Source organism: Rhinatrema bivittatum, chromosome 12, assembly GCF_901001135.1.
Source record: "Rhinatrema bivittatum chromosome 12, aRhiBiv1.1, whole genome shotgun sequence".
In the NCBI taxonomy this organism is placed as follows: Eukaryota; Metazoa; Chordata; class Amphibia; order Gymnophiona; family Rhinatrematidae; genus Rhinatrema; species Rhinatrema bivittatum.
This window is the reverse complement of record NC_042626.1, coordinates 81,727,767-81,871,945: the sequence shown is the minus strand read 5'-3', so window position 1 is coordinate 81,871,945 and position 144,179 is coordinate 81,727,767. Positions and strand designations below refer to the sequence as shown.

Below are 144,179 nucleotides of genomic sequence, written 5' to 3'. Positions count from 1 at the left end.
CCTGGAGGAAGAACTAGAGGAGAAAATGGGTGAGGTGGAACAACAGTGGACCAAATTAAAAGGAGCTATTGCAAAGGCAAAAAAACCCCCAAACTGTTCTGGTTCTAAGGAGGTGGCTGAAAACATAAAGGCAAAAAGAACAGCGTTCAAGAAGTATAAAGGATCCCAAAAAGAGAAACACAGGGAAGAATACCTGGTGAAACTGAGGGAGATAAAGAAAGAAATCGGGAAAGCAAAAGGTCAAGCAGAAGAAAGGATTGCCAAATAGGTGAAAGGAGGTAACAAACATTTTTCAGGTACAATTAGAGAAAGATGGGTGGCCCAAAGTGGCATAGTGAAATTGAAAGGTGACAAGGATCAGTGTGTGGAGAAAGATGACGAAATGGCAGAAATATTAAGCAAATACTTTAGTTCAGTGTTCACTAAAGAAGACCCTGGAGAAGGACTGTTGCTGGTTTGAGAAGTCCATAGATGGTGGTGGATTAGATGAAACTTCATTTACAGAAGAGAATGTATGTGAAGAGCTAGGAAAACTGAAAGTGGACAAGGCCATGGGGCCGGATGAGGTTCATCCCAGGATACTGAGGGAGCTCAGAGATGTACTGGCGGGTCTGCTGAAAGACCTGTTCAATAGATCCCTGGAAATGGGAATGGTGCTGGAACAGAATGGTGGTGGTCCCACTTCACAAGAGTGGTAGCAAAAAGGAGGCTGGAAACTACAGGCTAGTTACCCTGTTAGGCTTGACCGGGGAGCCTTGAGAGGCTTCGGCAATCTGTTACGCTTTGTTGAGGTCAAGCGTTACTGGGAGCTCTCCAGCAGAAACAAGGAGAGTGTGTGCCCTTTATGGTGAAACCATCCAAGTCTGAGAGGCTTAAACAAGCAAGGAAGTCCTTGGAACTTGGAGTAGGTGTGATGACTTGGAAGCAGACATGACGACTTGGGACTTTAGGAGCAAGGGAGAGTCCAGGCAGTGCTCAGCGAAGAACCACCGGCAGGCGACTCCAGCCACCATGGAACTGGATGTGGCCGACTGAAGACAAGGTCCGGGGCAAGCAGCTGAACCCAGGAAAGGACTCAAGACACAGTTCAGGAAGGTGGCAAGCAAAAGGCCCTCCGGAGGAGTTGGCTGCAGGAGAAAAGAAACAACAAGGCAAGCAATGTCCCTCAGGCGCCCTACACAGCCCACCACAGGGCGGACCCACAGGGCTGGTCACGGACCACACTGTTCCTCTACACGCCCTACACAGCCGGGTGGCTGGTCACGAACCATGAGGGGAGAGGAACAGGCAAACCTCAGCGCCTCTTGGAGACATCAGGAATCACAAACATTTGGAGAAGACATCAAGGAATTTGGACATCACGAAGTGGAACTGAAGACATCACGGAACTGGAACTAGAACATCCATGGATGAAAATCAGAAATGCCAGGCAGGAGCTGGAGATGGGAAGTACTTGAGAGAACAAGCCCCTTGCCAAAGCAAAGCCTGAATGCAGAGGAAGTCCTTTTGTAGCCCAGGAACAAGGCAACTCCCTGAGAGGAGTTCAGATTTGCCAGACCTGGCTGGCCCTATAACTGAGGAGAAGTGCTGCGGGCCGGCCCTTAGAGAGAAGGGCGTGGCCCAAACCAGGAGGTCCATGCAGAGCAGAGCAGGCCCCAGGCATCGAAGGCCTCTCAGGCCCTGGAGCAAATCCTGGACAGTTCGCAGGCGAGACCCCGGCTTAGGAGCGGCCTCCAGGAAAGAGGTAAGAGGCCTCCTGTAGCACCGCTACAGGGGGATTCATAACAAGCCTCACCTTGGTGGTGGGAAAATTAATGGAGACTCTGCTAAAGGAAAGGATAGTGAACCATCTACAAACTGGTGGGTTGCTGGACCTGAGCCAGCATAGATTCACCAGGGGAAAGTCCTGTCAGACAAATTTGATTGATTTTTTTTGGTTGGGTGACTAGAGAATTTAATCAAGGATGAGCGCTCAATATGACTTACTTGGATTTCCGCTTTTGATATGCTCCTGTATAGGAGGCTCGTGAATAAAATGAGAAGCTTGGGAGTCAGCGCCAAGGTGGTGGAGTGGATTACGAACTGGTTGACTGACTGGAGTCAGCATTTAATGGTAAATGGAACTTAGTCTAAAGAAAGAATGGTGTTAAGTGGAGTGCCACAGGGATCGGTGTTAGGTTCGGTTCTGTTCAATATCTTTGTGAGCAACATTGCAGAAGGATAGAAGGTAAAACTAGTGTATTTGCGGATGATACTAAGATCTGCAACAGAGTGGATATGCCTGAAGGAGTGGAGAAAATGAAACGTGATTTCAGAAAGCTTGAAGGAGTGGTTTGGCAGCTGGGATTCAATGCCAAGAAGTGCAGAATCATGCATCTTGGATGTGGTAATCCAAAAGATATGTATGTGATAGGGGATGAAAGACTAAAGTATACGACTGGGAGAGGGACCTTGGGATGATAGTGTCTGGGGATCTGAAGGCGGTGAAGCAATGTGGCGATAGCTAGATCCAGAAGAATGCTGGGCTGCATAGAGAGAGGAATAACCAGTAAGAAAAAGGTGATAATCCCCTTGTACAGGTTCATGGTAAGGCCTCACCTTGAGTACTGTGTTCAGTTCTGGAGACTGCATCAAAAAAGAGATAGAGACAGGATGGAGGCGGTCCAGAGAAGGATGACAAAAATGGTGGGGGGGTCTCCATCAAATGACTTATGAGGAGAGGTTGAAGGACTTAAATATGAATACCCTAGAAGAGAGGAGGTGCAGGGGAGATTTGATACAGACTTTCAGATACCTGAAAAGTTTTAATGATGCACAATCATCAAACCTTTTCTGTCGGAAAGCAAACAGTAGATCAAGGGGTCACAAAATGAAACTCCAGGGGGGGGAGACGACAACTCAGAACCAGTGTCAGGAAATATTTCTTCATGGAGAGGGTGGTGAATACCTGGAATGCCCATCTGGAGGAGGTGATGAAGATGAAAACAGTAAATGAATTCAAAAAGGCATGGGATAAACACAGTGGATCCCTAAAGGCTAAAGGTGAAAATGAAGAAAAGGGTGCATGGAGCGGCAGCTACTACCCTAACTGAAGGCATGGAGATTACTATCCTTAACCAATTATCCTTCATGATTTTGATACAACTGCAGCATTGCTCTCCGCTTTGACAGTGGGGGGTGGGGGAGGGGAATTGGATTCAAACGATCGCCAATGTTGGGTCCTGACTTTTATGGCCCAGGAACCTGATACGCAGACATTAGGGAAAAAGCACAGGACCGCTTCTCTGGCCAAGTCCTAAAGCAAAGCATGTTCAGGCAGCATTGTTTGAATTATCAAGAAGGCTGTTCACCCTGTAAAAATGTTGAAAGCAGTAATTTTATTATGGGTTTGACATAATAAAGGAGTAGCAGTTACTTGTTGCGGTCCTAGTAAACCGGGTCCCTTGAAGAGGGGGCGTAAGGGAGGGGGGTACTGTTGCGGTCCCAGTCACTAGGCTAGCGACCGGGTCCTTACCTGTTGCCTCCCGCTGTGGGCCGCGACGTGGCATGGCGCTTCCCGGACCTGCCGGGCCTCTTCACGGTGGCGTCTCCGCGAGGGAGATGCCGCCGAGCCCCGAGCTACACTCCGCCCCTTCCCAGGGCACGCGCGAGTGGGATTTGTTAACGGTCCAGCCACGGGGAGTTCCGGCCCGCCCCTTTGATGATGTCTGTTACGAATGGGCTCCGGTCAGGAGCCGTGAACACCACTAACAGGGGTGTCTCAGGGTGGAGAAAGGCAGGACTGCAGATGAGTCTAGATGCTGGCTGGTGCAGGCAGGAATGAGTAAACCCTATGGGCAAGTGGGAAGGTGGAATAGGCAGACTGAGTCTAATACTGGCTGGTGATACCTGATACCAGATGCATAAAGGTAAGGGTGAACTTGAATACTGGAACAGCATGGAGGTATGTGTGAGCGTGAATGTAGGTAAAGGTGTACAGGGAACTGGAACTGGGTGCTGGTTAAGGATGAATTCAGGAAGCGTGCAGGTAAGAGTGATACTGGCTGGAGGTATAAGTGACTGGTTTGAGGAAACAAGACTCACAGAGAACTGAACAGACAAACCAGGACAGCACTAACATTGAACATGAAACACATAAGCCCGAAGGCAGCAGAGCGGAGAAAGCCCGTAGGCCAGAGACAGCAGGCATAGAGCCCGTAGGCCACAGACGGCAGGCAGAGGGCCCATAGGCCACACACACACAATAGGCAGAGGGCCCGTAGGCCACACACACACAATAGGCAGAGGTCCGTAGGCCACACACACACACACACAATAGGCAGAGGTCCGTAGGCCACACACACAATAGCAAGGCAGGTCAGAAGGCCCGTAGGCCACACACACCCAGAAGGCCCGTAGGCCAGATACACAATAGCAAGGCAGGTCAGAAGGCCCGTAGGCCACACACACCCAGAAGGCCCGTAGGCCAGATACACAAGCACGGAAGGCTAGAGCAGGGAGCCCAGGCGAGCTCGATGCTGAAGCACCGATGGAACTGCTAGGCAGGGTTATAAAGGAAATTCTGGGGTATAGAGTAGACAGGAAGGAAGGAGTGGGCCAGCCAGAAGAACATGCTCGTGGGGGACCTCTGGTGGTGAGGCGGCTGCATAACAGCCATGGTCGTAACAGTACCCCCTTTTCAAGCCCTCCTCCTCCTCCGGGATCCCAACCTTGCAGGGAACACCACATGATGGCAGATCCAAAGTCCTCCTGAGGCAATGTGGTAACCCCAAACTCCTTCTGTGATGACAGGGTAGTCCCAAACCCCTCCTGGGACCGCGAAAAATTCTCACACCCTTCCAGTGGTAACAAGATAGTCCATAACCCCTGCCGAGGCAACAAGGCGGCAGGCACAGGCCCCTCCAGGGACGGCAGCAGGGCGGCAGGCACAGGCCCCTCCTGAGATGGTGCAAGCAGTCCAGACCCTTCCTGTGGCAGTTGTGCAGGTTCAAACCCCTCCTGAGGTAGAGAAACAGTCTCGAGCCCCACCTGGGGCACAGTGGTAAATCCAAACCCCTCTTGGGGCAGCAGCTGGACCAGTTCGGGCCCCTCCTGGGGCGGCAGCAGCTGGACCGGTTCGGGCCCCTCCTGGGGCGGCAGCAGCTGGACCGGTTCGGGCCCCTCCGGGGGCGGCAGCAGCTGGACCGGTTCGGGCCCCTCCGGGGGCAGCAGCAGCTGGACCGGTGTGGGCCCCTCCGGGGGCGGCACGGCAGGCTCAAGCCCCTCTTGAGGCACACTGGTAACTCTAAACCCCTCCTGGGGTACAGTGGTGAGTCCAAACCTCTCCTGGAGTGGAAGAGCAGGTTCCAGCCCCTCTGGGGGCAGCTGAGCCGGCTTAAGCCCCTTCTGAGACACAATGGTAAATCCAAACCCCAAACCATGGTTCCTTGAATCTGCAGCAGAAACTTGCAGCTTTGTGAAGACCCAGGCAGGTTTGGGCGTCTCGGGAAGGTGCTCGTTACAGGCTGTTTAGCAGCTGTGGGAAGCAGAGCCCTGCTCGGGTTAATTAGTTCCATCTGTTTTTGTTCTTGAAAGTCTAGAACGGAAGTCCTAGAAGTTTTCTTGACCAGGTAAGTTTTTGGTTTTCCTGAAGTATAAGTTGCTTTTTGGTGAGAAGTTTTGTGAAAAGTTGTGCTGAAATTGTCTGTTTCTAAACTGCCCAGGGTGAGAACATTCTTAGTTGGGCCAGAAGCAGGGCAGAGTGTAATAGCTCTGGCTGAATCTTTTTGAGGAGAAGATGGCTGTTAGCTGTGCAGCGGGGGCAGGGTTTGCCTGGAGGCAAAAGACAAGGGAGACAGAGACACTTCCACCAGCCTGGTTTGGGAGAATTACAATTAAGGCATTCATGATAGAAGGAAACATTCCTTTTCTGACAATTGCTGCATGCCCAATGTTCCAGGTCAGAAAACTGACAGGCTAAACAGTTCTAGTTCGTGGGGTAATTCAGGGTTTGACAAGAGATACAGGTAACAAACCATGGAGACTCACCCTCAGAATATAGAGTCCTCTCTGTCTCTCCACAAGTGAATGGCTTCAGCATACTGTTACGAATGGGCTCCGGTCAGGAGCCGTGAACACCACTAACAGGGGTGTCTCAGGGTGGAGAAAGGCAGGACTGCAGATGAGTCTAGATGCTGGCTGGTGCAGGCAGGAATGAGTAAACCCTATGGGCAAGTGGGAAGGTGGAATAGGCAGACTGAGTCTAATACTGGCTGGAGATACCTGATACCAGATGCATGAAGGTAAGGGTGAACTTGAATACTGGAACAGCATGGAGGTATGTGTGAGCGTGAATGTAGGTAAAGGTGTACAGGAAACTGGAACTGGGTGCTGGTAAGGATGAATTCAGGAAGCATGCAGGTAAGAGTGATACTGGCTGGAGGTATAAGTGACTGGTTTGAGGAAACAAGACTCACAGAGAACTGAACAGACAAACCAGGACAGCACTAACCTTGAACATGAAACACATAAGCCCGAAGGCAGCAGAACGGAGAAAGCCCGTAAGCCACAGACAGCAGGCATAGAGCCCGTAGGCCGCAGACGGCAGGCAGAGGGCCCGTAGGCCCCACACAATAGGCAGAGGTCCGTAGGCCACACACCCACAGTAGGCAGAGGGCCCGTAGGCCACACACCCACAGTAGGCAGAGGGCCCGTAGGCCACACACCCACAGTAGGCAGAGGGCCCGTAGGCCACACACCCACAGTAGGCAGAGGGCCCGTAGGCCACACACCCACAGTAGGCAGGATGCCGTAGGCCACACACACAATAGCAAGGCAAGGCAGGTCAGAAGGCCCGTAGGCCAGATACACAATAGCAGGTCAGGTCAGAAGGCCCGTATGCCAGATACACGAGCCCAGGCAAGCTCGATGCTGAAGCACCGATGGAACTGCTAGGCAGGGTTATAAAGGAAATTCTGGGGTATAGAGTAGACAGGAAGGAAGGAGTGGGCCAGCCAGAAGAACATGCTCGTGGGGGACCTCTGGTGGTGAGGCGGCTGCATAGCAGCCATGGTCGTAACAATGTCAGACGCCGGCGACTACTTAAAGCCGGCGTCTGCTCTGAGGAAATTGCCTAGCAACAAGGTTTCTCAGTCCCTGAGTGCCTAGTTGCTGATCCAGCTGATCCTGATCCTGCTGATCCTGAACCTGCTGATCCTGATCCTGCTCCACTTCCGGATTCTCCTCGGTTAGTTTTTGGTTTCTGACTTTGGCTCTGCTTCTGATTCTCCGTGTCAGCCGCCTGCCTCTACCTCTGGCTTGTCTTCTCGTCTTGTCTCATTCCTTCACCTAAGTCCCAGAGGTCGGGGGCCTTATGAGCTCCTCTCGGGGGGACCTCGGGCTTCCAGGGTGAAGACTCCACTTTCATTTCCGTCTTGGTTCCGCCTCCCGGCCTGTGCCATCTCCAAAAAATTCGCTCTTCTCATCAGCGCACTCCGCCAGGCCGGCCCAAGGGTCCACCGTTCTGACCGCAACAGTTTGCTAGGCCATGGACTCGGCGGTCATCTCCGGACTGCAAGCCATTCCCGGGATGGCTCAACGACTGCAGCAGCAGCAACACTGTCTCGACGTCCTGGCTGCCACCGTCAAGCGATTGGTGAATCGGCTGGATGCCACTCTGCCAGAGCCACCGCCGGTACCTCCTCTGCTTACCACAGTAAGCATTACTGCGTCCACTCAGCTCCCAGCCCCCTCCCGCTACGCGGGCGATGCCAAGGGTTGCCGAGGATTCCTGAACTAGTGTTACATAAGGTTCTCGCTACTTCCGGGACAGTTCCCGTCAGATTCAGTGAAGGTTGCCTACATCTTGTCGCTGCTGGATGGGAAGGTGTTGAATTGGGCTTCTCCGATGTGGGAGCACCAGGATCATTTGTTGAACAATTTGCAGCAGTTTGTTCTCAACTTCAAACAAGCCTTCGATGAACCCGCACGCCTGCCTACAGCTACATCAGAGCTGTTACAGCTGACAGGGATCTTGGTCCCTGGCAGACTATGCTATCGAATTTCGTACTCTCGCAATGGAGGTAGGCTGGCGCGATGACAGCTTGCGGGGAGTCTTTTTGGAAGGCTTGTCTGGTCGCATCAAGGATGAGTTGGCCGCCAGAGACATTCCTGATAATTTCAACGACGTAATCGAATTAGCCGGTCGGATAGACCGACGCCTCCAGCAAAGGGCCAAGGAGGGCCGTTCTTTTCGCTGGCCCATATCTTTAGCACCAGTCTTCTCTAGACCCGTGATGATGCCTTCAAGTCATGGGACGGTACAATCAGAGCCATCAGCTGAAGAACCTATGCAGTTAGGCCGCACGCCATTGACTGCCGAGGAGAGGCGAAGACGCCACGCATTGGGATTGTGTCTATACTGTGGCAACAAGGGCCACTTTCTAGCTCAGTGCAAGGAGCGCCCGGAAAACGCCAAAGCCTAGGCAGTACAGGGGAGCTACTCCTAGGTTGTGTTAATTCTGCTCCTCAATGTACTGTACCGGTGACACTAGAATATCCAGGAGGGTCTTTTCATACTCTCACCTTCATAGTCTCTGGAGTGGGTGGAAACTTCATTTTATTGAATTCGGTGCAACAGCTGCATTTGCCTACTGTTCCTCGAAGGCCCCTGCTACGCATCACTTCTATCCGAGGTATTTCTGACTCTACAGTTCCTCTGACTCTTCGGACCGGAGTGCTACATTCGGAAGAGATATCTTTCTTGATTTTGGAGAAAGCTGTGCATCCGGTGGTACTGGGGTTGCCGTGGTTATAGCAGCACTCTCCTATGATTCATTGGGACTCCTTACAAATAGCTCAGTGGATCCCCTTTTGTTTTTCCAACTGTCTCAAGGTGCCGAGACCTTCTGTCGTGCCCATGCTTCAGTATTGCCTCCTACACCTTACATGGACTTTGCAGAGGTTTTTTCAAAGAAGAAAGCAGAGATTTTGCCACATCATCGCCCCTTTGACTGCGCCATAGACTTATTGCCCAGCACCACGCCGCCGCGTGGTAGAGTGTATCCTTTGTCTCTGCCGGAGTCATGCGCAATGTCCGAGTACATCACTGAGAACCTCCCCAAGGGATTTATTCGCCCTTCTCGATCACCAGCTGGAGCGGGGTTTTTCTTCGTGGGGAAAAAGGATGGTACACTCAGACCCTGTATTGATTACAGAGGCTTGAACGCCATTTCTAAGCGAGATCGGTACTCCCTTCCTTTAATTCCAGAACTCTTGGACAGACTGCAGGGGGCAAAGATCTTTACCAAGCTCGATCTACGGGGAGCTCACAATTTAGTTCGCATCCGCCCTGGAGACGAATGGAAGACTGCCTTTAATATAATGAGATGGGCATTATGAATACCTAGTAATGCCGTTTGGCTTGTGTAATGCTCCGGCAGTCTTCCAAAATCTCATGAAGGAGGTGTTGAGAGAGATGCTGCACTCTTATGTCATAGTGTATTTGGATGACGTTTTAATTTATTCCCAAGATCTGGAGTCCCACCGCCAACATGTTAGACAGGTGTTGCAAGTCTTGAAAGACAATCACTTGTATGCCAAACTCAAGAAATATATGTTTGAATGTGAGTTGCTTCCCTTCTTGGGGTACATCGTGTCATCTACCGGCTTTCAAAAGGATCCAGAGAAAGTATCAGCAATCACAAACTGGCCCCGTCCCGTGAGGGTGAAAGCCTTGCAGCGTTTCCTTGGATTCGCGAACTTCTACAGACATTTTATTCCTAATTACTCATTGAGGGTTGCACCCCTCACTGCACTGATTCATAAAGGGGCGGATGCCAAGGAATGACCCAAAACAGCTTGTCGAGCTTTTGAGGATTTAAAACAAGCTTTCCTGATGGACACTTGTTTGTATCATCCGGACCACAATGCCCTTTTATTGTGGAAGTAGACGCATCCAACATCACAGTAGGAGCGATACTCAGTCAGCACTCAGATACAGGCAAGTTGCTTCCATGCTCCTACTTCTCCAAAGTGTTTTCACCGGCCGAGTGCAACTAAAGTATAGGGGACAAGGAGCTTTTAGCAATTAAGTTGGCCTTCGAGGAATGGAGGCAATGGCTAGAAGGTGCAATCCATCCTGTCACAGTCTACACTGATCATAAAATCTTGGAATTCTTGTGTCAAGCACAGAGGCTGAACCCCAGACAAGCCAGGTGGTCTCTTTTTTTTTAACCGTTTTGATTTTACCCTTCGCTACCGGCCAGCATCCAAAAATATCCGTGCGGATGCCTTGTCCCGTACTTCTGAGTTAGAGGAGGAGGAATGTCCTCAATACATCCTGGATCCCACTAAGATCAACTTGGCTGCTGTGACCGTGAGTTCTCTGGGGAAGACAGTAGTTCCCAAGCATCTCCGGACAAGGGTCTTGAGTTGGGCCCACGATTCCCTGACTGGTGGCCACGCTGGTCGAGACAGGACTTTGGATTTATTGAACCACTATTACTGGTGGCCAAACTTAAGACAAGATGTACGTACTTATGTGAGCTCCTGTCCCACCTGTGCTAGACAAAAACCTCAAATTGGTCACCCTTGGAGGCTATTGCAACCACTGCCTGTTCCAACTGAACCGTGGACACATATAGCTACAGATTTTGTAGTAGATTTACTGTCGTCCAATGGGAAAACAGTCATTTGGGTCACGGTGGACCATTTTTCCAAAATGGCTCATTTTGTGCCATTGACTAAGCTGCCGTCTGCACCAGAGTTAGCAATGCTATTTGCACAGCACATTTTTCGCATTCATGGACTTCCGCAGGACATCGTTTCTGACCGGGGTCCGCAGTTTATGGCCCGCTATTGGAAAGCTCTGTGCAAAAAGTTTGAGGTACAACTCAGTTTCTCCACCGCATTTCATCCCAGAGTAACGGTCAAACAGAGCACATGAATCGCTCCCTAAAGACTTTCCATCGAGCTTTTGCTAATGACAAACAGAACAGCTGGGTAGAGTTACTACCCTGGGCCAAGTTTTCCAACAATAATCAAATTCATTCGGCTACTGGAAGGTCGCCCTTTCAAGCAGTACATGGGAAGCATCTTAAACCACCGCTACCCCTTTCTGTGTCTGTGCTGTCTCCGGCAGCCCAGTTGTCTGCCCAGCAGTTGCATAGACTTTGGAATTCCATCCAAAGTAAATTCGCTGCTTCAGGAACAGCCGCTAAAAGGCATGCCGACCGGCATCGTCGGTCAGCGCCAGTGTTCCTTCTGGGAGATAGAGTCTGGCTCAGCACCAAGAACATTCACCTCAAGTTGCCTTCTAAAAGACTAGCTCCTAAATTCTGCGGACCATTCTGAGTTGCTGAGAGAGTTGGAATGGTTTCCTATCGTTTACGCCTGCCTACTGCGCTACACATCCACAATGTATTTCACGTTTCTCTTCTTAAACCAGTAGCCCTTTCTCGATTTCATCGGAGACCTCCTGATTCTGCAGAGACCCCTGCTGCTGATGACCCTATATACCAGGTTAGAGAGATCCTTGATGTACGTTTCTTCAACCGTTGCTGGGAATACTTGTTAGCTTGGGAAGGCTGTGGTGAGGAGGAGAACACTTGGGAGCCCGCTCGCAACAACCTAGACAAATCTCTTTTGCAACAGTTTCACTTGGATCATCCTAGTAAACCGGGACCTTTGAAGAGGGGGCGTAAGGGAGGGGGTACTGTTGCAGTCCCGGTCGCTAGGCTAGCAACCGGGTCCTTACCTGTTGCCTCCCGCTGTGGGCCGCGACGGGGCATGGCGCTTCCCAGACCTGCCGGGCCTCTTCACGGTGGCGTCTCCATGAGGGAAGAAGCCGCCGAGCCCCAAGCTACACTCTGCCCCTTCCCAGGGTGCGCGCAAGGGGGGATCTGTTAATGGTCCAGCCACGGGGAGTTCCGGCCCGCCCCTTTGATGACGTCAGACACCGGCGACTACTTAAGGCCGGTGTCTGCTCTGAGGAAATTGCCTAGCAACAAGGTTTCTCAGTCTCTGAGTGCCTAGTTGCTGATCCTGCTAATCCTGAACCTGCAGATCCTGATCCTGCTGATCCTGATCCTGCTCCACTTCCAGATTCTCCTCGGTTAGTTCTTTGGTTTCTGACTTTGGCTCTGCTTCTGATTCTCCGTGTCAGCCGCCTGCCTCTACCTCTGGTTTGTCTTCTCGTCTCGTCTCGTTCCTTCACCTAAGTCCCAGTGGTCTGGGTCCTCACAAGCTTCTCTCGGGGGGACCTCGGGCTTCCAGGGTGAAGACTTCATCTACTCTTCAGTCTCGCTGCTGTCACCTAAGTCCCAGCAGTCCGGGTCCTTTCGAGCTCCTCTCGGGGGGACCTCGGGCTTCCAGGGTGAAGACTCCACTTTCATCTCCGTCTTGGTTCCGCCTCCCAGCCAGTGCTATCTCCAAAGAATTCGCTCTTCTCATCAGCGCACTCTGTCAGACCGGCCTAAGGGTCCACCGTTCTGTCCGCAACAGTTACTACCATAGGAAACTTGCTGGACAGACCATTTGGTCTTTTTCTGCCGTCATTACAATGTTACTGTTGTAACACAGCAAGAGTAATATATTAACATTTATAACAAGAGCAACATAGTACCATTAGTAACTGAGTAACATTAGTAAACCAAAGAGTAGGATATCTCATATCATGGAGTCACCGAAACAAGAAAGAAAAAAATGCTGGAAAAATATATCTTAAACAGTATACTGTATGTTTTAATAACACTCACAATAGGCTCTACCAGTTAAAAGATCTTCTTTTGCCTTACATCATTGATCTCAATATCAATACAAACTTTTTAATATAGTTTTTAAAATAATATTAGAATCATGTTTTGAAGTGGATTCTGCATCATTTGCCGTTGTGCCGGGGGATCGTGCCGGTGTGTGCAACTTGCTCCTGCTCCTTGGCAGGAGCAAAAGGTAAAACAAAAAAAACTGGGGTTGTTAGAATAGGGATAGGGGAGGGAGGTTAGGGTAGGGGGTTGGGAAGTTCCCTCCCAGTCCACTCCTTAACTGGAGCAGCCTGGGAGGGGGGAAGGCCCTGATGCATCGCTGCGCGTATTTGCAAAATTAGCCACACCCCCCCTTGTGCATGCTGACCCAAAATTTTATAACATGCGCTTGTCCATGTGTGCCCCCAGGTAGCGCACGCACATGGATGCGTGTGTAAGTTTTGAAAATCTACCCCATAATGTCCACACTAGCTACCACAAACTCTTCCATGCTAACATAAAGTGAGAGGGCTATCTAGCAGGGAAAATGCCACCTCATTGAAAATCCCTATAACCCAACAGAAGAGCACCCTCCTCTTGATATCCTCCCCACACCTCTTTGAAATGGATATCTACCTTCTTTTTTCCTGGCCGGAGGGGCTGTAGAGCTGTAGAGCTCTCCTGTTGGCAGGACTCTCAGTTTCAGGATCCTGCTGCCTAACATATGCTGAACATAAGACGTGCCATGCTGAGCCAGACCAAAGGTCAATTGCGCCCAATGTCCCATCTCCAACAATGACCAGTCTAGATCCCTAGGAAGCACCTGACAGATCCCAAAGAGTGGATCCAGTTTTTGTTGCTTACTCCCAGGGATAAGTGGTGGCTTTTCCAAGTCCATTTGGCTAATAATTGTTTATGGATTTGTCAAAACCCCTTTTACAGCCAACTATGCTTGTTGCCTTGGACCACATTTATCTGGCAACAAATTCCACAACCTGATTGTGCATGGAGTGAGAAAATGCTCTCTGATTTCTTTAAATGTGCTATGTGTTAGTTTCAGAGAGTGTTCCCTAGTCCTAGTTAAAGGGTAAATAATCGTTCCCTATTTACCTGTCCTACCCCATTCATGATTTTATAAACCTCCATCACATCCCCCTCTCAGTCTCATCTTCAAGCTGCTGAGTCCTCAACAGTTTATTGCCATTCTCTGCTATGTTTTAAAATGGGGTGACCAGAACTGCACACAATACTCAAGGTGCATTTGCAACATGTGATATTCTCAGTTTATTCTCGATTTCCTTACAAATAAATCCTAACATTTTGTTTGCTTTTTTTTGTCTGCTGCTACACACTGAACTAAGGATTTCAACATATTATTCCAAGATCGTTTCTTGGGTAACTCTTAATATGAAGTTAGGGGCCATTGTACAGGCCGCTAACTGTTTAATAATGAAATTTGCAAGAATCCTAATGTCCTTTCCTAAGGCACTATTTTACACACAAACACAGTGTGCATCCATGCACATTCACACCCAGGCATGGATTCCTTATGACCTCAGGTCTTGCAGGGGAGAGAGTACTATTGCATAAAAATCCCCAGGCAACTACTGCACACCTTCAGCCTCTTTTTTCCAAACCTCAGGAAAGCCCAGAGGCACCCAGCTGAAAGCAGCTCTGAATGGGACGATCACCTCCCACTGGAGCCAAATAATTACTCTCTGCTTTATTCTGTAGCGTCTGTAGCCTCAGGCTCCTCATTTGTGGGAACTTGCTGACACTGTGGCTAGTGCCTCCCTCTTTAATTACTCCCCTCTCCTAACTCCAAAACTCTGCTGTCTCCCTCCCTCTCCTGCTCACATGTTTCTAACTTTCTGCCTCCCTTCCACTGTCCAGTCTTGGTACTTCATGTCCAGCTTGGATATGGCTTTAGTCTTCTCCTTTTCACCTATTAACTCTCGTCTGTCCTTGTGGTTATTTCTAAGATCCTAAATGCTGTGCAAGCGTAAAACAAGGTGGCACAAGTTATGCTTCTTAGGACACTAAGCATTTAAGAGACCCATTTACAATTAAAAAAAGCAAACCCTATGATATGCACCCAGATTTCTTCTTCTCTGCAGCTGGTGAGGTGTTGTAGCCTCCTGTTTCCAGTGTCACAAGGATTCTTTTCAGTGATTTTCCTCTACTGTAGGAATCCTATATCCCTGTCAGCTCCACTGAAAGAAAGTATTGCCACCTCTTCCTGTTGTATCACTATTGAACAAAATTGTGAAAGGATGCACAAAAATAGAGGTCTGGACCAGTCAGGTGGCTCAGTGGAAGATCCCTGGCTCAGTCCCAAGTTGGTTCTTCTGCTCTCTAAGACACCTGGGGCTGGGGCTACTGGGACGGCAACAATCACAGCTGGGGAGGGAGAAAGGGAAGTGGTGGAGGGAGTTGTGGTCATCGCATAAGGTGACAGCTTGTGCTAGATTCAGGGCCCAAGATTGTATGGCTCTGGAAGAAGCCCTGGTGCATGGTCCCTGGCCCAGGACCATCATTACAGTGGGGTGGGGGATTTAGGTAGTTGTGAATAAAGGTTCCTGGGGCCAAATCCCAGCCCTGGTTCTAATTGAGCTAAAAACCCAGAGGAGACTGTCGGATTAAAGATAAAGAAAAAACAAATAGGTGGTCGGCAACATATTTCCATTGGACTAACTGAATACATTTGTGACAAGCCTTTGCTGGCTGTGCTCCCCTGCTCAGGTTAGTGCAGAAAGCTGAGCATTAAAACTGTGCTGAAATTCAGCGCATACATCCCTAACACAAGCTACTTGTTTTTAACTCCTGATGCAGTACAATTGCCTGGGGAGTTGTAAAATATGCAGAAACCAGAAAATCTGTGCACAGAAAAAACAAGTTTATGCACAGAAATCAGGGCTTGTGTGTACAAATCACGTTTTCCACACATAAAATAAGATTTTATGTGCACAAAAAATGCTTTCTCAAAGCACATAAATCATATTTTGGGCATGGAAAATATGCTTTTTGTGTACAAAGTAATTTTCTATACATAACATCCTGACTACAGGTCCCAGTTCCGAACCTCCAGCTTCCACCATAGACTAACATCAGCCCTGGAAATTTTACTCCATCTCAGACTAGGAGTTACGTTTCCAGCACAAAGAAAGCAGGAGGTAAGCCAATGCTTCTCTCTGCATTGGGGGTTAATAACTAATGCCCTCCTTAGCAGGGGATTTACATGCGAGGGAGCTAACTTAAAATGTTGTGCGCAGTACTCCGTGCTACATTGGCATTAGAGTTTGTGCATAAAATATGTGCCCAGCCACAGCTGAGAGTTAACTAGGTGCTGTGCCAAGTACACCTTATTGCACCGGCCCCAATGTTTTCAAAGTTGTGAAGAATTGTACATTTAAAGTATGCAGGGTAGTGATAATTGCAGAGGGTGAGAAACCTGAGTGACACAAGCCTGAAAATGTAAAAGTACAGGAAAATGATTTCTGGTAACGAGGAGGAAACCAGTGTTCCTATTAGATACCTTTGCTTTTGTTTCAAATGTCTTCTGTTCTTGAGTAGTTCTGATGTTCTTTTGGGGTATCCTCCCTCTCAGGAGTGTTGCCTTGCTGTTCTCTGTGAAGATTTATTCTTTAACTTCTGCCCTGTTTCACACTTGCTGGGCAGACTGGATAGTCCACGTGGGTCTTTTTCTGCCAATATTTACTCTGTTACTATGGATAGTATATACTGTGTTAATCAGGGCCGGTGCAAAGGTGTTAGGCACCCTAGGCGAGCCTTCTGCCTTGTGCCAGCCGCCCCTCCCCATGGCCCCGACCTCATTCACTGAGACTCCATTCGTAGCCCACCGAGTGTCTGCTTTTCTCGGCCGCGAGCAGGATGGGCACTGCTCACAGGCTGCGCATGGCATAAGCTCCGCTTGCAGCCCCACATGGCTGCTCTTCGCCGCCCCCTAATGGTTGGCACCCTAGGTGACCACCTAGTTCGTCTAATGGAACGCAACGGCTCTGGTGTTAATGGAAGAGCATGGAGATGATCTCTTTGGGGTTGATTTTCCAAAGGATTTAAGTGTATAAAACCTGGCGTATGTGCTTAAATCACCTATTCAAAATTAACCTGGGACAGTGCATTAAAAAATGCGCATTATGCATGACTTTTACATGCACTCACAGGGCGTGTTCCAGGGACTGGGGTCAGGCATTTCCAGAGTATATGCAGAAATCCGTACACAGCTCCCGAGCAGCTGTAAGCTTGTGTGCATATGTTGTGCAGGTACTGGGGACGGCACAGAAGTCTGCTTTGAAAATTCAGGCTAAAGTCTGCGTGTAAGCCTCAAGCAGCTGGTTGCAAATGACCCTCCCGCATCTCAAAAAAGATATAGTTGTGATGGAGAAAGTACAGAGAAGGGCAACCAAAATGATAAAGGGGATGGAACAGCTCCCCTATGAGGAAAGGCTGAAGAGGTTAAGGCTGTTCAGCTTGGAGAAGAGACGGCTGATGGGGGATATGATAGAGGTCTTTAAGATCATGAGAGGCCTTGAACGAGTAGATGTGAATCGGTTATTTACACTTTCGAATAATAGAAGGACTAGGGGTCATTCCATGAAGTTAGCAAGTAGCACATTTAAGACTAAACGGAGAAAATTCTTTTTCACTCAACGCACAATAAAGCTCTGGAATTTGTTGCCAGGGGATGTGGTTAGTGCAGTTAGTGTAGCTGGGTTCAAAAAAGGTTTGGATAAGTTCTTGGAGGAGAAGTCCAATAATGGCTTTTAATCAAGTTTACTTAGGGAATAGCCACTGCTATTGCATCAGTAGCATGGGTTCTTCTTAGTGTTTGAGTACTTGCCAGGTTCTTGTGGCCTGGTTTTGGCCTCTGTTGGAAACAGGATGCTGGGCTTGATGGACCCTTGGTCTGAACCAGCATTGCAATTTCTTATGTTCTCCCAGTGCGGACTGTCTTTCCCATGTGAGTAACTGTGAGGCCCTGTCACATTCACCTGCACAGTTCACAGGCTTTTGTGCATTTTCTTCTTTTTGCTTCAGATTATTTATTTTTATTTTATTTATAGGTTTTTATATACCGCAGTATGGGCAGAGGACTGACAATCAAAGCGGTTTACAATGTAACATACATAAAACAAAGTACATCACAATCAATACGTTAAAAACATCAGTTTAAATTATCACATAAAAACGTGTTAGATTAAAATGTTATTTTTAAGAATGTGTGTATTAGGTCTGTTAACTGATTTTGTATGCTATGGTAAAAAGGTATGTTTTGAGAAATTTTTAAAATTCTTTTGTGTTGGATGTTAAGCGGATTTCTTCGGGGATGGAGTTCCAAACGTTTGGGCCTGCTACTGAAAATGCTCTTCTACAAGTCAGATCTAGGTGTGCTGATTTCACTGACGGTATTTCGAGAATACACTTATCCATGGAACGCAGCTGGTGAGTAGGTTTGTAAATCCGCAGAGAATATTTCTTTCAGTCACTCCACTTCCAGTGCTAGTGGCTGTGGGTCTTTTTATCATGTTTCTAGCTCTGGGTAGTAGCTGCCATCCAAGGTTTTCTTCTGTTTCTGTTGCAATAGGTTGTCCCTGTGTGTTTTAAGGGAAGATGCAGGTTTCTTGGAAAGGATTGTGGGGTCACAGTTTTTTATTTGACTTTTAGATCAGAGGATATAAAGTGATGCTGTGTATGGAGTGTCTGATATGCAGTGGGTGAACAGCAGTTGTGAAGGGAGCTGCAGCCAACCATTTTCTGGCCTCATTCTTGATATTTTGATGCCTGTAATTTTGTGTGATGAAAGGGTCTGAATTTTTTATAGTTTGGAATATATACAGGGCCGGCGGAAGCACTAGGCGAACTAGGCGATCGCCTAGGGCGCTGAGCATTAGGGGGCGCCGAGCCGCTGATGGCCAATGGCCGCCGGTGGACATCATCCCAATAGCGGCTGAGCGGTGAACTACTGCTATGCTGTGTGCCGGATACACACAGCAAGAAGATCGGCAGGACCGTGGTACAGTCGCGTCTAAACATGCTGGTGCTCCTCCTCCTTCCTGCCCGCGCGGCTCCGGCAACATTTTTCTTCCGGGGCCGCGCGGGCAGGAAGGAGGAGGAGCATCAGCCAATGCAGGAACTTCTCCTCCTTCCTGCCCGCGCGGCCCCGGAAGAAAAATGTTGCCGGAGCCGCGCGGGCAGGAAAGAGGAGGAGCATCAGCCGCGTGCCGGAAGGAGGAGGAGCATCAGCCACGTGCAGAAGAGGATCAGCGCGGCTCGAGAAGACCGGGGCCGCTGTAGAGCCCATCCTGCAGTGGCCCGTGAAGAGGAGGCCCAGAGATGAGAGAGAGACTGAGGGTTTGTACAGTGTGCATGTGTGCGTGTATGAGATGAGTTGAGAGACTGTGTGTGTGTGTGTGGGAGTGAAGACCTGAATGTTTGCAGAGACAGCATGGGAGAGCCTCTGTGTGTGTGAGAGACAGCATGTGATAGTGAGAGCCTGTGCTTGAGCAAGACAGCATGTAGGAGTGAGAGAGAGCCTGTGTGTGTGTGTGTGTGTGTGTGTGTGTGTGAGTGAGTCAGCATGTGACAGTGAGAGCCTGTGTGTAGGAATGATTGTATGAGAGAGAGCATGTGACAGTGAGAGCCTGTGTGTAGGAATGATTGTATGAGAGAGAGCATGTGACAGTGAGAGCCTGTGTGTAGGAATGATTGTATGAGAGAGAGCATGTGACAGTGAGAACCTGTGCTTGAGCAAGACAGCATGTGGGAGTGAGAGTTAGACAGCATGTGCAAGAGAGAGACTGTGTATAAATGATTGTATGAGGGACAGCATGTGAGAATGAGTGCCTGTGTATGTGTGAGAGAGAAAGCGTGTGAGAATGAGAACCTGACTGTGTGTTTGAGGGAAGCAGACAGATGGAGAGAAAAGAAATATGTTATAAAAGGAATTGGCAAAAAAATAAGAAAGGGAAGGTGGAAAAAAAAAAAGCCTGTGACCAACCGATTAGAAAACTAAGATCAGACAGCAAATGTAAAAAGAAATAAATTACTTTTTACTGATTGGCACATGTAATCTTTGGGAATGTGCAAGAGTAGCACTTTCTCTATGCGGATCTCACAATGTACGAGATCAGCATAGAGGAACTGGAAGCCCATGGGGCCTGCACAGAGGAGGCAGCAGAATGTGCTTCAGTGCCAATAGCAGCAATCAGCACCTCCGCAATAGCCATACAGCAGCAGTGACAGTGGCAGCAGAAGAATGAGAGAGGCTCTGAGGTTGCTGGCAAAAGAAAGAGAGGGGGTCTCTGCCTTTAGTGTGTGCATGTGTATGAATGGGAGTCTGCCTGGCGGTGTATGTGTGTGAATGCATGGGTGCTTGCCTGAGGGTATGTCTGTGAATGAGAATGTATGGGTGTCTTCCTGGGGTTTGTATGTGTGAGAATAGGTGCCTGCCTGTTTGTGGTGTATGTGTGTGTGTGAGAATAAATTGGTGCCTGCCTGGGGGTCTGTGTGTGTGAGAATGAATGTGTGCATGCCTGGGGGATGGGGAGGGAGTGGTGTGAAAATGAATGGGAGCCTGCCTGGGGTTCAGTGTGAGAATGACTAGGAGCTTGCCTGTGTGTGTGTGTGTGTGTGTCTGTGTGAGAATGAGTGGGAGCTTGCCTGGCAGTGTGTGTTTGTGAGGGAGCCAGTGAGAGTGAGAGCATGAGTGTGTATGAGAAAATCCAGGGGAGTAAGAGTTTGTGTGGGGGTGTGTGTGGAGGGGGAGAGAGTGCCTTAGAGCCTGAGTGTGTCAGTGTCTGTGAGAGCGAGAGGTTATGGTTGGGTATAAGAGCATGACTGTGAATGTATGTGACAGTGTATGTGTGAGAGAGAATGGACATGTGAGTATGTGTGAGAGAGAGAGGATAACCTCCTAATCCTCGACAATATCAGGGTGACTGGAAATCAAGAGCTCCCATGTATGGACAGCAGGGGCTTTTTAAAATCCTTATTAGTTTTAATTATTGTGTGTTATTTGATATATGTACTGTTTTGAAATATTTTATTGGTGTTTGGGAAATTGTAAAAAATGTATATGATTTTAATTAATAGAAATTCTATTTATCAGTAGTTTTAAAATATTTTATTAGTATGGTTTTACTATTATAACTGATGCTTTGTTTCTTGATTTTATTTGTTTTATGAGGAATGGTTGTTCTGTTTTTCCATTGCTAATACACAGAGTCTGGCTTCTTGGGGTTTCCATTTCAGTTTTTTCTAATTTGTGCTCCTTTATTTTGTATTCTGTATTTGGTGAGGGTCTGTCTCTGCTCTGTGTGTGTGACCATGATGAGAGATTCTGCTATCATATAGTGTCTGTATAGAGATCTATAGCAATTGGGTTTGTTTTGTTTCCTCAGTAGGTGGTGTATTGGTATTCTAGGACCCAGTGTAATATTTACCCTTGCTTATTCACAGGTAGGGTTATTGTTGTTTGAGTCCTTGGTGTTATTACTGTTATGTTATGATGGGATTGCAGTATAGATTTTGGGTGTCTTTTTTGCGGTGCTTTGTGTTAGTTCACAATGTGTCTGGCAGTGGAAGGTGTTTGTGCTGCTGTTGCTGTGAGGTGACACCAGAATTTGAAAATATCTTTTAGTATGATGAGCTGTAAGGGAAACATCCAAGCTCCATTGTTTGGGGGAATTTCAGTGGATGCACAGAGATACAGAACTGGAGGTGCAGGATTTGTATTGACATTCTGTCCCTTCCTATATATTCCAGACTTCACTCTCATAATCCATATAGAATTAGTTGAATGAGGCTATCAAATAATTTTATAGTAGTTTTACTAGAAGTGTGAAACTGGCCAGCTTTTTAAAATAATGCAGAGGACCCTTTGGACTTTTTTTAACAACACTTTTTTTTTATAACCAATTTTAAAGCAGGGTGTGATGAAGAAATGTCATTTTGGCTCCCCCCCCACCCAAAACAAATTCTTCTGTCTAGAGATGCCACTGATTTTCTGTGGCACACAAATGCATTGGCCCCTGGGCGCCGGAGACCCTTGGTGCGCCACTGGGTGCGAGCCATATGGGGCCGCAAGTGGTGGCAAAGAGGAGTGGAGATTTGTCGGGCCGCAAGCAGTGCCCAATCTGCTCGCGACCCAGAAAACCCCAGTCAGCGGGCGTGATTGAGAATGAGGTAGGAGTCTGGGCCGAGACCGGAGGGGGGGGGGGCGCAAGGAAGAAGGCTCGCCTAGGGTGCCAAATCCCCTAGCACCGGCCCTGAATATATAACTTAGTAAACATGGCATATTCAGTCAACAGAAGTGCATACAACGCACATCCACATAAAATCAATTCCATGTGCACTCGATTTTACTTGGTGTGCAGTGCTTCACCTCAATTTATGGGCATGATTGGTGGGGGGAGGGGTTGCTGTTAGTATTTGTGTGCTGTTTCTGTATGATTTATTTAAAAATAACATTGATCCGTTCATTTTAATGAGGATGTTCAGAGCTCCTGAAACAGAAGGAGAGGGAAGAGAGACTAGGTAGAAAGGAAGAAGGCGAAGAAACTACCCGCTTCTTTTCTACACATTTCAAGACCATTTGTTGAAGAAAATGCAGATCAGCCTGGAAGTTGTGTGTCTCTTAATCCCTCTCCTGTGTGTGTCTGTCCAGGGCTAGAAGGGGCACATACTGTTTCTGGGCATCTTGCAATTGGTTTTACAAGATAATCCCGACCTGTATGAAATCACAAGTGACTGTTGGAGTCTATGTAAAGGTTATAATTAAGTAAAATGATTTCTCACTCAATGTGGATTTTTTTAAAACTTCATTACTTATTTATTACTGCCCAGTGGGGTTTCCTAATAGTCAGGATCCTAGAATAATTTCATGAGCTTGGAAACAAAATGTGACCATCTGTATTTCACCTGATTTTTGGGATATGATCTGCAGTAAAACCTGTGTGATATAAGGATGGCAGGAAAACTGCACAGATGTGTGTGCTGGGGCAACTGGACCTCTAAATGTGACTACTTTGGGGATATTTTCCTTTATTCGTGGGATTTTTTTTCCTTACACACAGACACTGCCTGTGTAGCTATTCAGACATTAATGCTGCTGTCCCTTGCAAGCAGCTTCTTTGTGGACCTGCAAACAAAAAAAGACTCGAGCACATGAGACCAGTCCAGATTTCATATCAATCATCAATTTGCTTTATGAGAAGAAAGGAAATTGCTGCCCGTTTCAGAAGAGAGATGAAGTGCAGGGAGATATTTTGCCTTTGGGAAGCAGGTGGATTTTTTTTTTCTTCTTTAGAGACTGGGCTATCATTGCAGCTGGATGGCACGGTCAGAGATGGCCATGCAGGACTCCCTCCTGGCTCTTTGTCTCTAGTAACCTAATTTCTTATCCATTTATCTGCACAGCATCCCCTGTGCCTTTTCTCCATGCTTTAATGCTCTTTTATGGTCTCCCCCTGCTTTTTTCTCATAACCTCTTGATCTTTCTGAACTATTTCCTACAATAGATTTTGCTGTAAGTTCAGACACCTTTGTGTATCCATGATCTGACTCCTTTCATGTTTTTGCCATGCGTCTGGCATGTACCGGTAATCTCATGCATGTCTTTGTCTGAGGGTACAGAGACATGTGTGAGATTTCCAGTTCAGGCACCGGTACACGTCTGGTCCTAGCTATAGCCTCACATTCTATGAGAGTAACACTCTGCAGAAACAGGGCTTCCCTTGTGCAAATGAGCTTTTGCAGCATTTCCCAGCCTCTGTTCGGGTAAAAATACGTGGGCCATGGAATGATGGAGCTACTTTTTCCCAAACTCTGCAGAGGCATTCTCAGGATAGGGTTAGATCTGGTGAGACAAAGATATGAGCCGTTTTGGATTGTCAAAACTTTGCACATTGCTTTGTCTGGAAAAAGTACGCACAGAAAAAGAGGTACAAATTGCTGTGGGTACTTTTTCTCAGGACAATAATCAAAGCAAAACTATTGGTGCAAACCCCAAAGGTAAAAAAATACTTGCAGACTGTGAGCAGTTTGATTGTTACCCCAAATGTTTTCATGTAAACTCAGTATTCTCCAGTTTTCCCTTCGCAACTAGAGATTCTCTGTGCTTATCACAAGCTTTCTTCATTCCTTTACTGTTATTTTCACCACCTTATTTCCTACTGCTTTTCTACAACCCCTGCACTATTTTGGGCCTTTTCTCTGGATCACTTCTAGGCCACCTAAATGAATGACTGAAATTTTTTTTGCATTGAATCTTAACTGCTAAATGTTTGCCCACTCCTCAAGCTTTCTTAGATCACTTCTCATTCTGTCTGCTCCCTCGGGACAAATTTTACTTTCATCCAAAAAGTGGCAAACATTTCCTTCTAACCTCTCCGCAGTGTCACTCACAAAGCTATTGAACAAGACTGGCCCCAGCCATGTTTTAGGATGGTATAAACACATTTAGGGAAATGATTCCTCAGCCCCTGATCTCTGCACAGGAGCTACAGAACTGAAAAGCTTAATAGCAAAACAAAGTGTGCATCAAGGCTTCCTTCCTTCTGAGGAGATTAGACGTGTGGGGAAATAGCCCTGTAATAACCAAGGAGACTTTCAAACCCTCAATCAGGAAACAAATTATAAAGTACAGGAAACATGTGGATCCACCACAACAATGAGGCAGCTGGTCCAGCCCCTCCCTTCTCGACAGAGAGTCTCAGGGCGCATAGAGCAAACCCCCATCCCCCACCCCCTTCCACTGCATCTCTTCAAACTATATTAAGATACCTGGCAAGAAGAACTGGATGCAGACTCTGAGCAGGTGTTCCTAAATCTGGGAGCTCTGTGCCGGAGACACCTGCACTACCTAAATCCAAGCACAGAGTCTGGCCATGAGCTGACGGTCTCTTCTTGGCCTTTTGAATAGGACTGGGAATCTGTACAATATGAGCAGGTTAACGCCCTGCCATCATTATCAAAGCAGGAGAACTTGAACTAAAACAAAGAGGTTACTACTGATTTATGGTCTTTGGTAAAATGCTTAGTGCTGCTGTATGTAAGAACTTAGTCTCTCCTGATAACATGTTAAAGAGCAGTAGAATCCAAGACCCTGTGAAATAAACACAACTGGAGCACTGATATTGGTAACCCCCTTCCACCTTAGCCTAATGTTCTACTGAACTCATCTGGTATGCTTGGTCAGTTTCCCAGCTTTTCAGTGGGCTGTGATGTTTCCCAGAAGGAAAGGACCATTTAAGTATGTCCAGCAGCAATTGGTGAACATTAGGTTACAGATCTGGCTGAGCCAAGTAAATGACATTGTATTGGAACAAGCAGAGTAGCTCATGTCAGTACTATAGAGAGCCACTAACCCCATCTCCACCAAACATGGCAACCTGATTGGTATCTCATTACTAGTAATTAAAAATGGCAGAAACACCAGCATAAGCAGTATATGTCAGCAGTCATAGTAACATGTACCAGAACCGAGTCCCAATACTTCCATTACACAAGCTCACAGTATTGCTGCCTACTACCGCCTTGCCTGCAGCATCTTGCATGTGCGGGTGCCAGTGGCACAGGCCATAGGAGGAAGTTGTGCAATGATCGACTGCTAGAAATCTTGCACATACTCAGATGCATTGTCAGACTCTGTGAATGGAATATTTGTCCCTGCTGACAAGACAAATGTTTTCAGAGAATGACAAAGTCGCTAGCATATGCAGTACTTATTTGTACAGGGAAAGCTTCAATGATATACACAGAATACAAAAGAAAGACTATTTTGTGGGCAGAAGAATGCCCTAATGCTGAAGTAAGAACATAAGAGCATAAGAAATTGCCATGCTGGGACAGACCAAGGGTCCATCAAGCCCAGCATCCTGTTTCCAACAGAGGCCAAAAACCAGGCCACAAGAATCTGGCAATTACCCAAACACTAAGAAGAACCCATGCTACTGATGCAATTAATAGCAGTGGCTATTCCCTAAGTATAATTGATTAATAGCCATTAATGGACTTCTCCTCCAAGAACTTATCCAAACCTTTTTTGAACCCAGCTACACTAACTGCACTAACTACCTTCTCTGGCAACAAATTCCAGAGCTTTATTGTGCGTTGAGTGAAAAAGAATTTTCTCCGATTAGTCTTAAATGTGTTACTTGCTAACTTCTTGGAATGCCCCCTAGTCCTTCTATTATTCGAAAGTGTAAATAACCGAGTCACATCTACTCGTTCAAGACCTCTCATGATCTTAAAGACCTCTATCATATCCCCCCTCAGCCGTCTCTTCTCCAAACTGAACAGCCCTAACCTCTTCAGCCTTTCCTCATAGGGGAGCTGTTCCATCCCCTTTATCATTTTGGTTGCCCTTCTGTGTACCTTCTCCATCGCAACTATATCTTTTTTGAGATGCGGCAACCAGAATTGTACACAGTATTCAAGGTGCGGTCTCACCATGGAGCGATACAGAGGCATTATGACATTTTCCGTTCTATTAACCATTCCCTTCCTAATAATTCCTAACATTCTATTTGCTTTTTTGACTGCTGCAGCACACTGAGCCGACGATTTTAAAGTATTATCCACTATGATGCCTAGATCTTTTTCCTGGGTGGTAGCTCCTAATATGGAACCTAACATCGTGTAACTACAGCAAGGGTTATTTTTCCCTATGTGCAACACCTTGCACTTGTCCACATTAAATTTCATCTGCCATTTGGATGCCCAATCTTCCAGTCTTGCAAGGTCCTCCTGTAATGTATCACAGTCTGCCTGTGATTTAACTACTCTGAATAATTTTGTATCATCCGCAAATTTGATAACCTCACTAGTATTCTTAGAGCTCTCCTCTATACCCAGAAGCACAGAGTAAACTGGAAAATAAAAATGAAGTTTCAGGCTTTATTGATTTACATATAAAGAAAGCATGTTCCTTCTTTGCTGTGTGTTGTCTGTGGCGTCAGTCTGGCAGACATTAATGAGGGGGCTAAGGCAGCAAAACAACTCATCTGGCAGACTTCTAAAGCAAGAAGGAGGCCAAAAGGAGTAACCTATATTGGGATCAATCACGGGCAGGGAGTTGGGGGTTTCCTGCCAAAAGCCAGCACCTACAACACTCTGATGATAATCTAGAGGAGGAGAGGACAGGTAAATCCGACATCACCTATTCCATCTCCATGGCTAGACATGGTTTGCAGGGTGTTAAAAGCAGCGCATTCACTGGCTGCAGTCACTAACAGTCTGTGTTATAGAGAAAAAGGATCCAGTCAGAACGAGTTTTACCTCTGAAAAAAGAAGAGGAAGTTACTAATCCTCAATGGCACATTTCAGTCTGTCTGGCATTATTGTCCTGGGGTGGGAATTCTGCTATTGACTCCCAGGTTACTATCTTCTCTCTCTTTCATTATATCTCCTTTATTACTCGGGCCAGTGTTTGTAAAAAAAAAAAGTCAACTTGCGTGAGCTTTTAATATTTTCTGCAGATCTGTAGTTGTGTAATTTGCCACTGAATCTGCCAGAGGATCTCTCCCTGGTAATATTTTCATATGTAAAAATGCTCTTTTTCCTGCAGAGAGCTAAATTCTACAGGTACTTTATACCTGCAGATTTTGCCCTAAATTTTCAAAGTAGACTTATGCTCTTAAGACTGCGTCAAAAATTTGCAGGTGTCCTCAGTATGCGCGCTGGCATATATGCATGAAGTTATACCTGTTCTTGTAAATCCTTTCCCCATCCCAGCTCCACACTGAAATACCTCCTGTGAGTGTGCGCAAAAGTCTGTGCATAATCAAGTTTCTTTTGAAAAGGCAATTTATGCACATAAACTGGGTTTTATACACTTAAATCCTTTGGAAAATCAGTTATTAAAAGTGACAGTAAAAAAATTGATCATGGTTGAAAAATAGGAAGTCGTATCCTCAGAGACAAAGCTAAAATCCTGTCTTTTATCTAAAAAATAGTCTTAAATGCCTGACAAGAAGTGGATGAAGAGGAAAGAACATTGAAAATTCGACCCTGGGATTTGTTTTGACCTTGCAGCCTCCTGCTGTTTTGGGCTTGCAGCTGAATCTGAATCTGCTGAGCTGAAGGCAGGAAAAAACCTGGGAACCATCAAAGACAAGGTGTCTGAGATTTAAGACCACAGAGCTGGTTTCAGGCCCCCTGAAGTGTTTGTGTAACATGAATTAAGAACTTGTCTCCTAGTGAAAGAGTGAGCTCATCACTTTGAAGGAAGAATAGAAAGGTACTGTCGCCAAAAGGAGGCCCTACCTGTATTCTAATTATTGTATTGTTTACTTTGATATAAACTGGTCAGTAACATAAAAGATTGCAGAAAAAAATCTTCAAAAATCTATCTGAAACATAGAAACAGAGAAATGATGGCAGAAGAAGACCAAATGGCCCATCCAGTCTGCCCAGCAAGCTTTCACACTTTTTTTAATTTTATTTTTTCTCTCTCTCTCTCTCATACTTATCTGTTACTCTTGGTATTTAGTAACCTTTTGGTTCTATTTCCAATCCACCCCCACCATTAATGTAACCTTTTGGTTCTATTTCCCTTCCACCCCCATCATTGATGTAGAGAGCAGTGCTGGAACTGCTAAGTGAAGTATCATGCTTAATTGGTTAGGGGTAGCAACTGCCGCAGTAAGCTACTCCCACGCTTATTTGTTTACCCAGCCTGTGCAATTCAGTCCTTGTTGGTTGTTATCTGAATATAAATCCTCTTTTCTTCATTCCCCTTGCCGTTGAAGCAGAGAGCTACTCTGGATATGTATTGAAAGTGAAGTAAGTGGGCTTATTTGATTCAGGGTAGTAACTGCCGTAACAAGCAAGCTACACCCATGCTTATTTGTTTACCCAGACTGTGTAGTTCAGTCCTTGTTGGTTGTTGTCTGAATATAAAATCATCTTTTCTTCATTCCCCCCTGCCATTGAAGCAGAGAGCTACACTGGATATGCATTGAAATTGAAGTATCAGGCTTGCTTGGTTTGGGGTAGTAACCCCGTAACAAGCAAGCTACTCCCCACTTTTTTGTGAATGCAAATCCTTTTATCCACATTTCCTCTTGCCATTGAAACATAGAGCACTGTCGGAGTCGCATTAACCATGTGTACGTCTATTGAATAAGGGTATTATCTCATTATCCCTTAATAAAACCTTGTGAAATATTTTCCCCACTAGTGTATAAATGTGAAATATGATTAATGTTTGACCAGAGAAGCAGATTAAACATCTAGAAATGCTTTCTCTTGGAAAGAACCTGAGACAAAATGAAGAAAATGCCTTCTTTCTGCCATAGCTGACAGCTCCAAAGATTGAGGTTTCCTAATCTTGGAGAGGCCTTTGGAATTGAGATATGCACTCTAATGAAATGGAAACAGCTCCATATCCCAGTCATTTACCTCACTGAAAACAGACATGCCTCCTTCTGAGACCAAGTTAGGATGCAAGTGATTGAAAGAATGGCACAGAAAGAAGAAACAGGGAGAAACTTTGGTAACATGAGGGCATATTCACTTTTCCCAGTGCAGATCTGGATACCTGAGTGAGTCAAACAAAAGCAAAAATATTTTGCAATGTCATTACATTATATCTAGAGGTAAAATGAGCATCAGGGTAAGTCCCTGGATCACTACCTTCAGAAGAAAGATACCCAATAATGCCATGAAACTGTAATGTGGGACTTCAGCTGTTTTAAGAACATTTTTCATCTTGATTGCATTGTTGGGCTCATGCTCCCATCAAGAGCAGTTTTCTTGGAAGGACATAAAACTTCCTTTGTTTCTCTTTCTTAGCTGCAGTGAATTTAACTGTTCCTGAAAAGGATTTATGGCCTTTTAGCACGATGTGTTCAAATCCTCCTCAGTCTGCTTTGGACTTATTAGAGAAGATTTAGTTTAGAGCTCCTGTCGTAGGTTCAACGAGTCACACTGAATGTTTAGTTTAGGAATTTTACTTTATGCTCTTTCACACCACTGATTTTATTGTAAAGCCATGAAATACAAGAACTTAATGCCTTAATACTAAGATTACCAGAAGAGAGCCTCAGAATGCTAATCTGTGTCATGGAACTTTTTCCATGGGCAAAGGACTTGTGAATAAGGCCCATTGGTGACAAGTTGTAGAAGTGGTGAAATCGCTTTTTGGACGGAATGCGCACAGTATCTAAAATAGGATAACATGGAAGACCCAACAGAAAGATCTTTTAGTCTAAAATGGCAGGAATCTCTTCTCTCTCCAAGTCAAACTACTTGGCTTTAACCTGCTGCGTAAGCACATGGAATGGATTGAAAGAATTTGTAAACTCACCTTGTAATTTATGCAAATAGACTCTGTAATTAACTGTAATTTCAAGGCATTTTTTGGTATTTCAAACATTTATCCATGCGGAAATGCTCTATGACAATAATTCCCTTGCATAAACATTATTTACTCTACCTGTGTGGTCTCCTTTTTTAAATTTTGAGCTTTTAAGTGTTAGAGACGATTGCCTCTGCCCACATCAACATCTCCAGAGAGATTTCTCGATGCACATAGTGATATTGAAAAGGTGGTACAGTGCAGAACTAATTCCATATTTCTGCTCCTAAGGGAGTTAGAGCTGCAGGACTAATCCCATCTCCCTGCTCCTAGGGAGATATCAGAGGTGCAGGCTTTATCCGGTATCCCTCCTCCTGGTGCAGTTATTAGGGATGCAGAGGTGCAGGAATAGTCCCCTCTTCCTGCTCCTGGGGTGATTGTCAGGGATTCATAGATAATCCTCTCTCCTTGCTCCTGGGGGACATACCAGAGGTGCAATGATAATTCCATCTCCTTGCTCATGGGGGAAAAATCAGGGATACAAGAATAATCCCATCGCCCTGCTTCTGAGGGAGATGTCAAGAATGGAGGGATAATCAGTCTCCTTACTCCTGTAGGATACATCGGGGGTGCAACTAAAACAAATATCTATGGCAGTGAAGGGTGTAATAGATCTGATTGACAAACTAAACAGTAACAAATCACTGGGACCAGATGGCACTCACCCCAGAGTTCTAAAAGAATAAAAATGTTAAATTGCTAACCTATTACTAGCAATCTATAATCTTTCACTTAAAACAGCTTTGACTGCTGAAGACTGCAAGGTAGCCAATATGACACTAATTTTTAAAAAAGGCTCCAGGAGTGATCAGGGAAACTATAGAGCAGTGAGCCTGATGTTGCTGCTGGGCAAAATTGTAGAAGCCATTTTTAAAAATAAATCATTGGCCATATAGATAGACATGGTTTAAGGGAAAGAGTCAACATAGTTTTTACAAGGAGAAATCTTGTTTAACCAGTCTTTTTGAATTTTTTTGAATGTGTAAACAAACATGTAGATAAAGGTAGCCAGTTGATATAGTGTATTTGGACTTTCAGAAGGCATTTTGCAAAGACCTCCATAACAGGAAATTACAAAGTCATGGGATAAGAGGCAATGTTCTATTGTGAATTGGTAACTGGTTAAAAGCCCAGAAACAGAGGTTAGGACTAAATAGTTTTCCAAATGGTCATTAGTATTGGGACCTGTGCTGTTTTAACATATTAATAAATGATCTGGAACAGTGAGTGAGGTGATCACATTTGCAGATGATACAAAATTATTAAAATATGTTAGAATGGCAGCAGATTATGGGGAACCACAGAAGAATTTTGTGAGTCTAGGAGACTGGGCATCTGAATGGCAGATGAAATTTAATGTGGAAAATTAATCCCACACCAGGAAAAATAATCCCAACTACATAATGCTGGATTCTGTATTGGGAGTCACTTCCCAGGAAAAGGACCTTGGAGACCTCAACTCAGCTCGAGGCAGTGGTCAAAAAAGCAAACAGAATGTTAGGCTTGATTCAAAAAGGAGCAGAGAATAAAACGAGAATATCATGATGTCTCTGTATCCAGTCCTGGTTAACTGCACCTCGAGTATTGTGTGTAGTTCTGGTCATCCCATTTTTAAAAAAGTCTTAACAAAACTAGAGAAAGTGAAAAGCAGGGCAACTAAAAATGATAAAGTGAATGGACCATCTCAGCTATGATGAGAGGCTAGGCAGCCTGGTGATTCTTATATTCAGGGATAATCCCTTCCCCTTGTTCCTGGAGGAGTTATCAGGCGAACAGGGATATATCAGGGGTGCAAAGATAATCCTGGCTTCTGAGGAAGGTATCAGAGGTGCAGGGATAATCCAACCTTCTTGCTCCTGGAGGAGAGAGAATCACAGGTGCAGGGTTAATCTGTCACAAGCAGCGCACAATTTTTCAGCCTCCAGTTCTCAGATACACTTTCTGGCCTCACTTCTGCCTCTGCTGGGAATCATACAAAGATTGCACCATAACAATATTTCACCAGTTGACTTTGGAATTAGCTCTGTGAAGACCCTGTTGGATTTCCAATCCTGGCTTCACACTGGGGATGAGAAGAACCCAGGAGTGCCCTTGCTGTAGGCTCCTCAGTTCTCACTATAAAAAGGGCTGTTGTGCCTCGCAGCATCGGGGCCGCCATGGCAATGTCGGAGAGGGCACCGGAACCCGGCTCTGGTCACCCCTGCTCCTCGGCGCCGACCCCTGCGGTGGCTGCCAGCGGGGGAGGTGCTCCAGGCCTTCCCTCGCGGCGTCTGGCCGCTCTGCTCTGCACCCGGGACCCAAAATGGCCGCCCTTCCCTTAGGCGTGAGGCTGCGCCCCCTCACAGGATTTAAAAGGGCCTTGTCCTCCAAATTAACTTCACCTGTGCCTAATGGGCCAGGCACAGGGAAGTATAAAAGCTGACTTCCTCCACTCACTCCTCGACTTGGCAACTTCGTTGTTCGAGTCTGCTTGCTTCGGTGAGTCCTCCGGTTCCTCGAGTTCCTGATTCCTGCTTCTTCTCGGTGATTCTTCGGTGTGTGATCTTGGACTGGCTAGCGGTGATCCTCTGGTACTCGACCTTGGACTTCCTCCGGACCACCCGTCTTCAAGGGCCCACCTAAGTCCCAGCGGCCTGGGACCCTACGGGCTCCTCCTGGGGGGACCGCGGGCTTCCAGTGGCGAAGATCCAGTTGGCTCTGCTCCGACGCCACGCCTCTTCATCCTCTCAACCACTGTCTCAGCCTTCAGTGCCGAGGGTCAGCCAGTCCCATCTTCTGTTCCGCCTCGCCACCCAACGGTTGAACCTAAGGAGCCACCTCCTAAGGTAATATCATCCTCCCGTCGGTCCAAGGGTTCACGATCCCTCCTCATCATAACAAGGGTAGAATTACAAATGGAGCAAAATAAACCTGGGTTAGCTGTAAATGAATTTCATGGGCCAATGAATGCAAATTTAAACAAGAGATAAATAAAAAAGAAAGGAAACATCCGAAAATGCTCCAACAGTAGTGGAAAGAGATTCTTAGCCACCACGGGGTGCTAATCTCAGCACAAATTAGCCCTTACTAGACAACGTGCAGGAGTTTGCTTAATACTGGAGCTTCACCACTGCTGTTTTTGGGAGGCAGTTCCCAGCGTGAAGTCCTCCATGGGTTTTGTTGTCGTCTTGGCATTCTCCCATAGTGTGGAGGCAGAGGTGGATCTGCTTGGCTCAGCTGAAATCCCTCTTTCCTGCAGTTTTATCTCATCAGAGCGGCTCCCAGCCTTCCGCCCCAGGTGAGAAGGCTGACAGCTCCCCTCCCCCTCCCCCAGCCCTGGTTGGCCAAGGCACGAAAGAGCCAATGTGTTCGGGTCGCAAAATGCCGCTGATAATGTGGTCAGTGGGGCTCCAGTCAGAGGAAGGAGCGGCACAGGCAGCCCTACTGCAATCCCCCTCCCCCGGAGCAACTCCGGGAGGGGATCTCACTTTCCATCCGGCCCGGGCAGATCCGATCAATGCAAAGCGCTTAAACTGCGATAACTGGTAGAAAGAAATTGGGAGAAGCTTTCTGCAAGCAGTGCAACGGAAAAAGGAGTAACAGCTCTGTATTTGTGCATTTAAACACTTTAGAAGGTTCTTCCAAGCGGTGCACAGTAATAAACCATAGACATTAAAACAGCCTGAAATCCAGATGGAAGGGCTGGAAGGGATCTGTTCGCAACAAGGCAGGACATGAAATCTCCTGTCCAGTTTTGCTGCCTCTCTGGAAGATTTCCTTTTTTTGTACATGGAGGAACTGATATTGTGACCTGCAAATTCACAAAAGTAAGAGCTGGTCAGGAAGAGCACGCCAGCAAGAAGGCTTCACATCTGTTGCCCATACTGGGTTTTGTTTTTGTTTTTTTTTATTTATTTCAGCACTGATTACCCTTCTTCCTACAAAAGTACTCCAGGCCGAGTGCAACATTAAAATATGAATTAATTGTAATTTATTGTATTGCATTAACAATGTTAGTGTAACCGCATTGAAAGCAATACACTATGCTATACATCTGAAGATTAGTGAAATGTGGTTGCATATATTTGGCTTTCGGGAATTCCTCCATGAAATTGATCTTGGCATGTCCCTTGCACTGGCACTCGAGAGGGAAGAGAAGTGACTACTAATTCTGCCCTCTGCACCCTGTTAGTGGAGGAGCTGCAAGCTGCCTGCCCACCTGTCTCTGATAGCCACTTTAGAACTCCATCTGCTCAACTATCAAGATTTCGCCATTCTGGCTGTAACTAGACACAATTTTTGCATTATTTTATTTAGGAAGAGAATTCCAATAAAAGCACAAATCTTTCTTGTGTGGCCCTGGGAAAAATGAATGGAAGTGGGAGGCAGAATCTGGATTCACATCACTTCTACAATTTCATTGCTGTTCCCCAGCTCCTGCTTTCCTTTTAGGGCACAAAATAATTTCCCCCGTTCAATTTCTTTCACTCGAATGATACTTTAACGTATTTCTTACAGTATATTTCTCTGAAGTTCTTGTCCCATCTGCTCCCTGATCTCAGAATCATTCCGAATTTCCAAGCCACCATGAATAAAGACTACCACTATTATTTATTTGAAGACGTGACAACCCAATTTCCTCCCAAATCTTTTTGACGAGTTCTGTCTGCAAAACAGTTGCTTCCCTTTCACCCCCCCCCCCACCCCCCCCCCCCCCCCCCCCCAATCCTTTTTGGTCCAATTTCCTTTTTTGTCTTCATGGCACCTATGAGCAGTGCTTGAAGATGACAATCTCCTAGAATTGCCCTTCTCCTGCCCTGGGCTGGCACTGGAAGAGTTAATGGGAACCAGCAGGTAGATGGGAGGAGTTGGAACTGGGAAAAAGGAGTTAAGGAGGGAGACTGAAGGCAGTGAGACTGAGTCATTCACAGCCTTGCCCCAGGATCGCCTGCTTTCCCTCAACTTCAGAGCCCTAAGATCAGCTGCCCTCTCTCACACTCAAGAGCCCAAGGATTAGCTGCCCTCCCTCCCTCACACTCCATAGCCAAAGATCAGTTTCTCTCCCTCACACTCCACAGCCCAGAATCAGCTGCTCTCTCTCATAAACGCTGGACTCCTGACTTTCCTAGGGATTCAACTATTTCCTTCCCAGCCAGATGAGACCAGTGCTGCAAGGAAAGCCTCTTTAGATCCAGGTATGTAAGAATTGCTAGTCCTGGTCTAGCCTGCCCTGGTTTTTGCTTTTACTCTTGGCTGGTCAGTACAAGACTGTCCTGGGGCTTTTGGGCAGGGAAGGGATGCTGGACATCTGGATGGGCAGGGGGGAGGGGGGATAGGAATTGTCAGGCATTAGCTAACTCCTGGACTGCTCTGTTGGGATAAGAGGATCTCAGGAACCTGCCAGCCCTGGAGGGAGAAAAGAGAAAGGGTTTGATTTAGAGGAAGTGTCTAAGAGCATTGGTTCTGAATCTTTGCAATTTGGTTTGAGAGATTATTTGGTTCTTTTCCTGTTAACATCTCAGATAAGGAGTGGCAGGGACACGGCTTGCCATCCAGTCATCATTATATCCACTAAGATGGGTGTCTTGAGCATGGAAATCTAACACTAATCCAGGAGGGAAACAGCAATTCTAGCCCTGCTCTGATTTGTCAACCAATTCTTCAGTTTTGAACATTTCCCTTTTCTTGGAAGTTTGAGTTTTAGATTGACAGATGATGGCCATTTTCTGTGATTTCTTATGGAGAACATTCCTGAAAGCTTTAAAACAAGAAACCTTCCCTGTTTCCCTGCCTCCTCGTAGGGATGTGCTTTCCTTTGTAATGACATTGCCTATTTTGCTTCATGTTGTTTCTAAACCAAAATGATAAAACAATTAATGAAACTTCATGTTTTCATAAATTTGTTTAGTGCACATTATTTCAATTTAGTACGTGCATTATTACAACTCACATAATGTGCACAAAATAAAAAATAGTGCCCACTAAATTAAAAATGAAAAAAAAAATAACAAAACAAAAAAATGGAATGGAACCAAACCAAAAGTTTTATCAGTGCACACCCCTAGCTCCCATTCCTCTTAAACATTTGCTGGATGCAGTGACCCATCCAGAGGAAGGTCTCGCCATGCCCCATCTGTGGAAACCTTCTTTTTACCCTCTTCAGGCTTCCAGCTCTGGGCAGAAGTGAGCCACTATGTGCAGGGAGGCTTTTAGCTATCCCCAGTTTCTATCCCTGCATCTCAGTAGCTCTACATCTTCTGCTGGCCACCAGCACTACAGGTACCAGAATGCTGCAGCAGTGGGTGTCAGAAAAGCCAGGACTGACCTGGAGTCTCCCTTAGCAGTTAGATGATTCCTCTGACCCCTTTTACTTCAGCAATGCTAAGAAATCTCAGTCACTGCTAATTAAAAGGAAGATTTGTTAAGGTTTCTCTGGTGTTTTGATTTATATTGAAATGCGGTGGAAATATCAGCATTTTAAAGGTATGCTGCTTCTTAACTCAGGGCTCCTCACTCCTGGTTTTCAGGATATTCACAATGAGTAGGCATTGGCTATACACTTTCATATACTGGAGACTCAATAAATGCAAATTTAACTCCTGTCTATTCTCCTTGGATATCCTGAAAACCAGGCTGGCTGCGGGATCTCCAGGACAGATTTGTTTAGGGGGGGGAGGGGGTCTGAATTAGCTGCTGTCACCGTTCTAAATCCAGGCACTACTCTAGTGCAGTGGGAAAGTCAAGAAGACATCCTCTGATATATCTAAACTGTTTCAAATACATTTCTATTCTGCCTTATCAATCCCAAATGATTTCTCAAAACAGTTTAACAATGCACTGGGAACCGATTTTTTAAAAAACATTTGGCTGTGACCATGCTGAAAGATGCACACCATTTATTCCAAAACAGTAAACAAATATAAGAATTAATCTAGACAAAAAATGCATGCCTCGATAAATTCCCACTCATCTCTGTCATCTGTACCCAGCAGAAGAGAAATCTGGTTTTCATGTCAGGGTTGCCAGAGGATTAGCAAATTGATTCCAGCAACTAGCAGTAAGATGGAAATCCGGAGCAGTATTTGCCCAAATTTTCTGTTCTCTGGACTGGAGTTAAATTGACTTCTCTTGCTCTCTGCCTTGCTGCTGTTGGCCACTTCTCTCTGTTTTGCCAGAGCACAAAGGCTGCCGTAGCTACTAGCTAGTCCTGTAACCTGTGCATCGTAGCCAGAAAGGGGACCAGACATTGTGCTTCTAATAAGGAAATCTTCCTCTGAAGTCAGTGGTTCAGATCTCTGAGAATATGAGCAGCTTTGTGAATATTTGCAGAGGTAAGAGCATTTAAGACCTGTATTTGTTATGTAAACAACCTAAAGAAAAAGTTCCAGCAACCAGTTTTGTAAACTTGTAGATGTTAAAGTCTTCCCTTTGCAAGCCTTAACATCTGGTCTCTTGCTAGAACAGGTATATTTTGTGCTGTGAGGTGATCTTAGTAGGGCCATTTTCCAGTATTTTCAAGGTAGATTTCTTTTATGTAGTTCTTGAGGCTATAAGTAGGTTATTTTGTTTCATACTGTACCTAAGCTTTGCATCATAAAAGTTTCCTTGTAGCTTTGGGGGATCTTGTTTCCCCCATTCAAGGTTCTTGTGGAGAATGCAGGACTGTGTTAAAGAAAGCTGAGAGAGACAAAGAAGATTGTAGCCCACTTGGACAATTTTCCTTTAGTTTGGCAAATTTTGGCAGGCGGGACAGGAGGTCTACATGTGGCTTCTAGTGCCTAATCTTATGTGATTTAGAAGATGAGAAGCTCCAGCAGTGAAAATGTTTTCCTTTCACTGTAAAATGTGCCCAGTTAATAATAAAGTAAAAAAGTTGGGCCAGAAAGCCATTTACTTCTGAGCAAACATTGCTTCACTGGAATACGCAGCACATAAACACTACCAGTGTGATGCCCCATTCCACCCTGCCTGACAGCAGCACCACTACCACATCACAATTACTTCTGTCTATGAGCCAAATTCACTGAATGATTTCCACCCATCCTGGGAACAAGATTCTACTCTCCAGCATTCTGATTTCCTAAATTTGCAGGAAGAGAGAATATGTTCATTCAACAAATAAAAAAGAGGGAATACGGAGCCTGGGTGGTGAGGGAGAGAATAAAAGCTTCAGGACTCTGCATTGACAAAAAGATGTCAGTCACATTGACCATAGTGGCTTTGTCTGCTCCATTATGTTTTGGGTTTAAATTGGTGAGGGACAAGGTAGGCTGAGATCTCAGCAGGCATCCATGCTAGCTGAATCTCTTTATCAAGTTTCACACTAATTCTAAAAATCAACACCAGGTCAACAGAGACAATTCTACCACCATATGGGCCGATACCTTAAAAATCGCAGGAGAGCAGGCGAGCGCTCTCCTGGCGCGCGCACAGGCCACTCTCCTGTGCACGCGATTCAGTAAGTTAATTTATTTAAATTAGGGCCCGCGGTAAAAAGAGGCGCTAGGGACACTAGCACGTCCCCAGCGCCTCTTTTTTGACAGGAGCAGCGGCTGTCAGCGAGTTTGACAGCCGACGCTCAATTTTGCCAGCGTCAGTTCTCAAACCCACTGACAGTCACGGGTTCGGAAACCGGATGCCGGCAAAATTCAGCATCTGATTTTCAACCCATGAGCCGCGGGCTCATTTTAATTTTTTTTTTTAAATTATTTTTAACTTTTGGGACCTCTGACTTAATATCGCCATGATATTAAGTCGGAAGGTGCACAGAAAAGCAGTTTTTACTGCTTTTCTGTGCACTTCCCTGGTGCCAGCAGAAATTAACGCCTACCTTTGGGTAGGCGCTAATTTCTTAAAGTAAAATGTGTGGCTTGACTGCACATTTTACTTACTGTATCACGCGGGAATGACTAATAGGGCCATCAACATGCATTTGCAAGTTGCGGGCGCTATTAATCTCGGGGGGGGGGGGGGTGTGGATGTGCGTTTTTGACATGCTATTACCCCTTACTGAATAAGGGGTAAGGCTAGCGCGTCGAAAACGCGCTTCCAAATGCCGGCCAATACAGTACAGTGCGCTCCACCACTGTACTGTATTGGCCTGATAGAAAACCAAAAGTACCAGCTCCAGCCTGGCCTCTTTTATGAGGGAAGGGGATGGGAAGACAAAGTTTATGTGGAGGAGAAAGAAAAGATGCCAGTGTTGTGCTATGCTATAGCTAGAACGTGTTCCAGAATCACTGTAGAAAAGATGATCTATTTATTTAAAATTATTTGTTGATCACACAATCCAAATATCAAGGCAATTCACAAATGCACAAACAGTGCTCATAAAACAAAAATACAACAAATGCAAAACTAACAGACTCAACAATCCTTATGATCCAATACTAGATAGCTACAAAATCAACATTCTGGTTACTACCGTTGGATTACATCTAGGCTGCGATCAGAGGAGTAAGAAATCTATTGTTGCCATAAAAAAAGTATATTCACCTCAGGAATAGAATACCATTAGAAATACTAATGTCTCTAATTTGCTATAAAACCAGGTATCAGATATTAGTGTAGAACCCTAAATCCATGAAAAGAACCATGGTGATTACTGTGAGTGATAATCCATTAGTGCTAGAACAAGTAGGGGAAATCATAGGCTCTTTCATGGAGCTGTTTTCGGGGATTATGAATTACTGTGGGCAGCTTTGGTAATGTGGAGAGCACCACTGTCATTGCTCCTCCATCTTATTCCATGACCTCTTTTGAGTTTCTGATCTCTTAATGTATCTTTGATGGAGGTTGGCACCCCTGCACCCACCCATGATTTGCTGCTTTGTTTCACTGTGAGTGTTGGGAGACCATAGCCTCAGACTCCTGGACTGTTTGGTCTGACTGGAGATAATGTGGGGAGTGTTTGTTAGACTGGCAGGTCACCATATTGTGGGTTTTGTTTTCTTTCTTTTTAATAACCTTGATTTGCATTATGTAAGGAAAAAAATCATTTCATTTATTAGAGCTTTACAACATCAGTGTAAAACGTGCTCATCTGCCTGCCCTGAGGTGATACCTCCTGTGCTCTAGGATTTACCATACTGACAACGGCCTTGATCTGTCATTTTAAATCTGGTCCAAATTGGTGCCGTGGAACCCGGTTCTTAACTTACATAGGCAGCAGGTGAACAGAAAACAGAGTTCAGGGCAGAATATTCCACCTGGAAACCTCTCATATTCTCTCCAGGCTTTGCTAAGAATTTACCCCTAAAACAATTCATTTCCTTTGCCCCCTCTGATCATAACCACTACTTTTATCTGTCTCAATATATTCTTCATCTTATTGGTGTCTGCTTTATTGTTTTTTCAATTGTAATTACATTCAGATAGCGTCTTTTACCATCTGTGTAGGGTCTTAACTGCCCTTCAAAGCATCTGCATGCAGCCACCTCTGGGATGAAGACCTATGTATAATGTATGACCTCCATTTCAGTGCAAAATATCAACCATCATTTGTCTCTTCCCTGCTCCTGCATGACAAGGCCTCTGCATTCAGCCCCCTCATCCTCTCTAATGAGCATAGAGCTCCCTGGCCATGCTCTTTCAAATGGGGAACAGGCAGTGGGTGAGAGACTGGTTTGTTATTTATTGAAAAAATGTATAACTCACACACATTCAAGATGTTCGTGACAGGTGGGTTACAATGCAAAATCAGGGTTTCCACTCCCCCTGCTCTTTGGAAACTTGTTCTCCAGGGAAATGTCTGAACAGCTTCCCCACAGCTAGTCCAACACTAGTTTTATCTTTTTATTGCCGCACGCACATTCTCTTTTGTGCTGCTTCCGCCGTGCACAGTACTTTCTGTTTTATCTCAGACTTTGGCTCTTTTATCACTAAAGCTTTTTGCCTGTAGACACAGAATGACAGAAAAGTTTAGTCTTTTGTCTGGTTGCACTGACATCGAAAGCTGTTTTACTGGCCAGAGTCTTGCTGGAGCCCATGTGGTGGCTAATGCAGGAGGTGTGTGATTGGATCCCGGCTCAGGTTGCTGCAGAGGCAGCATTCACAGCCCTTGGGGGAGGGAGTCCCAATCACTGTGCAATGGCGCCACCTGGAGGCCGGATTTAGGGCCCAGGATTGCAGGGTTCTGGAAGGGCCCCTACTCAGGACTGGGAGGGGATAGAACATTCCTGGGCAATGACTGCTTTTGATGGAGCAGGAGGAATCTGTCAGGGTGGTTCTGAGCAGTTGCTTTCCATATGCCACAAACACAGCTGAGTGTGGGGCATTGTGACATGGGCACAATGGGGACCTTTGCCAAAATGGGACGATGAAACATAGTCTTCAAATGCATCCCTTGTGAAATGCACCTCCTAGATTTGTGTAATGAGAGAGGCACAGCTGGCAATGCACTCAATTGTTTCTGGGTTGCTTTTTTGCCTGAAGATTTGGCCTCAGCTTTTTATATTTTCTGCCATCTTTTGCCCTTTCTATACTGACCTGAGGAAGGGAATATGAGCTATTGAAAGCTTGTGGTTATTGCTAGTCCTTATCTATTTTGTATTCTTTTGTTTTTATTATTTAACTTTTATTCTTATGATTCAGAGTGAAAATCCATACAATATGGGAAACAGGAGGGGGAGGGAGAAAAATTAGCAACCTACTGCCCACTTCCATCAGGGACATAAAATTATTTGGCCTGGTCAAACTGGGAGGATTAAACATCCTGTGAAATAGAAAAATGAGAGACAGACTACAACTGTGATCTAACAAACCTAAGTTTTTTATTTGGGAAAAGATATCCCTCCATAAAATGTTAATTAGGAAGGTGGCTGTGGGGCTCAGCAGCAGAGCCAGGACACCTGCTTTAAAGGGAGGGGTCACTCCATCCATTCTACCTCTTCTGGTTCTCAATTCCAGGCAGCAAAATGCACAGGAAATTCATTGCTTGACGATGACGGAGCTGACTCCCATCTCTGCTGGGGGCGCTTTTCTGCAGCCTCCCTGGGTTTTCAGGGTTCTACACTGTCTGCTTTTTGTCTGGGCTGCAACAGACTGTTGAGTGTTACACCCCCGTTTTCTGCCCAAATTTCCATGGGACCTTGTCTGAGCTGCTCTGTGACAGAGGTCCAATTACTAGGGCCTGTTTCTTCCGTTTGGTTACTGTGCAACGGTACAGACAATATGTAATTACTATAATCGGAGTCCCCAAAGCCTTTTATTAAAGTGACTGCCTTTAAGTATATTTAGGAGGGTAGAATAAACTATATTTAAACTTTTTTTTTTAATACAAGCATCAAAACATCTAATCAATCTGGATTGTGTGGTGCCTATATGGAAAACCTGAGATGGATTCCTAGCATGACAACTTGTGGATTTTCTGGGGCTTGGCCTTGAAGGGCTGTGCTCGAAGTTACCAGTGTAGTTGCAAAGATTTGACCTTCTTACACAGTGCATGGTGCAGGAGGCTTGTGTGGGTTTCCTCAGGGTACGCCACCCAAAATACACAGAGAAAAGTGGGGGAATTAGACAGGTCTGAAGCATGTGAAGAGCAGGAGCAGTTGTTAAGGTTGATGCCTTGATAATCGGCACAACTGCTCTTAAGCATTTTTTTGTATGCATTTTTTGCAAGACACAAGTAGCCCTACAGAAGGCAACATTCAAAGCCCTTTTTGTGGGCAAAGAAGTAAATCGTTTAAATTGTCCAACTTGTCCATGTGTAGGTGTGTGCGTTGTTCAACAGTGCATGTGCGGATTTTTTCTGAAAAATGACCACACATGAAACAAAGTGCAAATCTCTGCCAGTAATTTTTTGTTCGTCAATAAAGGAAAAATACCTGTGGAGTTTGCACCAATAGTGTAGTTTGGTTAGTTACACCGTATTAACAACAAGGCAGTGTCAGGAGATATCAAGCTTGCAATTATATGTTCTTTTTGGTTTTTTTTCTTTGAAATTAACAATTTTATAAACCTTTGACAAGGTTTATAAAATTGGTGGAGTTGCAGATATCCATTGCATATCCCTGGGATAAGCAGCATGGAATCCATTTACCCTTGGGATCCTGCCAGGTACTTCTGACCTGGATTGGCCACTGTTGGAAACAGGAGACTGGGCTTGATGGACCCTTGGTCTGACCCAGTATGACAAGTCTTAGAGAAGAAATTGGGGAAGAGGAATTTTTTTAGTATAAAAGTAAATTTTTTAAATAAAAGATGAGGGACAATTTATTGGAAGTTCTTTCTCTTCTAATTATTAGCTCTTACCTACTTCTTATTCTTTTTATTGTAGGATAAAGCAACTTGGGCCTTCCCTAAAATCCGGAGTTTGGCAATGCTAACTGCTGTTTGTGGCTCTCTTGGGAAACAACACTCGGATACCCCTCACTCCTCTCCTTCCGGCCTGGACCTACAACCTCTGCAGCCCTACCAGATTCAAAGCAACCCAGACACCAGCAATATCTCATCCTCTCTACAACCTGTAGGGCTGCAGAACATTCCCTTGGTTCCTGACACCGACTTCTTGGCCATTAATCGTTATGAGCCTCAAAGCTCAACAGATGTGAACTGTCCCAGTTTGGAACGCGAAGGTCAACTGGAAACGGGTCATTTCTCAAAGCTCCTTCATCCATCTCCTGAGATGGCTCACCATTATGAGCCCTGGTTCAGGCCTTCACATCCTAGCAATACCAATGAAGATGGAGGCGTGCCACCCTGGTGGGATTTACATGCTGGGTCTAGTTGGATGGACCTTCAGCATGGTCAAGGTGGTCTTCAATCACCAGCCCATGCAGGTGGTCTTCAGTCAACACTTGGCAGTTATGGCTCAGAGCATCAACTCTGTGGGCCTCCACCTCATATGTTGTCTTCTGCACAACATTTGATAGGCCAGGAAGGGTTTAAGCAGCTTGATTCTCCTCAGGAGCCTCATGGTCTTGATCAGGTACTGGACAGCTCTTCAAGGCCAAAAAGCTCCAGGCGCTCCATGCCACGGAGCTCAGGTCAAGCAGCTTGCCGCTGCCCAAACTGCATGGAGGCCGAGCGTCTTGGACCCTGTGCTGATGGAACCAAGAAAAAGCATCTCCATAACTGTCACATCCCAGGCTGTGGAAAAGCATATGCAAAGACTTCTCATTTGAAAGCCCACCTGCGATGGCACAGCGGTGACAGGCCATTTGTGTGCAACTGGCTCTTCTGTGGCAAGCGCTTCACAAGGTCTGATGAGTTGCAGAGGCACCTTCAGACCCACACGGGGACCAAGAAGTTTACTTGCCCTGTTTGCAGCAGGGTGTTCATGAGGAGTGACCACTTGAGCAAGCACATGAAAACCCATGAAGGAGCCAGGGAGGTAAATGAAGGGGAGAACAAGAGCAGCTCAGCAGTGTGTGACCCTCCAGGAAAAGCCAAACAAGATCCCGATGACAGCACATCCAGTGGCACCCAAGCAAACTGAATTCTATCCCTTTCTCCACTCCTGACTCTTTACAAGTGCCGGGATCCTAGTGGTACCTTCTTTCCAGTGTACAGTCCACACTTGCTGCCTAGTTATAGAAGTTCTGAATGGGGTCTTGGGATACTAACATATCCCATCATCCCCCCCTTCTCAGGATTGGGGATGAGGAGGATTGCCTTAGTATTCTCTTCCCTGGGTATTTTCAGTGCCTCAGTAGGTTTTATTTATTCTGTAGTGAAAGTAAGATCAGGTGATAAAGTGTAGTAGGAATTATGTAAGTCTGTAGAGAAATCCTCATCATATAAGGAAAAGCCTTGAGTAAGGGCAGTTTTACTGTCTGAATGTGAGTAGGTCTGAAGAGGGAGATTTTTGTGCCCTTTAGGACATTAGTGGGTGGGATGTTCTGCACGAAATATCACACAAATCCCATGTTCTCAGGCAAAGAGGCACTAGGGGAGAATGGAATGCAATTGCTGAAAAATAAAGCTGTGGGACTTGAGTTCCAGTCATGCCCCTCTACACCCAAACCTTCCTTCTAGTACTGACACACAGCTCCTTTCCACCCTGTCTAGGGTTCTAGCTGCTTAAGCCCAATTAATTTATTTATTGCTACTGGCACTTGGACTAATAGCCATCTTCTCAGTACAAGCAGAGCTCCTCACTTAGGTCCCCCTCCCTCTCTTGGAAGATGAAAAATTGACCATTCAGTGTCTTACATAGCTCACTGTTAGCATGAAGCATCAAGTCATAAATGAGAGCCGATCCCAGGGCAGGATTTGTCCTGACATGCTTCAGGAAAAGGCTGGAACAAGAATAACAAACAGCATGATTGCAATGGGAGAACAGGGATAGAGGGGAGGAAGGAAATCTGGTGGTTTAACTTTCTTTCTATTAACTCCAGGGTGGGCTTCCTTGTTCCTAATCTCCCCTTCTCTCAGATGTGGGTGAATCTTGTACAGGAAATGTCAGAGACCTATTGAAGGCCATCATTTACCAGCAATGCAGTGATAGAACATTGAATTCAGATGATTTCTGAAAGACCCTCATCTCTCATCTACATGCAGGCCTGCCGGTAAGGCTGCAGTGAGGAGGAGAATGGCAGATTAGTGCCCAGTACCAGGCTTGGGGAGGGAGAGCAAGAATGAGGAATTCTGCTTCCAGGGCCCTTAGGCAGAAGGTAACTGCATAGGGGTCATGGTTCATGCTTACAAGGGTCATGCCACAGTGTGCTTCTGGGTCCCACGCTGTCACCACTATAAACAGAAGCTGAGAAAAATGGGTCTGAAGTGGAAGAGAGAGCAGGACTTGCTGGCCAAGATTTCTCTGAAGCAGTGTTTGTTGTGAGATGCCATTGTAAATGATCCTTTATTGGAGGATGGGGTTCAGCCCTGATTCCCCTGGGTGGAGAGTGCAGGAGACTCGGGGGGCCAAATAGTTGCACTGAAATAGCAAGGACTCCATTTATCATAAGTGCATTGTGGTCTGGGGGGGGCGGGAGACTTAGTTTGTTTTGTATTTTGAAGCTTGAACATACGTAGTCATGGCTCCTCCCCTGGCCCTGATGGTAGTGAAGGTCTGGCTTACTCATTCAGTTTTGGCATTTCATTGCTCTGCATCTCCACCATCCATCACTCCTTTTTCTGTGCCCTGACAACACCAGCTCGTTTACTATAAAGCAGTGATAAAGTAAGCTGGGGAGCTGCCCCAGCGCACAGAAGGGTGCCCTGCAAACCTTGGCAATGTTCTTGTGTGATTACAGTGGGCACACCCACTCACTCCCCTGAAGGAACTTAAGCAATGCAGGAGTCCAGCCTGGCTACACCCCTGTGACTAGAAGCTGCCGGTACATGACAGTCTGAACAGACAGGAAAGTGGGGGGGATCGCGGGGGCAGACAGGGGCGAGCCTTCCTACCCCAGATTGCTGGAACCTGACATGCAGTTGCGGAAAGATCCCAGTTTTGCCTGAGGATATGCAGCAATTTTTTTTCTAATTGTTTTTAATGAAGTCAGTTTTGGATTTTATTTTTTTTTTAATGGTTTATTTATCAGACACAGACCAAAGTGAATCCATTCCAGAAAGGTGAGACACATCTGTAGAGGTTTACAGAACAGACTTTGCATATAGCTTCTCCAATAAGGCCCAGAGCTCTTTTCATAAAGATCTCCCCCACCTCTAAATCAGTGACAGAGCCCTGGATAGACACGAGGTGACGGCTCCGTTGATCCCGTGTGCCCATTCCAGAGAGACAGAAAGGGAGAAAAGCCTTAGTAAAGCAAAGTGCAAGTGAGGCAGCCCTCTGCAAACAGTCTTTCCCTCTGTTCATCCAGATGTGCATTTTCAATACCAGGCAGCTATAAATCTAGTTACCAATATCAACTTGCATTTGTGTTTAATATGAAGAGTTTACATCTCACTAGCCAAATGAACAAAAGAAATCCCAGAGCTGCTTCAGTGTGGGCAATGGAGGAGTTTTGTAGTGCTGATGAATGGGTGCTCACTGTCATGCCAAAAATCTTTCCCTGGATCCTGCCCTTTCTGCCTGGCTGCATTTTGGTGAATGTGGGATGAAACTGGGTGAGCTGAGAGGGGTCTGGTGCTGCTCTTCCTGCCTCCTGCACCACTCCAGCAGCTTTCTGCATGCTTTAGGGCAATACTGAGAATTAGGAATTAGTTTTTAAATGTATAATTATGCAATAGTAGAAGGTGCAGTAGGAACTGGCTGAGCTGTATGACTGAGCTGGTAATACTCTCGTCGGCCTGCTCATCTGATGGATATTGCTGCACCAGGTCATTTTCTTGTTGATTGAGAAGAACAGCACCAAAGAACGGACACGGTTCAAACAAAATTAAGAGTAGACACAAAACCAGAAGGAATGACTAATCCAGGATATTTTGTGACAGAAAATGCTGTGATAAATCTCATGTTAATCCTGTTTTCCCCACCCTTCAAAGAAAGGCAGATAGATCGGCCTTCAGCCCCTGGGGCTGCAGCCCTCTGGAAAAGAAATCTGGGAAGATGCAGTCCAGTATGAACAACCCTGCCCAGTCATACACCACTTTATGGGGGGTGTGGGATGCAATCTATAATCTGAGTGGCTTCTCCACCCACTGAAACCAGTTCAACTGAGAGAGTGTAAGGCGGTACCAGGTTCCCAGTGCGCATGAGTGGAGTAAGAATGGGAAATGCGAAGTATTATTCCTGAGGGCAGAAGGGGAGGTGCTGGACTGCATTTGTGATCCTTGGAGGGCAGTGCATGTGGTCTTGCTGGCATTTCAGGGGCTTTTTACACATCCCTGAGGTTTGAGGGTGGATGACCGCGACTCAGTGTTGTGCATGTCCCCTGGACAGGACTTTTTATGCTGTTTTTCTCTCAGACTGTTTCTGTAGGTTCATAGCAGGGTTGCCAACTGTCATGGGGAAAAAAAAGAACAAATTCTATCTGTAAAAATAATCTCATTCAGTAGACACTGTGAGCGGCGGGCGTGGGATGTACAGGCTGCAGTACTGGGGAGTCGGGGTGCAACCCAGATGAATCCCAGCAGAGTGGGACAGTGACTGTGGATTGTGTGTCAGAAGACTGTCATTAAAAACTTCTTATGTATGTTGGCAGCCCTGAGTCCTGGTCTGTAGGAACCTGTAGAGGAGATGTAGGATGTCTTTGCTGCTGTGAAAATAACTGGAAATGGCTTTATTTAAACTCAAATAAAGTTGTTTTGCTTGTTTTGGTTTTGTGTTCTGTTTTTGTCATTCGTCAGTCTCTTGTAACTTTCAGTCTATCTGCTGTTCCTGGCAGCACTGCTTGTGCATGTTAAGCTGAGGTAACACACACAGCCCCAGATTTCTGCTGCTGCTGCTCTGGGAAAAATTCTGCAGCAAAGTTTCTGAAATGCTCTGGGCCATTTGCATAGGTTTGCATATCAAATGCAAATTTTATTTTTCTTTATAAAAAATAGTAATTTTCTGATATTTATGTGGTAACTTCTTTTGTTCCCTCTTTTTTTTTTTTAGTCTTTTTGGATGTGGGGGAAGAGATCTTAGTGATCAGTGCAAGGGAGGGAGGAGAGATGATCATCATGGGAATGAGATAAGGGAGGAAGGATGGGTAAGGCCCTCTGCTTCTACTGGGCATGAAAATGATGGTGGGATTCTCATCCTGGCCCTGGAACTCCTGCTCTCCGCAGGAGCACTGTCCCCCCAGTCTTAATGATGAGAGGGAGAACCAATAATGGGAGCCCCTACAACTTCCCTTGGAATAGAAGTGCTTTTAAATTTAGCTGTATACACTGAGAGCCAGCGCTGAACTGTCGACAACTTCCTCTATCCACTCTCCAACTGATGAGTGAACTCACAACCTACATTGACCATGATTTATAGGCCTGGCACCTGGGACTCGAGCATGCACCATCGCGGCATAAACACACTCTCCCTCTGCACACAATTTATTTATTTATTTATTTGTATTTTTCTATACCGGCATTCACGGAGTTCGTATCATGTCGGTTTACATAAAACAAGGGGTGAGAAATACATTATAACGTAAATAACTAATAACATAAGAGTATACATTAAAAGTAAAACAAGTGCATGGAAGAAGAAGTTACAATAAAACGAGGGTCATTCTAACTGGGATTAGAGTTAGAGGAAAGATAAAAAGTTTAACAAGAAGTAAAACATTGTAGTGATTGGTAGATAGTGACTGCAATTGCGCTTTAACACACTCATGCTCCTGCTAAGTGTGAATGTTCTCCTTGCAACTGGCACTCATGCTCCCACTCTGAGGGGAAGGTTAAACCAGATGCCGCAAAACTTCTGTTTCTTCCTCTAGCAGGAGTGAGTATACCAAACCTCTGCACATTTTTTTTTTCAATAAAAATAAATTGTTTGCCCTGAGTGAGCCTGCTCGCCGTGATGCTGCTGGACCTATATTGCTCACTCCCGGCATTACAGGTTAAGCAGAATGAGCCAATTGCCAGCCCCATGCTCAGCCCCCTAGTCTCTGGTGGCGAACACCACCTCCCTGCTTGCACACACCACTGAGAAACCAACCACTCAGCTGGAGAGTCTGCCTCCATATTCCCTGGCTCCAACCAATTCCTTTTTTTTTTTTTTGTTAAATAAAGAAAAAGAGGTATTTCCTTGTCAGTAATCTTTGCTTCTGAAGCCACCGCAGGGAGGAAGAAAGAGGCATGAGGGTATCCAGCAGCTCCAGATTCCAGCGCTCTCACAGGGCAGAAGCACACCAAGGGTCGCAACCCCCTGCTCGCCTGACTCAACCAGGAGGGATGGCCCTACCAGGACTTAAGAACCTCCTGGGAGGACTCTTCCAAAATTCTGTTTTCAGCTTACTCTTATTTTCTACTTTTTTTTTTTTTTTTAATATATTCCATACTGCAGGTTTTGCACCATCTACCATCTGCTGGAGACAGAGAAATACTGAGGGACTGCAGGTGGCACACTGGGTTATGTCAGTGTCAGTAAAACTTCCTCTGTCTCCATCTGCTGGCAGGGAGGCAAAACCCAGGAGTCTGGACTGATCTGGGTATGTGCAGGAATAATCATTTTCTGACATTATGTAACTTATTTTGTTCTCTTTTTTTTAAAAGTCTTTTTGGATGTGGGGGAAGGGATCTTAGTGATCGGTGCAAGGGAGGGAGAAAAAATGATCAGCACAGGAGTGGAATGAAGCTGGGAGAGGGAGGAAGGATGGGCGAGGACCAGAGTGAAGGAAAGATGGGGGGAAGGAGAGTTTCTGGAGTGGGAGAGAGGGATAAAGGTTCACCCCTTCCCTCTCATATGTTGCTTCTCTCCATCCACCACTGTTCACTCCTTTCTTAAGCAGTCACACATCCCCTTGACCTGTCTCATATCCCCTCCCTTACCCTCCCCAATGCTAATTCTTATCCTCCTCTCTCCGCCACTGTTGCCAGGCTGGCAGCAGGAGAAGAGTGGCTGTTCCATGGGCCCCATACTCCTACTTCTCTGCTGACTGGCACCTGACTCGGAATTTTAACCATATGGGATACTGTAGAGGACACGGACCATGCACTGCCACTCTCCTCCTCCTCCTCCTCCTACTAGCCCAATCAGTGCATGGGGAGGAGGGGAGGGTCGAAGGCACATGCCCACACATTCTCATGCTTGCCTACCCCCCAACCCAGACTCACCCAGTCTACTGTGCGATTCCCAAGACTGTCAAACTGCCCGAGTCTGGGCTCCCTAAGGACTGATATTCATCTTCCATGCTGCTCTAGCTTTATGAGTAAGGATAACCTTGGAATGCCCCGAGGACACACTGTCAGCTGCTTCCACAATGACAACTGTAATGCCAGTTTTTGCTCATTTGAATTCTTACCTGAAGAAGAGAGCATTAGCTCTTGAAAGTTAGTCAATAAATGCATAGTTAGAGATCTCCTTATATGCGTTTTCTATTTGTAAACCTATATTTCTATGCAACTGCAAGGAAGAGAAGGAGATAGAGCAATGTCTGAATACTGGGTTTCAAGCAATCACGATCAGTCAGGTGCCTTGCAGGTTTCCCTGCCTGACCAGCAGGTGCAGTAGGCCGCTCAGTCTAATTCCATTCAATAGCTGTCACTGACACTGAATGGTCCCACCACGCTGCCACATGTCACAAACAGGATAAGCACTGACCTGCTGAGCTTGCACAACAAAAATGATTTACCTGCTCCTTGTGTGGGTTGAGGTTGGTAGTGGTAGTGCATGGAAACTTATTTTATGGCCATGATATTTTGGTGGTTAGTTATTGAATATACCATGATATGTCTATGTTGTACGATGGTAGGGGAGGGAGGATAGGCTGGTATGCTGTGGGTAGGGAGGGTTTTAAAGGAACATGTAGGGATTTCTGTGGTGGGTTGGATATACATTTTGCACATCACCACAAACATGTTGGAAATTTGATAAGTACATGTAAATGTAGTGTAATATTCATCAGATGTATTCGGGATTTACATGTGAATGCCTAAAGAATAAAGCCTCTTTGCATGGTTCAATTACACTGAAAACCAGGTGGCCTGCCTGCACTCCTCAAAGCCCAGAGTAGAACAGCCCTGGTCTCTGTCCCTTCTCCATTGCAAGTGCTTTCTGCAGCTGAGCACCTGGTACAGCCCTTGCATGACATGTTTAGACTCTCAGATTGACTCTTCCATACATCCTTTTGACAGGTTTGGAAAATTAAATGTCACTTCCTGGAGGCGGTGAGGCAACATCAGCACAAGGTGACTCTTGGGGTGACTCGATGATGGACCTTTCTCCCAGGACAAGCAGGATGGTAGTTCTCACAGATGGGTGACATCATCAGATGGAGCCCTGTCACGGAACACTTTTGACAAAGTTTCTATAACTTTAACTGGCACACTGAGCATGCCCAGCATATGACCAACCCCGTGGCCACACGGGGTCCCCTTTAGTCTCTTTTTTTCTGCACAGCGGTTGCCCTGCAGTTAGTGGAGTTCTGTGAAAATTTTTTCCTCACACTTTCCTCATGGAACAATTCGAAGTTTTTCTTCAAGTTTTTTCCCGTTCTGGGGTCCCCCATCGCACACCGATTCCTCTGGCGTTTGGTAAGTACATTTCACGCTCTTGTGATCGGTTCCTGGCTGTCTACCTCCCAGTGGCCAACAGCCACCGACTGCACACCGACTCTTTTTATCATGGTGACTGGTTTTCGGAAGTGCTCAGACTCTCCGCGGACTATGTCCATAATGGACCCAAATGATGTATGCGTCCTATGTCTTGGGCCTTTCCATGACATCTGTCGGTGTCCTAGCTGTGCTCAGATGACCTCTAAAGGCCGGCATGCCCGCCTGGACAAATGGAGTACTTGTTTGGTTCCAAACAATCTGCTCCATCGACTCCGGTGCCGGGTGCATCAAGTCATGGGGGATCAAAATGACTCGGGACCTTCCCCATCAAGCCCCGCCGAGAAGATCAAGGAGCGGGAGACTGCCCCTCACCAGCATCGAGTCAATTGAAGACTTCGGCATCGTCATCCTCGGCGCCAGAGAAGGATCGGGCCGAGCACTGTGGGAAGCATCGACACCAGCACCAACGGTCGGCACTGTCCGGTGCCGGTACCGACACCGGAGCAGCATTGGGCTTGGCCGAACCCCCCTCTGAAGAGGCCACGGGAGAGGAGGCCTCATCCTCCTCTGGACCCGGGAGCCCAGGGCATTCCCCACTGATATTGGTGCCGGGCACTGAGCCTCTGCGGTCCCCCATAGATGCTCCAGTGACACCCAGCCTGCCTCCTACTCCAGGGTTGGTTTTGTCCGCACCCTTGTTCTGAGAGGAGTTGGACTATGCGGTCCAACAGGCAGTGCTTAATGCCCTTCGGGGTCTCCAGCCGCCACCAATACCGGCCCCCATACCGGCATTGGAACCGGCGTCCTCCATGTTGGCACCTCCACTGGAAAGGCTGGACGTGCTGCTCGGTGCCTTTCCAATGCAGCCCGTGCCGGCAGGTCACTCGGTGCCCTGCCAACCACCGGTGCCTCCTCCTGTCTCAATCCCGATTCCAGGTTCCTCGGAGGAGGAAGATGTGGCTCCTTGCCCACCTCCACGGATGGAACCACCGATGCTGGATTCCATCCCCAGGCCATCAGGTCTCCCGGTGCCCCGACGTCCATCGCAGGTCCCGGTGCCCTTGGTGCCGGCACCACCGCTGCCAGTTCCACTTCACCGACCATCGGTGCCCACGTCCCTTACTCTGGGTTTTAGCCTCCCTCCTCGACCCAGGCAGTTTGCCGGCGACCCATGGTAAGACGCCTCCTCTGAGCATTCCTCAGAGGCCTCCGAGGACCTTCTGTCAGAGCCTCCCCCCCCAGAAGAGAGATGGCGCTCACCTCCGGAGGATCTTTCCTTCACAAGTTTTGTCCGGGAGATGTGGAAACCATTCCCTTCCAACTTTCAGCAGAAGAAGATGCCTGCCACAAGATGTCGGAGGTCCTACAGTTTGTGGATGCTCCTAAGGAGGTGATGGCTGTCCCGGAGCATGAGGTTCTTATGGACCTCCTTTACCATCTCTGGGAACATCCAGGTACTGTGCCTCCGGTAAATAGGAAGACAGATGCAACCTACCTAGTACAACAGGCCCTAGGCTTTCAGAAGAGTCAGTGGTAGTTGAATCAACACAGAAAAAGGCCAAGAGGCTCCGCCCTCACTCCTCCGCCCCTCCAGGAGAAGACCAGAGAGCCTTAGATGCCCTAGGTCGAAGGTTTTTCCAGGGTTCCATGCTTATCGTTTGCATAGGGGCATACCAGTTATACAAGAACCAGTATAACAGGAACATCTGGAAACAAGTCCAGGAGTTCAAGGAGACCCTGCCACAGCAATTTCAGGAGGGCCTAGAATCCATCCTCCAAAAAGGACTGGAGGCTGGAAAACATGAAGTGAGAGCAGCCTATGATGTTTTTGAAACAGCGTTTTTGAGATGCTAGGCCTGGCTAAAAGCCTCCGACCTTCGTCCGGAGGTCCAAGAAAAACTGGCCAACCTCCCCTGTACAAGAGATAACCTGTTTGGGGACAAAATCCGAGATGCAGTGGCCCAACTCAAAGACCACTATGAGACCCTACATCAGCTATCAACTACCACCTCTGATTCCTCTGCAGCGACCCATAGAGGTCCATGTAGGGAAAGCAGGATGCACTTTTACAAGCAATGGAGACGTGCTCGTACAGTTCGGTCCTCCCAAAGAGGCCACCCTTGCCAACAAAAAGCACCTACAGCTCAGGCAGCCCCTCAGCCTGGTCCTACAGCTGGCTTTTGACTGGCATCTAGAGAGCAGAAACCAGTCCCCTTTGTCTGCACCATCCGACCCACCTATGGGAGGTCATCTCTGCCACTTCATCAACAGTTGGTTCCCAATTACCACCAACCAATGGGTATTGTCCATCGTATCATACGGCTGCCACCTGAATCTCCTCACTGTTCCTCCAGACTCCCCACCCTCCCCAGCGTGCCCAGTGGAACACGCAACAACCCTCAAGTTAGAACTCTCGGCCCTTCTACAGTCCAGAGCCGTAGAATCGGTTCCCTGGGCTCAGCAGGGACGAGGGTTCTACTCCAGGTATTTTCTCATCCCAAAGAAAACAGGCGGCCTCCGTCCCATCCTCGATCTTCGAGCCTTAAACAGGTTCCTTTGCAGAGAACGGTTCAGAATGGTGTCCTTGGGCACCCTACTTCTGCTTCTGAATCAAGGAGAATGGCTCTGCTTTCTGGATCTACAGGATGCTTATGCACACATTACGATTTTTCCACCTCATTGCAAATATCTGCGCTTCGTAGTCGGCCACCGACACTTCCAGTACAGGGTTCTCCCCTTCAGCCTAGCCTCCATGCCCTGGGTCTTAACAAAGTGCCTGGCGATGGTGGGAGCATTTTTATGCTGGAACAGTGTACATGTGTTCCCATATCTAGACTATTGGCTCATCAAGAGTTCGTCGAAAGAGGGAGCCCTTCAGTCCCTCAACGTGACGTTAAGCCTCCTCCAGTCACCGGGTTTCCTCGTGAACTACCCAAAGTCCCAGCTGACTCTGTCCCAGTGACTGACCTTCATTGGAGCAGACCTGGACACCACGGTGGCCAAGGCATTCCTTCCCGCATAGCCACCCTGGCCGGGATGGCCGGATCCATCTGTCTCCGGCAGATGGCCTCCGCCCACCTGCTCCTGAAGTTGCTGGGTCACATGGCATCGTTGGTGCATTTCACCCCAATGGCCCGCCTAGCCATGATGGGCACGCAATGGACCCTGCAGTCTCAGTGGCACCAAGCCACTCAGAAACTCTCGGCAATGGTCCAGATAACCAACCTACTCCAGCTCTCCCTCGCCTGGTGGGCGCAGGAATCCAATTTGAGCAAGGGACTTCCTTTCAGCCCCCGGCTGCCCAGGTAACCTTGACCACGAACGCCTCCAACCAAGGCTGGGGAGCCCATGTCAATGGCCTACAAACACAAGGGGTATGGTTGAGAGCCGAGGCGGCCTGCCAGATAAACTTCCTGGAACTCCGGGCAATGCAGTATGCCCTCTACGCATTCCAGGACTGCTTGTCCAACAAGGTCATCTTGATCCAGACGGATAACCAGGAAGCTATGTGGTACATGAACAAACAGGGGGGCACAGGCTCTTATCTCCTCTGCCAAGAGGCGGCGCAGATTTGGGCCTGGGTCCTGTCACGTTCTATGCTCCTGCAGGCCATCTACCTGGCGGGCACCGAGAATTTAGTAGTGGACCTACTCAGCCAGACATTCCAGCCCCACGAATGGTCCCTGAACCCCTGTGAAGCAGACAGGATCTTCCGCCGTTGGGGTCAGCTGGTCGTAGATCTCTTTGCGTCCTCGCAAAACCACAAGGTAGACCAATTCTGCTCCCTGCATGGGGACCAAAGGAGACCAGCCGTGGATGCCTTCACCCACTCCTGGAGCGCAGGCCTCCTATATGCGTACCCTCTGATTCCGTTAATAGGCAAGATTCTCATGAAGCTACAGCAGGACAGGCTCCATAATCCTCATAGCCCCGCATTGCCCACATCAGGTCTGGTTTCCCATTCTCTGCGACCTCTCTGTCCAGGAGCCCATTCACCTGGGCCCCTCGCCCGATCTCATCATGCAGGATCAGGACAGGCTGCGCCACCTGAACCTCTGGTCACTGTCCTAACAGCGTGGATGTTGAAATGCTAATACTACGATCCCTCGACCTTTCTGATAATGTCTCACAAGTCCTAGTAGCTTCATGGTAGCCTTCCACGCGGAAGTCATATCATGCAAAGTGGAGAAGGTTCTCATCCTGGTGCATGGAGGAGGGTCTTGCCCCACTCCTAGACTTTTGGACTACCTCTGATGCCTCTCGGAGTCTAGTCTACAGACTACCTCAATCCGGGTACATCTGAATGCCATCAGCGCCTACCACTGCGGAGTGGGCAACACTCTAGTATCGGTGCAGTCCTTAGTGGGGCGCATCATGAGAGGCTTACTACAACTGAAGCCTCCACTACGTCCCCCTGTTGAGGCCTGGGACCTCAACATAGTGCTGGTGTGGCTCATGTGGCCTCCGTTTGAGCCCCTGCGCTCCTGCGAGTTCAAACACCTCACCTGGAAGGTCATCTTCCTAGTGGCGGTTACTTCTGCTTGCAGACAGGCCGATTCAGTAAAGTCTGCGGGAGAGCGGACGAATGCCCGCTCTCCCGGCGCGCGCGATTCTGTATTTAAATTAGGTGACGCGGTAAAAACGGGGAAAAGGAGGCGCCAGGGACACTAGCGCGTCCCTGGTGCCTCCTTTTTGACAGGAGCAGCGAACGTCAGCGGGTTTGACAGCCGACGCTCAATTTTGCCGGCGTCGGTTCTCGAGCCCGCTGATAGCCACGGGCTTGGAAACCGGACGCCTGCAAAATTGAGCGTCCGGTTTTCGGCCCGACAGCCGCAGGCCGAATTCAAATTTTTTTTTTCTTTTTTACTTTTTTTACTTTTCGGGACCTCCGACTTAATATCGCTATGATATTAAGTCGGAGGGTGCACAGAAAAGCAGTTTTTACTGCTTTTCTGTGCTCTTTCCCGGCACCGGAAGAAATGTTTCTGAAAGTAAAATGTGCGGCTTGGCTGCACATTTTACTTTCTGTATCCCATGCGCATACCTAATAGGGCCATCAACAAGCATTTGCTTGTTGAGGGCGCTATTAGCTGCCACGGATTGGACGCGCAATTTCCTCCCCTTACTGAATAAGGGGTAAGGCCGATACAGTACAGGCCGATACAGTACAGTGCGCTCCGTTGGAGCGCACTGTACTGTATCGGCCTGAGAGTCAGTGAGCTGCAGGCCCTGGTGACCTATCCACCTTATACAAGGTTCTTCCATGACAGGGTGGTGCTACACACTCACCCTATGTTCCTTTCGAAGGTAGTGACTAACTTCCACCTAAATCAGTCCATTGTGTTGCCCACCTTTTTCCCAAGGCCACACTCTCATCCAGATGAGCGGGCTCTGCAAACCTTGGACTGCAAGTGTGCTCTGGCCTTTTATTTAGACCGCACCACAGCCCACAGGCAGCCCACCCAACTCTTTGTCTCCTTTGACAAAAATAGACTTGGAGTTGCGGTGGGCAAGCAGACCCTGTCTAACTGGTTGGCAGACTGTATTTCTTTCTGCTACCAGCAAGCAGGCCTTCCGCTCGAGGGACGAGTGAAAGCGCACTCAGTGAGGGCCATGGCAACTTCAAATGCACACTTCCGGGCAGTCCCTATTGCCGAAATCTGCAAGTCCATGATGTAGAGCTCCCTCCACACCTTCGCAGCCCATTAGTGCCTGGACAAGGATGGTCGACGGGACAGCATCTTTGGCCAGTGTATCCTTAATGGTGAATAAAACAGAAAATGTCATAATGCCTCTGTATCGCTCCATGGTGAGACCGCACCTTGAATATTGTGTACAATTCTGGTTGCCGCATCTCAAAAAAGATATAATTGTGATGGAGAAGGTACAGAGAAGGGCTACCAAAATGATAAGGGGAATGGAACAGCTCCCCTATGAGGAAAGACTAAAGAGGTTAGGACTTTTCAGCTTGGAGAAGAGATGGCTGAGGGGGGATATGATAGAGGTGATTAAAATCATGAGAGGTCTAGAACAGGTAGATGTGAATCGGTTATTTACTCCTTCAGATAATAGAAAGACTAGGGGGCACTCCATGAAGTTAGCATGTGGCACATTTAAAACTAATTGGAGAAAGTTCTTTTTCAGTCAACTCACTATTAATTAAGTTGACTTAGATAATAACCACAGCTATTACTAGCAACGGTAACATGGAATAGACTTAGTTTTTGGGTACTTGCCAGGTTCTTATGGCCTGGATTGGCCACTGTTGGAAACAGGATGCTGGGCTTGATGGACCCTTGGTCTGACCCAGTATGGCATGTTCTTATGTTCATATCTGTTTCCAGTGTAAGAACTCAACTCTTATTTATTTATTTATTTATTAACTTTTATTTACCGACATTCGTGCAGCACATCATGCCGGTTTACAAAGAACTCAGGTGGGCGATGCAATAAAACAGGGCCCTACCTAGGGCCCAGTATGATGTTCAGGCTGCCCCCGTTGTTGCCAACAGCCCCTGTTGTTGTGCGTGTTGCACATTATTGGATGTCTGTTGGCCCAGGGTGTTCCGGGAGCAGCCTGCAGCTTGCTATTCACCCATCTGTGAGGAGGATTACAATCCTGCTTATTCTGGGAGAAAGCAGAGTTACTTACCTGTAACAGGTGTTCTCCCAGGACAGCAGGATGTTAGTCTTCACGAAACCCACCTGCCACCCCGTGGAGTTGGGTTCACCTACGTTTTGTTGTTTTATTTTTCGCTCATACTTTTCTGCCATAAAACAAGACTGAAGGGGGACCCCCATGGGGCCTCTGGTGGCATGCTGGGCATGCTCAGTGTGCCAGTCAAAGTTCTAGAAACTTTGACAAAAGTGTTCCATGACAGGGTTCCATCTGATGATGTCACCCATCTGTGAGGACTAACATACTGCTGTCCTGGGAGAACACCTGTTACAGGTAAGCAACTCTGCTTTCTCCCCAGTCCACGTGAAAGAAATGCAGATCTGCTGCTACTGGGCATTGACCTTCAGAATTGCACCAATTGACAGATGGAGTATTATTCAGAACTTGTTCTAGCATTAGGCAGGATGAGGTAGTCACCTCAGGTGGCAAAATTTGGAGCAGCAGCACGTGCTCCCCAACTGTCCCTGTGGCAGCCACCTTACTGTATGTCCACACCAAGGATCCCCAAACTACAGCTCACTGGCAGAAGGAAAAAGACCTACAAGGAGGTGGGGTTAAAAGACATGCCTACGGGATTCCCACCTCTTGCTGACAAGAGGAAGAAGACCCACAGGCAGTGCCGTTTTATCCATAGGGTAACTGGAGTACTTGCCTGGGGCCCAGCTTGATCTAAAAAAAAAAAAAAAATTAAAGAATAAAATAGTAAAAAAAAAAATAAAAAGAAGAGAAGGTAACTCGGATGCCATATTATCCACAGAATCATCTGAGTCCATGGTTCATAAATTGTGCAAACATTTTATATGATGAGGAGTGGGGAGGGGCCCATCTTAGTGAGGTTTGCCCAGGGCTCCATAGAGGCTTAAAACAGCCCTGCCCGCAGGGGGTATGAGTGAGGGAGGAAGGGAGAGGTAGAAGATGAGAGTGAGGAAAAGGAGAGGGAGGTAAAGAGGTAACAATATTGTATGGGAGTGGGGTGAGAGGCAGATGCTGAGGAAGAGAGGAGGCAAATGATAAGGGTTCTTGCGAGTGTGGCAGAAAAATCTCTGGCATTCTGCCACCCCTCTGGGAAACCTGCCTTCACTACCCATTGACCCTCTTGATGATTGGACCTATGCTGTGCTATGCCTTGGGTGGGGGAGGGGGGCACCATTTCATCCCTTGTCTCAGGAAGCAGACCACCTTGAGCCAGCCCTGGCATTAACAGTAACTAGTGAGCATCATCAACTCACAAATTGCTGGATCTCAGTTCGCTGCCTTCCATAAAGGGAAACTTGTTCCACTCTGAATCTGAAGAAATGGCTGACTAGAATCCAATCTGCAAATTTAGTGCTGAAAATGTTCCCCCAGGATTACAGAGGACTTGGTTTTGCCATGCGATGAGTCAGACAGGTGAGCTCACGGGGAAGGGGAAGATCAAAGCACCCACGCCATTACCAATTCTGTACTTGTCTCCACCTCAACAACCACAGCTCTCAAAGATGGGATGACAGCAGCAGGGGTTAATGCAGGGCAATGCGAGGCCAGCTCAGCCTCAGTCCTTGCTCCATCAGGGCCCCCAGTTGCAGGCCTTTAAATCTGTGTATGACCGAAAGAAGGAAAGCTCTTGGCATTTTTCTGTCTGAGCATTTAACGAGAGGTGCGGTGGGGGCAAGTCTGCTGGACTCTGTGATTTGGGACCAGTGCCAGGAGGGATTTATGAGGAGGAAAACAACTTTGGGCTAAAGGTGCAGATTCAGCATAGTTCCTCGAAGAATGAGAGTGATTAGCAGTAACAGGATTAGTAGAAGTGCCTCCCATGTTAGTCTACCGCTGGAAGCCCTCCCTGTGTCTGCCCCTGGGACTCAGTGCTGGGGGCTCCACCTGTCAATGTACAGCGGGGATTCTGTGCTGAGGCTCCTCCGGCCGCACGGTGGCGCTGCTTTTCTCCCTCCTCTCGCTGCTCCCCGGCTGTCGTAGCAGGTAGGTGAGGGGGCAGGCGCGTTATAGAGCTTGTAAGACGCATCTGACTCTCTTATAGAGCCATTAATGATCCCCCCCCCCCTGCATGAGTCTGTGAAAGCCACCGCAGCCTGCGAGAAGAGAGGGGATACTCCAGAGAGTTGATACGGCTGCGCAGGTCCATGCAGGGGTCACGTTGTGGCCCCCTGGCTGCTATCGGGACCCTATGGCATTGGGCGTTAATGCTGGGCTACACCCAGCATCAAGGCGCAACCTTTGCCAAGGCAGAGAAAGAGGATCTAAGCCGCTATGTGGTTTGGCAGAGTTCACAGCACCACATGCACTCGAGACTCTTCTTTTGCAGTCTAGTTTGTTGCTCATGGGGGTGGGGGATGCAGGATTCATTTCTTGTGCTCTTCTGACTTTTTGTAGATATAGACATGCACTCGGGCACTGGGAGTTTTCGGAAACATTTAATCATTTTAGTGGGACTAAGCTAGATGGTGAAAGGTACAAAGCGTGCAGCACTACCAGGGCCCCTCCTGCTGGCAGATTTACGAAAGACACGCAGCGGGGAGTAAGGGAAGTAAAGGGAAACAGATGAAAGAAAAGCAAGCTAAAACTTGAAAAGTTTGAGCATAAATGCCATGTTGGATCAGACTAGTGACCCTGGAGCCCAGCATCCAATCTCTGACCCGGACAAAACTTTAAAATCGTCATTTCAGTATGCAGTGGCTGTCAAAAAGCAAACAGAATGTTAGGAATTATTAGGAAGGAAATGGGGAATAAACCGGAGAATGTCATAATGCTGCTATGTCGCTTATTATTAACCAAGTAGACTTAAAAAATAGCACTATCAATGTGCTATAGCAGCATGGGATCTATTTAATATTTGGGTACTTGCCAGGTAGTTGTGACCTGGATTGGCCACTGTTGGAAACAGGATGCTGGACTTGATGGACCCTGACCCTGTATGGCAACTTCTTATGCCGCAGATTCTGAGGGGGAGATCCCACCCCTGTACAGCTATTTGGGTTTGAGTGAACTTGGTACCTGATACTGTTGCTTTGTTCTTTTTTCAGCAGTATGGCTGGTAAAGACTTCACTCCACCATGCTCATGTGATTGTTTTGTGGCCCTCCCTCCAGCTTCTGCATCCCAAGTAGTCATCTTTGGAAAAAATTCAGATAGACCCAGAAATGAGGTGCAGGAGGTGATCTATTCCCCTGCAGCTCTCCATCCACAAGGGTCAAAGGTCATGGTGAGTAGATTGTGTTGCTGCAAACTTTGTATCTGACTGTGCAGTTTCTTTGCTGTTTGGATGTTGACTTTGTGTGCTTCTATCCCTTATTATTATATGGGGAGGGGGGCTCTGCCTCTCTGAATATGAGAAGATTTAAGCTGGCCTGAGTGTCTCCCACCAAGCGAGTGAATGCAATCTTCATGAAATTCTGTCACTTGTTTCTGTATATCTCTGAGTGTGTTTCTGGTTCTGTCTTTGTCTCTGCCTATTTGTGACTATAGTAAGAGTTGGCGAATGAATTTTGTTCACGGTCTCTTTCCTGCATTCAGTGTACCTACCTGGAGCTGGATCAGGCTTTGGCAACCCATGCAGTGATTCTGAGCCGCCCAGCCTGGCTCTGGGGAGCAGAGATGGGAGCGAATGAGCATGGGGTATGCATTGGAAATGAAGCTGTGTGGACAAAGGAGCCAGTAACAGAGGGGGAGGCACTCCTGGGAATGGATTTGGTTAGGTAAGATGTCTGTCAGTCTGTCTGTCTTTCCTGGGGAATTCTGCCCACTCTTCTAAAATGCTCTTTCTATTGTAGATTGGGTTTGGAGAGGGGTTCATCAGCACGTGGTGCCCTGGATGTTATCACCCAGCTACTGGTAAAGTATGGTCAAGGGGGTAGCTGCAGGGAGGATCCCACCCTCTTCACTTATCATAATACCTTCCTTCTGACAGACCGAAAGGAGGCCTGGGTGCTGGAGACAGCAGGACACTACTGGGCAGCTCTGAGAATACAAGGTGAGCAGGTTAGAAATTAGGGCAACTGATCTTGTCAGGCCAAGATGACGTTTTCTTTCTCAAAGCAGTGCAGCAGGCCAGACACCTGAAGGATCCAGACCCAGTCAGCAATAGGGAAGGGATCAGTTTGTGGGAGAATGGAGGCACGGGTGATAGTCGGCCGTCTATGGCTTCAAATTATTGATATTGGAGTAAGCTGAAAGTGGTTTTATGTCCTGGTCATAGCATGACATTCTCAGACTTTGTTGATTAAATTAAGAAACTATAGAATTAGTAGTGTGGTATCAGATAAAACTCTGAGAAGTCTCAGTGGTTCCAGCCTCTCCCAGTAGGGGGCACTGTAAGGAATGCTGGAGGAAAAGCTGCATGATGGGGAACTCACAGCTTCTGCATTCCAGCCTCTCTCAGCAGGGGGCATACATTCAGTGCACAGTAATCGGAAGTATCTTGAGGAATAAAAGTACAGTCAACCCTGAGTCCCTTTGTTTTGTTAATTACAGATGGATCCAGAAATATCTCCAACCAGCTGAGTATTACCACAGAGATCTCAGCTGAGCATCCTGAGCTGCGAAAGTATGCTCAGAGCCAGGGTTGGTGGAATGGAGAGGGCGATTTTAACTTTTCAGCTGCTTTCTCTCTGATCAATCAGCCAGTCCGCATGGAGGCAGCCAAGGCTCGGTGCCATGCAGGCAGAGAACTTCTCCAGAAACATGAAGGTAAGACTAAGACCAGCCCATCGCCTGCTTCCTGCTTAGCAGATTGGGATCTGATCCCTTCCTTTCTGCCTTGCATCATTGCCAGGTGTCATCACCATGCAGACAATGATGGATATCCTGCGTGACAAGGACAGCGGTATCTGTATGGATTCAGGAGAGTTCTGCACCACAGCCAGCATGGTGTCCGTCCTCCCTCAGGATCCCTCACTACCCTGTGTCCATTTTTTCACAGCCACACCAGACCCTTCCAGGTCTGCAGATTGTGTGTGTCTGAAAGCTAAAGGAATGGGTGCATGTTTGGCCTACCACCTCACTAACCAGCCTGATCTGCTCCTGGGTTTGCCCTCTTGCACAGAGGGATTTTTCAATCAGATTTTCTTTGGGATCTATTTAAAGGCATAGAGAAAACAACCTTTTTGTGCTCAAAGACAAAACCAAAACATTTTCAGTCTGCATCCCATGGCGATCACACTAGAAGTCTTCAACAGGTGCCACGGGCAATTTCCGTGTGCCTCTCTGAGCAATGTCTTTGGTGGGAGGGTAAAGGACTGGAAGGTTTAGAATAATATAACGTGAAGACTGGCAGATTTTGGGAAATTAATAGGAAGATCAGAATCACAAACTCTGCATGCAAAACCAGGACTGGATCAGCCTACTTGATCCTGGTGTGAGGGAGAGCTTCCCCGCTTACTAATGGAAGTTGTGCACAGTGCTGTGCATGACTTTACTTATGATGCAACAAGGCACAACCATGAGTAAAACTGTGCATACAAATTAATGCTACTCCATGCAAATCCCACATTAATCAAAGCATTGGCAATTCCTCCTGATGCAGAGAGGTGAGTGGGCTTAATTCATGTTTTCTTAACACTGGAAATTTAACTCTTGGTCAGAGGTGGAACAAAGTTTCTGGGGCTAGTATCAGTCTGTGGGACTGAGCCTGGAGTTTGTGGTACTGAGATCCCATACTTGGCACTTATGTGTGTGCAGAGATGGTCTGAGTGGTTTGGAGCTGTGTACGTGTAGGAGATGGTGTGTGGAAGGTCTCTGGAAGCTGAAGGTGCCTGTTCATGTATGTTCTAGATGAGGATGTTTGTCCAGGTTTGCAGCAGACATCTCAGTGTTTTGCTCTCTCCCCAGGTCAGTGTTTAAACCCTTTATCTTCGTCTCCCATGTGACTTCTGTTCCCAAGGCAATGTCTCCTAATTTTGGTGATCAGGACCCTGCAAAGAACATCCCCCGTTTTCAGTCTCAGGTTGATCGGAGGCACCAACTGTACGAAAAGCATCAGGCGGCCAATCAGAGCAGAGCATTCAGCCAGGTAAGCTGAGCAGCATCAGGTGATAGGGTGCAGCTGAAACTGGGCCTAGATGTGTCCTGGGAGCACAGCACAGGACAGGGGAGGAATTCTGTTTGCCTGTACGTACCCGGATCAGTCCAGACACCTGGGTTCATTTCCCCCTAGCAGCAGATGGAGACAGAGAAAAAAAACATATCTAAGCAACCGTGCCACCTGCAGCTCCTCAGTATTTCTCTGTCTCCAGCAGATAGCAGAGGCTGTTAATCCTGCAGTTGACTAATTTTTTTCAGCTAAGTTTTTTCTTTTGAGTCTTCCTCCCAGGGGTTTCTTTTATTTTTTTAGAATCCTTCGGGTTCTTCCCTGTCCGGTTGAGGCAGCTGAGCCGGGGGTTGGAACCCTTGTGTGTGCTTGGTCTGGGCGCCCGTGAGGTGTAAATCTGGTTGTCAAGCTGCTGAGGCAGCTGCAGGCTCTTTACAATACTTTTTTACAAGAATCTTTTGGCTATTTTTGCCTATTTTTCAGGGCAGGTTGTACATTTTTAACTAAAGCTAATTAAAAAACAAACAAAAAATAACAATATTGTGTTTGCACCGGAGCACTGCTCTACAGGCGAGCGACTTCCTCCCCTTAGGTAGGAGCTTTTTGTGGGGCTCTGGCTGTTTGTTTGGGGGACCTTTTCTTCTGTCGTGGCGAGTACCTTCAGAGAGAAGATTTTAATTTTATCTCTACCTTATGGCTCGTGGCAGGGCATGCAGTTCATGCGGCTCTGATTCTTCCCGGCTTAATAGGTCGGGGTTATGCGCTAACTGTGCTGACAGTGGGGAGGGTTCGTCTGTGGCTCCTTCTCTCACTAAACAGAGTTGAATATCATTGTCTTTTGGACCTGCTGCAACTTTTTTTTTTTACCTCACCCGGCTGGCGCGGGAACGGCGGCCATTTTGGATTTTGCCGCGGCAGTTCCCGCGTCGCCAGGGGAGGTCCTCCATCTCTGTCTCTGGCCCATTCCGGGTTGGGGAATGGGCCGGGAGGGCTAGAAAGGGGGAGGAAAGCTCTGGTTTTGCCTGTTTTTTAACCAGACCATGCTGGTTTTGGTGCAGGGAGGCTTTTCTCCACAGACTTTGTTTTGTTACTTCATGATGCCTATATGGCCAGACAGAAAGCGGCTTGGGGGACTACCACAGCCGCAGATTCCACCAGTCCAGCCCACTGAGGGTCCTTCAGGGGGTCCCAGGAGGTCTCCTATGCCTCAGCACAGGGCTTGATTCGCCCGCAGGGTGATGCAGCTGGGGCTGTTGATCCTGAAGATGCTATCATAGCTCCTGGTGGTACTGGTTTGGGGTCTGGCCAAGCTCCCCTGGTGGCTCCGGTTATTCCGGCTACCAAGGATGCGGGTCAAGGGGATGACCCGGCCTCTCTTATTCATGAGCCGGAGGACCCTAAGGTTTTGCCCTTTTTGAAAGGGAAGAGCTGGAGGTTTTGCTTCCCTTGGCTTACCAGGTTCTTGGAGTTAAAATGCCTCAGGAGAACCAGGATTTGGACGGCGAGGACCCGGTACCAGATGCCATCCGAGATCCTCCAACTTCTTTCCCTTACCACAAGTCGGTTAGGAAGTTAGTAGAAGAGGAATGGGGGACTCCTGATTGTGGTTTAAAGGTTGGCAGAGCCATGGGGAAACTTTTTACCCTCTACCAGAACAGGATTTCCCTGTACGTGCCTGGATCAGTCCAGACTCCTGGGTTTGGCCCACCCTCTAGCAGATGGAGACGGAGCAGTTACCATAACAACGCTCCGCCTATAAATAGAATGGTGCCACCTACAGTCCGGCAATATTCCTCTATTTCCAGCAGATGGTGGGGGTACCAAACCTACAGTCTGGACTGTGTGGTAGGTTGTTTTGGGAGTTAGAGTTAGGTGGTTTTTTGGTTCCTTTTCTTATTTCTTAGTCAATTTGGCTTAAAAAAACCCCAAAACCTTAGTCGTAGCAGTGTTGTCTTCAGCCTCCCAGGGGGTAGTAAGGTCCTAAGAGGACCATCCCCCACTGGTCATGAGGCAGCTGCATAAGAGGGTAGAGGACTCTAATTTCTTTCTTGGGCAGCTTTGGGTGCGACACCGGGGAGCCTGGTTCACTCCACCCTACAGGAATCAGCACCTTGACCACTTCCGGGCAAGTTTCTAAAAAAAAAAAAAAAAAGTTTAACTTTTCATTTGGCCGGCAGTATTGCGGCGGCTCTCTCCTTCCTCCTTGTCTTGGCGCGTTTTAGGAGCGGAGGTGAGTTATTTTTAAAAATTTTTCTTGTCAGTGTAAATTTCTGTTTTCTCTCGATGCCGCGATCTTCTTCATGCCGCATGCGCCTTTCACGGGAGGGCCTCTGCTCCGCGTGTTTGTCGCGGGGGGAGGGGTCCTCTGGGGCCGTTAATGCTGTCAAAATAGTGAAAACTAAATCTATCCGAGTGACTGTGGGCTCAGATACTGCAGGTCAAGCTGGTCCTGACCCGTTCCCGCTCAGCGGAGGAACGGATGCCATCTTGCAGTCTTTCAGAGCTGCCACTTGTGCTGCGATGGGGGACGGGTTTTAACCACCTCCTCTTTCTCCTCAGCAGAGGGTTCCCAGGTGAAAGGGACTTTTTGCATCATGATTTGCCAGCAACGGAGGATAGGTTTCTGACTCCTCCTCTTCCTCTTTCTCATTGGACTTTGTTTTACTGCTCCATAAAGCTTATAAAGCAAAAAAATCAGGGAAGCAGCAGTCTGGCTTAAAATCCGTCTCTCTCTGGGGTCCAAGCATATTTCCAAGAAACGCTGTAGGCAGGGCCGGTGCTAGGGGATTTGGCACCCTAGGCGAGCCTTCTTCCTTGCGCCCCCCCCCTCCGGTCTCGGCCCAGACTCCTACCTCATTCTCAATCACGCCCGCTGACTGGGGTTTTCTGGGTCGCGAGCAGATTGGGCACTGCTTGCGGCCCGACAAATCTCCACTCCTCTTTGCCACCACTTGCGGCCCCATATGGCTCGCACCCAGTGGCGCACCAAGGGTCTCCGGCGCCCAGGGGCCAATGCATTTGTGTGCCACAGAAAATCAGTGGCATCTCTAGACAGAAGAATTTGTTTTGGGTGGGGGGGAGCCAAAATGACATTTCTTCATCACACCCTGCTTTAAAATTGGTTATAAAAAAAAAGTGTTGTTAAAAAAAGTCCAAAGGGTCCTCTGCATTATTTTAAAAAGCTGGCCAGTTTCACACTTCTAGTAAAACTACTATAAAATTATTTGATAGCCTCATTCAACTAATTCTATATGGATTATGAGAGTGAAGTCTGGAATATATAGGAAGGGACAGAATGTCAATACAAATCCTGCACCTCCAGTTCTGTATCTCTGTGCATCCACTGAAATTCCCCCAAACAATGGAGCTTGGATGTTTCCCTTACAGCTCATCATACTAAAAGATATTTTCAAATTCTGGTGTCACCTCACAGCAACAGCAGCACAAACACCTTCCACTGCCAGACACATTGTGAACTAACACAAAGCACCGCAAAAAAGACACCCAAAATCTATACTGCAATCCCATCATAACATAACAGTAATAACACCAAGGACTCAAACAACAATAACCCTACCTGTGAATAAGCAAGGGTAAATATTACACTGGGTCCTAGAATACCAATACACCACCTACTGAGGAAACAAAACAAACCCAATTGCTATAGATCTCTATACAGACACTATATGATAGCAGAATCTCTCATCATGGTCACACACACAGAGCAGAGACAGACCCTCACCAAATACAGAATACAAAATAAAGGAGCACAAATTAGAAAAAACTGAAATGGAAACCCCAAGAAGCCAGACTCTGTGTATTAGCAATGGAAAAACAGAACAACCATTCCTCATAAAACAAATAAAATCAAGAAACAAAGCATCAGTTATAATAGTAAAACCATACTAATAAAATATTTTAAAACTACTGATAAATAGAATTTCTATTAATTAAAATCATATACATTTTTTACAATTTCCCAAACACCAATAAAATATTTCAAAACAGTACATATATCAAATAACACACAATAATTAAAACTAATAAGGATTTTAAAAAGCCCCTGCTGTCCATACATGGGAGCTCTTGATTTCCAGTCACTCTGATATTGTCGAGGATTAGGAGGTTATCCTCTCTCTCTCACACATACTCACATGTCCATTCTCTCTCACACATACACTGTCACATACATTCACAGTCATGCTCTTATACCCAACCATAACCTCTCGCTCTCACAGACACTGACACACTCAGGCTCTAAGGCACTCTCTCCCCCTCCACACACACCCCCACACAAACTCTTACTCCCCTGGATTTTCTCATACACACTCATGCTCTCACTCTCACTGGCTCCCTCACAAACACACACTGCCAGGCAAGCTCCCACTCATTCTCACACAGACACACACACACACACACACAGGCAAGCTCCTAGTCATTCTCACACTGAACCCCAGGCAGGCTCCCATTCATTTTCACACCACTCCCTCCCCATCCCCCAGGCATGCACACATTCATTCTCACACACACAGACCCCCAGGCAGGCACCAATTTATTCTCACACACACACATACACCACAAACAGGCAGGCACCTATTCTCACACATACAAACCCCAGGAAGACACCCATACATTCTCATTCACAGACATACCCTCAGGCAAGCACCCATGCATTCACACACATACACCGCCAGGCAGACTCCCATTCATACACATGCACACACTAAAGGCAGAGACCCCCTCTCTTTCTTTTGCCAGCAACCTCAGAGCCTCTCTCATTCTTCTGCTGCCACTGTCACTGCTGCTGTATGGCTATTGCGGAGGTGCTGATTGCTGCTATTGGCACTGAAGCACATTCTGCTGCCTCCTCTGTGCAGGCCCCATGGGCTTCCAGTTCCTCTATGCTGATCTCGTACATTGTGAGATCCGCATAGAGAAAGTGCTACTCTTGCACATTCCCAAAGATTACATGTGCCAATCAGTAAAAAGTAATTTATTTCTTTTTACATTTGCTGTCTGATCTTAGTTTTCTAATCGGTTGGTCACAGGCTTTTTTTTTTTCCACCTTCCCTTTCTTATTTTTTTGCCAATTCCTTTTATAACATATTTCTTTTCTCTCCATCTGTCTGCTTCCCTCAAACACACAGTCAGGTTCTCATTCTCACACGCTTTCTCTCTCACACATACACAGGCACTCATTCTCACATGCTGTCCCTCATACAATCATTTATACACAGTCTCTCTCTTGCACATGCTGTCTAACTCTCACTCCCACATGCTGTCTTGCTCAAGCACAGGTTCTCACTGTCACATGCTCTCTCTCATACAATCATTCCTACACACAGGCTCTCACTGTCACATGCTCTCTCTCATACAATCATTCCTACACACAGGCTCTCACTGTCACATGCTCTCTCTCATACAATCATTCCTACACACAGGCTCTCACTGTCACATGCTGACTCACTCACACACACACACACACACACACACACACACACACACACAGGCTCTCTCTCACTCCTACATGCTGTCTTGCTCAAGCACAGGCTCTCACTATCACATGCTGTCTCTCACACACACAGAGGCTCTCCCATGCTGTCTCTGCAAACATTCAGGTCTTCACTCCCACACACACACACACACACAGTCTCTCAACTCATCTCATACACGCACACATGCACACTGTACAAACCCTCAGTCTCTCTCTCATCTCTGGGCCTCCTCTTCACGGGCCACTGCAGGATGGGCTCTGCAGCGGCCCCGGTCTTCTCGAGCCGCGCTGATCCTCTTCTGCACGTGGCTGATGCTCCTCCTCCTTCCGGCACGCGGCTGATGCTCCTCCTCTTTCCTGCCCGCGCGGCTCCGGCAACATTTTTCTTCCGGGGCCGCGCGGGCAGGAAGGAGGAGAAGTTCCTGCATTGGCTGATGCTCCTCCTCCTTCCTGCCCGCGCGGCCCCGGAAGAAAAATGTTGCCGGAGCCGCGCGGGCAGGAAGGAGGAGGAGCACCAGCATGTTTAGACGCGACTGTACCACGGTCCTGCCGATCTTCTTGCTGTGTGTATCCGGCACACAGCATAGCAGTAGTTCACCGCTCAGCCGCTATTGGGATGACGTCCACCGGCGGCCATTGGCCATCAGCGGCTCGGCGCCCCCTAATGCTCAGCGCCCTAGGCGATCGCCTAGTTCGCCTAGTGCTTCCGCCGGCCCTGGCTGTAGGTCTCAGGGGGCTGCTTGACCCATCGAGACCTAAGCGCCTTCTCCAAACAGGGGTCACTCAGATTGACTCAGACACCTCTGATCAAGATACTGACCCTGGGGACCCAGACCCTCAGTCCAAGCCCCCGCAGGGGGTGGATGCTGACGCTGATGTGCATCCGCAGGGTTCAGCGAGGGGCTCACATGTGACGGAAGGGGACGACCCTAAGGTGGTCCGTCTCTTTAGAAGGGAGGAGCTGGGTCTTCTTATCCCTATCCCATCTATTTTGGCTGAGCTCGGCATTGAGGGGCCACCTGAGGAATCCAAACTGGGAGCGATGGATCCGGTTTTGCTGGGTCTGAAAGGCCCTGCTACTTCCTTCCCTTGTCAATTTTTCAGCTACGGACTTGCTCTTCTGGGAGTGGGATACCCCGGATCTCGGTTTGAAGGTGAGTAAAGCCATGGATAAGGTATATCCTCTGCTGGAGGATGCTTTAGAGCTGCTACGAGTGCCCAGGGTGGACGCGGTGGTGTCCGCGGTTACCAAGAAGACCACGATCCCGGTCACAGGGTCTACAGCACTCAAGGACCTGAGAGACAGGAATTTGGAGGTGCAGCTTAAAAAGATTTTTGAGGTGTCGGCACTGGGAGTGCGGGTGGCCACCTGCAGCAATTTTGCCTTGTGAGCGGGTCTGCACTGGGTTCAACAGTTACAGGCTAACACGGGTTTCTCCGATGAAGAGGCCACCCAAGCAGGACGGCTAGAAGCTTCAATGGCCTACAGTGCTGATACGCTTCATGATCTGTTGCGGACGTCGGTGAGGTCCATGGTATCCGCGGTCTCTGCTCAGAGACTCCTGTGATTAAGAAATTGGTTGGCGGACGTGTCCTCCAAGGCACAGCTGGGTTCTTTGCCTTTTAAGGGCAAATTGCTTTTCGGAAAGGACTTGGAAGATCTGATTCAATCTCTGGGAGAGAATAAGGTCCATAGGCTGCTGGAGGACAGACCTAAGTCACGAGGTGCTTTCTCGTCTCAGGCCAGATTCAGAGGGAATCGCCGTTTCTGGCCAGCTAGAGCGCCCAGTTCTTCTTTTCGTCAGGCGCCAACTAGACAGCAGTCCTGGTCCCAGTCCTTTTGTGGCAGAAAATTCGGCAGAGCCAGGAATTCCCAGTCTACTTCGGGGGCTAAGTCTTCACAATGAAGGGGCGCCGGTCCATTCCTCGGTGCCTGCGGTAGGGGGCAGACTAGCCCTATTTTTCGAAGAATGGGCAAAGGTAACAACGGATCAGTGGGTGCTGGCCGGGATAAGACAAGGCTACACTTTAGATTTTGCATGGCGTCCTCGGGACAGGTTTCTCATCTCTCCCTGAGCAACCAAGCGAAGAGCAGTCCAGGAAACTTTGCAGCGCATGCGGCAGTTAGGAGCCATCCTAACTACCTCCAGAGGCAAGAAGGAAGGGCCGTTATTCCATTTATTTCGTGGTGCCAAAGAAAGAGGGATCCTTTCGGCCCATTCTGGATCTCAAACGAGTGCCACGTTTTTGCATGGAAACGCTCTGGTCAGTCATTGCCTCGGTGCGAAAGGGAGAGTTTCTGGCGTCCCTGGATCTCACGGAGGCATACCTTCATATAGGCATCCGGTCGGATCACCAGAAGTTCCTTCGTTTTGCGATACTGGGTCAGCATTTTCAGTTTCGAGCGCTGCCCTTTGGACTAGCCACCGTGCCCAGGACGTTCAGCAAGGTAATGGTAGTTGTGGCAGCCCATCTCTGGAAGGAAGGGCTGCTGGAACATCCCTACCTGTACAACTAGCCGATTCGAGCGAAGTCGAATCGGCTAGTTTCCAAAAAAAAAAAAATCGGCTAGTTTCCAAAAAAAAAAATAAATAAATAACAGGACACTAGGGTGGACACTGGTCAATCCATCAATAGACTTAACTGAACGCAATGGTCTTAACTGAAACACAGACAGACTTAACTTCTCTAGCATTGACTTAATGCCTCTTATTCCTCCCTCTTCCCCCTCCTCCTATTCCCCATTTGCCAGCCGGTTCCTCGCAACCCATCTTCCAACCTGTGATTCATTATCTTCTCCCTCCCCATGACCACCCGATGCCTCTGGGCCCGATTCCACTGAACCCTCCACGCCCTCTCTTTCCCGCCTTCTCATAGCAACATAGTTTTAAATAACCCAATTTTCATCACTGACTATGCTGCTTCATCATACTTGTCAATTGTTAATTGTTTCCAGATGACATCTTATTCTTAGTTATAATTAATTATTAGTTATAATAGTTATAGCGGTTCACTGGAACTGCTTACTCATAAGTATTTATATTATTTATAATTTTACTTATATTCACCTGTTTTGAATGTTTTGACTACTTGTTTTATGTAACGCCATAACTGCGATTATTCTGTTCCATTGTAAACCGATATGATTTGATATATTATCAAGAATGTCAGTATATAAAAATTCTAAATAAATAAATAAAGTCGGAACCACTGGCCCGGTTGGCAGTTCACAAGGTACTCCAGCTACTTCAGTCGCTGGGCTGGGTGGTCAATTTATCCAGGAGCAGGCTCGTGCCCTCTCAGTCCTTGGAGTATTTGGGGGCTCTGTTCGACACACAACAGGGCAGAGTATTTCTTTCCACAGAACGCATTTCCAAATTGCAGGCTCAAGTAAGAGCCTTGATACTCAAGCATCCTCCCAGGGTCTGGGTTTTCTTGCAAGTTCTCGGCTCGATGACATCAACCTTGGAACTGGTTTCCCGGGTCTTTGCTCATATGCGACCTTTACAGGCCGCGTTGCTTTCCCGCTGGAATCCCGTCTCCGAACTGTTTCTTCTTCCTCTCCCACTGACGGATGCAGCGCGGTTCAGTCTCGATTGGTGGCTGGTAACGGACAGTTTAACCCGAGGTGTTCCCCTGGAGGTGCCTGACTGGACAGTGGTCACTACGGATGCCAGTCTCTCCGGTTGGGGGAGTGGTGGTATGCCGGGGGAAATCTGTACAGGTATTTTGGTCTCCAGAGGAGACACAGTGGTCAATCAATCGTCTGGAGACCCAAGCGGTGTGGTTAGTGTTACAAGTGTTTCGTCCTCTCCTTCAGGGGAGTTCCGTCAAAGTTCTCTCGAACAATGCAACCACAGTAGCGTACCTCAGTCATCAAGGAGGGACCAGAAGTCAGCCAGTGGCAGTCGAGGCTCGTCAATTGATCAGCTGGGCGTAACAGCACTTAGCATAGCGGCGTCTCACATTGCTGGCGTGGACAATGTGCAGGCAGACTTTCTCAGCCGAAATCGCCTAGATCCTGGGGAATGGGAGTTAGCGGATGCAGCTTTTCAACTAATATGTGACACATGGGGTACGCCCAGCATGGATCTCATGGCGACGTTTCGGAATGCCAAGTCTCCGTGTTTCTACGCTCGTCGCAGAGAGACTGGAGCAAAGGGCGTGGATGCTCTAGTCGTGCCCTGGCCCACCGACGTTCTAGTGTACGTCTTTCTACCTTGGCCGTTGATTGGCAAAGTACTCAGGCGAATAGAGCTCCATCCGGCGGATGTCATCCTCATAGCCCCGGATTGGCCCAGATGCCCATGGTTTGCAGACCTCCTCAATCTAGTGGTGATGGGTCCACTGCGGTTTCCAGACAGTCCAGATCTGCTACATCGAGGGCCCGTTTGTTTGGAGGAAGCCGATCGCTTTTGTCTAGCGGCATAGCTTTTGAAATGCGATGGTTACGGGGCAAAGGCTATTTTCCAGCCGTAGTGGCTACGCTCCTGCGATTGCGTAAGACATCCACCAACCTCGCATATGTTACAGTATGGAAGATTTTTGAGGCTTGATGTTTAGACAGAGATGTTTCTCCTACCCAGGCCTCGGTGTCGGATATTCTGTGTTTTCTTCAGGCTGGTCTGTCCAAGGGCTTGTCGTGCAGTTCCCTTTGTGTGCAAGTGGCGGCTCTTGGTTGTTTGCGTGGCTCTGTGCAAGGTATAGCGTTAGCGGCACATCCAGATGTGGCTCATTTCTTAAGGGGAGCAAAGCACTTGTGTCCTCCGCTGAGGCATCCTTGTCCATCTTGGAGTCTAAATTTAGTTCTCACGGCTCTATGCTCGACACCCTTTGAAGAGGGAGACTATGAAGGATCTTACCTTGAAGGTAGTCTTTCTGGTGGCCATTACATTGGCTCGTAGAGTGTCGGAACGCCAAGCTCTTTCCTGTAGAGAACCTTTTTTGCGGATTTCGGAGTCGGGGGTTTCATTACGGACAGTGCCTTCCTTTCTCCCGAAAGTGGTTTCTTCCTTTCATATCAACTAATCGGTGGAGCTTCCAGCTTTTGCGGAATTAGACCATTCGGATCCCTTGTCCAGGGATTTGCAGAAGCTAGACGTTCGCAGAACATTGCTCCATTCCCTGTACGTACCCGGATCAGTCCAGACTGTGGGTTGAGCCTCCTTTCCAGCAGGTGGAGACGGAGCAAAACTGAAAGGATATCCTATATGAGGACAGAGCCTATCCTGTAACCCATCAGTATTCGTCTGTCTCCAGCAAGTGCAGCAGCTCACCCTTCGATTCTCTGCCTTAGGCTAGTCAGCCTTTTCTTCTTCTTTTCCTTAGGATCAAGCAAGTACTTATTTCTAGTCTTCTTCCTATTAAAAGAGAATTTCTTAGTGACTTTTTTCCTTTTCTTCTGTGTGGGAGACACATCTGTCTCCCAGCTCTTGCCGGACTCAGAGGGGCTTTGCCCCTTGTGCGCTGCATAGCCTGAGTCCATACCCGCTTCCTGGTGTGGGGACCGAGTCTGTCCAGGTCTCGCCTCCCCCCCCCCCCCCCACCCGGCTGCCAAGAGGGTTTAGAACCTGGCTGCTGCACTCAGAAAAAAAAATAAATAATTAGAATTAATTTCAAAGTTTGAATATAAGTTACAGGTATTCCCCTACCTTTAACTTATTTGCAGCAGTAGACCAGTACTTTTTTTCTTTTTCTGGTCTCAGGAGGCCTTGAACCGGCAGCCAGACAGGCAGGAGTCAGCAGGTTTCCCTCCTGCTTCACTCCGGGCCTGCAGGCTGTCAGTCAAACCTTTTTTTCTCAGCTTTTTTTTTTTTTCAGAAGCGGCTCTCCTATGCTGCGGCAGGCAGCCTACCTCTCTCGTGGGCAGCCCTTTTCGCGATTTTCACGACAGGGCCTCTGCTCTGCTTGCCTGCCGGGTGGGGAAGGTCCCTCCTCGGCAGGACAAGCAAATTTAGCCTGGGGATCGACTTCCTCTGGCATGGCCAAGGCCGTTCCTGGGTCGGCAAAGCCCGGGAACGGCGGCCATTTTGGATTTTTCAGCGGCTCCGTTTTCGGAGCTGCCTGGGGCTGGGGGGCCGGATTTTTTTGAGATGCCCCCCCCCCCTCCGCCAGCACCCACTGCCTGCCAAAAATCCCTCGCTCTGCACCGTTGACTGCTGGCCCAGCTGCGGAGCCCTAGGGGCTGGTTAGGGTGCGGATGGTCCCGGGGGTGCCCCCCCTTCCCGACCCCCCGGTGGATCCAGGGGTTCTGGACTCCGCCGCTACCCCGGATCCAGAGGGTACCCTTCCTCTGGAGGAGGACGACCCCAGAGCCCTTCGCTTGTTCCGCAAGGAGGAGTTAGAGCCCTTCATCCCCTTTGTCCTCCAGGAATTGGGGTTGGAGGGGCCCACTGCGGATAACCTGATGGCCTCCTTGCCCAATGATATGGACCCAGTCCTGGGGGGGTCTCAGGGCTCCGGCTACCGCTTTTCCCTTCCATCCCATGCTCAAACTCCTGATCCTACGGGAATGGGAGGCTCCCGAGGGGACTCTCCGGGTGGGGCGTGCCATGGACAAACTCTGTCCCCTCCTGGAGGAATGCTTGGAACTTTTAAAGAATCCCTCTGTGGACTCCTATGTTTCGGCGGTCACCAAGCATACCACGATCCTGGTGGAGGGATTGACGGCGCTCAAGGATGGTCAGTATTGTAAGCTGGAAGCTCACATGAAACGCATCTTCGAAGTCTTGGCTCTCGGAGTCCGAGAGACTTGCTGCAGCAGTCTCATGCTGCGGGCAGGCCTCAGGTGGGTTCAACAGTTACTGTGCACCCAGGACCTCCCGCCGGCAGAGCATCTGGAAGCCGTAATCGCTTACGGGGTAGATGCGCTCTACGTTCTGGTTCGTGTTCAGGTGAAGGCGATGGCTTCGGCGGTGTCTGCCCGGAGACTCCTCTGGCTATACAATTGGTTGGCCGATCAGTCCTCCAAAGCCCGGTTAGGTACGTTGCCCTTCAAGGGTAAGCAGCTCTTTGGTGAGGACCTTGAGAAGCTTATGGACTCCTTAACGGGAAAACAAGGTCCATAAGCTCCTGGAGGACCATCCTAAACCATCCCGGTCCTACACACCCTCTCGTGCTCACTTCCGGGGCCAGCGTCGTTATACTCCGCGCGGGCGGGGTGGTTCCTCGAGGGGTTATTCTTCCCTATCTCAGTCTTGGTTGCAGCCCTTTCGTGGGCGGCGGCTCTTTCACGAGGGCCAGCCCACGCGCTCCACTCCCAAGCCTGCCACACAATGAAGTTCAGTTGACTCATTCCTCGGTCCCCTCCCTAGGCGGCCGCCTCTCCCTGTTTTTCGAGGAATGGGCCAAAATCACGTCAGATCAGTGGGTCTTCGACATTATCAGAGACGGGTACACCTTTGAAATTGTCTGCGATCTTCCGGATCTTCTTCTCTTTTCTCCATGCGGGCGGTCCAAGAGGGCCACGGTGGAATAAACCCTCATCAGACTCCTGGATCTGGGCCCGGTGGTCCCGGTCCCGGAGAGGGAGCTTGGCGCCGGCCAGTATTCTATTTACTTCGTCGTTCCCAAGAAAGACGGGTCCTATCGCCCGATCCTGGACCTCAAGAGGGTCAATCGGGCCCTCAAAATTCCTCATTTCTGCATGGAAACCCTGCGAGTGGTCATCGCAGCGGTTCGCCCCGGAGAGTTTCTCGCTTCACTTGATCTCGCAGAGGCGTACTTCCATATTCCGATTCACTGCGACTACCAGAAGTATCTCCGCTTCCATGGTCTCAACCAGGACTTCCAGTTTCGGGCGCTTCCTTTTGGTCTTGCGACCGCGCCTCGCACCTTCACCAAGGTCATGGTGGTGGTCACGGCGGCTCTTCGGGAAGGAATCCTTGTTCATACCTACCTGGACAACTGGCTCATCAGGGCCAAGTCGGCGGCTTCCTGCCAACAGGCAGTGGATCGCGTATTATCTCTTCTCGCTTCCCTCGGGTAGATAGTGAACTTCTCCAAGAGCAACCTTCAGCCCTCCCAGGAGTTAGAGTTCCTGGGAGCCCACTTCGACACCCGAGTAGGCAAGGTCTTCTTACCGCATGCGCGCGCTCTCAAGCTGATCAAGCAGATCCAGAATCTGATTGCGCCACCTTCCCCGATGGCCTGGAACTACCTGCAGGTTTTGGGATCCATGGCTTCCACCATTGACCTCGTCCCCTGGGCTTTTGCTCATATGCATCCATTACAGAAAGCTTTGCTATCCCGTTGGCAGCCGGTGTCGGAACAATTTCACATGGTCCTTCCGTTCTTGGACTCTACAGTTGACGAATTGCAGTGGTGGCTGTCGCTCCTCTAGGAGATGCCTCTCCAAGTGCCACAGTGGACGATAGTGACCACGGACGCCAGACTGTCGGGCTGGGGTGCAGTTTGTCTCTCCCAGTCCACCCAAGGAACCTGGTCGCAGACTCAGTCTCGCTGGCACATCAGTCGGTTGGAGACCCTGGCAGTGCGCCTGGCCCTTCCTCCCCCCTGCTCCGCGGCAAGGCGGTAAGAGTCCTGTCCGACAACTCTACCACAGTGGCTTACATCAATCGCCAAGTGGGCACTCGCGGTCCCCTGGTGGCCCTGGAAGCCAGCCGTCTCTTCACATGGGCGGAACGGCATCTGCAGTGCCTGGCGGCCTCCCACATCGCGGGCAAGGAAAATGTTCAAGCCGATTTTCTCAGCCGTCAATCACTCGATCCGGGGGAGTGGGAACTCTCGGATACGGCCATGGCTCTGACCTCCTACCTAGACCTCATGGTGACCCTGCGCAACTCCAAGGCAAATCGGTTCTTCAGCCGCTGGAGGGAGCACGGCTCAGAGCGCGTGGATGCTCTGGCTCTTCCTTGGCCAGTGGACGTCCTTCTGTACGTATTTCCCCCCGTGGCCTCTAGTTGGAAAAGTTCTCAGAAGAATCGAACTCCACCGGGGACCCGTGGTTCTGGTAGCACCCGAGTGGCCGCGAAGACCGTGGTTCGCAGATCTCATCAACCTGGCGACGGACAGACCTCTCCGACTTGGTCATCTACCTCGTCTTCTTCGACAGGGGCCTGTATTTTTCGACCAGGCCGATTGCTTTTGTCTAGCGGCCTGGCTTTTGAATGGCGATGCCTGAGGCGCAAGGACTATAAGGAGGAGGTCATCTCCACCTTGCTACCAGCCTGGAAACAGTCGACTTCCCTAGCCTACGTGCGTAACTGGAAGGTTTTTGAGTCTGTTTGTGCGGAATCAGGTATCCCAGCGCGCTCCGCCCCGGTCTCTGTGGTTCTTTCCTTTCTTCAGAAGGGTCTCTCCAAGGGCCTCTCCTTCAGTTCTCTGCGCGTGCAAGTCTCCGCGCTCGGCTCTCTCCTGGGTCGGGTGGAAGGTCATTCCCTAGCGGGCCACCCGGACGTGATTCGATTTCTGAGGGGCGTTAAATATCTCTGCCCCCCTTCTCGTGCCACGTGCCCGTCGTGGAGTCTTAATCTGGTCCTTCGGGCTCTCTGTGCGGCTCCGTTCGAACCTCTCCGCCACGCTACGCTAAAGGACCTTATGCTAAAGGCTGTCTTTCTGGTCTCTATCTCCTCCGCTCGGCGGATCTCCGAGATTCAAGTGTTGTCCTGTCGGGAGCCCTTCTTGCGTTTTTCCGATTCAGGGGTTTCTCTCAAGACGGTCCCTTCTTTCTTGCCAAAAGTTGTTTCCGCCTTCCATGTCAACCAGTCGGTAGAACTCCCTGCGTTTTCCCCAGAGGGGATTGCGGGTACGACTGGGGGCGACCTCCGCCGATTTGATGTCAAACGGGTCCTACTTCGCTATCTCCAGGTTACCAACGACTTTAGGGTTTCGGACCATCTCTTTGTCCTTTGGAGTGGTCCTAACCGGGGTAAGCCGGCTTCTAAGACCACTATTGCGTGGTGGTTGAAAGAAGCGATCTCCTCGGCCTATCTTTGCCAAGGTCGACCGGTTCCCGAGGGCCTGAAGGCTCATTCTCTGCGCTCTCAAGCTACTTCTTGGGTGGAGAGTCAATCCATTTCTCCGCAGGAGATTTGCAGGGCCGCCACTTGGACGTCCTTGCATACTTTTGCTCGTCACTACCGTCTGGATGTGCCCGCTCCGGTCTTCGGTTCCTTTGGGGCGGCAAGTGCTTCGAGCGGGACTGTCTCAGTCCCACCCGGTTTAGGGAAGCTTTGGTACATCCCACAGTCTGGACTGATCCAGGTACGTACAGGGAAAGGAAAATTAGTTCTTATCTGTTAATTTTCGTTCCTGTAGTACCACGGATCAGTCCAGACACCCTTCCCTGTCTGTCTTTATTTCTGTCCTCTCGAAGCTTGTGTCTTGCAGATTCTAATACTTCATTTTTGTGCAAGAATACCTAGCAATTACACTGGAAGCCTTGGTCATTTAAACACCAAGTATATGCAAGAGCGTATAGTTATACCATGTTTCTTACATTATTCTACAGTTGCTCCATTAAGCTTTATGGTTACATGCTTGATCCTACTCTGGTTTTATTTTCTGCTTTGACAATAGTTATACTGAAGGGTTACAGGATAGGCTCTGTCCTCATATAGGATATCCTTTCAGTTTTGGTCTGTCTCCACCTGCTGGAAAGGAGGCTCAACCCACAGTCTGGACTGATTTGTGGTACTACTGGAATGAAAATTAATAGGTAAGAACTAATTTTCCTTTATCTGGAGGTTACAAATGAGTTTCATGTTTCCGACCATCTTTTTGTGCTGTGGAGTGGCTCCAAGCGGGGTCAGATGGCCTCCAAGACTACCATAGCTCGCTGGCTGAAGGAGGCTATTAGCTCGGCCTATCTCCTTTGTGGTAGATCTCTTCCTGTTGGTCTAAGGGCTCACTCTACTCGTTCGCATGCGGTGTCTTGGGCAGAGTGCCAGATGGTTTCTCCACAGGAAAGTGCATGGCGGCTACGTGGAAGTCCTTGCATACGTTTGCGAGACATTACAGACTGGATGTCCAATACTAGGTTCCGGTGGTTTTGGAGAAGGTGTGCTTCGAGTGGTCCTTTCCGGATCCCATCCCAGGTAAGGTAGCTCTGGTACATCCCAGGAGTTTGGACTGATCCGGGTACATACAAGGAAAGGAAAATTTGTTTCTTACCTGATAATTTTCGTTCCTGTAGTACCACTGATCAGTCCAGAGTCCCGCCTGTCAGAGGCATGGAAGTAAGGGAGAGTCCGCTTTGTTATTATGTAATTAATTTTTAGGTCTTGAGCACATATTTGCACACTTCCTGGAGGGACGCCCAAGTGATGGTGTGTGCGCAGGAGGCTGCCTAGAGCCGAAGTTCAGGAGCGCTAGGCACTGGGAACGAACAGGTCCAAGTGCCTTGCTATCTGTGGGGCTTTCTGTCTGAGAGCAATTCAGTCCTCACTCTCTCTGTTTGTATCAGCACTGTTTAGATGCTCAAAGCAATTTGACTACTGCAGCTTTTGTCCATGTTGGGACATTCCCTCAGCATATGGTATCTCTGGAGGGAAGTGGAGTGGGAGGCGAGCAATGGTCAGTTCTCCTCCTCCCTTGTTCCTGATGGCAGAAGCTTCCCCGAGAGTCCAGGTAGCGACATTGGTTGTCTCCAGGTTAAGGTGCAAGGGTATCCTCTGTATGCACATCCGCATGTTATACGGTTCCTCAGGTGCAGAACATTTGTCCATCTTGGAATCTGAATCTAGTCCTTACAGGATTATGTGAGGCTCAGTCAGAACCACTAAAGAGGGATACGGTTAAGGACTTGACTCTTAAAAGTAGTTTTCTTGATGGCTATTTGTTCAGCCAGGAGAATTTTGGAGCTCCAGGTTTTGTCATGTCAAGATCCCTTCCTTCAGTGGTCTGAATTGGGAGTATCTTTATGCATGGTGCCTCCTTTTCTGCCTAAGGTAGTCTCGGCACTCCATTTTAGTCAGACAGTGGAAAGGAAAATTTGGTTCTTACCTGCTAATTTTCGTTCCTGTAGTACCAGTGATCAGTCCAGATTCCTGGGTTTTGCCTCCCCTCCAGGAGATGGAGACAGAGAAGTTTTGACTGACTGTCCTATACCCTGAGGTGCCACCTACAGTCCGTCAGTATTACACTGTATCAAAGCAGAACAATTAAGACCAACATCAACAATTAACAATTTTAACCTCCTCATGGACAGGGGGAGGAGAAACCCTGCAATGCCAAACATACTGCTCACGAATCCTAAGTGGCAGCAGAACCCGTTATAACTTTGAAAACTAATCTACAGAGAAAAACAAAGTACTGAACAAGCGGACTCTCCGTTGCCCAAGTGCTGAAATGGGCGGGACTCTGGACTGATCCATGGTACTACAGGAACAAAAATTAGGTAAGAACCAATTTTCCTTTCCCTGTATGTACCCGGATCAGTCCAGACTCCTGGGATGTACCACAGCTTCCGTATGTGGGGTGGGACCTTGAGAGTCCCACTCGAAGCATAAGAACATAAGAAATTGCCATGCTGGGTCAGACCAAGGGTCCATCAAGCCCAGCATTCTGTTTCCAACAGAGGCCAAAACCAGGCCACAAGAACCTGGCAATTACCCAAACACTAAGAAGATCCCATGCTACTGATGCAATTAATAGCAGTGGTTTCCCGTCGATAGCAGGGATGAATTAGCCATGCTGTCCTGGGATCTGTCAATCAGGTCCGGGAGGCGGAGCTTGATAAAGCAGAGGATAGAGTTTTGTACCCTCTGCGGCTGCGCGTGGGTTCCCGCGCAGGCAGTACAGATTCTCCTCAGTCTGTTCTTTCCGCGCGCGAGATAGCACGCGGAGCTGACATTCTCCTCAATGTCCAAATCGGGTTTCAAACGCTGCCGCTGCGGTAAGGTGATGTCGGTCACGGATGGCCATGACCGCTGTTACCGCTGCCTCGGCGGCAGCCACGATGTACCCAACTGCGAATTTTGTAAAAAGATGTCCCCGAGAGCCAAACGCCAAAGGGCCTATCGTCTACAAGAACTTTTAAGCACCTCGGATCCCTCGGAGGTTCACTCTTCACCGGGCCCGGTGAAGCAATTAAAATATTCAATGCCCAGAACGGCATCTTCCGACTCCTCACGCCCAAAGGAAAAGCAGGTACAAGGGAAACAGGGCTCTGTTCTCCCCGACCGCAGAGGGCGTCGAGTAACTCAAGCAGGGACTCGCAACGAGGCCTTCATCATCAGAAGGATCGAGCGCCAACAAAAAGACGCAAAATGGCGTCTGAGTCCGCGGAGGGCGCGCTGACGCCGACAACGGCACCGTCTCCAAAGAGGTTACAAACGGCGCCGAAACAACATAGCAGTACGGCGCCATACCCAAAGGCGCCCGTACCACAACATCACACGAAGCAGGTATCGACACATTCAAAAACGATATCTTCTCGTCACAAAGACCGCAAACACAAGACAGCGCCGAAGACAGCTGCCTTTACGGCGCGGGAACCACCGCTCTTTGCGCCGGATCCAAAAACCTCAATACGGGCGCCGCCATCAACGGTACCTAGAGGACCATCGGCGCCGAGAGAAATGCCAGAGCCATCGGCGCCGAGAGAGACGGCAGAGCCATCGGCGCCGAGAGAGACGCCAGAGCCATCGGCGCCGAGAGAGACGCCAGAACCAAGCGCACCAAAGACGGCGCCGGGGTCGGCGCCGAATTCATCGCACAAGACGCAAAAACCACCAAAGGTGATTACTGCGCCACATTCCCGACCACAGTCCACGGGACGACCAGAGACAGAATCGTCCTACAAACACAAGATAGCATCAAGGAAGCTACCACATCCAGAAGGCGCCTTCATTACGGAACGTTCTGGCAGACGGCCAGAGCTCTACTCCTTATCGGGCAGTACGCAACTCGGCGAGAGAACACCTAAACGTACACGCAGGTCTTCAGAACACTCCTCAGATAGAAGGACAACCTCCTCTCATCGGGAACGAGACCCACCTCGCAAATCATCTGCCTCAAAAACAAGACATGACAGGCATGCAGGTGAATCTCACTATAGACGAAGAGATAGGTTAGAAATCAGTCCTTCAACCTCAAGATCATCGCGGATCTCCCATTCAAGACATTCAAAATCACCTATCTACCTGACATCCTCGCAGGCTTCTTCTTCATCTAAGAAGTCTAGTTCAACTAGAGACCATAACGAGCCGGTAGATAAGCAACAAAGAGTGGTTCTACCACAGGCCACCAAAGATGCCTTCTGGCAACTGTCACATTCGTTAGAAGGCTTCTTTAGTACCTTACAGTCGTCATTCATACTGGATGAAGAACCCACGAGTACAGACTCTATACAGAAAACTTCCCCACCAAGGGCTGACACAGGAGACACACCAACCTCTCCTGGGGAACTAACTCCGCAGCCCTCTCCAACGCGCTCCAACTCACCGGAACACTATCGGTTCCATTCAGAATCCCCCGCTTCTTCAACGGGGTACCCCTCCGATGTTCCGGAAGGGCAGCAAGAACCATATTCTCCACCAGAGGACCTGTCATATCCTCGCTTTTTAGAGAAAATGGGAAACATCCTCCAACTACAGATTCAGAAGGAACCTGACCCCAGAGCAGAAACTCTGGGTTTGTTGAAGATATTCGATGTGCCAGGAGAACCTACCACACTTCCTCCACATGATCTTCTTCATCGCCTCCTCCTGAAATCTTGGGAGACACCCCAATCAGTACAAGCGGTCTCCAGGAAATCAGATCTCAAATTTCATATTAGGAAAGATATTCCTTATACCCTCTCACAACTACCACACGAATCGGTAGTTGTAGAATCAGCGTTGCAGAGATTTCGGAAACAAAAACTCCATGCCACCTACCCTCCTAACAAGGATCACAAATACTTGGATGAAATAGGTAGAAAAATCTACCAGAACTCTATGCTTACTACACGTATCATGCACCACCAATTTTACATGGTGCAGTATTTGTACGAGTGCATTCAAGCCACAAAAGGATTACTTTCAACAACAGGGGAACAACTGCCCCAAACATTACACGATATGGAAGAATGTTCACGACATCTACTCAGATCAGTATACGAGGGCATGGAGACTTCCTCAAGGGCATCGGCGACAGCTATAGCGGCGAGGAGGACGGCGTGGCTCCGCTCCAGCTCTATTAGAGACGATGTGCATGAGAAGCTTGCCAATCTCCCTTGCACAGGAGAACACCTATTTGGCACAAAATTACAAGAAACGGTAGGAAAGCTTAAGGACGAGGCACTAGCGGTCCAATCGTTACAGACCCATCAGCCTTATCAAGCCCCCAAACGCTTTTACTCTTACTCTCGCAGGGCGTCATATGGCCGTAGACCTTACCGACCTTATCAAGGTTACCGTACACAACCTTATCCAACCTACCAAAGACAACAGAATCACCAACAACCATCTCAGCTTCCACGTCGAGGCAAACCGAGAGCGCAACGCCAACAAAGCCAACAGCAGCCGACGGCAGCCAAGCCGGCTCAGTCTTTTTGAAACTGAAGCCACCACCACATCCCTCACCACCGCCAGGAAGAATCCAGTCATGTCTACACATGTGGGAACACATAACATCAGATCAATGGGTTCTGGACATTGTACATCAGGGATATTGGTTACATTTCCACTCAAAACCAAACCTGCCACAATTCACCGATCCAAAGCAGGTAAGAACCCAACCACAGCTACAGCAGGAGATTATTCACCTATGCCAAACAAAGGCCATAGCACTCCTCCCCAAAAACCTTCACAATCAAGGTTTCTACTCCCCCTACTTCCTGATTCCCAAGAAATCAGGAGGCCTGCGACCCATACTAGATCTACGGGAACTCAACAAATTCCTAGTAAAGGAAAAATTCAAAATGGTATCCCTGAAGTCAATCCTACCACTCTTACAACCCAACGACTGGATGTGTTCCATCGATCTGAAGGATGCATACACTCACATTCCAATGCACCCCTCTTCCTGGCGTTACCTCTGCTTTCACCACAAGCACAGACATTACCAATACAGAGTACTCCCCTTTGGGTTGTCTGCGGCTCCCAGAGTGTTCACCAAGTGCATGGTAGTGGTGGTGGTGGCTCACCTCAGACAACAAGGAATAACAATCTTTCCTTATTTGGACGATTGGCTAGTAGTAGCTCCGACCCGGGCACTACTAGTCTCACATCTGCATCACATCCTGCAATGCTTACAACAATTGGGATTGGTAGTCAACTTTCAAAAATCTCAACTACAACCAGCACAACAACTCCAATTCATAGGAGCGTATCTGGACACCACGAAACAGAGCGTTCCTGCCGTTGGACAGACAAATTCAATTGCGACAACTTTTACAGACTTTACAGACAAAACATATAACATCGGCTCGTCAGGTGCTAGTGGTCCTCGGCCACATGGCAGCAGCCAATTTCCTAGTCCCAAATACCAAGTTACACATGAGAAGGTTACAGTGGGGACTCAAACGACAGTGGAAGCAGCACTCACAACCTCTCTCTCAGGCCATCACCCTTACCAAGGAAATGAAAAAAGACATCTCGTGGTGGCTCCTCCCATCCACGTTAGTCAAAGGGGCTCTATTTCGCCAACCCATGCACAACACAATTCTAACAACAGATGCGTCCAGGAAGGGTTGGGGAGCGCATCTAGAGGTATACGAAACACAGGGTCTATGGACAATAGCAGAGCAATCCCTACAGATCAACCTGCTGGAACTCCGAGCCATTCGCCTGGCTTTACAGGCATTCCAGACATTCTTGCGTGGCCGCAGACTGATGGTATATACGGACAATCAAGTGGCAATGTTCTATATAAACAAACAGGGGGGTTCAGGCTCCTGGACCCTCTGCAAAGAAACATTAAAAATTTTTCAACTTGCTCATCGACAGAGCATACATCTTCAAGCGACTTATCTTCCGGGTATAGCAAATACAAGAGCGGACAGATTGAGTCGCATATTTCATCCCCACGAGTGGACACTCAATGCAGAAGTAACACTCCAATTGTTCAACAAGTGGGGAACTCCATCAATAGACCTTTTTGCTACGGAACACAACACGCAACTTCCCAAGTTTTGTTCTATCCATCCAAGCAAACTCAGAATAGCGCAAGATGCATTTCTGATTCCATGGTCGACAGGCCTACTCTACGCCTTTCCACCAATTCCCCTCCTCACCAGGACAATACAAAAATGCATAACGGACAGAGCGCAGATGATACTCATCGCCCCATCATGGCCGCGCCAACCATGGTACAGTTACCTCCTTCGCCTTTCAACGGACGACCCGGTCCGGCTCCCGAATCGGTCGGACCTTCTCCTTCAGGATCAAGGGACCCTGCTCCATCCGATGCACTCCTCCCTTCACTTGACAGCCTGGAGACTGACAGGTGGCTACTAACACAACAACAGGTATCACAGAGTGCACAACTCATACTTCTAGAGTCGAGGAAACCCTCCACTAGACTGAATTACAGTTACAAATGGAAAAGATATTCCTCGTGGTGTGCATCACATCGCATATCTCCGGTGGATTGCACACCACAACAATTGCTAGATTATCTGCATACCCTTTACGAGACAGGCTTAGCCACGGCATCGATTCGTGTTCATTTAAGCGCTATTGCGGCCTACCATCGACCGGTTAATAATGTCACCATAGCAGCTCATCCCCTTCTAGCTCGATTCCTCAAGGGTATACTGCACATTAGACCACCGTTCAAGAAACCGGCGGTTCCGTGGAACATCAACATAGTATTAGAACAACTGATGCATGCCCCATTCGAACCCATAGAATCATCGCACTTAAAATACCTAACCTGGAAGGTGGTATTTCTAGTCGCAGTCACTTCAGCGAGGCGTGTCAGCGAACTTCAAGCATTAGTTCACTATGAACCATATCTACAGTTCTTCCATCAAAAGGTAGTCCTGAGAACGCATCCCTCCTTTTTGCCGAAGGTTATTTCACAGTTTCATATTAATCAAACCATTGACCTACCAACTTTCTTTCCAAAGCCACACACCAATGAACGCTAGGCGTTACTACACACCCTGGATTGTAAAAGAGCATTGGCTTATTATAGAAATAGAACTGCGACTCCATCACGCCCATCACAACTATTTCTATCCTTTGACCCTAAGGGGACAGGGCTACCGGTCACGAAACGGACCATTTCAAGCTGGATAGTACAATGCATCCACTTCTGCTATGACAAACAGAACGTGCCATTGCTTCACAAACCAAAGACACATCAAGTGCGGGCCCTATCCACCACATGGGCACACCTTAGTCATGTTCAACCAATAGATATATGCAAGGCGGCAACATGGACTTCCCTGCATACTTTCACAGCACATTATTGCTTAGATCAACAAGCTGCAGCGGATACACAGTTAGGTCAAACAATCCTACAATCCGCATCAGCTTTCTCCAAGTGATTGCCACAACCAGCCTCACGTTTAAGAACACAATAGACTGAACGTGATAGGAGCTGGCGACTCCCAGGACAGCATGGCTAATTCATCCCTGCTATCGATGGGAAAAAACAAGTTTGCTTACCGTAAACGTTGTTTCCGTAGATGGCAGGATGAATTAGCCATGCTGACCCACCCACCTCCCTGGCAATCACCAATCATTACATCTACTACTGCTTAATCACAGACTGAGGAGAATCTGTACTGCCTGCGCGGGAACCCACGCGCAGCCGCAGAGGGTACAAAACTCTATCCTCTGCTTTATCAAGCTCCGCCTCCCGGACCTGATTGACAGATCCCAGGACAGCATGGCTAATTCATCCTGCCATCTACGGAAACAACGTTTACGGTAAGCAAACTTGTTTCTATTCCCTAAGTAAAATTGATTAATAGCCATTAACGGACTTCTCCTCCAAGAACTTATCCAAACCTTTTTTGAACTCAGCTACACTAACCACATCCTCTGGCAACAAATTCCAGAGCTTTATTGTGCATTGAGTGAAAGAATTTTCTCCGATTAGTCTTAAATGTGCTACTTGCTAACTTCATGGAATGCCCCCTAAGTCCTTCAATTATTCGAAAGTGTAAATAACCGAGTCACATCTACTCGTTCAAGAACTCTCATGATCTTAAAGACCTCTATCATATCCCCCCTCAGCCGTCTCTTCTCCAAGCTGAACAGCCCTAACCTCTTCAGCCTTTCCTCATAGGGGAGCTGTTCCATCCCCTTTATCATTTTGGTTGCCCTTCTCTGTACCTTCTCCATCGCAACTATATCTTTTTTGAGATGCGGCGACCAGAATTGTACACAGTATTCAAGGTGCGGTCTCATCATGGAGCGATACAGAGGCATTTTCCGTTCTATTAACCATTCCCTTCCTAATAATTCTTAACATTCTATTTGCTTTTTTGACTGCTGCAGCACACCGAGCCGACGATTTTAAAGTATTATCCACTATGATGCCTAGATCTTTTTCCTGGGTGGTAGCTCCTAATATGGAACCTAACATCGTGTAACTACAGCAAGGGCTATTTTTCCCTAAATGCAACACCTTGCACTTGTCCATATTAAATTTCATCTGCCATTTGGATGCCTAATCTTCCAGTCTTGCAAAATCCTCCTGTAATGTATCACAGTCTGCTTGTGATTTAACTACTCTGAATAATTTTGTATCATCCGCAAATTTGATAACCTCACTCGTCGTATTCCTTTCCACATCATTTATATATATATTGAAAAGTACTGGTCCAAGTACAGATCCCTGAGGCACTCCACTGTTTACCCTTTTCCACTGAGAAAATTGACCATTTAATCCTACTCTCTGTTTCCTGTCTTTTAACCAGTTTGTAATCCACGAAAGGACATCGCCTCCTATCCCATGACTTTTTAGTTTTCGTAGAAGCCTCTCATGAGGGACTTTGTCAAACGCCTTCTGAAAATTCAAATACACTACATCTACCGGTTCACCTTTATCCACATATTTATTCAAAAAAATGAAGCAGATTTGTTAGGCAAGACTTCCCTTGGGTAAATCCATGTTGTCTGTGTCCCATTAAATCATGTCTTTCTATATGCTCTACGATTTTGATCTTGAGAATAGTTTCCACTATTTTTCCCGGCACTGAAGTCAGGCTGACTGGTCTATAGTTACCCGGATCGCCCCTGGAGCCTTTTTTAAATATTGGGGTTACATTGGCCACCCTCCAGTCTTCAGGTACAATGAATGATTTTAATGATAGGTTACAAATTTTAACTAATAGATCAGAAATTTCATTTTTGAGTTCCTTCAGAACCCTAGGATGCATACCATCTGGTCTAGGTGATTTGCTACTCTTTAGTTTGTCAATCTGGCCTTCTACATCTTCCAGGTTCACAGTGATTTTGTTCAGTTCGTCTGACTCATCACCCCTGAAAACCATCTCCGTGTTACCTGCAGGAGAGCTCTCGATGGCGCTGGCGTCCCTCCTCTACGTCGGCTTCCGACCCGGCGTGGCACCGCGCGAATCGGGGCGTGACCACGCCCCCTTTTGATGTCAGCTGCCGGCGTAAGTTCTGCTCAGCGCGGGAAGGTTTGCCCTATTTAAAGGGAAGTTCTTCACTTCTGCGCTGCTTCGACCATGAGTAGTGTTCAGGGATTCTGCTTGGTGCCTCCTGTTGCTTGTTGCCTGCCTTGACCTGGACTGCCTTGGACTTCTCTGCCTGCTGCCTGCCTCTGGATTGTCGTTTTGGTTCCTGTTGCTTGCTGCCTGCCTGGATCTGGACTGCCCTTGGACCTCATTGTCTGCTACCTGTTCCAGGACTATCATCTTGGTTTCGCTACTACCATTCGTTTGAACCTGGTTCCTCGACCATTCCAGAGTCTCTTCGAGATAAGGTAAGAGGTCTTCTGTCTTGGTTCCACTACTAAGCCATAACAGTTGGCCGAAGCCATGGAACCAGTAGATTTGACCGCGCTTCAGGCCATTCCAGGTTTGGCCTCCCGGCTACAGCAACACCAAGATGGTCTCGACCAAGTAACTGGAGTGCTAGACCGATTAGATGCTCGTATGGATGCACTTGCTCAAGCACATGCAGCTCCAGTTGTGGTCATCACAGCTTCACCTACCCCCATACGTCTATCTCCTCCTCCACGATTTAACAGAACTTCCTTGCAGTGTCGAAGCTTCATTAATCACTGTCGAATGCATTTTTCACTTCAGTCATCCTTATTCCCATCAGATAAGACTAAAGTTACCTTTATTTTGTCACTGTTGGAGGGTCCAGCCCTGGCCTGGGCGTCACCTTTATGGGAGAGAGATGACCCCATTCTCAACAATCTTGATCGGTTTCTGAAGGAATTTCGTCTCATCTTTGAACAACGACGATCTACTTCAGCAGCCGATGATTTATTACAAATCAAACAAGGGTCTCGGTCAGTAGGCGAATACGCCATTCAATTTCGAACCTTGGCAGCTGAACTTGCTTGGGGAGAGGATAGTCTCACCGCCATATTTCGACAAGGACTGTCAGAAAACATAAAAGATGAATTGGCTGGCTGGGATCCCCCAGAGTCTTTGGAGTAACTTATCCGTTTAGCCATTCGGTTGGATTTACGCTTTCAAGAAAGAGCACGGGAATGTACCGCCGCTCGAAGGACATTTTGTCTGGCCCCTACCTTTTAACAACCTTTTGTCGCTCCGAGACTGACTGAAGCACTCCGTATGCCAAGGAACCCATGCAGATTGACAGATTTCGACTATCTCCTGAGGAACGTCAACGGCGAAGACTGAGAAATCTCTGTATGTATTGTGCGGGAGCAGGACATTTTGTTAACAAATGTCCCTACAAGTCGGGAAACTCTCGGACCTAGGTCGGATAGGAGAGGCCTCCCTGGGTCCCACCATTCCCTCTCCTCAACTACTGATTCCTTTTACCATTACCATAAAGGAAGAGCGTATTCAACTTCAGGCCTTTATAGACTCAGGGGCGGCCGGCAACTTCATAGAAGAGAATTTGGTAAAAATTCATCATATTCCTATGGAACCGTTACCCACTCCTCTTTCGGTTACTTCTGTATCTGGACAGCCCCTGGGAATTCGAATCTCCCATATTACCAAACCCATTATTATGAATTCAGGAGTTCTACATCAAGAGAGTATTCAGCTGTATGTACTTCCTTCCTCTGTCAACCAAGTAATTTTGGGTCTACCTTGGCTAAGTATACACCAACCCTGAGTGGACTGGGCCTCTCTACAATTAATTAGTTGGAGCCCATTCTGTTTTCAAAACTACTTAAAACAAGTTCAGAATTGTCGAATCCACTATGCGAAGATTTCTTCAGGCATTCCCGCCCCTTATGAAGATTTCACGGAAGTGTTTAGTTAACAACAAGCGGAATCTTTACCACCTCATCGAGATTACGATTGTGCAATTGACATTCTTCCAGGAAAAATCCCTCTGAGAGGCAGGATTTATACCCTATCACAGTGGTCCCCAAACTTTTTTGCACCAGGGACCGGCTTCAAGCAAGACCATTTTTCCATGGCCCGGTGGGGTGGGGGTGGGGCAGGAAGTATTTCTTCACGGAGAGGGTGGTGGATGCCTGGAATGCCCTTCCGGAGGAAGTGGTGAAGACCAGAACTGTGAAGGACTTCAAAGGGGCGTGGGATAAACACTGTGGATCCATAAAATCAAGAGGCCGTCAATAAAGAGTGGGTGGCTCGCCAGAATGACAGCTACTGCCTGGAGATAATACCCTTATTCAATAAACATACACATGGTTACTGTGACTCCAACATCGCTCTAAGCTACAACAGCAAGAGGAAATGTGGAAAAAAGGATTCGCACTCACAAAGCGGGGAGTAGCTGGCTTGTTACGGCGGTTACTACCCCAAACCAAATAAACCTGATACTTCACTTTCAATGCATAGCTCTCTGCTTCAACGGCAGGGGAGAAGAAAAACTGATACTTCACGCATATCCAGCATAGCTCCCTGCTTCAACGGCAGGGGAGAAGAAAAACTGATACTTCACGCATATCCAGCATAGCTCCCTGCTTCAACAGCAGGGGAGAAGAAAAAAGGATTCGCACTCACAAAGCGGGGAGTAGCTGGCTTGTTACGGCGGTTACTACCCCAAACCAAATAAGCCTGACACTTCACTTTCAATGCATTTCCAGCATAGCTCTCTGCTTTAACGGCAGGGGAGAAGAAAAACTGATACTTCACGCATATCCAGCATAGCTCTCTGCTTCAACGGCAGGGGAGAAGAAAAACAACCAATAAGGGCTGAATAACATATTCTGGGTAAAACAAATAAGCATGGGTGTAGCTTGCTTATTGCGGTGGTTACTTCCCCTACTACCCCTAACTAATCAAGCTAGATATTTCACTTGGATGCAGCTCCATCACTGCTCTCTACATTAATGGTGGGGGTGGAAGGGAAATAGAACCAAAGAGCTAAGAGAAACAGATAAGTATGAGAAAAAATGTGTGAAGCTTGCTGGGCAGACTGGATGGGCCGTTTGGTCGTCTTCTGCCGTCATTTCTATGTTTCTATGGGGTCGGGGTTATGGAGGGGGTTGGATTTTAGTGCACACTTATCATTTAATTATGACATTTATAATGTGAATGTGACTCAACTCACCATAGGTTCTCACATGCATAACACACTGACCCATGATTGTCACGGGGCTAGATGTAAAAGTACAGTTTGCATCCACGGGAACCCCCCTGACCCACAATAATGGATATAAAGCAGAATTATGACATTCCCCATACAACTCACCCTACAAAAAAGATATTCTGGTTCTGGTGTCATCTCAGTAACAGCAACTCAAACTCCTTCTACTTCCAGGCTCAATAGCCCTACTTATGAAAAGACAGCAGTTTACCACTAATGCATGTCCTCTTGAGAAAACACAACAAATAAGACTGATAAAACGCTTACATGCTAGTAAAATATCTCATCTCGGTAACTGATACAGATCCGACCTAACATACTCCCAGGAACTGTAGTAATGCACATAAACTAATCCGCACACAGTTACACCTGTATTATGGAATACACTCAAACATGAGCAACCCTATCTATGAAAAGGCAACACTACAAATATTAAATCAGGCCCTAAAAACCAATACACCTCTTATTAGGAAAACAGAATTAGCAAGCAGCTATAGATCCCCACACAGAAATAATTGTAAAACTATACTAATAAGCAGAATAAATGTTTCAAAACATCTATGAACAGAATAACATCCAACAATTAAAAACTCATAAAAACTATTAAACATTCTCCAAACACCAATAAAATATTTCAAAAAAGCAGACATCACATAATTAAAATGGCAGTCAATCACGAAAAATAAACTTAAAAAGCCAGCTTTACTTACCTCGTCCAGCAGCTCTCTTACTCCCCTTCCATGCAGGCCGTGGCACACACCAGAAGCAGCAGTAGTGGCTAAGCTCTATACTCATGGTCCTCTTCCTTAGTGCCCATGTCTCTCACACACACACCATACCAGTCATGCCCCCATGACCAGTTTCTGTCTCGCACACACCAATCATCTCCCAGTCTTTGGCACACACACACACCAGTCACCTTCCTGAACAGTTTCTCTCATGCCATATACACACACAGGCTTCCCACTCCCGTGTTCTACTTACATATATGGGCTTCTCACTCTCATAATCACTTTCTCTGTCTCTCTCTCACACACACACACACACCAGTCTCTCACTCCCATGCTTGTTCTCTCCACATGCACAGGCTTCTCATTCCCATAATCACTTTCTTTCTTTCTCTCTCTCTCTCTCTCTCTCTCTCTCTCTCACACACACACACAGGCTTCCCACTCCCATGTTCTCTTTCAGATATACAGGCTTCTCCCTCCCATGCTGTGTCTCACACACACCCAGGTTTCTCACTCCCATGCTCACTTTCTTCACATGCACAGGCTTCTCATTCCCATAATCACTTTCTCTCTGTTACACACACACCAGTCTTTCTCTCATTTCCATGCTCACTCTCCACATGCACAGGCTTCTCATTCCCTGAATCACATTCTTTCTCTCTCTCTCTCACACACACACACCAGTCACCTGATCTCTCTCATGCATACAAACACACAGGCTTCCCACTCCCATGTTCTCTTTCAGATATACAGGCTTTTCCCTCCCATGCTGTGTCTCACACACACCAGGTTTCTCACTCCCATGCTCACTTTCTTCACATGCACAGGCTTCTCATTTCCATAATCGCTTTCTCTCTGTTACACACACACCAGTCTCTCTCATTTCCATGCTCACTCTCCACGTGCACAGGCTTCTCATTCCCTTAATCACATTCTCTCTCTCACATTCACACACACCGTCACCTTACCAACCAGTCTCTCTCTCTCATGCATGCACACACACACACAGGCTTCTCACTCCCATGCTCTCTCTCTCACGTAATCAGGCTTCTTATGCCCATGCTTTCTCACATACCCAGACTTCTCACTTCCATGCTTTTTCTCTCTCTCTCACACACACACACACCAGTCACCTCCCTAATGTCTCACACTCTCACATACACATCAGTCATCTCCCTGAGCAATAACTTTCATTGTCTCTTACATACACACACGCATCAGCTCTCTGACCAGTTTCTCTCAATCACACACAGGCTGGCTGGCTGGCTGCTTCTCTCTTTCTTTCACTCACTTCCTCCCCCCCCCCCCCCCCCCAACCGCACAAACGGTAGCTGCAGCAGCCTCCTCCTCCAGCCCCCGCAGGCCAAGAAGGAAGAATCCCATTGGCCGCGGGAGGCTCATGCTGCTCTCGCCTTTCCCGATTACCGTCTGCTTTGATTGCTCGGAGGCCGATGCTGCTGCTGCCGCTGCTATTTTTCCACGCGGCACAGCCTTTCTCCTTCCCGCGCACCGCTCTGTGTATCACTTCCTGTTCCGGGTCACGGGGGGGGGCAGGCGCGGGAAGGAGAAAAGGCCAGCTGCAGGTGCCACAGCTTCTTCTAGCACCGCTGCCGTTCCCACTGGGCTGGAATGTGCTGATAGCCCGGCGGCAACTGCAGCAGGGAAGGAAGAGCAGCGGGAGAGACCGGGAGCACGCGACACACCAGCCGGTGCTTGGCGGCGCCGCGGACCAGCAAAAAACCCCCAATGGCCCGGTCCTGGTCCGCGGACCGGTGGTTGGGGACCCCTGCCGTATCAGAACCCAAATCGGCAGCTTTGACGCAGTATCCCATTCCAGTGGGAACACTGAGAGGAGAGAATCACCTTTGCTGGTGGCTGAAAGGAATCAGTAAGTTTTTGCTTGGGACATTGTCTTTTTTAAATGTATTGGGGCAAAGTTAACTATTTGGGGATATTATTTAGTGTGTTTGTGTGTTTGTGCCTTTAATAGTCAGGCAGTGAATAAACAAGTTAGACTTTGTATTTTTAGTCAGTCAATAAGGCAGGCAGCAGTAGGTAGGCAGTGAATAAACAAGTTAGACTATTTTTAGTCAGTCAATAAGGTAGCAGTAGGTAGTGTGTTTATTATTATTAAAAGACTGCAGAACTGAGTATTCTCCAGACTTTTAAAGAGTTGAGTGTTTGTATTTAATACTAACTGAGTGCTTGTATTGGGGGAAAAAAAAAACACCAAAAAGAAACCAAACCAACCCAAAAAGTAGCCAGAAGCTAGAAATAAGCTAGGAGCGGTGTATACCAAAGTAAAAAAGTTGAATAGTTCAGCTCAGTTACTCACCTTGGAAAGGTGTTGAGGTAGTGTGATTGGGTTTGAATAGGGACCAACATTTGTTAATCAAGGGAGCAGTGAGTCACTCAGGCTGACTAACTGAAGTTAGACTGTTTGTATTTCCCAACCTTCCCACCCCTCGCTCATCCCTTAATTTATAGGCAGGTGCCACTTTCACAAAACAAAAAAAAGCATCAACAAAAACTTTATTGAGAATTCGATCAGACCCCGGTAGGCCACTACCAGACACATAGTGAATTCACTATTACATTTAAAGGAAGTTAGACACATTCCTACTCCCATAGCAACCTAAAACGTAACTAGGAACTGATCAAAACTGAGATGAAGGCAGCAAGAGGGGGGCTTCCCAGTCTTTTGCATCAAGTGTCACATGTATGATTTTTTACCCACCGGTGAGAAGTTGTAGATGTGCATGCGATGCAAAGAGCTCCTGGCTCTCAGAGAACGAGTCCGATCTCTGGAGGCTAGAGTGGCAGACCTGGAGGAGCTGAGGCAGACAGAGAGGTATATAGATGAGACCTTCAGGGACATAGTAGTCAAGTCCCAACTTCAGACTGGCAGCCCTGGTGCTGCCTTGGAGGAAGAAGGTCTCATGATGGGAGAGCACCAACCAGGTGTAGCAGGAAAGGATCCTGTAGCAAGGACCTGCTCTCCAGGTGATGCATTATCCTTTCGCACTGAGGATATCTCCCCAAGGCCTACTGCCCAGGAGGGAAGGGTTAGGTCGGCCGCCATAGTTGGTGATTCGATTATTAGGAATGTAGATAGATGGGTGGCTGGTGGGCATGAGGATCGCCTGGTAACATGCCTACCTGGTGCGAAGGTGGCGGACCTCACGGGTCACTTAGATAGGATTTTAGACAGTGCTGGGGAGGAGCCAGCTGTCGTGGTACATGTGGGCACCAACGACATAGGAAAATGTGGGAGGGAGGTTCTGGAAGCCAAATTTAGGCTCTTAGGTAGAAAGCTTAAATCCAGAACCTCCAGGGTAGCATTCTCTGAAATGCTCCCTGTTCCATGCGCAGGTCACCAGAGGCAGGCAGAGCTCCGGAGTCTCAATGCGTGGATGAGACGATGGTGCAAGGAAGAGGGATTCAGTTTTGTTAGGAACTGGGGAACCTTTTGGGGAAGGGGGAGTCTCTTCCGAAAGGATGGGCTGCACCTTAACCAGGGTGGAACCAGACTGCTGGCGCTAACCTTTAAAAAGGAGATAGAGCAGCTTTTAAACTAGAACAAAGGGGAAAGCCGACAGTCGCTCAGCAGCGCATGGTTCGGAGAGAGGTATCTTTAAAGGATATTAATGATGCATTAGAATTAGGGCATCCCGACAGTGAGGTTCCATTAATAAGAAAAGTAGTCCAAGTACCTGTAACTAAAAACTCACCTGAGCTAAAAAATTCAAACTTATCCCTATCAATTAAAAAGCAGAATGAAAATACAAACAAAAATCAAACTTTGAAACGTTTGTATGCTAATGCCAGAAGTCTAAGAAGATGGGAGAATTAGAATGTATAGCAGTAAATGATGACATAGACTTAATTGTCATCTCAGAGACATGGTGGAAAGAGGATAACCAATGGGACACTGCTATACCGGGGGTACAAATTATATCGCAATGACAGAGAGGAGCACTCGGGAGGAGGTGTGGCGCTTTATGTCCGGGATGGCATAGAGTCCAACAGGATAAACATCCTGCATGTGACTAAATACAAAATTGAATCTTTATGGGTAGAAATCCCTTGTGTGTCGGGGAAGACTATAGTGATAGCGGTATACTACAGCCACCTGGTCAAGATGGTGAGACGGACAGTGAAATGCTAAGAGAAATTAGGGAAGCTAACCAAATTGGTAGTGCAGTAATAATGGGAGACTTCAATTACCTAAACTAAATTGAATACGTGGTGTTTAAGATTTTGAAAAAACTTCAACGCTGTGCATATCAATATTTACTTATGAATTTAAGGACCATCATACCACCCCAGTGCTCACAAGTCAGACTTGCATTTCATGCACTTCATTAGGGTCACTTTTAATCAATTGGTCCACATGGCTCAGTTCAATTTTTATGGATTTTTTCGTTATAAGTTTAAAAAGAAACAACTTCCCTTATTCATCCGTTGTCGGGGTCATTCATCCCGTAGCTGTCGGGGGTATTCCTCCGACGCGCACGTTTCGCCACACTAGCTGCTTCAGAGACGTGTATTCAGACTCTCCTGATCCAGCACTCCCCTTATTTTAGTGGGGATACAAACAGATCTTTAGGTAATCGTAAATTCTTACAAAGGAAAGAACTTCAATGGTGTTAGAGGTCCATCAAATTTTTCTAAAAATATATAAAAAATCTTTGATTAAATTCAGCGATATTACTTCTTTACAAACAATGTTTTAACGATGTACAATTGCAGAGGGAAGAAGAACAACAAGTAAACTTACCGGACCCAACGCCATCTCCCCGCTTAAAGTTCTTAGCGGTAGAGCGGCTTGGGTCGGTCTGAATTTAAATGCAATTGCGTCTAGTATCCACCTGACAGTCAAGTGATTCCTGATTTCGGCGGGCAATCACCAGAAATGAAACCATTCGATGTCTTTATTCAAGCCACCAGGGGTCACTGATTTTAATTGAAAGATCCACTTCTGCTCGCACTGTCTCAAGGTCTGTACACGATTTCCACCTCTCATGCTGATTGATGATTTCTAACACAGTCCATTTGATATCATCAAACTCATGTTTGAACTCTTTAAAATGAGCAACTAGAGGTTCTTCAACTCGATTGGTGTTGATACAACATTTATGCTCAGTAAGACGAATCTTAACCTTCCTTTTTGTCATGCCCACATAAGTTAATGGGCATGGACAGAAGATAGCATAAACAGCATGGGTTGAATGACAAGAAGATTCAGGTAATGAAATGGTTTTCCCCAATGTCGTGACAATCTGAGTCTGAGAGGACTTTAAAGGGCAAAATTTGCATTTATCACATGTTTGGACAGGTTCCTTGTTCAGTATAGGTTTAGAGCAGTTTGAACGCACAACATGGTCCCGAATGTTTTTACCCCTGGAGTATGCAATCCGCAGAGGTTGATTTAATGAAGGATGAATTTGCTGGATGATCTTCCAGTGCTCCCTCATAGCTCTACTGATTGAGGCTGACAAAAGGGTATGCTTCAACACCACAGTGTGTGGGTTCGATCCTGGCTCAGAATTTTTTGGCAAAAATAAATAGTCTCTATTCGAGTAGAGCGCTCGCCGGTAAGCTTTTTTAACACAGTGTATCGGATAGCCGCGTTAAAGGGGCACTTAGAGAAGATAAGGCCATCACGGAAAGATTAAATGATTTCTTTGCTTCGGTGTTTACTGAAGAGGATGTTGGGGAGCTACCCGTAATGGAGAAGGTTTTCATGGGCAATGATTCAGATGGACTGAATCAAATCACGGTGAACCTAGAAGATGTGGTAGGCCTGATTGACAAACTGAAGAGTAGTAAATCACCTGGACCGGATAGTATACACCCCAGAGTTCTGAAGGAACTAAAAAATGAAATTTCAGACCTATTAGTAAAAATTTGTAACTTATCATTAAAATCATCCATTGTACCTGAAGACTGGAGGATAGCAAATGTAACCCCAATATTTAAAAAGGGCTCCAGGGGCGATCCAGGAAACTACAGACCGGTTAGCCTGACTTCAGTGCCAGGAAAAATAGTGGAAAGTGTTCTAAACATCAAAATCACAGAACATATAGAAAGACATGGTTTAATGGAACAAAGTCAGCATGGCTTTACCCCGGGCAAGTCTTGCCTCACAAATCTGCTTCACTTTTTTGAAGGAGTTAATAAACATGTGGATAAAGGTGAACCGGTAGATATAGTATACTTGGATTTTCAGAAGGCGTTTGACAAAGTTCCTCAAGAGAGGCTTCTAGGAAAAGTAAAAAGTCATGGGATAGGTGGATTGCAAACTGGCTAAAAGACAGGAAACAGAGAGTAGGATTAAATGGACAATTTTCTCAGTGGAAGGGAGTGGACAGTGGAGTGCCTCAGGGATCTGTATTGGGACCCTTACTTTTCAATATATTTATAAATGATCTGGAAAGAAATACGACGAGTGAGATAATCAAATTTGCAGATGACACAAAATTGTTCAGAGTAGTTAAATCACAAGCAGATTGTGATAAATTGCAGGAAGACTTTGTGAGACTGGAAAATTGGGCATCCAAATGGCAGATGAAATTTAATGTGGATAAGTGCAAGGTGATGCATATAGGGAAAAATAACCCATGCTATAATTACACAATGTTGGGTTCCATATTAGGTGCTACAACCCAAGAAAGAGATCTAGGTGTCATAGTGGATAACACATTGAAATCGTCGGTACAGTGTGCTGCGGCAGTCAAAAAGCAAACAGAATGTTGGGAATTATTAGAAAGGGAATGGTGAATAAAACGGAAAATGTCATAATGCCTCTGTATCGCTCCATGGTGAGACCGCACCTTGAATACTGTGTACAATTCTGGTCGCCGCATCTCAAAAAAGATATAATTGCGATGGAGAAAGTACAGAGAAGGGCTACCAAAATGATAAGGGGAATGGAACAGCTCCCCTATGAGGAAAGACTAAAGAGGTTAGGACTTTTCAGCTTGGAGAAGAGACGACTGAGGGGGGATATGATAGAGGTGTTTAAAATCATGAGAGGTCTAGAACGGGTAGATGTGAATCGGTTATTTACTCTTTCGGATAGTAGAAAGACTAGGGGGCACTCCATGAAGTTAGCATGGGGCACATTTAAAACTAATCGGAGAAAGTTCTTTTTTACTCAACGCACAATTAAACTCTGGAATTTGTTGCCAGAGGATGTGGTTAGTGCAGTTAGTATAGCTGTATTTAAAAAAGATTGGATAAGTTCTTGGAGGAGAAGTCCATTACCTGCTACATGGTCTTAATGACCCATCCTTCTTTTTTGTTAAAAAGAAGGATGGGTCATTAAGACCATGTATTGATTATCAGGGGTTAAACAACATCACCAAGAAGTACAGGTATCCTATTCCCCTCATTTCGGAATTATTTGATCGGATTAAAGGAGCCCAAGTTTTTACTAAGTTGGATTTAAGAGGGGCCTACAACTTATTTATTTATTTATTTATTTATTTATTTATTTATTTAACAGCTTTTAATATACCTGTGTTCATGCGGGCACATCACGCCGGTTTACAATAGATCTTGACAAAGGAAGAAAGTTACAAAAAACAGGGAGCGGGTGAGGGAGCAGGTGAGAAAAGGGGCGGGAGTGGGGGGGATAGATAGAGGAGGAAGGGATAGCAGCTAAGAAAGTAGAGTAACCGTAATTGAGGTGGAGGTATTTACAGGAGGAGGTATTTACAGCCGGAGGGCTGCAGGGGAAGGGGATGAATGGAAGACGGCTTTTAATACCCACGATGGACATTATGAATACAGGGTAATGCCGTTTGGACTTTGTAATGCTCCTGCCGTATTTCAAGCTATGATCAATGATATATTTCGTGATATTCTTTACTCTCACGTCATTGTCTGTCTGGATGATATATTAATTTTTTCCAATAATATTGAACAGCATCAGGAGCATGTGCGACAGGTTCTTCAACGTCTCAGAGAACATAAACTTTTTGCTAAATTAGAGAAATGTGTGTTTCATAAGAACCAGTTACCATTCCTGGGATATATTATCTCCAATAAAGGTTTATCCATGGACCCGGATAAGCTCAAAGCCATATTGAACTGGCCCCAACCCATAGGATTGAAAGCCTTACAAAGATTTCTGGGATTTTCCAATTACTACAGACAATTTATTCCTGATTTTTCCTCATTGGTGGCTCCTCTTACTGCACTCACAAGAAAGGGAGCGCCCATCCAGAATTGGCTGGAGGAAGGCCGTTCATGCCTTTCGTAAATTGAAGAAGGAATTTACTAAGGATCCTTGTCTTAGGCGCCCTGATTTATTTATTTTATTTATTTTTATTTAACTTCTTTTACTATACCGACACTCAAGACCAGGTCTTATCGTACCGGTTTACATTAGAACAAGGGGAAAAATCAATTAACGTATAAGTGGAAAAGAGAAGTTACATTAAAACAGGGAGAGTAAAAACATGGATGTCGGAAGATAGGACAGAATTAAGTAATTGAACAATAAGTTAACAAAATTACAAACTATAAATTAACATAAAACAATAAATTAATAATAGACCCTTTATTCTAGAAGTTGATGCTTCTGCTGTAGGGGTTGGAGCGGTTTTGTTACAACCAGCTGACGATGGGAAATTCGTGACATGCGCCTTTTCAAAAACATTTTCATCAGCAGAGAAAAATTATACCATAGGAGATCGGGAACTTTTGGCTATAAAGTTAGCCTTTGAGGAATGGTGTCATCTCCTAGAAGGCGCCCGACATACTGTGACTGTCTATACGGATCATAAAAATTTAGCGTACCTTGCGAAGGCCCAAAGGTTAAATCCCCGACAAGCTCGATGGGCACTCTTTTTTTTTTTAGTAGGTTTAATTTTGTTCTCCATTTTCGACCTGCACAAAAGAATCTTCGGGCGGATGCTCTCTCGAATAGCTTCAACCTTGATGATATGCCCAACCCTCCTCGATACATAATAGACCCTGCACAGATACAGCTAGCTGCTACATTTACGGTACCCATTGGCAAGAATGTGGTACCCAAACGCTTGAGATTGAAAGTTCTTCGTTGGGCTCATGATGCACAATTAGCAGGTCATGCAGGAATTTCACGTAACAGGGATCTGGTGTCAAGGCATTATTGGTGGCCGCAATGGAAAAAGGATATTAAGGCCTATGTAGATTCCTGCTCTGTTTGTGCAGCTCAGAAGGCTCCTCAGCGGAAACCCTTGGGTTTCCGCTGAGGAAACCCAAGGGTTTCCTCTACCAATTCCCACCAAACCTTGGACTCATATTGCTACCGATTTTATCACCGATCTCCCGGCATCCGACAATAACACTGCCTTATGGGTGGTAGTGGACCGCCTTTCCAGAATTGCTCATTTCATTCCACTTCTGGGACTACCCTCTGCGACAGAATTAGCTCAGTTATTCCTTCAACACATTTTTTTGTTTTCATGGTCTACCTCTTAGCATTGTTTCGGATAGAGGTGTGCAATTTATAGCTCGATTTTGGAGAGAACTTTGCAAACTTCTTAGAATTAAACTTGAATTCTCTTCAGCCTATCATCCCCAAACTAATGGACTCATGGAACGTATGAATCAATCCTTGAAGACCTTCCTCCGATCTTATGTTAATCAAAGACAAGATAATTGGACTTCCTTGTTGGTTTGGGCCGAAATGTGTCATAACCATCTGGCTCAAGCCACTGGGAGGTTTCCTTTTTTTGTAGTTTTTGGTAGACACCCACGGCTCCCGTTACCTATTGCTGCTACTTCTATTTGTCCGGCAGTCAACAATACCATCACCTCTATGACCAAGTTATGGAAAGACACACGAGTTTTATTACAAAAGAATGCCTTTGGAATGAAAGTCCAAGCGGATAAGACGAGATGTGCGACTCCTCGACTTCCAGGCAGGAGATTTCGTCTGGTTGAGCATACGCAATCTTCGATTGCACATGCCGTCATTGAAATTTGCACCTCGCTTTATTGGGCCCTTCCCTATCGAGAAGCAGATTAATGCAGTCTCCTTTAAACTGCATTTACCGTCCTCTCTGCGTATTCACAATATCTTCCACGTTTCCTTACTCAAACCTGCAATTTTCTCTTGGCCTTCCAGAAGGAGGAAGCCTAATACGCATATAATACAGAATTATACTCAATTTGAAGTTGAGGAGATCTTGGATTCCAGAAGATGTAGGGGTCAACTACAATATTTAATCTCTTGGAAGAACTATGGACCTGAAGAGAATACCTGGGAGCCTGCTCATAATATACAGGCACCCCGTCTGCTCAAAAGCTTCCATCAGCGCTTTCCTCTCAAGCCTAGACCTAGAGAGAGGTGAGGAGGGCCTTGCAGGGGGGGGGGGGGTACTGTTACTTGCAGGAGAGCTCCCGATGGCGGTGGTGTCCCTCCCCGACGTCTGTTTCTGACCTGGCGCAGCACTGCACAAATTGGGGCTTGACCGCGCCCCCTTTTGACGTCAGCTGCCGGCGGAAGTTCTGCTCAGCGCGGGAAGGCTTGCCCTATTTAGTATAAACAATTTTTTATTGCGTAGTAAACTTAGCAAAACAAGAACCGGTCCGTCAGACAAAGGTACACTTCAGTGTCCAACGGACAATAGAACAGGTAAGTCGCCGTTACTTATCAAAACAGGATTAATAATCCCAAGTCACCCTCCCCCCCCCCCTTCCCCCCAACAAACAGCCCCAACAATCATACTGTGATGCAAAGGTTGAAAATATAGCGACCCAGACTACCGGAGTTCAAAGCAACAATGGTCAGTTGTTCAAAATCAAGCTACGTGCACGATGTCACTGAGGACTGTGACGGACATTAAATGGCGCCAGAACACCGGGTGCCTGCGCACAGGGATGCCACACACCATCACCAGCGGGCTCCCTGAAATAACTAACAGTGATGAGAAAGACAGAAAGAAAGAAAAAAATGTGAAAGAATCCATCTGGAACTGAGAGGGGAGGGGCGGTGTGTGATCCTTGATTGGGAGACCCGCCCTCTCTGATATCACTGAGGACTGTGACGGACGTTAAACGGCGCCAGAACATCAGGCGTCACGCGCTGAAGGGGCACTCCCCTTTGTGCATCCCTTCGTGCACCCCGTAGTGTTAGCCATTCCCCATGTTCTTTTATATCCCTTGTTAACAATCCCCATATTTAAATGTTTAATGTATTTGACAAAGGTAACGCATAAGTTCCTGCAAATTCTGTTTAAATGTAAACCGATGTGATATATAAAATCGAACACCGGTATATAAAAGTAAATAAATAAATAAATAAATGTGGCAGTGCTTGACTATACGGCTCCCAGATGTCCAAGAACAGTCGGAGTTGCCTAGGAGAGGCGCATGCTGTCAAGTGTTCCATCTGCATAAGTCTGTGGAAGTGGTTCCGCCACGCCCAGAAGGAAGGAGCCGCTGTATCTCGCCAGTGAAGAAGAATCATCCGTTTACCCACAAAGCAAGCTTTCTTGAAGAGCATACGATGTCCCGCTGGCCGTAATCATGCCAGGGGGATAGACTCAAAAAGAATCAGCAGTGGTGAAGCTCGCAGAAATACGCCCAACAGTCTTGCCAAGTAAGCAGCTACCCGTCTCCAAAACTGCTGGATTATGGGGCAACCCCCAAAAAAGATGCGAGAGAGTACCCACCCCCTTGTTACACTTCCCACAGGTGGCCGTAGAGACCAATTTAGAGTGAAACGCTACCGATGTGGATACATATGCCCTCCAAAGAAATTTAAATTGCATCTCCCGGTAATAGGAGTTAGGAGAGACTTTCGCTATGCGCCGAAAGCAAATTCCCAACTGAGTGGCCGAGACTTGAAATACCGTCTCTTTGCCAGCGGTCTGCTAGATCAGGGCAGGGATTCTGATAAGTGAGCTTCCTCAGGTGGACATAATAATGAGAAAGAGAGGGCACAGTGGTCCCTTCTAGTAAGAAACACGCCACAAGAGCTTGAAAACCACTCAACTGAAAACTAGCCTCCGGAAGGGAGCATATATAATGGGCAATTTGTAAGTAGGAAAACAATGAAATATTTCCAAATCCATAAAGGGAGGACAATTGAGTAGGTTGCAACAAGTGCCCTTCATTATCCAAAACATGTCCCACCTGAGTAATCCCACGAGCTGCCCAGCATCGAAACACCACAGAGGTCGACCCTGGAGAAAAATCTGGGTTGCCTTGCAAGGGAAGGAAAAAAGCACATCCCTGAGGAAGTTGCAAAAGTTTTAGGAACCGGACCCAAGCGCCTCGTATTGGGCGTATCAAGGCAGCCACGGGGTCAGGGATGGTCAACCTATCCCAGGCAGCCTGCAGAACATACCATAAATCTTTAGCCCCACACATTTCCCGTTCAGAATCTAAATTAACAAAGCATCCCTCTCCAAGTAACCACTCCCGAGCCAATCGTAAGTTACTAGCCCAGTTATAAAGACCTAGGTCCGGTACGCTCAGTCCACCCCCACCCCATCTGCTTTGAAGTCGTTTCAGGGAGATCAGAGACCTTTTCCCCCGCCAGAAAAACCTCCGCATGCCACATTCAAGTTTTTTAATATCTCGAGCCTTAAGCCGGAGAATTAGGTTTTGGAATACATATAGCCACTTAGGCAAGATGGTCATTTTGAACAAGTTAACACGACCAGTCATGGACAGCGGTAGGGAGCCCCAACGTTGCATACGGTCTAAAGTGAAGGTAACCAAGGGGCCTATATTGAAAGCATAAAGTTGAGGCAAGTCCACAGTTAAGTAAATGCCCAAGTAGCGCATACCGCCTTCAGCCCACAGCAACGGAAATTGGCCCCTCCAGCCACTGCGTAAAGCAGGTGGGAACGCTAATGCCTCAGACTTGTCCCTATTCAATTTAAAGCCAGAAAAGGACCCAAACCCATTCAGGATAGACAACAAGGAGGGCAGGGACACAGCCGGATTGGTGAGGAAGACTAAAAGGTCATCGGCGAAAGCCGTGTATTTAAAGGTCTGATTCTGAAACCTAACCCCCTTTACAATCCTAGCAGCTTGTATAGCCAGGAGTAGCGGTTCAAATTACATACAGCAATAAAAAATTACAGGTCTTGGTAGAGAAGGTGAATCGCATTCTGAAACCAGCCAGTAATATGCATGGCATCCAACACATAAAATAAATAATCGCATTCCACCCTGTCGAACGCTTTTTCCGCATCAAAACTAATAGCCAAGTAAGGGGCTTGGAATTGGGTACAAAGCGTCATGGCAATCAGCACTCGTCGAATATTCGTAGAGGCATAGCGCTTCCGGACGAAACCCACCTGGCCAGGCTGAATGAGGGAGGGGATCAGCAAAGCCAGCCTATCCGCTAAGATTTTTGCCAGAAACTTGTGGTCAACATTTAAAAGGGAAATAGGCCGATGGTGATTGTGGGTCTTTCCCCGGCTTGGGAATCAAGGTGATATGGGCTTCATTACTACCCGTTGGGTACACCCCATTATCCACTAGAGCATTGAATGTTTTAGTCAGTGTGCTCACCGGAGAGTCCATCAAAACCTTATAGTATTCAGAAACAAACCCATCGGGTCCCGGGGCCTTAAAACCTTTAGCCTGCCATATAACCACCCGAGTCTCAGCCTCTGAGATTGGCCTGTTAAGCTGATCCTGCTGTTCCAGGGTCAGCTGAGGCATCTCTATGTTGTTACAAAATTGTCGACATTGCGCTAAGTCCTTGGGGCCAGCAGAATACAGATTGGCATAATAATCTTTAAAAATCTGTAAAATCTTGGGAGTGTCTGTGACCAGCTGACCTATGGGAGATTTCAGTGCAGCCACATAGGCCGAAGCTCGCCTAGCCCTAAGCAAATTGGACATGAGTTTCCCGGGTTTATTCCCCATTTGAAATAACTTATGTTGGAAGAATAAGACACTTTTCCTCACCCTCTGATGCAATAGTGAGTTAAGGGCACTCTGTATCGAAAAATAGTGGGTTCTGTTCTCTGCGTTATTTGCACTGAGCAACATCCGTTTAGCCTCTGTAAGCTGCATGCCTAGGGCCAGAATCCGCTTGTTAAGCATTTTCTTCCAATGAGCCACGTAAGAAATTATTTCCCCCCTCATGACAGCCTTGGAAGCATACCAATATAGCACTGGGTCCCCTAAATGTTGAGCATTCTGGAGAGCGTATTCGTTCCATTTAGACTGAAGATGCGCCCTAAACTCAGAGTGCCCGTGTAAATAATATGGGTATCTCCGATGATACTGCGCAGAGTGTCCTCCAGCCCAGGTAAGCTCCACCCAAGTGGGGGCGTGGTCAGAGAGTGTGATGTCATCTATGCCCGTGTCAGTGAGTTGGGGGAACAAACTGCTACTTAACAGAATGTAGTCTAGGCGCGAATGGGAACCATGTGCCCTGGAAATATGCGTGAAGTCAACGGCCGTTGGATTCAGGGTACGCCAGGCATCCAGCAAATTTAAATCCTGCTCAAACATGGCAAAGGGCTTGCCCCAATGGCTCCGCCCCCGACCCCCTGTACCTCTAATATCCAACTGGGGGTCTCTGATAGTGTTAAAGTTCCCTCCAACTATGAGGCCCAGATCCATGTAGGGTACTAGAAGGTCATGTATAGTTTGAAAGAAAGAATAAACACAAAAATAGATGCCTTGATCTTTTTCAATTGTTTATTAAAACAGAGACGTATTCACAAATTGCCCGACTCAGGCCGAGTTTCGCGGTTCAAAAACCGCTGCCTCAGGGGCTATAAACAAACCAAACATGCGTTAACATCAATATCTAAAAACAATAATCTAATTAACATCATCTTTAAGATCTTATAAATATTAAAAAGTCATTATTAAAAAATATAAAAAAAACTTTTTAAATACTTCACTAAGATCTCAGATATTGATAAAAAATTAATTAAAATTTACAAATTATAAATTCTTAAATAGATGACCAAAATTCAACTAAATACCAAACATACCCAAACATATCTATCAAAAAATTGTTTTATCCATTCCTGCTTAAGAAAATAATATTTAACAATATATCTACTTCTCAGATGGTACAAAGATAAATTTACCTTGAAGACTCCACAGTCATGAAAATTTTTTTTTCAGTAGTGTGATTCTCATCCAATATAATCAATGATTGTCAGCAATGCTTAAAATCACTAGAGAAAATATGAGACAAACTTAAGTTTGCTGAGAAGTAGATATATTGTTAAATATTATTTTCTTAAGCAGGAATGGATAAAACAATTTTTTGATAGATATGTTTGGGTATGTTTGGTATTTAGTTGAATTTTGGTCATCTATTTAAGAATTTATAATTTGATAATTTTAATTAATTAATTTTTTATCAATATCTGAGATCTTAGTGAAGTATTTAAAAAGTTTTTTTATATTTTTTAATAATGACTTTTTAATATTTATAAGATCTTAAAGATGTTGTTAATTAGATTATTGTTTTTAGATATTGATGTTAACGCATGTTTGGTTTGTTTATAGCCCCTGAGGCAGCGGTTTTTGAACCGCGAAACTCAGCCTGAGTCGGGCAATTTGTGAATACGTCTCTGTTTTAATAAACAATTGAAAAAGATCAAGGCATCTATTTTTGTGTTTATCCTGACGGCTATCATAGATCGCCTACCTCTTTGTTTTCTTAGTTTGAAAGAAAGACAAGGGGGGATTGTTAGGCGCATAGATATTACATAGTACCAGCGGGCGTTGAAAGAGTTCCGCAACCAAGATAATGTAGCGTCCCAAGGGGTCTTTTATCTCCAACGTTACAGAGAGGGCCAATCGCGTGTGGATTAAAATAGCTACCCCAGCTGCTTTGGAGGTGGCCGAAGAAAAGTACACCGATCCCACCCAGTCCCTACACAATATCTGATGTTCTACATCTGTGAGATGTGTTTTCCTGGAGGAATACCACATCCGCCGATTTTTTTCTTCAAGGTTGAGAGAATTTTCGTCCTCTTAATGGGAGAATTTATGCCACAAATATTCCAGGAAACCAAACGAGCTTGTTGCCTAACCATTGTCAAAAACTCCAAACAGTTGAATGAAAAAATGAATGCAGCTAGTAGAAACGGGGATCTTCCCAGCAGAGATCCCCGTACCACCAAACATGTACTCCTGGGCCACATGAAGAACAGTTAAATACACGTTCACACGCACATCACAGTATACCAATCTACTAATGAGCAAACTAAACCCCCTCCCTCCCCCCGCACCCCCCTCTAGTTTCCCCACCCCTTCCCCCATCACTAATACAAAACTCAGCCCCTCTACCAAAGAGATCACTCAGACACATACCTGCCTCCCACCTCCCCCAGCCCATCCAACCCTCCCCCTTGTAGAGATCCCAGAGTCCTGAGCTAAACATTGCCCAGAAGAAATGCAGTTTTAAACAGAACACATATTATAGTCCCTCTCAACCAGTAAACACAATGCCCCCTCCCATATCTATCAGGTATCCCCTATGGTATTCCGTTCCCCTGGGAGCTGGTCACCAAGAGGCAAATACTTAACCATAATTCCAGCAAAAGAGAACCCTCCGCTGTGACAGCAAAAAGAAAACAGTAAACCCCAGATTAGCAAGTAACATACACTTAATCAATAGCCCCCCTACCCGGGAAGTAGAAATATAGAAAGGGCCCTATAATGTGGCCCCCGAGGAATAGTCCCGACATGTCCATACCCCCAAAACTGCTGTTGGGCTTAGGTAACCTCAGGAGTCTCTCAAAGTCCAGTAGTCATGAAAGACTTTACGGGCCAAAGTCAAGTAAAAGTAAAAAAAAAGGAAAAACCTCCGTAGACCCTGACCACGAGGACTCACAAATCCTCCACAAGTGATGCATTGCCGTCGTCTCCGAGAAATTCATGACTCAGGTCTGGAAACGCCTTCCTCCCGCATAGGAGATCGCTCCATGGTGGCCAAGAACTGCCGCGCTTTCTCCAGTGAAGTGAGCCATCGAACCCCATTCACTGTGGGTACCCGAAGTCGGGCCGGATAAACAATAGTGGCCCTGATCTTCAGCGCAAACAGGCGCGTACAAAATGGCATCAGGGCTTTCCGCTGCTGACTGAGGCTGGCGGAAAAATCTTGAAATACCAAGATTTTAGAGTTTTCGTGCTGCAGGCCAGGTCCAGATCGCGCAGCCCTCAGGATCTCTGATTTATGTTGAAAATTCAAAATTTTTGCGATAGCGACCCTGGGTCTCGAGTCGCCCTGTCACTTAGGCCCTAGGCAGTGTGCCCTTTCAACTCTGAGAGGCCCATGTGCCCGTGAGAGCTCCAAGGCGTGCGGCAGCCATTCCTCCAGGAAAGACGCTAGATCTTTATCAGCTATGCTTTCTGAGAGCCCGACGAATCTCAGATTCGAGCGTCTTGCTCGGTTCTCCAAGTCCTCCAATCGATCTGTTTGTTGTTTCACCACGACTTTCAGCGCATCCAGCTCCCGCCGGGTCTCGATTTGATCGTCATGAAGATTAGAGACCTGCTGCTCGATTCCCATGAATCGCGACTCAAACCCCGCAATGGATGCTTGCAACTCGTGCAGCTGGTTAGAGATGGTAAGTAGCTCAGGACCCAGAGCCTCCCACACAGCCGACTTCATTTCAGCAACCGCTAATGGGGGACTGGCTCCGGAATCAAGTGCTCCTCCTCTGGGGCCTGGTCGGGTGGTCGGGCCTTCTCCTTTTCTTTGTCTTTCTTCGTAGTCCTGGAAGTCATTGTGCCCAAATTTCTAGCCAAAGGAGTCCCACTTGGATAATGAAGCTATTTAGATAGTGGAAAGCAAATTTGGGAAGCTTAGATGGGCCAGGATGGAGGCGGCCAGGCCAGCAAGGGAAATCCTGCGTCTGATCCCCTCACTGCATCACGTGATCTCCCAGGCTTGCCCTATTTAAAAGGAAGTTCTCTTCTGCGCTGCTTCGGCCATGAGTAGTGTTCAGGGATTCTGCTTGGTGCCTCCTGTTGCTTGCTGCCTGCCTTTACCTGGACTGCCTTGGACTTCCCTGCCTGCTGCCTGCCTCTGGATTGTCGTTTTGGTTCCTGTTGCTTGCTGCCTGCCTGGATCTCTGGACTGCCCTTGGACCTCATTGTCTGCCACCTGTTCCAGGACTATCATCTTGCTTTCGCTACTACCATTCGTTTGCACCCGGTTCCTCAACCATTCCAGAGTCTCTTCGAGATAAGGTAATCGGTCTTCTGTATTGGTTCCACTACTAAGCCGTAACATTCTGGAACTGGTATCTCCCCAACATCCTCATTAGTAAACACGGAGGCAAAGAATTCATTTAGTCTTTCTGCAATGGCCTTATCTTCCCTAAGAGCCCCTTTAACCCCTCTGTCATCTAATGACAGAGGGGTTAAAGGGGCTCACAGGTTTCTTGCTTTGGATATATTTAAAAATTTTTATTATCAGTTTTTGCCTCTATGGCCAACTTCATTTCAAATTCTCTCTTCGCCTGTCTTATCAATGTTTTACACTTACCTTGACAATGCTTATGTTTTATCCTATTTTCTTCAGATGGATCCTTCTTCCAATTTTTGAAGGATGTTTTTTGGCTAAAATAGCCTCTTTCACTTCACCTTTTAACCATGACGGTAATCGTTTAGCCTTCCTTCCACCTTTCTTAATGCGCGGAATACATATGAACTGCACCTCTAGGACTGTATTTTTAAACAATGTCCAAGCCTGTTGAAAACTTTTAACCTTTGCAGCTGCACCTTTCAGTTTTTTCTATTTTCCTCATTTTATCAAAGTTTCCCTTTTTTAAATTTAGTGTTAGAGCTGCAGATTTACTTATTGTCCCCCTTCCAGTTATTAGTTTAAATTTGATCATGTTATGATCACTGTTGCCAAGTGGCTCCACCACCGACTGATTCAAATGAAAGGAGGATATCACCTTTGGGAGAAAGGAAGGAACCGTCCTCAAAGAGACACCTGCCAAGCTGAAGAATTAGCCAAGAGAAAAGCCAGCTTTAACATAAGATCTTTTAGCGTCACCCTCTTCAGAGGCTTGAAGGGCGCCATACACAGAGCTTTGAGAACCAAATTCAGGCTCCACAAAAGACAAGGATTTCAGACCAGAGGATGCAAATGTTTTGCCCCTTGGAGAAAACGTGCCACGTCCGGATGTGCGGCTAAGGCTACACCTCGTATGTTACCACGGAAAAAACCGAGGGCCGTTACCTGCACCCTTAGAGAGCTGCAAGGTAAGCCTTTAGCCAGGCCGGCTTGTAAGAAGGCCAATATATCAGCCACCAAAGCCCGAGTAGGCTCCACCTTGTGTTCTACGCACCAAGACTCAAAAATCCCCTACACCCTGACACAGGTCAGGGAGGTAGAGGTTTTCCTTGAACGCAAAAGGGTAGCCACCACCGCGTCTGAATAACCTTTGCTCTTCCTTAGTTGCCTCTCAAAAGCCATATCGCTAGACAAAAGCGATCTGCCTCTTCCAAATGGGCCCCTGACGTAGAAGATTTGGGAACCCCCGAAACCTCAGGGGTCCATTCACTGCTAGGTTGACTAGATCCGCAAACCATGGACGTCTCGGCCAATCCGGTGCCACCAGGATCACCTCTGCCAGGTGAGTTTCTATGCGCCGCAGCACCCTGCCTACCAAAGGCCAAGGCAGGAACACATACAGTAGGAAGTTCCTTGACCAGGCGAGAACTAGGGCATCCACCCCCTCCGCTCCCTGCGCCGACTGAAGAAGCGAGGGGCCTTGGCATTTTGAAACGTCGCCATCAAGTCCACGCTTGAACGTTGTCGACCCCGGTGATGTGAGAAGCTGCAATGCTGACTAGGTGCTGCTCCACCCAGCTTATCAACTGTCTAGCCTCGATCGCCACCAGCTGACTCTTGGTTCTTCCTTGGCAATTGATATAAGCCACTGTTGTCGCATTATCTGACAGAACCCTGACTGACGTCCCCTGCAGCACCGGAAGAAGAGCCTGTAGCACTAACCACACTGCCCTGGTCTCCAAACTATTGATTCGCCACAGGGATTCCTTCACTGACCATTGGTCCTGCACTGTTCTCCCCTGACAAACCGCTCCCCAGCCGGAGAGACTGGCGTCTGTGGTTACCACCGTCCAAGAAGGAATTTCCAAGGTCACACCCTGGTGTAAATTGTCCGAGAGGAGCCACCAATCGAGACTGGAATGTGCAGAGTCTTTAAGGGGAAGTGGAAGATGAAATTGCTCGGACACTGGGTTCCAATGAGAAAGCAATGCTGACTGATGAGGTCTCATATGAGCAAAGGCCCATGGGACTAGCTCCAAGGTGGAAGCCATCGAGCCGAGGACCTGCAAGTAGTCCCATATCCTGGGGAGATGCTTGGCCAACAAGGCCCGAACTTGCCCCTGCAGTTTGATGATCCGCTCTTCGGTGAGGAAAACCTTGCCTAGCCATGTGTCGAACAGGGCTCCCAGGAACTCCAGGACTGGGAGGGAACCAGGTGGCTCTTGGCCAGATCGACTATCCAACCTAGCGACCTCAACAATTGAAGAATCCATTGCACCACAGAGCGACAGAGAGACTCCGACTTCGCACGAATCAGCCAGTCGTCCAGATACGGATGAACTAAGAATCCCTCCTTCCGGAGTTCCGCTGCCACTACAACCATTACATTGGTAAAGGTTCTGGGTGCCGTGGCGAGCCTAAAAGGCAGAGCGGAAAACTGAAAATAGTCCCCCAGGATGGAAACCCTCAGAAATTTCTGGTGGTTGGCCCAGATTCCGATGTGCAAATACGCTTCGGTCAGATCCAGTGACGCTAGGAATTCTCCCTTGTGCACTGAAGCAATTACTGACCGTAGGGTCTCCATCCGAAACTGCGGAACTCGAAGACACCTGTTGACCTTCTTTAAATGGAGGATGTGCCGGAACGTGCCCTCTTTCTTGGGCACCATGAAGTAAATGGAATAGCGGCCCTTCTACCGTTCCGCAGGAGGAACTGGTACAATGGCTCCGAGCTTGAGTAGGTGCTGTAATGTGTCCCGCACCGCTCGACGATTCTCTTTGTATGAGCATGGGGAAACGAGAAAGCGGCCTCGAAGGTGCCGAGCAAAATCTAAGGTGTAGCCGTGTCTTATTACATTGAGGACCCACTGGTCCAAAGTTAATTTGGTCCACTCCTCATAAAACAGAATCAACCTGCCCCCTACAACCAGAACAATGGACCAGCCTCGCCTCATTTATTTATTTTTATTTATTTATTAACTTTTTTATACTGGTATTCTTGGGTACATCATATCGGTTTACATAAAAACTCAATGAAAATGGAAAGTTACATAGAACATAAAATTAAATTAAAAAAACAAAATGAAAAATAAATAGAACAAAGGGAGGGGAAGGGGGGAGCATAAAGTGAAGGAAAACTAAAGATAAACAATAGAGGTGAACGGTGAACTACAATGCGAAAGAATAACCAGAGGAACAACTTAGTAGGGGGAATTGCGGTCCAAGGGACAGTCTAGAAGTAACAAATGTAATGAAGGGAGGAGTCAAGGGGGGGGGGGGGGGTTAGACGGAAAGAAGGGATGATCTAATGAGAGCTTAAAGGACGATAAACTTGAAGTACCTATTCTGGATAGGCCTGTTTGAAAAGCCAGGTCTTTAGCTTTTTCTTGAATTTTGAGGTGCAAGGTTCAAGGCGGAGTTCTGGAGACATGGTGTTCCAAAGGGATGGGCCTGCAACAGATAACGGTCGCTCCCTCGTGGAGGAAAGGTGAGCATTCTTAAGGGAGGGAATGTGAAGGGTACCTTTGTGAGCAGTTCTGGTGGGGTGGTTGGAGTGGGGGAAGCAGAGTGGCTCTTAAAGCCAGTGAGAGTTGTGAGTGTAAAGGGTTTTGTGGATGATGGTGAGGGTTTTGAAGAGGATGTGGGAGGCAATAGGGAGCCAATGAAGTTCTTTGAGGACAGGGATTATATGGTTGGATTTGCAGGTATTAGAATTCTGGCCACTAAATTTTGCAGCATTTGGAGCAGTTTGATGGTGGAGTACGGTAGGCCTATGAGTAAGGAATTGCAGTAATCCATTTTTGAACAGATGGTCACTTGGATGACTGTACGGAAATCGCGTGCATGTAATAGGGGCTTGAGTTCTTTTTAGGACATGGAGCTTGAAGAAACATTCTTTTAGGATGGAGTTGATATGTTTTTTTAAGTTTAATTGTTGGTCAATCAGGACACTAGGATCATGCACAAAGGGTGGAAAGGAGATCATGTGGAGGGCTGGGTCGCAGTGAGAGGGTGGCATTGAGTTATGGTAATTAGAAATGCAGAGTAGCTCGGTTTTAGTTGTATTAAGGGCTAAATGGAGGTTTGTGAGAAGGGTGTTTATTGAGGATAAGCAATTTTCCCAAAATTTTAGAGATTTGGGGAGGGATTCTTGAATAGATATGAGGACTTTGACATCATCAGCGTATATGAAGAATTTGAGTCCGAAGTCAGAGAGGAATTGGAAGAGGGGCAGGAGGTATATGTTAAAAAGGGTGGAGGATAGGGAGGAGCCTTGAGGGACACCTTGGGTAAGATGGATATGTGAAGATTCTGAATTTCCAATTTTGACCATGTAGTCTCTGTTGGCCAGATAGGATTGAAACCAGAGATGGGCAGTACCTGAAATGCCTATTTCAGCTAGCTGAGAGAGGAGGATATTGTGGCTTATAGTGTCAAAGGCTGATGAGATGTCAAGGAGGGCGAGGATAAAGCATTGCCCATGGTCTAAGCCATTGAGGAGGCTGTCAGAAAGAGATAGTAGGAGGGTTTCCGTGTTGAAATGCTTGCGGAAACCAAATTGGGAAGGATGGAGTATATTGTGATCATCAAGGTATTCAGAGAGTTGAGAATTAACCACCTTTTCCATAACTTTGGCTAGCAAGGGAAGGTTGGAAATAGGGCGGTAGTTGGACGGGTTGGAGGGGTCGAGGGTGGGTTTTTTGAGGAGGGGTTTGACAACGGCATGCAGTTAATGTCTGCTAGGGGTTTAGCGATAATGTTAGGGATAGCTAGTAGGGCTTTAGTAGGGATAGTGTCAGAAGGGTGGGTAGCAGGTTTGATTTTCTTTAGTATAGATTTGATTTCCTTGGGTGAGGTAAGGTCGAGTGAGTCTAGGATGGCATTAGTATTTTTAGGGAATGGGTTCATTGGAGAGGGGGTGGTAGGGAAATGGAGCAGGATATTTGCTATTTTATTATTGAAGAAGAGAGCCAGTTCTTCACATTTGCTTTTAGCTTCTTAGTCTGTGATGGAGGGGGGGGTGGGGGGGGCTGATATAGTGAGGTCCGAGACATATGAGAATAGGGCTTTTGCGTTATACTGATAGTCATGTATTTTGGTGGGATAATAATCACGTTTAGTCTGGAGAGTGGTGAGTCTGTAGGTGTGGAGGGCAGATTTGTAAAAGGAAAATTATTTCTTACCTGTTAATTTTCGTTCCTGTAGTACCACGGATCAGTCCAAACCGTGGGTTGAGCCTCCTTTCCAGCAGGTGGAGACAGACCAAAACTGAAAGGGTATCCTATATGAGGACAGAGCCTACCCTGCAGCCCTTCAGTATAACCATTGTCAAAGCAGAAAACAACAAAACAAGAATAGGATCAAGCAAGTAACCAAAAAGCTCAATTGAGCAACTCCATAACAATGTAAAAACCATGGTATAACTAAGCGCTCTTGCATATACTTAATGCTCGAACAACCAAGGCTTCCGGTGTAATCGCCCAGTGTTCTGTAGAAAATGAAGTATCAAGTTCAGCGAATCTGCAATAACAAGCTTCGAGTGGTCAGTAAGAAAAAGACAAACAGGGAAGGGCGTCTGGACTGATCCGTGGTACTACAGGAACAAAAATTAACAGGTGAAAACTAATTTTCCTTTCCCTGTACGTACCCGGATCAGTCCAGACCGTGGAATGTACCAAAGCGTCCCTATCCCGGGTGGGACCGAGACAGTCCCGCTCGAAGCACTTTCCACCCAAAGGAACCAAAAACTGGTGCTTGCACATCCAGACGGTAGTGTCGAGCAAAAGTATGCAGGGACGTCCATGTGGCGGCCCTACAAATCTCTTGCGGAGAAACCGATTGGCTCTCCGCCCAGGAAGTAGCTTGAGAACGCAACGAATGAGCCTTTAGGCCCTCCGGAACCGCCCGACCTTGGCAAAGATAGGCCGAGGAAATCGCCTCCTTCAACCACCACGCAATATTGGTCTTAGAAGCCGGTTTGCCCCGATTGGGACCACTCCAGAGGACAAAAAGATGGGCCGAGACCCGAAAGTCATTGGTGACCTGGAGATACCGGAGTAGAACTCGTTTGACATCAAGTCTACGAAGATCGCCTCCAGTAGTACCTGCAATCTCCTCAGGGGAGAACGCTGGAAGCTCCACCGACTGGTTGACATGGAAGGTGGAGACAACCTTCGGCAAGAAAGAAGGCACCATCTTGAGAGAAGCACCTGAATCGGAGAAACGCAAAAAAGGTTCCCGACAGGACAATGCTTGGATCTCGGAAATCCGCCGAGCGGAGGAGATAGAAACAAGAAAAACTGTCTTGAGCGTGAGGTCCTTTACCATAGCCCGACAGAGAGGTTTGAATGGAGCAGCACAGAGGGCCCAGAGGACAAGATTAAGACACCACATCCAGGTGGCCTGCTAGGGGATGACCCTCGACCCGTCCAAGGAGAGAGCAGAGAGCGGAAACTTGCACGTGCAGGGAACTGAAGGAAAGGCCCTTGGAGAGACCCTTCTGTAGAAAAGAAAGAACCAACGAGACTGGGGCGGAGCGTGCTGAGACACCCGACTCTGCACAAACAGTCTCAAAGACCTTCCAAATGCACACGTAAGCTAGAGAAGTCGACTGCTTTCGAGCTCGCAGCAAAGTGGAGATAACCTCCTCCTTTTATAGCCCTTATGCCTCAGGAGTCTCCGTTCAAAAGCCAGGCCGCTAGACAAAAGCGATCGGCCTGGTCGAAAAATACGGGCCCCTGCCGAAGTAGACAAGGAAGATGGCCTAGCTGAAGAGGTCTGTCCATCGCCAGGTTGACGAGATCCACGAACCAGGGTCTGCGAGGCCATTCGGGTGCTACCAGAACCACAGGCCCTCTGTGTAGTTCTATTCTCCTGAGAACCTTTCCCACCAGAGGCCACAGATCCTATACATTTACTAGCTAGAGGACCAGATCCAGGATCTTTACATTTACTAGCTAGAGGACCAGATCCAGAAGAGTCCAGGTATAGCCAGTTTGGGTGTGGCTCACTCAGTGGCTAGAGGTAGCTAACTTGTGAGCCAGCAGAAACAATACAGACTGTGCACAGCCCAGGAGAGGAGCCAACTGTTCCAGTGCAGATAAGATACTAGTTTTTGGAAATACTGCTCTGTGTTTCATAATCCCTTTTTATTCTAGTATTATAATCTGTGGTTCCTTGATATTGGTTTGATTCTGTATAGAAAACTGCTCTGTGATTTCAAATCCCTTTCTATTCCAGTGTTGTATACTAATCAGTTTGGTTTCTTGATTATATTGTATACTAATCTGTTTGGTTTCTTGATATTAGATTGTTGTAAGATTCAAAAAAGCCAAAAAAAAGAAAAAAAATTCCCAGTATCCCTCTTATTGTATAGCTGTCATATAATCTGTTCCAAATTGGGATATAAGTACTGTGGGATCTTTTACTAGCTAAAGGACAAGAAAGTGTCTTGCCCTACCCAGCTTGACCTAGGTATAAACTGTTTAACTCCCTCCCACCCCTAGGTTTGTATTTCTAATGTAGTCATCCTAACTTCATAATAGGCAACCAGATAAATTAGTAAATTGATTATTCCTTAGGTGCACCAATCAAATAACTTACCTAAATGAGTACTATTCAATGCAACTGCTGTGGAGCCTTTATATTGAGGGTAATCATATGGAAACTTAAGGCTTGCCCCTTTTGTTCAAAACTCTCTACCTTGGAAAAGGAGCTGGATGACTTTAAAGCTGAATTAGCTTCAATAAAGAGAGTCTCAGCCACGGTACATTATTCAGGAAATAATTTCCACTTACCACTGAATAACCAAAACTCAAGAAAAAAGAGATTTACCGTGGGCTCAGGTAGGATAAGACCTGTAACCCACAGACACCCATTATTGAAAGCTGTGCAACCCACAACTCTATCCCACCACTCACACAGGCCATTAAGGAACTTAAAAAGTATAACAGTGGGCTCTGGAAAAATAAGACCTGTGTTCCGTAGACACACACTGTATCAAGTGCAACAAGTACAAAATGCCTTCTCTGTATTAAATTCTGAAGAAGTCCTTGAGAAAAAGATTGAAATGTTATCGGAAAAGAGAGAAAAAACCCAATGCATACAGAAATTCCAAATCAGAAACCAAAGGAAAAAGCTCACAGTGATGGATGACTCTGTCATCAGAGGCATTAATATCTTCCCTTGCACAAATGCAAAGAGAAAAGTGGATAACAAAACTCAACTAAATAGGTCACAAAAGGAGTCCAGGAACAGCAGTAACCTGAGCAAAGAAAGCTGGAAAGCTATGAGCACAAATGCTCGTAGTTTGGGTAATAAAATCCCAGAGCTGCAAGCCCTAATGGTGGAGGCAGACTTGGACGTTGTTGCTGTCACGGAAACATGGTTTACAGAATATCATGACTGGGATACGGCAATACCAGGCTATAACTTGTTAAGGAAGGACAGAGAGGATAGGAAAGGGGGAGGAGTGGCTCTATATGTCAGAAACAATATCCAAGCATCTGAGCTGCAAGGAACATGGGGCAAAGAAGAAGCACTATGGGCCAACTTAAAAAAAGATGGGGCATCCATTTTTATTGGAGTGGTTTACAGGCCTCCAAACCAAAAGGAAGAGCTGGACAGAGATCTGATTGAAGACATCCACAGGATAGCAAAGAAAGGAGAAGTGGTGATCGTTGGAGACTTTAATATGCCAGATGTAGACTGGAGAATCCCATCTGCAGAATCTAATAATAGTAGAGAAATAGTAGATGCCCTGCAATTAGCTTTGTTCAAACAAATGGTAATGGAACCCACGAGAGAAGGAGCTATACTCGACTTAGTGCTCACTAATGGAGATAATGTCTCAGACGTCCAGGTGGGTGCCCACCTCAGCACCAGTGATCATCAAACGGTATGGTTTAATATCACAAAAAGGACACGGAAAAGAAGCACAAAAACCCAAGTTTTGATGTTCAAAAACACAGACTTTGATGAAATGGGGAAGTACCTGGAGGAAGAACTAAAAGGCTGGGAAAACGAGAGAGATGTGGATCAACAGTGGACCAATCTAAAAGGAGCAATCACCAAGGCAACTAATCTATATGTTAGAAAAGTAAAGAAAAGCAAAAGAAAAATGAAACCTATCTGGTTCTCAAAGGAGGTGGCTGACAAAATAAAGGCTAAAAGAACAGCGTTCAAGAAATATAAAAGATCCCAAAAGGAGGAACACAAAGAAGAATATCTGGTAGAACTGAGGGAGACGAAGAAATTAATCAAGATGGCAAAAAGTCAAGCGGAAGAGAGGATTGCCAAAGAGGTAAAGAGTGGTAACAAAACATTTTTCAGATACATCAGTGAAAAGAGAAAAGTTCAAAGTGGTATAGTGAAATTGAAAGGTGGAAAGGATCAATGTGTGGAGAGAGACGAAGAAATGGCAGAAATATTAAATGAATACTTCAGTTCTGTGTTCACTAAAGAGGACCCTGGAGAAGGACCGACACTAGTTAACAAGAAACTGGAGGGGAATGGAGTAGATGTAACTCCATTCACAGTAGAAAATGTATGGGAAGAGCTGGTGAAACTGAAAGTGGACAAAGCCATGGGGCCTGATGAAGTTCATCCCAGAATACTGAGGGAGCTCAGAGATGTGCTGGCGGGTCCGCTGTGTGACCTATTCAATAGATCCCTAGAAATGGGAGTGGTGCCGAATGATTGGAGGAGAGCGGTGGTGGTCCCGCTTCACAAGAGTGGGAACAGAGAAGAGGCTGGTAACTACAGACCGGTTAGCCTCACTTCGGTGGTGGGAAAAGTAATGGAGTCACTGTTGAAAGAGAGAATAGTGAACTATCTACAGTCGGGAGAATTGCTGGACCAGAGGCAGCATGGATTCACCATTGGAAGATCCTGTCAGACAAATCTGATTGACTTTTTTGACTGGGTAACCAAGGAATTGGATCGAGGAAGAGCACTCGATGTCATCTACTTGGATTTCAGCAAAGCTTTTGACACTGTCCCGCACAGGAGACTGGTGAATAAAATGAAAAGCTTAGGAGTGAGTGCCGAGGTGGTGGCCTGGATTGCAAACTGGTTGACGGACAGAAGACAATGTGTGATGGTAAATGGAACTCTCTCTGAAGAGAGAGCGGTTTTAAGCGGTGTACCGCAGGGATCGGTGTTGGGACCGGTCCTTTTCAATATCTTTGTGAGCGACATTGCGGAAGGGATAGAAGGTAAGGTATGTCTTTTTGCGGATGACACTAAGATCTGCAACAGAGTGGACTCGCCGGAAGGAGTGGAGAGAATGAGACGGGATTTAAGGAAGATGGAAGAGTGGTCGAAGACATGGCAGCTGACATTCAATGCCAAGAAGTGCAAAGTCATGCATATGGGGAATGGAAATCCGAATGAACTGTATTCGATGGGGGGAGAAAGGCTGATGTGCACGGAGCAGGAGAGAGACCTTGGGGTGATGGTGTCTAATGATCTGAAGTCGGCGAAACAATGTGACAAGGCGATAGCTAAAGCCAGAAGAATGCTGGGCTGCATAGAGAGAGGAATATCGAGTAAGAAAAGGGAAGTGATTATCCCCTTGTACAGGTCCTTGGTGAGACCTCACCTGGAGTATTGTGTTCAGTTCTGGAGACCGTATCTCCGAAGAGACAGAGACAAGATGGAGGCGGTCCAGAGAAGGATGACCAAAAAGGTGGAAGGTCTTCATCAAATGACTTATGAGGAGAGATTGAAGAATCTAAATATGTACACCCTGGAGGAAAGGAGGAGCAGAGGTGATATGATACAGACTTTCAGATACTTGAAAGGTTTTAATGATCCAAAGACAACGACAAACCTTTTCCATAGGAAAAAAATCAGCAGAACCAGGGGTCACGATTTGAAGCTCCAGGGAGGAAGATTCAGAACCAATGTCAGGAAGTATTTCTTCATGGAGAGGGTGGTGGATGCCTGGAATGCCCTTCCAGAGGAAGTGGTGAAGACCAGAACTGTGAAGGACTTCAAAGGGGCGTGGGATAAACACTGTGGATCCATAAAATCAAGAGGCCGTCAATAAAGAGTGGGTGGCTAGCCAGAATGACGGCTACTGCCTGGAGACAATACCCTTATTCAGTAAACATACACATGGTTACTGTGACTCCAACATCGCTCTAAGCTACAACAGCAAGAGGAAATGTGGAAAAAAGGATTTGCACTCACAAAGTGGGGAGTAGCTGGCTTGTTACGGCGGTTACTACCCCAAACCAAATAAGCCTGATACTTCACTTTCAATGCATATCCAGCATAGCTCTCTGCTTCAACGGCAGGGGAGAAGAAAAACTGATACTTCACGCATATCCAGCATAGCTCCCTGCTTCAACGGCAGGGGAGAAGAAAACCTGATACTTCACGCATATCCAGCATAGCTCTCTGCTTCAACGGCAGGGGAGAAGAAAAACTGATACTTCACGCATATCCAGCATAGCTCTCTGCTTCAACGGCAGGGGAGAAGAAAAACTGATACTTCACGCATATCCAGCATAGCTCTCTGCTTCAACGGCAGGGGAGAAGAAAAACTGATACTTCACGCATATCCAGCATAGCTCTCTGCTTCAACGGCAGGGGAGAAGAAAAAAGGATTCGCACTCACAAAGCGGGGAGTAGCTGGCTTGTTACGGCGGTTACTAACCCAAACCAAATAAGCCTGATACTTCACTTTCAATGCATATCCTGCTTCAACGGCAGGGGAGAAGAAAAACTGATACTTCACGCATATCCAGCATAGCTCTCTGCTTCAACGGCAGGGGAGAAGAAAAACTGATACTACAAGCATATCCAGCATAGCTCCCTGCTTCAACAGCAGGGGAGAAGAAAAACAACCAATAAGGGCTGAACAACACAGTCTGGGTAAAACAAATAAGCATGGGTGTAGCTTGCTTATTGCGGCGGTTACTTCCCCTACTACCCATAACTAATCAAGCTTGATATTTCACTTGGTTGCAGCTCCATCACTGCTCTCTACATTAATGGTGGGGGTGGAAGGGAAATAGAACCAAAGAGCTAAGAGAAACAGATAAGTATGAGAAAAAAATGTGAAGCTTGCTGGGCAGACTGGATGGGCCGTTTGGTCTTCTTCTGCCGTCATTTCTATGTTTCTATGCTTCTATGTTTCTATATAGAAGGACTTCCGTGGGCCAAGGGAGAGCCAGAGCATCCACGCCCTCCGAGCCGTGCTCTCTCCAGTGGCTGAAGAACCGATTGGCCTTGACATTGCGCAAGGTCGCCATGAGGTCCAGGTGAGGGGGACCCCACCTGTCGATGATCAGATCCATGGCCTCTTCCGAGAGTTCCCACTCTCCCGGATCGCGAGACTGACGACTGAGGAAATCGGCCTGAATATTCTCCTTGCCCGCTATGTGGGAGGCCGCCAGGCAATCCAGATGTCATTCCGCCCAGTCAAAGAGTCGGCTGGCTTCTAGGGCCACCAGGCGACTGCGAGTGCCCCCATGACGGTTGATGTAATCCACAGTGGTGGAGTTGTTGGAAAGAACCCTCACCGCTTTGCCGCGTATCAGGGGAAGAAACTCCTTCAGAGCCAAATGCACCGCCCGGGCCTCCAACCGATTGATGGGCCAACAAGTCTGAATCAGCGACCAGATCCCCTGAGTGGACTGGGACAGGCAGACTGCACCCCAGCCCGAGAAAGTGGCGTCCTTGGTTACTATCGTCCACTGTGGAGATTGAAGAGGCATTCCCCGGAGAAGATGAGGAAGCGAAAGCCACCACTGCAAGGCGGCGACGGTAGAATCTGAAAGAGGGAGGACAATGTGAAACTGTTCCAATACCGGCTGCCAACGGGATAGCAAAGATTTCTGTAACGGTCGCATATGAGCAAAAGCCCAGGGAACGAGATCGATGGTGGAAGCCATGGAACCCAAAACCCTGAAGGTAGTCCCAGGCCATCGGAAGAGGCAGCGAGAGCAGATTCCGAACCTGGTTGATCAACTTGAGGGCCCGCGCACGAAGTAAGAACACCTTGCCTATCCGAGTGTTGAAGTGGGCTCCCAGGAACTCCAACACCTGGGAGGGCTGAAGCTTGCTTTTGGAAAAATTCACTATCCAACCGAGAGATGCAAGGAGATTTAAGACCCGATCCACCGCCTGGCTGCAAAGAGCCTCCGACTTGGCCCTTACGAGCCAGTCGTCCAGATAGGGGTGGACTAAGACTCCCTCCCAGCGGAGGGCCGCCGCCACCACCACCACCACCATGACCTTGGTGAAGGTGCGTGGTGCGGTAGCGAGGCCGAAAGACAGCACCCAAAACTGAAAATCCCGGTTGAGGATGTGAAAGCAAAGATGCTTCCGGTAATCTCTGTGAATCAGAATATGGAAGTATGCCTCTGTCAAATCGAGAGAGGCGAGGAACTCTCCGCGATGACCGCTCTCAAGGTTTCCATTCGAAAATGTGGGATCTTGAGAGCCCGGTTGACCCTCTTGAGGTCTAAGATTGGCCGAAATGCCCCGTCCTTCTTGGGAACCACGAAGTAAATAGAATACTGGCCTGCGCCGAGCTCCTCCTTTGGAACTGGGACAACCGCACCCAAACTCAGTAGCCTGGTGAGGGTTTGCTCCACTGCCTCCCTTTTGAGAAGACTTCATGGGGGAATATGAAAAAGTCCGGTAGGTCGCGAACAAATTCTAAGGCGTAACTGTCTCGGACAATGTTGAGGACCCACTGGTCCAAAGTAATTTTGACCCATTCTTCGAAGAACAGGGAGAGACAACCGCCCAGAAAGGGGACCGAGGAATGGTTCAACCAAACTTCATTGTGTGGCGGGCTTTGGGGTGGCGCGCTGAGACTGTCCCTCGCGGAAGGAGCGAAGCCCACGAAAGGGCTGAGACCAAGATTGAGACCGGGAAGAATAACCCCTAGAGGAGCCACCACGTCCGCGGGGCGTATATATATATATATATATATATATATATATATCTATAAATTTTTTAAGAGAATGTTTACAAATTTATCAAGAGGTATTCTATCTGTACCTTCGCATACCCCAATGTATATCTTAATCTCTCGTCCCCCTCTTATTTTTCCTCCTCCAAGTTATACATCCTTGTTATAATGTAACTTTACTCTCCTTCAAATTGCATTTACTGTTTGGTTGGTTATAGTTCCTAATTGTTTGATGTAAACCGAGCTGATTTGATTTGTATCAAGAAATTCGGTATAGAAAAGCCTTTAATAAATAATAAATAAATACCTCCTCTGTCCCCGGAAGCGAGGACGGGAGGGCATAAAAGATAGATTGTTTCGGACGTCCTCCGGTAGCTTATGAACCTTGTTTTCCCCCAAGGAATTAATAAGCTGCTCAAGGTCCTCTCCAAAAAGCAACTTACCTTTGAAGGGCAACGTGCCCAGCCGTGCCTTGGAGGACGGGTCGGCCGACCAATTGCGTAGCCAGAGGAGCCGTCGAGCGGAGACCGCCGAGACCATCGCCTTTGCCTGGACACGGAGGAGGTCGTAGAGCGCATCAGCTCTATATGCTATGATGGCTTCCAGACGTTCAGCCTGCTCCGCCTCTGCAGACGGGAGGTCCTGGGTGCCGAGTAATTGTTGAACCCACCTGAGACTTGCCCGCTGCATGAGACTGCTGCAGATAGTCGCTCGGACCCCTAGGGCCAGGACTTCGAAGATACGTTTCAGATGGGCCTCAAGCTTACGGTCCTGTCCGTCCTTCAGAGCCATCGATCCCACCACAGGGATAGTGGTGTGCTTAGTGACCGCAGAGACCAAGGAGTCCACGGTGGGGATCTTCAGCATGTCCAAGCATTCCACCCGGAGTCACGCTTTGGGAGCCTCCCATTCCCACAAAAGTAGCAACTTGTGCATAGGGTGAAAAGGAAAAGTGCTTGCCGGAGCCCTGAGTCCCGCCAGGACCGGGTCCATATCCTTGGGCAAGGAGGCCGTAAGGGTATCCGCAGGGGGCCCTTCCAACCCCAGTTCCTGGAGGACAAAGGGGATGAGGGGCTCCAACTCCTCCTTCTGAAACATGCGGAGAACCCTAGGATCATCCCCCTCCAGGGGTGGGAGTGCGCTCGCTAAATCAGACATGGGATCCGGATCCGGGATAACTGGGGCCACCGGTGGGTCAGGGATAGGGGCCACCCCCGGGACCACCCGCACTCTAACAACAGATCCTGGAGGTTCCGCGACAGGAAAACAGGGTAAAGGCGCGGGGCGCAGTATTTTCGCCGGGGGGGGGGGGGGGCCTGGGGAAGGGTCCTCCTCCTCCTGCAAGCTAGCCAAATAGGATTTATGCAGGAGAACAAAATCTGAAGAAAAACGAGCCTTGGATTTCCCGGGGGGAGGGGGTGCGAGGAGGGGGGGGGGTCAGGGACCACTTCCTGGGGGACCTCGGGGCTCAAATCGGGGGGAAAATCGTGAAATTCTTGCTCCCCAGCCCCAGGCAGCTCCGAATCGGGAGCTTCCAAAATGGCCACCGTTCCCGGGCTTTGCCGACCTGAGAACGGCCTGGCCATGCGCTGGGGATTCCATCCCCGGGCTAAATTTGCCTGCCTGCCGAGGAGGGACTTTCCTCACCCGGCAGAAAGTTCTCTGTGAAAATTGGAAACAACCTATCTGCCTCATACCCCCTACAACAAGGAGTCCCGCAAGGCTCATCACTCTCATCTACCCTATTCAACATTTACCTCACTCCCCTCTGCCACCTCCTCACTGACCTTAAACTCAAATTCTACCTTTATGCTGATGATGTACAGATCATCATTCCCATTCACAACTCCATATCTGACGCCCTCGAGCACTGGGAAAAGTGCCTTGCAGCCATCAACGCCCTCCTCACCAACCTTCAGCTTGCCCTCAACACCAACAAAACGGAACTCCTTCACATCTCCTCGCACCCCCCTGACCTCCTACCTAACGACCCTAAACTTAACCTCCTCACAGCTCAACCCTCCGTTAGAGACCTCTGAGTCCTTCTTGATCCCAACCTAAGTATGAAACCTCACATCAACTCCATCCTCAAAACTGGCTTCTTCAAGCTAAATGTACTAAAGAAACTCAGACCTCTGCTCTACGCCCATGACCTCCGCACAGTGATCCAAGCTACCCTCACCTCCAAACTAGATTACTGTAATGCCCTCCTCTTAGGGCTCCCATTGTCTTCTATCAAACCCCTTCAACTTCTGCAAAATGCTACTGCAAGACTCATTACAAACACACGCAAACATGACCATATTACCCCCATCCTCAAGGATTTACATTGGCTCCCCATAATGTCCCGTATACACTACAAAACTCTGACCATAATTCACAAGTCCATTTACACCCACAACTCCAACTGGCTCGACCTCCCTTTCACTGCCCCCCTGTCCATCCGAGCCACCAGATCTACCAACAAAGGCACCCTACACGTTCAATCCTTGAAACAGGCACATCTCTCCTCCACCCGAGACCGTGCCATCTCTATTGCCGGGCCCGTTCTCTGGAATACACTACCTGTCCACATGCGACTTGAACCCTGTGCATTTAAATTCAAAAAGAAATTAAAAACTCTCCTGTTCAACCATGCTTACACAGAATAACTCCCTCCACTCCCCCTCGCAGTCCCCTTTCAGGTAACCTCCTTATTAAGGAGACTTTCATTGTAAATTGTTTTGGTTATTACCTTCTTGTTCTCCTATCCTTCCTACTGCCTTTCTGTTCTTCCCCCCGCCCAGTTACATTCCCCTGTTGCAATGTATTTTCCAATCTTTCAGTTACTATGTGAACCGGTATGATGTCCCCACAAATACCGGTATATAAAAGTTTCTAAATAAATAAATAAATAAATTTGAAGTTCCGGGGATTTAAATAAACCGATTTCAAATCTAGGGGGGGCCTTGATGTTTAGTGGTCTCAGATTGAGGTTTTTTTGAGGGCTAGGAGGAGACCGCCACCTCTTTTTTTAGGTCTTGGGATGACAATATCATAAGTTTGTGTGGGGAGCTGATTTAAGAGGACAGTGTTGGTGTCCTTAAGCCAAGACTCCGTGATGGCGCAAATTTCAGGCTTACAGGCTAATAGGAGATCGTTGAGGATGGGAGGTTTTTTTCATTAGGAATTGAGCATTGAAGAGAAAGATAGATAGAGTGGTAAGACCTAGGAATTGTGTTAGGGGAGAGATCAAGATGGGGAGGAGGGATTTGCGCTGTGCAGGGGGCTTGAAAAAGGTGGGTATTGTATGTCTACGGGAAAGGAAATGGATCCAGGGGATGGTATGGGTAATCATGATAGGCAACAGAAATAGGAAGGGGGGTACAATGATGACAGCAGGATACAGCAGCTAACTGTGTTAGATTCTGTTAATATCTGCATTTTATCAGTAGAGTAACAATTGGGTACACTAGACAGATGCACGCCAAGTAGATGGTTTAGAATATGAAGTCCAGGCTAAGAACTGGAAGTTGGGCTACCTCAGATAAAGCCAACACCAGGGGCTCAGTGAGCTCAGTGAACCTATTGGGTTGGCAGGCGGCAGATGAGGGAGTGCAGCGAAGCTGATGAGAGAACCAAAGGCTCGATGGGAGACAAGGCTAGGAGTTTGTGTGAAGCAGTCCGCTCGAAAGGAGCGCAGAAAGGGGCAGGCCCCTTTGTCGCGCGGCGCCTACAGCTCACCAGTGGGTGTTTAAATGAGTCCTGTCCCTCGTTGCTTTGGCAATGATGCTGGTAGGTGGGGTTTCAGGCTGCTGGAAGGCAGCAGGGAAATCGCGTGAATTTCCGGCTGCAGGCCTCAGGCCTCGAGCCTTGTGGGAGCGAGGGGGCGATCGGACGACCTCCGGCCGAAGACCCAGCGAGAAGACCCCTACAGCTCAACGGTGGGTGTTTAAATAAGTCCTGTCCCTCGTCGCTTCGGCAATGATGCTGGTAGGCAGGGTTTCAGGCTGCTGGAAGGCAGCAGGGAGATCGCGGTGAATTTCTGGCTGCAGGCCTCAGGGGTGCGAGCAGGGCCGGCGGAAGCACTAGGCGAACTAGGCGGTCGCCTAGGGCGCCAGCTTCCCGGGGGCGGCACTGCCCCGGTAAAATTAAGAGAGCCGCGCTCAGCCGCTGCCCCGGTAAAATGAAAAGAGCTGCATTAAGCCGCCGCCCCCCCGATTAAAAATAAAAGAGCCGCTGCCGGCAGCCCGCCCCAAAAGACCCATCTGACCTCCCCCAGCAGTTCGCGTGCTCCCGGTCTCTCCCGCTGCTCTTTCTTCCCTGCTGCCGTTGCCGCCGGGCTATCAGCACGTTCAAGCCCAGCGGGAACGGCAGCAGTGCAAAAAAAAAAAAAAAAAGCTGTGGCATCCGCGGCTGCCCTTTTCTTCCTCCCGCCCCCCCCCCCCCCGACCCGGAACAGGAAGTGATGCGCGGTGCCGCATGAAAAAAATAGCGGCGACAGCAGCATCGGCCCCCGAGCAATTGAAGCAGCCGGTAATCAGGAAAGGAGTCAGCAGCATGAGCCTCCTGCGGCCGATGGGATTCTTCCTTTTTGGCCTGCGGGGGCTGGAGGAGGAGGCTGTTGCAGCTACCATTTGTGCTGGGGGGGGGGGGGGAGGAAGTGAGTGAGAGAAAGAGAGAGAAGCAGCCAGCCTGCCTGTGTGTGATTGAGAGAATGTGTGTGTGATTGAGAGCCTGTGTGTAAGTGAGAGAATGTATTTGATCGAGAGCATGTGTGTGATTGAGAGAAACTGGTCAGAGAGCTGATGTATGTGTATATGTGAGAGACAATGAAAGTGACTGCTCAAGGAGATGACTGATGTGTGAGAGTGTGAGACAGTCAGGGATGTGACTGATGTGTGTGTGTGTATGTGAAAGAGAGAAAAAGCATGGAAGTGAGAACTCTGGGTATGTGAGAAAGCATGGGAGTAAGAAGCCTGGTGTTGTGGGGGTGTATGTGAAAGAAAGCATTGGAGTGAGAAGCCTGATTATGTGAGAGAGAGCATGGGAGTGGGAAGCCTGTGTGTGTGTGCATGTATGAGAGAGAGACTGGTTGGTAAGGTGACGGTGTGACTGGTGTGTATGTGAATGTGAGAGAGAGAGAATGTGATTCAGGGAATGAGAAGCCTGTGCACCTGGAGAGCGAGCATGGAAATGAGAGAGAGACTGGTGTATGTGTGTGTGTGTGTGTGTGTGTGTGTAACAGAGAGAAAGTGATTATGGGAATGAGAAGTCTGTGCATGTGAAGAGAGTGAGCATGGGAGTGAGAACCTGGGTGTGTGTGAGACACAGCATGGGAGGGAGAAGCCTGTATATGTAAGACAGAACAGGTGACTGGTGTGTGTTTGTGTGTATGTGAGAGAGAGAAAGAAAGTGATTATGGGAATGAGAAGCCTGTGCATGTGAAGAGTGAGCATGGGAGTGAGAAAGCTGGGAGTGTGTGAGATACAGCATGGGAGTGAGAAGCCTGTATATCTGAAAGAGAACATGGGAGTGGGAAGCCTGTGTGTGTGTATGCATGAGAGAGATCAGGTGACTGGTGTGTGTGTGTATGTGTGTGTGAGAGAAAGAAAGTGATTATGGGAATGAGAAGCCTGTGCATGTGGAGAGAACAAGCATGAGAGTGAGAGACTGGTGAGTGTGTGTGAGAAAGAGAAAGTGATTATGAGAGTGAGAAGCCCATATATGTAAGTGGAACACGGGAGTGGGAAGCCTGTGTGTGTGTATGGCATGAGAGAAACTGTTCAGGAAGGTGACTGGTGTGTTTGTCAAAGACTGTTTGGGAGATGATTGGTGTGTGAGAGACAGAAACTGGTCATGGGGGCATGACTGATATGGTGTGTGTGTGAGAGACATGGGCCCTAAGGAAGAGGACCATGAGTATAGACCTTAGCCTCTACTGCTGCTTCTGCTGTGTACTACAGCCTGCATGGAAGAGGAGTAAGAGAGCTGCTGGAGGGGGTAAGTAAAGATGGCTTTTTAAGTTTATTTTTCTTGATTGACTGCCATTTTAATTATTTAATATTATGTGATGTGTCTGCTTTTTTTGTTTGAGCAACAAGTATAGCTTTGGTTTATGTTTATTTTATTTATTTTTATTTATTTATTTATAAAAGTTTCTATACCGTCGATAAGACAAATCATCTCAATGGTTTACATGGCATAAAAATGTCAAATAAGTGTTCTGTTATAAAACAGACTTCGTTATTTTCATTAATGCACAATGTAAGTTAATTGTGTGTGGAGGGGGGGGGGGGCGGCATAGCTGACGTTTCGCCTAGGGCGCCTAATACCCTTGCACCGGCCCTGGGTGCGAGCCTCGTGGGCGCAATGGGAGCGAGGGGGCGATCGGACGAGCTCCGGCCTCCTGATAGGGAGGACTTAATTCCTCCCGCAGTTTGGGGGTTCCTGGATCTACCGAAGCGCTGCCCCCGAAAGGACTGGGACCAGGACTGTTGTCTGCCGGAGTTCTGCCTAGACAAGGGACCCGATGACCGGGAAACCGGAATCTCCGATTCCCCCGGAAACGTGAGCGAGGAGGAAAGGAACTTCTCGTCTTGGGTCTTTCCTCCCCTCAGAACCGCGGGAATAAGTGGGCCTAGCTCGTACTTTCGGAAGAGGCAGACCACCTTCAAGTATGTGGGGATCCTGATTGTGGGAATTATAGTCCTGGTCGCCCTCCTGGTCTGCCCCCTGCGGTGGCTTGCTCCTCTGTTCCTGTTCCTCTGGCTCCGAAACTTCAGAGGACTCCCCTGCCAGACAGGACGGCGCGGTCTGCAGGGGACGCTTAACCTTTGCAACCCCATCCCCCTCCAGAGGCCTGGGATTCTTAGTGGCCTGGACCCCTGTTTTGGCCATTTGCTGAGCTGACCAGGAGAGAGAGCTTCCTCCCGAATGCCTCTTAGCTGTCTTCCTGGCTTTGAAAGCCTTGTGAAGCAGCAGAACAGTCGGAGGAGGAGGAGGAGGAGTCTGAAGCCCTGGGGCTTTCCTTTGCCGAGAATGCGAAATCCTCCATCAGCCCGCCCCCCCCCCCCCACCCGCTGCAGGGATAAGAGAGGAGCGGAAATCCCTTTCCCTTCCGCTGTATGCGCAGGAGTGCGAAAGGTCGACAAAATGGCATCCGTTCCCATGCTGTGTGGGAACGGATCAGAAATGTGCCGCGGTCAACTGAGCCTCCCAGGCTCCCGGCGCAACCTCAAACCACCGCCCCCGGCAGCTCCTGAAGTGCCCGCCCCCTCAGAAAGGCAGGCAGAGCATAGACCATCGCGTGGCAGGCCGCACCACGCAGCATCTGAACGCTGAGAAACTCCGGGGGACCAGCAGAGGCTAGGGAGAGAAAAAGACAGCGACTTTCCACAGTACAGCATTGGGGGGGGGAACGGAGAATCAGGCCCAGCTGTAAGAAAACATCAAATTTTGAATTTATTTTTTTTTGGTCAAACCTGAACCAAAAGGAACATCAGGTCCTGTCCTCAACAGGATGAGTGAACCGGGCTCCCCGGTATCACCCCAAGCGCTGCATCAGTGTAGGGCTGCAGGGTCCCCGACCCCCAGCTCCACCAGCCTCAAATACCAGGGAGGATGGTCTCACCAGCACCTGCCACCCCCCTGGGATGCTCAGGAAACTCTTCTGTCTTTGAAAAGAAAACGTTTAGAAATACTTCTATTTCATTTTGGAAACTTTTTCTTCTATTAGTTTAAAAAATGTATTTTCCTGGCGTGTAGCCAGATGGACTCAGAACGAATGGGTATAGTATCCTCGTGCTAGCAGTTGGAGACGGATCTGACGTCAGCACGGGTGTATATACCCCCACAGGAAGCGTAGCAACTTAGTAATTTCCGTCTCCAAAGCAGTTTGGAGTGCCTGCACGCTCGCTGAGCGTGTTTCCAATCTACTTTCTACTTTCTTCTTATTAAAATTCTACTACAACATCGAGCCCCGCACTCCTGCGGTGATACCCTTGGGGTCCCTCCCCCAGTAGAGTTTCCCGGGGTGATTTCCGTGGTCCCCCGGAGGTTCTAAGTCCTCGGTCCGGTGGCCGAATCGCGGCAGGGACGTAGCCCCTGGGCAAGGTTCGGGTGAGGCATACGAGGCGCCTCGGTCCCGGCGTGGACGAGGCAGCGGGTTGCATTTCCTCAAACACGGCGGTGAAGGTACTTGCCCTCTCTCCCCGCAGCCGGAGACCACCTGGGTTCCAGTCGGGAAGCGCCGAGGATCAGGTAAGGCGTACATCTCTTACTCTTTGGTCTCCAAGGAACCAAGGATCGGCGGCGTGGCACGCCGTGGAGGGCGCCATTTTGTGGGCCTGGTTCAGGTATTGCGCGCCTGTGATAGGCGCATGTCTATGACTAAGCGCATATTATACATATCATTGTGCGTATAATCTTATTGCTGAGAGCATATTGTATACTATTGAGCGTGTATTGCTGACCGCTTATTGCTGAGAGCATATTGTATACTATTGAGCGTGTATTGCTGACCGCTTATTGCTGAGAGCATATTGTATACTATTGAGCGTGTACTGCTGACCGCTTATTGCTGAGAGCATATTGTATACTATTGAGCGTGTATTGCTGACCGCTTATTGCTGAGAGCATATTGTATACTATTGAGCGTGTATTGCTGACCGCTTATTGCTGAGAGCATATTGTATACTATTGAGCGTGTACTGCTGACCGCTTATTGCTGAGAGCATATTGTATACTATTGAGCGTGTACTGCTGACCACTTATTGCTGAGAGCATATTGTATACTATTGAGCGAGTACTGCTGACCGCTTCTTGCTGAGAGCATATTGTATACTATTGAGCGTGTATTGCTGACCGCTTATTGCTGAAGAGCATATTGTATACTATTGAGCGTGTACTGCTGACCGCTTATTGCTGAGAGCATATTGTATACTATTGAGCGTGTATTGCTGACCGCTTATTGCTGAAGAGCATATTGTATACTATTGAGCGTGTACTGCTGACCGCTTATTGCTGAGAGCATATTGTATACTATTGAGCGAGTACTGCTGACCGCTTCTTGCTGAGAGCATATTGTATACTATTGAGCGTGTATTGCTGACCGCTTATTGCTGAGAGCATATTGTATACTATTGAGCAAGTACTGCTGACCGCTTCTTGCTGAGAGCATATTGTATACTATTGAGCGTGTATTGCTGACCGCTTATTGCTGAAGAGCATATTGTATACTATTGAGCGTATATTGCTGCCCGCTTATTATTGTGCGCTTATTGTATTAAGTGTATATTGCTGCCGCATATTATCGTGCGCCTATTGTAGTAAGCGTATATTGCTGCCGCATAGCATTGAGCGCATACTTTTCAATGGAACAGAACGCCTCAGCATCTTCAGCAGGGGTGCCTCCTGCCTCCGGCATTAAAGCCCTCGGCCTCTGCTCCGCATGCCAGCTTAGAGCCACGCACAGTGAAGAGCCAGATTCCCTATGTGCCCAATGTGAGGAGGCCGTGGGACCCTCGGGCCAGGACCAGTCTCAGCCACGATTTGCTGATAGTTCCCCAGGGGCTACCCCGGATTTAGCGGGCAGTCTCGACCAATCTGGAATCCCGGGGGATCTTGTACCCCGGCGATTAGAGACCGCCTCCATTTCCTGGGTGGATCTCTTTAAGGGGATTCATGCCTTTGTACAAATGCAAACGGCTTCCCGTCCAGGCCCTGCGGTTCCTGCTGTTCCTGCTGTTTCTGCTGTTCTGGCAGTTCCTGCCATGGCCGCGACTGCGGCGGCTGCTGCGGTTGCAGCTCCAGCGGATCCTGTTCCTGGGCCCTCACGCCCCTATCGTGAGCGGGTCCTCCCGCCGATGGACAGTCCGGATCAGTCGGTCTCACCGGACGAGTCCGAGCTTCCGGACGAAGGGGAACTTCCCTCAGGGATTGAGCCATATAGAACCATGAGGCGGTTCTTCCCTAAAGAGGATCTCTCTGACCTGGTGTCTCAGTGCCTGGCGGAGTTGGATATTACAGGTCCCAGTGCTGCGGTACCCTCTGCGCCGAACCCCCTGCTGGAAGGTCTTCGTCCCACAGCCCGCCATTTTCCATTCTTGCAAGCAGCACAACAACTGATAGATTTGGAATGGGCGGCACCAGCGGCCGCATTCAAAGGGGGTCGGGCCCTGACAGGCATGTACCCCCTGGCACCGGCTATCCAGGAGCTGCTGGCGAGCCCTCAGGTGGACGCCTTGATTAGCGCTGTGGTCAAGCGCACCACTATTCCAGTTGAAGGGGGGGCAGCCCTCAAGGAACCTCATGACCGGCGACTGGACGCCATTCTGAAGCAGACTTTTGAGGTGGCAGCGCTTTCTTTGCGGATCGCAACCTGCTGCACAGTGGTGATGCGTTCCTGTTTGTCACAGGACAGGAACAACGCACCAGCAGCAGACATGGAGTCAGCTCTCTTGTTCCTCTCGGATGCCGCATCAGACCTAGTCCGGACAACAGCCAAGGGGATCTCATCCTCCGTAGCGGCCAGGAGGCAGCTCTGGATCCGGAAATGGTCAGCTGATGCTCCTTCGAAGACACGCCTCACCAGATTGCCCTTTAAGGCAGAGCTTTCCAAACTTTTCATGTTGGTGACACACTTTTTAGACAAACATAATTTCACGACACGGTAATTCAGTCTACTAGTAAACCAGAGGTTAAAGGTTAAACGAACGAAACATATTTCGACAATTTATGTATGTTTCCTTAAATATATACATAAATAAAATGTTTCACGACACAACCTATCTCATGAAAACCTTAAATTTATATTAAAAATATATATTCCAAGATTCATGTTATTGTTATAATTTATGAGAAACAATAATAAAACAAATTGTCTGTCCCCCACACACTCATCTCTCTCCTCCCCCCCAGCACATGTCTGGCCCCCATACACTCATATCTCTCCCCCTCAAGCACATGTCTGTCCCCCCAGCACGTTTGCCCACCACTCACTCATCTCTCTCCCCCCAGCACATGTCTGGCCTCCACACTCATGTACCTCATCTTTTTGATTGTTGCCAGTTAAGTGCTTCACTCCCTTCCATGATCACCAGACACTGCTGCTTGCAGTCAGTACTCCTCATGGCCAGGCCTCATCGGCAGCAGCAGCCAATGCAAGGATGGCTGGGCTCGTTCCACCCACCAAGCCCCCCAAAAAACGCGATTGACAGCAAAAATCACCCAATAATAAGCAACCCATAAACTGAAAAAAAAAAGTGAATCTCTAGGAAAAAAAAAGCCCAAACTCGCATCAGAAAAATACTAAATAAATTAAATAAATAAATCAGAGTTGACCGGGCTTGCGCGACACACCTGCACACTGCAGGCGACACACTAACGTGTCCCGACACACAGTTTGGAAAGCTCTGCTTTAAGGGCTCTTTCCTGTTTGGCAGCGACCTGGATAAATTGGCCAGCACATGGGGCGCCTCTCCAGTACCTCGCCTGCCGGAAGATCGATTCAGAAGGAACCAGCACGCCTTTCCAAGGCCCTCCAGGGGTAGAAGCTCCCAGCGCTTCATTCCCTACAGGAGTCGCTACCAGGCACCGCGTCCTCAGGCCAGGAACCAGTCCTTTCGGACCAAGCAGCGCAAGAGGGGAGCAGGCCCGGACTCAGGTCCTGGCCGCGCCTCACAATGAGAATCCGCCGATCCATCTGGGGGACGGAGCCATAGGGGGCAGGTTAACCCTCTTCTACCCCAGATGGGTCGAGATTACGTCGGACCAGTGGGTCCTCGCCATCATCCGAGAGGGGTATTATCTGGACTTTCATCATCTCCCTCCGGACAAGTTTGTGGAATCTTCATGTCCCACACACAAGAAGGCAGCGTTGGAAGCTACCCTGGCGAGGCTCTTGTCCTTGAAAGCCATCATCCCAGTACCTGCCTGGGAAGTGAATTCTGGACACTATTCCATTTATTTCATGGTACCCAAGAAAGGGGGCACCTTTCGGCCCGTACTGGACCTCAAGTCAGTCAATCGATACTTAAGGGCCCCGAGATTTCGTATGGAAACTCTGCGCTCCGTCAAGACCGCAGTACAGCCAGGAGAATTCCTCATGGCATTAGACTTGTCGGAAGCTTACCTGCATATTCCAATCCATCCGGAGCATCAGCGCTACCTACGCTTCAAGGTTCTAGGCCGCCACTTCCAATTCCGGGCTCTGCCCTTTGGGTTGGCCACGTCACCGCGGACATTCACCAAGGTGGTTGTCGTGGTAGCAGCGGCCCTCAGGCGGGAAGGAATTCTGGTCCATCCCTACCTAGACGATTGGCTGATCAGGGCAAAATCGCGAGAAGAGAGCCATCGGACAACCGACAGAGTGATCGCCCTTCTGGAAAGTTTGGGCTGGGTAATCAACCTCAGCAAGAGTTGCCTACAGCCTTCCCAGTCACTGGAATACCTGGGAGTACAGTTCGACACCCAGGCAGACACAGTCAGTCTCACTACCAAGAGAAGGTTAAAACTCCAGGCGCGTATCCAGTACTTGATGGGAACCAGTCGGCCCATAGCTTGGGATTATCTGCAGGTTCTCGGTCTCATGGCATCCACCCTGGAAGTGGTACCTTGGGCAAGGGCCCATATGAGACCTCTACAACACTCCCTGCTCTCTCGCTGGAGCCCCCAGCTACGGAACTATTCCACGCACCTACCTCTGCCTGCCAGAGTAAGGACCCAGTTACGGTGGTGGTTGCAGTCCAACCACATGAGCAGAGGGTCGAAGATGTCCTCCCCCACGTGGACTCTGCTCACCACAGATGCCAGCCTGAGCGGCTGGGGTGCACACTGCGAAGGACTTACCGCACAAGGGCGGTGGAACAGAGAAGAGTCAGCGTGGAACATCAACCGTCTAGACTCTAGAGGCTCGGGCAGTCCGACTGGCATGCCTTCGATTTGCTCGCAGACTGAAGAACAGAGTAGTCAGAGTGATGTCCGACAACGCCACCACGGTGGCATACATCAACCGTCAGGGCGGAACCAGAAGCAGACAGGTATCTCTGGAGATCGCCCCACTAATGACTTGGGCAGAGGCGAATCTTCAGGACATCTCCGCCGTCCACATCGCAGGGAAGGACAACACCACGGCAGACTTCCTCAGCAGAGAAAGCCTAAATCCGGGAGAGTGGCAGCTGTCACCCGCAGCCTTCCAGATGATTGTGGATCACTGGGGGATTCCGGACATGGATCTACTGGCGGACAAGTCCAATGCTCAAGTACCCAGATACTTCAGCCACAAGCGCGATCCGTTCTCACACGGAATCGATGCCCTGGTTCAGCCATGGCCTCCAGGGACTCTGCTATACGCCTTTCCTCCGTGGCCTCTGCTGGGCGCCATCATCCACAAGATTCAGAAACACCGGGGCCTAGTTCTTCTAGTGGCACCAGACTGGCCAAGAAGACCCTGGTACGCGGACATGAGAAGACTACTGGCAGGGGAGCCCCTTCCCCTGCCTCCTCTCCGGGACCTTCTACGTCAAGGTCCATTACTCCACGAGGATCCTGCTCAATTCTCTCTTACAGTCTGGCCATTGAGAGGGCTAGACAGAAGAAAAGAGGTTACTCGGAGCCCGTGATAGATACACTCCTCCGAGCTCACAAGTTTTCCACATCCCTCACCTACGTAAGGATCTGGAAAGTATTTGAAGCATGGTGCAACACTCATGGCACCAATCCACGTGCGACCACAATCCCTATTGTGTTGGATTTCCTGCAAGATGGACTTCAGAAGGGTCTTTCCCTCAGCTCCATCAAGGTTCAGGTGGCTGCGCTGTCTTGCTACGGTCTCAGGAGGGATGGCAAGACCATTGCCAAGCACCCAGATGTTTCTCGCTTCTTGAAAGGAGTTAAGCATATTCGTCCGCCACTGAAGTGGCCTGTGCCCTTATGGAACCTCAACCTTGTTTTGGATTTCCTCACGGGATCCACCTTCAGACCCCTTCGGGGTCTGTCTCTCCGTTCTCTCACCTTGAAGATGGTGTTCTTGCTGGCCGTATGTTCAGCACGCCGCATCTCAGAGCTACAAGCACTGTCCTGCCGTGATCCATTTCTCCGAATCACTCCTGAGGCTATCCATCTTCGGACGGTTCCCTCCTTTCTACCTAAAGTGGTTTCACAGTTTCATCTTAACCAAACCATATCCTTGCCTACCACGGCGGGTTTGAAGAAATCTGAAGAAGGGCGTTTATTACGCCATCTCGACATTGGCAGATTGCTGCCCAGATATCTGGAAATGACACAAGAAGTACGAAAGACGGACCATCTGTTCGTCCTGCACAGCAGGAAAAGACAAGGGGAAGCGGCCTCTCGGCCCACCATCGCCTGCTGGATTAAAGAAGTTATCAGAGCAGCTTACGTGGAGGCCGGGAAGTCTCCGCCTCTACAGGTCAAGGCTCATTCTACCAGAGCACAAGTGGCATCCTGGGCGGAATCCAGGCTGCTGCCGCCTGCGGAAATCTGTAAAGCGGCGACGTGGTCCTCCCTCCCTACCTTCTCCAGGTTCTACCGTCTGGATGTCCAGGCCAGGGAGGACTCAGCATTTGCAAGGGCATGGTCCTCAGGCAGCCTCCCGCCCGGGCTGGGAGTAAAGCTTTTGTACATCCCATTCGTTCTGAGTCCATCTGGCTACACGCCAGGAAATGTTGAGATTACTTACCTGATAATCTCCTTTTCCTTAGTGTAGACAGATGGACTCAGCATCCCGCCCAGCTGCCTGTGTACATGGGTTTCACCGATGCAAGGTAAGCCATGTCATCTGTTTCCATAAGAGCGTACACTCTACCAGGTGTCAACGCCTTCCGGTTGGGAATGCTGGCGGTCTCCAGCTACTATCAATCGGTCAGGTGAATCCTGCTTCACTTTTCACTGAGCGTCAGTACACATATCCATAACAGCTTTTGCAAGAAAGATTACTAAGTTGCTACGCTTCCTGTGGGGGTATATATACACCCGTGCTGACGTCAGATCCGTCTCCAACTGCTAGCACGAGGATACTATACCCATTAGTTTTGAGTCCATCTGTCTACACTAAGGAAAAGGAGATTATCAGGTAAGTAATCTCAACAGTATATATCTATCTACAGACTAGGATTTTGCACCTTCACCATCTACTGGAGACAGAGAAATACTGTCGGACTGTAGGTGGCACCTCAGGGTATAGGGCAGTCAGTCAAAACTTCTCTTTCCATCTGCTGGAGGGGAGGCAAAACCCAGGAGTCTGGACTGATCCGGGTATGTACAGGGAACTTCTAGCTTTGCTGAATTTGGATTCCTCTATACCTCATGCAGGGGAGCTTATTTATTTATTTTATTTATGAACTTTTATTTACCGACATTCGTACAACACATCACGCCGGTTTACAATGAACTGAAAAGAACGGAAAATTACAATGAACGCTTATGCTCTTAGACAGGAGGTATTGAGGTATCTAAAGGTCACTAATGATTGCTGAGATCAGATCACCTCTTTGTAGATCGGATCACCTTTTTGTACTGTGGAGTGGTCCAAAGAAGGGAGGAAAGGCATCTAAGGCTAAAATTGTATGGTGGCTGAAGAAAGCGATCGAGTCAACTTACATTTTTAAAGGGCACCCAGTGACGGGGGGTTTAGGGGCGCACTCGATGTGTTCTCAGGTGAGCTCCTAGCCTGAGTCACAACAGGTATCTCCACATGAAATTTGCAGGGCAGCTACTGAGAAGTTGTTGCACACTTTTGCTAGATATTATTGCTTGGATGTCAGGGCTCCGGCTTCCATGTGCTTTGATGAGTGTTCTACAAGCGGACCTCTCCAGGACCCATCCAATTAAGGGGAGCTTAGGTACATCCCAGAAGTCTGGACTGATTGGGGTCCGTACAGGGAAAGGAATATTGGTTCTTACCTGCTAATTTCCGTTGCTGTAGTACCACAGATTAGTCCAGAGACCCGCCCATTTACTGAGGGGGCGAGTCTGCTGCTTGTACTGTTACTTTGTATATAGCGCGGAGTTGTTGGAAGTTTTCCATGCTGTTCGCTTATGTTAAGTTTGGGAAATGAGTTTTCCATTGTCTTTTTGGTAACTTTACCTTCCTTCCTCCTTTCAGCCTCAGTTTTCCTTTTTTCTTTACATAGGCAGAAACTGAGAAACTTCAGCAGACAATGCAAACTCTGGAGCAGCAGAGCCTGCAGGCCATGAAGAAGTTGCTCGATGGCAGTATTCCTCTTGACCCAGAAGAACTAGCAGACCTTTTCTTTGACTGTGTAGAGACAGAGATGAAGTTCTATACATGAAAGCTACAGCCAGGTTTTGTGAATGTTGGTAGAAGCTGTGTACCAGGGAAGAGCAGGGGCATGAATCCCACTCAGCCAGTAACCAGCAGATATGTGTGTGTAAGAGACACAATGAGACAAGGGGTGGGTGGGTGTTTATGTGTGAGAGAGAGAGAGAAACGCGTGAAAAACCGCGTAAAACCCTCAAGGAAAAAGATTTGCATGTTTCATTGACTATATAAAAACTTTGATTCTTTCTGGCACCCCAGCCTCAACCTTAAACAATTGCAAACTGGAATTGTAAGAAAACCTTCTGATATAATTAAATTTATGGATTTAACCATCAGTTGTAATGTAAAAATAAATAACCTCCAGCCAGTTTCAGACAGCAGGGAAGAGTGAGACAGAGAACATAAGAACATGCCATACTGGATCAGACCAAGGGTCCATCAAGCCCAGCATCCTGTTTCCAACAGTGGCCAATCCAGGCCATAAGAACCTGGCAAGTACCCCAAAACTTTCCAGGTTCTTATGGCCTGGATTGAGATATCTCAAGAAGTCAGACTGTATGCAATGTAACATTGTAGAACTAGAAAGGCATTTCCTCCTGTGCTTGTGCAAAACACAGAGAACTGCACACTCCCCAAAGCTGACAGAGAAAACCAAAGACTTCCCTCAATAGAAGGAACAGAAACACTCTGTGAAAGCCCAAAGGAAAGCAGGAGAAACAGCAGCTAGAGCAGCGGCTGAGGGGGGATATGATGGAGGTCTTTAAGATCATGAGAGGTCTTGACCGAGTAGATGTGACTTGGTTATTTACACTTTCGAATAATAGAAGGACTAGGGGGCATTCCATGAAGTTAGCAAGTAGCACATTTAAGACTAATCAGAGAAAATTCTTTTTCACTCAACGCACAGTAAAGCTCTGGAATTTGTTGCCAGAGGATGTGGTTAGTGCAGTTAGTGTAGATGGGTTCAAAAAAGGTTTGGATAAGTTCTTGGAGGAGAAGTCCATTAACGGCTATTAATCAAGTTTACTTAGGGAATAG

The 144,179-nt window shown here is 47.6% G+C and overlaps 2 protein-coding genes across 4 annotated transcripts; both read left to right on the top strand.

Moving 5' to 3' along the window:
• Window positions 1-18,061: 18,061 nt before the first annotated feature.
• Window positions 18,062-48,239, top strand: SP6 (Sp6 transcription factor). Of its 2 annotated transcripts, none has more exons than XM_029573726.1 (2): window positions 18,062-18,182; window positions 43,355-48,239. In XM_029573726.1, the coding sequence occupies exon 2, from the start codon at window positions 43,397-43,399 to the stop codon at window positions 44,513-44,515; it is 1,119 nt and encodes a 372-aa protein (XP_029429586.1). In that variant the 5' UTR covers window positions 18,062-18,182; window positions 43,355-43,396; the 3' UTR covers window positions 44,516-48,239. The 2 variants fall into 2 exon arrangements, with proteins under 2 accessions (XP_029429586.1, XP_029429585.1); XM_029573725.1 differs by lacking the exon at window positions 18,062-18,182 and adding an exon at window positions 35,004-35,273.
• Window positions 48,240-60,607: 12,368 nt separating this feature from the next.
• On the top strand, window positions 60,608-143,975 carry SCRN2 (secernin 2). Of its 2 annotated transcripts, none has more exons than XM_029573267.1 (8): window positions 60,608-60,760; window positions 61,822-61,999; window positions 62,311-62,492; window positions 62,568-62,767; window positions 63,268-63,483; window positions 63,569-63,734; window positions 64,676-64,804; window positions 142,993-143,975. In XM_029573267.1, exons 2-8 carry the CDS (start codon window positions 61,826-61,828, stop codon window positions 143,054-143,056), a joined length of 1,131 nt encoding a protein of 376 aa, XP_029429127.1. In that variant the 5' UTR covers window positions 60,608-60,760; window positions 61,822-61,825; the 3' UTR covers window positions 143,057-143,975. The 2 variants fall into 2 exon arrangements, with proteins under 2 accessions (XP_029429127.1, XP_029429126.1); XM_029573266.1 differs by having other exon boundaries at window positions 60,609-60,760; window positions 64,624-64,804.
• The last annotated feature ends 204 nt before the right edge of the window (window positions 143,976-144,179 follow it).

Excerpts from the sequence above, each read along its gene's own strand:
- SP6 (XM_029573726.1), top strand. The coding sequence starts at position 43,397 with ATGCTAACTGCTGTTTGTGGCTCTCTTGGGAAACAACACTCGGATACC.
- SCRN2 (XM_029573266.1), top strand. The coding sequence starts at position 61,826 with ATGGCTGGTAAAGACTTCACTCCACCATGCTCATGTGATTGTTTTGTG. Across the intron at positions 62,000-62,310 it reads CACAAGGGTCAAAGGTCATG|TGTACCTACCTGGAGCTGGA; the intron begins GTGAGTAGATTG and ends TCCTGCATTCAG. Across the intron at positions 62,768-63,267 it reads GGCAGCTCTGAGAATACAAG|ATGGATCCAGAAATATCTCC; the intron begins GTGAGCAGGTTA and ends TGTTAATTACAG.